Source organism: Aythya marila (genome assembly GCF_965140915.1).
Source record: "Aythya marila genome assembly, chromosome: 1".
Lineage (NCBI taxonomy): Eukaryota > Metazoa > Chordata > Aves > Anseriformes > Anatidae > Aythya > Aythya marila.
Genome location: NC_139042.1, coordinates 1,020,074 through 1,144,437, shown reverse-complemented (window position 1 = coordinate 1,144,437; position 124,364 = coordinate 1,020,074). Strand labels below are relative to the sequence as shown.

Sequence of the window (124,364 nt, the reverse complement as noted above, 5' to 3'; positions counted from 1 at the left end):
TTTTTTTTTTTCTATTTTTTTTTTTACATTCATGTTCTTATTCCAGCCTCTGCCTTTGAAGCTGTGGTGCTGTCCTGGGGTTTGCAATCGGGAGGATTTATAACCCCGTGCTATTTACTTTTCGGCACTGTTTTTTTTGCACTAAGCTACATTTTCAGATAAGGAACCGAGGAATTAATGCACAGGCAGCCCCGGTTCTATCTGCCAGGAGGAAAAGGGGATTTGTGCTGGGGGTGTCCACGTTTTGGGTTGTGGGATGGGGATGGCTGCAAGGGGGCATTGGGGATCCCCTCTCCTTGGTGTCACTGCGGGGTTTGTTCCCTCTCTGGCCACCTTGGCATCACCCTGGGCTGGGGACAGAGATGTGATGGCAAATCCTCCGAGGCTCGAAGATGCCCTTGGTCCAGGGGAGCCCTGGTTTGGCAGCCCTGCCACAGCCACCAGCTTCTTTGAGCTTCAGATGGGATGGAGAAGGCAAAGCAAGGCTGCTGAGAGATGCTGGGTCTGGGCAATTAATATTGAAGGTGTCGTACTGTTTTGCTTGATGACCCGCAGTCTCCAGAGATGACATTTTCAGGATTAAATGCCACAAAACACCACGAGCAGTGGATTGTGCACCCTAATCCTGCATGAACTTTTTCATGTTCACCTTACAGTCCCCACAAAAGTCATTTGTGGGCGCCTTCGGATTGAATTGCTGCATCAGGCACTGCACGGGTGGCGGGGCTTTACACCAGACAAGTTATCTCGGACCCCCAAAAAAACTGTGTTTCAAATGATTTCAGAGCCCTGGATGTCTCAGCCTGGCCCTTCTGCTGCTGCTTGCCCAAAATGCTGCACCAGCATTTTGCTGGGTGCCCACAGCCCCCTCAGCAAGGTCCCAGAAGTAAGAAGTGGAAAATCCTACGGGGATTTTTCCCTGCCCATGGCTGTGGTGTAGCAGCAGCCAGGAGACCCACAACCATATTTTCCTCCTGGCATTTCCTGCTGAGGTCCCACAGGCTGGAAACGGGGTGCAATGGGCACAGGGACTCGATGTTTCCAAAGCAGAGATTATCTGCCGTCCGTGCACGAGCTCGTTAAATAATAATTAAATGCCTGCCTCGTTAGCCCTATCAGCAGAGATACATTTTGCTCGGTAGGAGACAGCCAAATTGGTGTGCTCAGAAACGCTCCTCGCCCGAGTGACCCTGAGTTGTCCTCCTCCCAGGCAGGGCTGCATCAGGCAGATAATGCACTGCGGAGAAAATAAACTTTATCAGCTCTCATGGGCTCTGCGATCTCTCAGGAAGGAGTTATTAGATCTCAAAAAAAAAAAAAAAAAAAAAAAGTATTAATATTTTACAGCTGCCTAAGTCCGATCTTTCCAGAGAAGCTTTGCAGAGGGCACAGGCAGCCCCCCGGAGCTGGACACCCCTGCCAGCAGCCACGGCTGCGGCGTTGCACGAAAGAAGAGCACCATCTATTGATTCCTCTTGCTCTAGCTGGTGTGAGATGCAGCAAGTTTTGCTCTGTGCCCCAAAACATGGCCATTTGCTGGGACACCCCCAGCTGGAGACGTGCATGGTGCCCAGCACGGTGCCCTTATGGGGTGCAAGCAGCCCCCAGCAGAGCGCTGAGCTGTGGGGAGCCAAAATTTGGCTCTAAGGGAACAAACACCACTGGCTGCAAACTCTCAGGGTCAGATCCTGAGCCCCTCTGCACGTTGCATGGCCCCCTTTGTGAGAAAATGGGGAAAGGAATCCAGCAATAGGGGAGAGAAGGTGATGGCACACTTCTGTGCTCTCCTGCTTGCAGGAAGCACATCCAGTGCAATCGCAGATAAAAATGATGCAGCTTCACTGAGATGCTTCTCTGAGCCCGTGCTCCCGGCTGCAAATTACTGCTCACATCTCGGGCTGCAAATTCACATCGTGCTGTGCAGGGAGGGGATGCAGAAAAAAAAGGAAAGGGAAAGGAGAAGAAGAAGAAGAAGAAGAAGAAGAAGAAGAAGAAGAAGAAGAAGAAGAAGAAGAAGAAGAAGAAGAAGAAGAAGAAGAAGAAGAAGAAGAAGAAGAAGAAGAAGAAGAAGAAGAAGAAGAAAGAAAGAGAAAGAGAAAGAGAAAGAGAAAGAGAAAGAGAAAAAGGAAAGGAAAAGGAAAAGGAAAAGGAAAAGGAAAAGGAAAAGGAAAAGGAAAAGGAAAAGAAAAAGAAAAAGAAAAAGAAAAAGAAAAAGAAAAAGAAAAAGAAAAAGAAAAAGAAAAAGAAAAAGAAAAAGAAAAAGAAAGAGAAAGAGAAAAAGGAAAGGAAAAGGAAAAGGAAAAGGAAAAGGAAAAGGAAAAGGAAATGAAAAAGAAAAAGAAAAAGAAAAAGAAAAAGAAAAAGAAAAAGAAAAAGAAAAAGAAAAAGAAAAAGAAAAAGAAAAAGAAAAAGAAAAAGAAAAAGAAAAAGAAAAAGAAAAAGAAAAAGAAAAAGGGTTCCTCGAAGCTGGAGCATCCCTGCAGGTGCACCAGCCCTGAGGCTGCAGCACGGGGCCATCTCCTGCCCGCTGCTGCCGCTCTCCGACCAGGAGCCTTCCTGCAGCTCCCTCAGCTTCATGCCTTCTGCCTCCAGAAATTTGGGCACACATTGCTTTGCAGGTCATGGGTGCATGGAAGCAAAAAGGATAAATCCTTCCGAAAGCGGACCGCTAATAAATTCATATTAAATAAGACCTGTAAGGGCTACGTGAAATGCTGGAAGAAAAAGAAATGAAAAGTCTCGTTGCAGACAGTTCAATGGTGTTAAACTCTCTGGAGGATGTGGTGGAGGGATGATTCCTCGGAACAATTAAACCAGAGAGCAGCAAACGATCGCAGTACTTATCTTGTGCAAAGAGGTTGTAAAATGTCACGCGTCTGAGATTACAAATGCCCAAAAATGAAGAAATTGGGCTTTTCCAAAGGGCTCACAGCCTGGAATTGGCCACACGGGTAAGCCTGCAGCTGCCTGGCTCTGCTGGTTGCTCTGACTCTGCTCCAGGCCCAAAGGAGGAAGATTTCCCACTCTGGTGATAGGATTCAGCTCTTCTGGTGGGGAGGAGGCTTTTCCACCCTTGGGGTTAGGAAAAAAAACATCTGGGTTTTAGGGCTGGGATTTGACCTCTGGGCTTTGCTGACATCTCTCAGAGAACCAGCCAAAGAAATATTTTGGATGCTGCAGGAATTGTTTGCAGGGCTGGGATCCAGCCTCCCGAGGGCAGCTCCCTGTCCCCATCCTGCCCCTGCAGCACCCCCCAAGCTCAGCAAAGCAAGGACCAAAAGGAAAAACAGAGGCTGAACTCGTGGTTCCTGTCCCTTGAGCAAGGGACTTTCCTTTCTGTCCTAACGAGGAATTTTGTGGGCTGTGCAAGTGCAAGGAAAAATGTCCTCGTTGTCCCGCCCATTGCATTCATCCTGAAATTCTTCTATAGGAGCAGAGGAGGGAAATCTCAGGGCTTATATTCAACTGAAATTTGAATTCTCGTGAATGATCGGTGCTACAGAGACACACAGGAGAATAAATTGAGGTTTCAACATCTATAGAAATAGCTAGGAAGGAGCAGGAAGAAATCCTGCACTGGGAAAAGAGGAAAGCAAGGGAAAGGGAAAAGTGCAACTTTCCCCCGTTCTGTTTTTGAGAAACATCCACTGGGTGTAACCTCTGCTTTGTCACTGCTGCGGGACAGCTCTGCCTGCCATGTGTGCCATGCCTTCAGCCTCGGAAAGTCTTTCAAAACACAAGAATGTTTTTTTTCTGAATAACACAGAAGGAATAACCCAGCTGGGGATTAACGCGGCGCTCGGTGGCTGCCTGAGCCGAGAGCATTTGTGTTGCTGCATAATTGCACAAGGTTTGCTCCTCCAAGAGTTTCAAGTCTTTTACACACTTCGCTCCTCGGGGACGCAGCGCCGGAGAGGCTGTGATTTCTGGGCAGAGGCCACAGCGCCGAGCATCCTCGTAATTCAGCTGGGAAAACAGGTTGCAAGTCATGGTGCTCCGCCATCCCGTCCAGATTTCCACCCCTCGCCACGTTAATTGAGGTGTTAATTAGGAGACCTGAGGTCAAGATATAGAGGCAAGTAGTTAAAACCCTCTGTGCATACTTGCACAGAGCGCTGAGAAACAACTGCTTTTCTCTTTTATTTTATTAATTGTATCACACAAGCCTGAGCATGGTGGAAAACAAGGTCTTTCTTCGTGGAGGGTGTCATCTGGGTGAGCACCTCCACCCACCATCCTTTCAGCATAGCCCCCGGGTGCAGAAGGTGCTTGGCAATGCCCGTAGGTCCCCATCCTTGTCCACACAGGCTCTGGGTTTTCCTTGTAGGCTGCAGGGAGATGCTCACCAGCAGCAGTGGGAGCAGGGCAGTGATGTATGGGAGCAGCTCCCTGCCCATAAAAGCCAGGGGCATCTTTCTCCAAACCCCATGGGGAGAGGTCCTGCCCTCGCATGCCGTTCCCTAAACCCTTCCCAGCCCTGCGGGCTCAGAATTAGTCTTAATTGCTTCTAATGACCTGAACACCAACAGCAACTCTATGCGGAGGGGGGAGAGTTTCTCCTCAGAAGGAGGATCTTACTGAAAAGTAATTAGTCACCCAGCCAGACTGCGCAGCCGAGCCCAACGTGGGCACTGCTGGGTGCTTAATAATTGAAAGGCTTCCTGCTTCTTGGAAGCGTTTGTAATTTGCAGCTGTTATTGAAGTGAGACTTCACATGGATTTATACTGAAACCCTCAGAGCTGTTCCTTTATCAGCCCTCGGAGCTATCTGAATAATAATACATTTTGTCTTTACTAGAGCAGGCTAAATAAATTGCTGTGCACCCAAATGTTATGATAGCTCTGATAAACCACTGCATTTTTCCCGTTTGCACCACTATCCTCACACTTTTCTACCTCAATTTTTTTTTTGAAGATGTTTGCTATCACCTCATAATTGAAATGTAATCCCCCTGAGCCCAAACCTAAAGGGATGGGAAATAATTTTGGTTGGTTTCTATAAAGGAAAAGTCACTGGGAAGGACAGCAAGGAGAGGTGCGCTGCTCAGGCAAGGTGATTTAAAAATAACTTTAACATTACAACAGAAAAGTCCATTTGGGATAATTTCAGTTGAAAATGTGTGGGACCAAGCAGCTCTAGAAGTAAACGAGATATGAAAACCCTCAGGTGACGAAAAGAGCTCAGGGATTTTGCTCTCTGTGGTGCCACAGAGGTGATGCTTTCTGTACCACCACGGAGGTGAGGGTTCATTTGGAGATTCAGACCATGGGGGAATTTGGCTGCAAGCCTGGAGGAGATGGGAGAGGAAAATGAACGCTGTTGTGTGGGACCAGGTGGAGGAAATTTTTATGGGCACCAAAGCTGAAGCTTACAGAAATGGGGGATTTTCAGGGGTGAAAATCCCTGAAGGGATGGGAGAGAAGCGTTGTGAGGATGCTGTGGACCCTTCACCTCATGCCAGGAAGGAAACAAAGAGAATTGGAGCTACCAAAGGGCAGTGTGAGCATGAAGGGGAGACGCAGCCAGCAAGGATGGGCACTGGAGCAGCACATGGGAGGCCAGAGGCACAGCAGGGACATCTCAGCTGCTCCGTGGTGGCACTGCCAGCCAGGGCTGACAAAAGGTTTGTGCACATCACTGCTCAGTGAAAGGCAGACACCTGGGAATTTGACCTTTTTGCCAGGATTTCTCAAAGGCTGCAGGAGCAATTGAAGAAAGGGCACTCATGTCCAGAGGGCCAGCAGCCTGCCTTGCCCATGATGTGGCCCCACAGCAGCCCTGGGAGGACACCCATCCACATCTCAGTGCTCCCTGGGGGCAGAAATAGCTTCAGATGTTTAGAAACCCTCCAGGATTTCTCTCCCAAGTCCTTCCTTGAATGTGTGTCATCTTTTCTGCACTCACAGTACCCCACAGGAGGGAGTTTTGTGGAGGGAAGGGGTGCCACATTCAGAGCCATCTCCTCTTTTTGCTTTGCAGCATCTCCTGGCACCTTTTTGGGTGTCCCCAGAGTCATGGTATGAATTTAGGCATTGAACATGGGGTTTGCAGAGCCCTGACCTGCCCACAACTCATTGTAGGGCTGGGATTCACCCAAATAAGTGGAGTTTTCCACCTCCAGGTGCATTCCTCAGGCATAGCAGTGACGACTGCATCCCCAGCTCCTTCCCCCACCCTTTCTTGTCTCCTAGCACTGCACTAGGGAGTGTTAAGAGGGTAAAAAAATGGGGTCTCAGCCCATTGTAAGTCATAAATCCACCTGAGACAAGGGGGTTGCCAGTCCCTTGGGCCGTGCATCCCCCAAAAATAAGTACCTGGGGGCTGTTTGCCTGCTGGAAAGCTGGAGGGAGCGCAGGGAGCCGTGATGGAGCAGTCAGCTGGTGGTGACCACTGCAGCTCAGGATGGATGGATGGACAGATGGATGGATGGAAGGATGGATGGACATACAACCTGCACTGTGAGCAAAGAGGAGAGGTCCTGGAGACGCTGGGAGCCGTGTCCAGCTGCGCAGCGAGGTGGCAGTGTTAGAGCAGGGAAGGGGGAAGCGCCTTGCACTGCGAGCATCCTCCAGCCACAGCTCTCCAGAGCACCCCCGGATGAATTTAATCTCCGTGCGCACCCCTGGGCAAAGGGAGGAAATAAAAAAATAAATTAAAAATTATAATTTAAAAAAATCACCTGAAAACCTGAGCTAGGCAAAAGGAGGGACCCAACAGCTGCGCAGAGCTTGGCACAAGTGAGCACCACACATGGAGCGGGGTCCCCACCGCATCCCACCCCACGGGCACCTGGTTTCACAAGGTGCCAAGTGAATTCATAGCCCTTGAAACTTCACTACAGTGGTTTTGCTCTGGGTTTTGGTGTCCCAGTGATGCAGGCTGGCCATGGGGCCCTTCCTGGCATAGCAGAGGTGCCAGCATCTGTGGGACCCCCTCGGAGCACCTCACATCACCCCATATATGCAGACTTCATGTAGCACTTTCCATTGATTAAAACCCACCTAACCACAGCATTATCACTGGCTGGGGACTCCAGGACCTCATTTTTATTAACCTCCCCTTATTAAGCTGCTTTATTAGGAATCGATTGTGCATGCTCGGGGGGGAATTGAGTAGCTGGCCAGCATTTCATGTGCATGAAGGGAAACGAGCGTTTCCTCACCCAGAAATTCCGACGTTTGAAGCCTGTGGTGTGGTCAGGGGTCTCTTAAATAAATGGGGCAAGTTGAGTTTGTTATTCCAAACTCAAAAAGAGTGCAGGATCTCTCTATTCCCATATGCAATAAATCAATCAGGGAAGGGAGAAAGCTGGTATGGTTGGATAAGGACTTGCTTGTCAAACCTAGGCAACAGAAATAAATTCACAGATGGTGGAAACAGGGACATTTGCCCTGGGAAGAGTACAGAAATGCTGTCCTGATGTGCAGGGATGGGATCAGGAAAGCCAAGGCAGTGACAGAACTAAATTTGGCAAGGGATGAGAAGAAAAACAAGAAGGTTTTCTACAGGTACATTGTCCCCAAAAGACTCAGGAGAGTCTCTGACAAATGAAGATGGAGAACTGGTAACAGCAGATGTGGAGAAGGCAGAGGTACTTAGCAACTTCTTTGCCATGGTCTTCACTGGTGGTCAGGCTTCACACATCTCTCGTGTCTCTGAAACTCTAGGAGGGACTGGGAGAGCAGAGTCCCTCCACTGTAAGTGAAGAGAAAGTTTGGGACCTCCTCACCCAACTTAACAACTACAGGGCTATGGGCCCTGATGCCATGCATCCCAGGGTCCTGAGGGAACTGGCTGATGGAGTTGCCAAGCTGATCTCCATCATATTTGGAAAATCATGATAGTCAGGTGAAGTCTCTGGTGACTGGAGAAAGAGAAACATCACTCCCATTTTTAAAAAGGGTAGAAAAGAGGACCAGGGGAACTACAGGCTGGTGAGCCTCACCTCTGTGCCTGGGAATATCATGGAACAGGTCCTTCTGGAAGCAATGTTAAGGCACAGGCAAGACAAAGAGATGATCCAGGACAGCCAGAATGGCTTCACTGAGGGTAAATCATGCCTGACTGATCTGGTGGCCTTCTGTGACGGAGTGACTGCATCAGTTGACAAGGGAAGGCTGACCCATGTCATCTACTTGGATGTCTGTAAGGCCTTTGACATGGTCCCACATGGCATCCTGGTCTCCAAATTGGAAAGATGCAGATTTGAAGGGTGGACCACCTGGTGGATAAGGATTCGGCTTAAAGGTCGCACCCAAAGAGTGGTGCTCAATGGCTCCATGTCCAGGTGAAGGCTGGTGAAAAGCGGTGTCCCTCAGGGGTCTGTCCTGGGATCAGTGCTTTTCAATATCTCATTGATGACATAGACGATGGCATTGAGTGCACCCTCATCAAATCTGCAGATGACACCAAGCTGAGCGGTGCAGTTGATACAGCAGAAGGAAGGGATGGCATCCAAAGAGATGCTGCATCACCAGGGGAGGAAGAGGATCGTGCCCCTCTGCTCTGCCCTCCTGAGGCCCCACCTGAAGTATGGGGTCCCCAGCACCAGAAGGATGTGGGGCTGTTAAAGCGGGTCCAGAAGAAGGCCACGAAGATGATCAAGGGGCTGGAGCACCTCTCCTACGGAGAAAGGCTGAGAGAGCTGGGGGTGTTCAGCCTGGAGAGGAGAAGGCTCCAGGGAGACCTCGTTGAGGCCTTTCAGTACTTAAAGGGGGCTTCTAAAAAAGATGGAGAGCGACTCTTTACTTGAGTAGATAATGATAGGACAAGGGGAAACGGTCTTAAACTAAAAGATAGATTTAGACTAGACATTAGGAGGAAATTCTTCACTCAGAGGGTGGTGAGGCGCTGGCACAGGTTGCCCAGAGGAGCTGTGGATGCCCCATTCCTGGAGGTGTTCAAAATCAGGCTGGATGGGGCTTTGGCCAACCTGAGCTAATGGGTGGCATCGTTGCCCATGCCAGGGGGTTGGATTTAAATGATCTTTCAGGCCTCTTCCAACCCAAATCATTGTATGACTCTATGACGATTCTGTACACCTATAGGTTGTTTTGGGTGTGAAATTCATCCACTTGCCAAAATGTGCATTATGTGGGTTTGGGTGATAACGAACCTATGGAAAAGCATCTTCCTGCAGATCGTGTCTCCATGCTGCCCTTGGAATGTAGCCCAAAATGCACCCTCTCTCCATAGACCAAGTTGCCTTGAGCTTCTTAACACAGCAGAGCTGCAAAACCCCCAGATTTCAGCATTTAAGCCCCTTGTGACCCCCAGAGCATCCCCAGGCACCCTGTGGCTCACCAGTCCCCATGCAATCTGAGGCTTGGGCACCCTGAGGCTTCACAGCACCCCAGTGCGGGTCACGCAAGCCCTGATTACACCAGCCCTGGGTATTAATTATGATGGAAAACATCAATAAAGCCCCCAGGAGCTGCTACCACCGAGAGACTAATTTGTGCTGTTTTCATTGGCATTGCCACCCAAGCGTAAGAATTAGAGCTTCAAAACAAACACGTTTGGAAGTGCAACTTTCCCTGAATGCTTACGGGAGTATTTTTAATAAGGGCGCCCAGGAGCTTTGCCATCAGAGGCCCCGCATCTCTTCAGATGGGATCAGAAATTCAAGGGGGAAATTGCTCTGGAAGATGTAATTTAGGAAATGTGTGGAAATGAGCGGAGTGGCTGCCTGCCCTGTTTGCAGGAACCCACAGGAGCCCAGTGGGACTCACAGAGCCTGGAGAAAAAGGGGAAGGAGGGAGGGGAAGGAGAAAAGTCGATGAAAATGGAAGTCTTAAGGGCTGTAAGCAATAAACTGAGCTGAACCAGCATGGGGCTTGGCTCTTCCACCATCCCAGCACAGGGTCCTAGCCACGAAGGGCAGGAGCTCTCAGGTGAAGGGACATGGACTTCAAGGGATGCCGTGGTCTTTTTTGAAGCCTGGTTGGCTCCTGATGTCCCAGTATGGGGTGTGTGCCCACCCCACAGCTGGCCAGGTGTGCTCACACTCTGCTGAAGGTATTAATATTTGGGATAGAGGACAAAAACTCCTTGTCCTCGCCCTGCCATGGCCACCCATCTGGGACAGCCACTCCATGGTGGTGACAGCACCGTGGTCCTGGGGGCAGATGTCTGATACCACCAGATATTGGCGTGCTCAAGACCATACAACACCTAAATCTGCATCAGCTCTTAGCCCTGATTGTGTGGGTGTTTCCCATAATTTGGGCAGTTCAGTAAAACTGCCGGCCTGGAGAAGGGATCATTGTCCTGTAACACGCTTTTCCACTATTTGTTGAGAAAGAACAGAGCTTTGATAACCCCAGAATCACCTGTTGTGGGTATATCTGAAGCTTTTTGTAATTAAAACTCAAATTATTGTTGACAAGACCACAACTTGAATGATTTAAAATCAGCACTGAGTTCCTCTCTGTGCCCTGCAAGACATCTGGTTACCTGTTTTAGAATAAAAGTATTGGGACTAGATTTCTAGATGACTAAAGCAAGGGGAGATTTTTTCTTATCCATAATCAAAGCTCAGGGAGCCACAGTTCTGTGGGTTTGTCTGCTTGGAAATGTGGCCGGACCCTGGAGCAGGAGGTGGATGGCAGGATAACAGCCCCAGAAATGGGGTGGAGAAGGTGTGACACCCGTAGGTAGCACATCCCCGTTTCTATCCCTGACACAAGTGGAGAACGGCACGGGGCAAGATAATCCTGAAAACACACCTAGGATACAAAGACACACACGACCCACCCTTTACACAAAAAGCTTATTTCAGAGGTTCTGTTTAAGGCCAGCTGGCTCAGCCTGGCACCAGTCCCACCTCAGCTCCCCAAACCCAACCCAGCTGTGGGGCCACAGGCTCCCAGCAGGGTCAGGCACTTGCCAAGCCCCCAGGGATGCTCTGCAGCCCCAATCTGCCCCCCTTCGAGGGTTCAGCCCCAGGGTAGTAGACCCAAAGAATTGGTCCCAAACCTGCATTTTGGCTTGTTTTCTCTTCCCAGGGAGCGTCCTGGGCAAAATGGCCTGGAGGAAACCCCACCAGACCCCTCCACCAGCAGAGCTCTCCAGCTCTTTCATGTATTAAAGACATGACCACAACTGGGATGAACAAATGGGGCTGAGGTGTGCAGATGAGCACGGTTTGTGTTTTGTGGAGTGTCTCTACATGCTCCTGGGGTGCAGGTGGGTGCATTATTCAAGATAAAAATGCAATCAAACCTTTATTTTTTCTGCACGTCACCCAAGGATGCATCCTGCACTGTAGGCACCTTAGAGCCTCAGAGCCTCTTTAGACAGGATGGGAAGGATTTACCCCTTTCAGATTGCCACCCAACAGCTTTCCCTTAGGGATGGTTAGGGACACTTGTGTAGGTAGGTGGTGTCTGCAGTCTCCCTGCATGGTCAGTGCAGAGAAAGAGGCCACGAGGTGGCCAACAGACCCATCTGCAGCAAAATACCAGTGGTGCTTGGGTGTCTGCCAAGGGAAATTAGGAACCAGGGGCTGACCTGCAGCAGGGTCACCGGGGTTGTGCAGGGGGGGAGAGGGAAATGTCCCAATTCTGTGCCCTCCACAGCATGACCCAGGCATTGGGAAGGCAACGCCATCGAAAGGGCTGGTGCTGAACCAGAGCTGGGCAGGGAAGGCTGTTTCCCTCAAGGGTCATGCCCCAAACCCCAGCCCAACAGCCCACCTTCACCACGCCATGAATTTTGGGAGGCAAAACCTCTTGCCTTGCTGCTCCGGATTACACAAAATTACACAAATCCATCATTGCACAAATTACACCAATTTGGCGTGCGTAATTCCTGACCACTGCGAAGGGTGGCGAGCAGCAGGGGGATTCAGATCTGCTCAGGGGGCTATCAGGAGAATAAACATGGAGAATCAGGTCTGTTAGGAGAAGAAACGTGGAGAATTGGGGCTACCAGGAGAATAAAAGCAAGAAAACGGCCCCCAGAGCATCAGTGGGGAGAGGGCTGGAAGCGGGGCAGTGCTCCCGGTGCCAGCAGATTTATCACAGGGCTTGTCACTTGTCACTGAGGATGACATTAAGGAAGGGGCAGACCTTGTTATAGCTTCAAACTGCAAGTGAGTTATCGCTGATGTTACTCTGTTAACACGATAATATTTCTTTTTTCAGCCTAATTAAGTGTTTCGTGTTGATTTACTTTTTTTCTCGTGGAGCCCGGGATGGAAAAATATGATTGTAATATATGTCAACAGGCTCGGAAGAATGGGAATTTGATCTACAGTGTCTGAAAACAACTTCAAATCAATGCTAATTTTAAGGACATTACATGCTGACAATTTTAATTCAATGCAATATATTATGTAGCTTTTTTTTTTTTTTTATAGCACAGAATTGTTTGTACAAATTATATCCTCAGAGCTTACCAGTTTGGAAAAAAAATAATGAGAAGGAGAAATGGAGATGGGTAGATTAGATGAGAGGAGAGAGTAAGCAAAATATCAATTGTATTTAAATCTCAATGGGGTAGAAAATCTATTTATTTGTAATATTAAATGGATCTCTTCTATATGGTTATGGAGATGACTTTCTGGGTGAAAGGTAAAACTATCTGAAAATTACCAGAGATTTAATAATGTTAGGAAATTGCTTGAGACCAGCCATCACTCTCAACTACTCGAGGCTAAGCACCAAACATTTCCAAGAGAACTTTTTTTTCCTTCTCTTAAATTGGGATAAAGAAACCAAAAAAAGGCACAAAAACTCAATTAAGCTTCATTTGTCCTTTTTTTTTTTTTTCTTCTCAGTATAAACCTAATGAAAACAAGGGTGCTTTTTATGTCTGTGGGATTATTTATTTATTTATTTTCTGAACATTATTTTGAGCTTGATTTTCCCATTATTAGACAAAACAGATGGATTATAAAGGAATTTGTGCCTGTGAAAGTGAAGCAGCAGTTTTGCGGCTCGAGCAGAAGACATCAGAGGTTTCCAAAATGCTGTTTTATTTTGCCACAGCAAACAAGTGTATTCCATAGGGCAGCATAGTCTTTTCTAATCTGCATTAAATCTTTATGAGCAACCAAGGAAGTATTTCTGTTGAGAGGAAAAAAGTCCCTGTAACTCAGAAACCTTAAAAGATCTGTGAAATAAGTGGAAAACTGTGGCACACACCTCCTGGCCTTTCCTGGAAAAAGCCAGGAAGTGTCACAAGCTTATTTGAATAACGTAATTGTAGGGCTAAATGATGTGAAATAAAGCTATGTAAGGGCTGAAAGCTGTCACGTAGCATGGACTAGGCCATCTGAGATGAAGGCACTGACTGATACTCGTTCCTAGCTTTTTATTAGTGTCTTTGAACTTATCTAATCTCTAAAGTATTTCTTACTATAGTAAAAGACATGATGCTGACCTAGATCAGCCAAAAAAAAAAAAAAAAAAAAAAAAAGATTTGAAAGTGCCCTTGTTTTCATGTCCCAAGAAACAATTTGGAAATCAAAAGAAATTCTGCATTTTTATGTGAATTTCAGCAACAGCAGCAGAAACCAACTGTGCGCTGCGGTGACTGTAAGGAACCTGATGAGCTGCAAGCAGACAACCAGGGGTATGAAGAATAGTGGAGGGTGACTTTCAGTAACAAACCTTGCAGCATCCTAGCAAAAGAGAGGCAGGTGTTTTAAGGTGTTAAAAGGTGTTTTACTGCTCCATAACTAAGTCCCTGAATTCCCTTATGGGAGGAAAACGGGCATTTTTGTAACGGGGCTCATCTCCTCCTCAGCACAGAATGGGGCAAAGGAGCTGTGTCCCCAAAACATCCCCCATGAACCAAAAAGGAGCCCAAAAGGAGCAGTGCAGATGGAGACCACCCTCATCTGGGTGAGACAAGTTCTGCCCTTCATGTCCAGAGCTGGAGAGCATGCCTTCTGCTGACTTGGACGTGATCATCATCATCAACGTATAATTCAAATCACCTTAATTGCAGGCGAGAGACCAGAGGGGCTGAGCTGTGTGCTCAGCTCTCTGTGATTTCCCCGGTGTGTGCTTTCCTTGCAGAACCTCTCAAAGCTCCTCAGAGAAATGTGATGTGTTACTGATCCCTGTTTCCTTGCGTCCCCTTTGTCCTTGACCAGCCCCACCATGGAGAGCTGCAGCAGCAACGCTTCCACTAAAGACTTTTTCCTGGTGGGCTTCCCGGCTCTCCAGGATTTCCAGACCCCCCTTTTCTTTGTCTTCTTGCTGTTCTACCTGCTGATCCTGGTCGGCAATGCCATAATCATCACCGTGGTGGTGGTCGACCGCACGCTCCACAAACCCATGTACTTTTTCCTGCTCAACCTCTCCGTGCTCGACGTGCTCTTCACAACCACCACCATCCCCAAGATGCTGGCCATGTTCCTGGCCAACACTAAAACCATCTCCTTTCGGGGCTGCTTTCTGCAGATGTACAGCTTCCACGGGCTGACGGTGACGGAGGCGCTGATCCTGGTCGTTATGGCTTACGACCGCTACGAGGCCATCTGCAACCCGCTGCACTACGCGGCCAGGATGACGAGGAGAGCAAACGCCGCGCTGGCCGCGGGCGCATGGATAACCGCGCTGCTGGTGCCCGTCCCTGTCATCGCTCAGACCTCTCGGCTGGCCTTCGGGGAGGCAGCCAGGGTCCGGCACTGCTTCTGTGACCACCTAGCAGTCGTTCAGGCAGCGTGCTCTGACTTTAGAGCCGACTTCCAGAATTTCCTGGGGTTCTCCATCGCTATGACGGTGTCGGTCATCCCTCTGTTGCTCGTCACCCTCTCCTACGTCCGTATCATCCTCTCCGTGCTAAAAATTAGCTCCAAAGAAGGACGGGCAAAGGCTTTTTCAACGTGCACGTCCCACCTGCTCGTGGTGGGCACTTACTACTCCTCCATCGCCGTGGCGTACGTCTCCTACAGGGCGGACATCCCCGTTGACGTCCACGTCATGAGCAACGTTGTCTTCTGCATTTTGACCCCCTTGCTGAACCCCATCATCTACACCTTGCGGAACAAGGAAGTAAAATCTGCGGTTAGAAAGTGTATCTTTCCCAAAACGTCTTCCCTGTCTAAAAAAAATAACTTATTTGCATAAAATTTACAGCTCTGCAGAAGCCTCATGCTAGTTTCTGTTTCATTCTGCTGGTTAATTAATATATCATCACTTTTAGAGTCTGTTTGGGTCCCCTGAACTGTGGTATATCCTATGTTAATGTATTTCAGCCTACTTCTGTGAAGTTTTTAGTGTTCTTGCATGCAGTATTTATAATTTTTGTTTGGTTTATATCCTTCAGTGACTAAATCACTGATGCACTAAATAAAGCTGAACTGGAGTGGCACCACAGTTCTTTACACTTCCCCCTCCGCATTGCACCGTGGAGAATTCATTAATTAAATTCCTCCGTTTACGAGTTCCAGAGGTGGTAGCTGTTATTTTCCCAGCACATGGCAGAGGTGACCCTGGGATGTTATTCCTAAGTGAGAAAACTGGAAAATTACTTTACAGAACTGCAGAACTGGGGGAAAAGTCAAAGAGAAATTTCGAACACAGCTTAAGGAAACGGTGTCTGCATGCAGCCCAGTGCTATCGACTGCCTCTTTTATCAAGCAGCCAGATTCACAGGTTCCTGTGCTATGAAAACTAAAGTGAAGCAACAGCCAATATAGCACGATGGACCTCAAATTTAAGGTAGAGATGTTATTAAGAAACGGTGAGTGTGTGTGTTTATCTGGAATTTAATCCATGTGTTTTTCTCCAGAGCAGGCGGACAGTCTGGTACAAATGAGCTTCTGACCTTCTGAGCCATGCCTGACTTTTCCCAAGATTAACACACTGAAATACGTGTCTTTCCTACAGCAGCTGTTTGACAGACCCTTTCAAAACTCACAAATATAGTGGGGTCTCCAACAGAGATTTGGGGAAGACCTGGGCTGTCTCCTCACTCACTCTTCCATTAAGATGTTGAACTCAAGACTGTTGATTTGACCCAGACTCAACCCATTGCTTTGATTGACCGGGCAAGAGGGGTCTTTTCCAACAAAAATCTTCCCCCTGTGACACTCCTACCCTGCCCCGAGCAGAGGGTTGGAGAGGAGAAGACCCTGCTGGGTGCAGGATGTGGCCACTGTGTTTGGGGCATATGGAGCAGCTCATCCGCTGGTGCTGCCCACCACCAAAACACACACATAGCCTGGGGCTTAATCAAAAGAGAGTTAAGAAATAATTCATCTAAGCACAACAGTTGTTTTAGGCAGAAGATGTTTTTTTACTAAGGTGTTTTTTATTGTTCCCTCTGAACTGTGTCCCTAACGTGCAGCAGCAGGAGATGGAGCAGGGAGGTTCCCTGAGGGAAATGGGGGGGCTGAGCCTTGGTGTCCTGCTCATGAGATAGGAGAGCCATGAACATATTAAGAACGAGGTGGGGAATTCTTTGTCTCCACCAGGGATCTGGCAGACACACCGTGGAGCAGAAGTTCAGGTGCCTGAAGAGCTTTCCTGGCACGATGAGGTCTCAAATCCTTTTTTAAGACTTCCAGAATTAAAGAATTTAAGACTTCCCTCCTAACAAAGTGCATGGCAGAGAGGAACCCTTCACAGCACCCAGTTAAATATTCTCTTTGTTTTCATTACTCTTAATGTTAAAAACCTGAGCCTTACTTAATGTTAAAAGCCTAAGCCTTACTTTGACGTAACTCATTTCCAGTCATAAGATATATGTATTTTATTTATTTATTTATTTATTTATTTATTTATTTTTGTCTGGCACCAGCTCCCTGTTGGCCACGTAAATTCACGTACGAGATGATCAAACTCTTCCTTGTGAAACGAGTGCCTGGAGGCTCTCACTGCAATCTATATTTTCCGAACTTGTAACCGTTCTCACGACTCTTCTCCCAGCCCTCTCTGTTTTAAAATTCTTCAAGGATGATCATTAAAAAATGATGTAGTCATCCTGTATTGGCTGCTCCATCATCAGACGCAGAGCTTATCTCTGCCTGATGCTGCCAGCATTCCCCTGCTGATATACCCAGAAGCCAGTCCCACATCTCCCTGTACCTGCTTTCAGGTGCTGTTGGGGATTGGGGGCTAGAAAAGGGTCCAAAACCCATTGAAATCCAAAGGATGACCGAGCATGGTTTGAGAGGTTGTGGGTGACCTTGGCTGGTCAATGGGAAAAGAAAAATTAAGCCATGGAGAAAAGGTGCATTCGGTTTCCTCCGTTGCCATGGGTAGGATATTGCCAGCTGTCATAATAATTTCATGGGGGTCTTGGGTGATGGCTCATTATGATGAAGCATAGTGGGGAATCAGCCTGGTGCTGGAGAAAAAAACACCACAGCTGGAAGGATGAGACACTGAGACCCACCAGCAGCACTGCTCCTCCTCTGGGACCCCAACTGGGGTGAATAAAATAAAATAAAATAAAATAAAATAAAATAAAATAAAATAAAATAAAATAAAATAAAATAAAATAAAATAAAATAAAATAAAATAAAATAAAATAAAAAACACCTCTCCCTTCTCAGAAGTTTGCTTCATCATAAGAGAATAAACCTCCCATGTGTCCCCCTTGTGTCCTTCTCAGGGTCCATCTACAGGAGCTGCACTCAGCCCACACATTTAGCTGGGAAATAACCAAGACAAAGGCACTGCTTGGCCTTTGGTCCCCCCCTGCACGCTGCAAAGCTGCTGGTGCTCAGCCTCAAGTGGTTGTCACCGAGCAGCCAGCACTTTGTGGAACCCAGAAAGGTTTTTTCCTGAGCAGTGCCCGATGCTGGAGGATGCTCAAGGGGAAGCAGAGACCGGGGTCAGCCCCAAAGGCTCCTTGCAGTCACCCGAGCTCCTGCATTTAGGGGAAAGATTGCAGAGAGGCTTGCAAGCAGCATTGGGAATAACATTATGGAAAATAACTGTGAAGATAGGATGCTAAAGCCTTCTGCGCTTCCCTCATTCATCACATTTGACAATATAATCATTCTGCCTAACAGCTAGAAACCATTTCCAGCTAATATTATTTGTTATCTGCAGCAATAGCATTATAATAGTATCTAGAGGGTTATGCAGCTGCCTTTTACAAGACATTGTACTCACATAATACATTTTCTGCTCCAAACCTTCCACTGTTTTTTTGTTTGTTTGTTTGTTTGTTTGTTTTATGAAACAAAAAATAAATAAGAATTACGTCGAGCATAAGAAACCGCAGACTCTGAGCATCACTTTTCCAGACGGAGCTAAGGATTGCTGAGCCACGGGCAGAGATCTGCGAATGAAAATGAACCCAAATCCTCCCTAGACCATGCACCCAAGTTGTGTGCCAGCCAGAACAGCACAGCACAGCACTTTGCTCCTCATCCAACTTCTCTTACCCAGTGCCCGGTACTGCCATTAAATGGCTCCAGGTCTCCCCACCTCGCCCTTCTGCAGCCCTACCAGGGGCTGGATTGCTCTCCTTCCTCTGCTGCAGACTTGCAGAAAAACTTTTTTTTTTTATTTTATTTTATTTTATTTTATTTTATTTTATTTTATTTTATTTTATTTTATTTTATTTTATTTTATTTTATTTTATTTTATTTTATTTTATTTTATTTTATTTTATTTTATTTTTTTCTGTTTCTCTTTCTATGTTATTCTCTTTCTAATATCCCTTTTCTTTTCTTTCCTTTTTTCTTTTCTTTCCTTTTCTTTTCTTTCCTTTCCTTTCCTTTCCTTTCCTTTTCTTTTCTTTTCTTTTCTTTTCTTTTCTTTTCTTTTCTTTTCTTTTCTTTTCTTTTCTTTCCTTTCCTTTCCTTTCCTTTCCTTTCCTTTCCTTTCCTTTCCTTTCCTTTCCTTTCCTTTCCTTTCCTTTCCTTTCCTTTCCTTTCCTTTCCTTTCCTTTCCTTTCCTTTCCTTTCCTTTCCTTTCCTTTCCTTTTTTGTTTTCTTAACAAAAGAAAAACAGAAAACAGGCAAGAAGTGGAATCAAATCAATCAGAAGATCCCAGGTTTTGCATCCATACAAAAATATAGGCACCCCAAGGAGCTCACCAGAGCCCACTTTTATTTCCTGGTCTCCTCTCCCTCGTGAGAGCCCTCTCCCCCTTCACCTGCTGCTTCCTCCTGCCCAAGGTGTCCTCCCAGTCAAGAGCTCATCTCTCATGGGAATTCGGCTCACATTAGAGCAAAGCAAAGGCTGGGTTTGTTCAAGTAATAACTGCAAAGGACATAAGAGTTAAAGTAACCTATTTGAGAATTAGAATTCTTCTACTTAATGTTCCTATAAAAATAGATGTTCTTTTTCCATGGTTTCTCCCCATTTCCTTTATACTCACCATTGAACACAAAAACTTCCAAATACATTTGTTTTTTTGTACATTTGTTTTGGCTTATTTATTTTTACATGGCACCCAGTGAAACCTCTCCATGCCCACCACGGTGCTCCGTGGAGAAAGCACCCAAGGGTGCCCACCCACTCCTCCTTCCCCCTGGGACACCAAAAAGCCTCCAAAGAAACACGAGCGCTGCAAGCAAGAATGAACTCTTCTTGATGGTTTTAGGCCATTTTTCATAGTTTAATTTTCATAATTTTTACTTTGCCTTGGCAAATTATTCCTTCCAGGCTGGTGGCAGCAGGGTTGCCCCATGCCCAGGGCTTGCTCCTTGTTCCTTCCACAGAAGGGGTCTCATCATGAACCAGATCCTCTGACGTCTGCTATTGGAAAGGATGGTTTTTTTTTGGCATCTTTTAATGTAACATCAGGAAAAAGTAGCAGCATCCTCCTGTAGCTGCTCTGGGAGTCGCTTGGTGCAATCCTGCTGCACGGTGTCCATGCCAGGGGATTGCTGCTCTGCAAAACCACCCAGATCCCAATTTCTTGGGGTTTTTGAGCTTTATGAGCTTGTCCTGTCTTTGTGCCACTTCTCAGCCCTTAGGTTTGTTGTTCCCGATGGTCAATTCATCTCTTCTCTCCCAGAAAGCTTTTGAGATTCCCAGTGGGTGAGTTCATTTTACAGATAATTGCAGGAAGGTTTTTCTGGTCGAGCCTGAATCTGTGACCAGGGTGTCTGTGGCACTTTGTTTTTGGGTGTGTTTATGATGTGTTTGTAGTGCCAGCCCTCTGCTTGATAGATGTGCTTGTGCTGGTTTGGTCTGCAATTAAAATGCAATCTTCCCTTCAGCCACAGGCCGGAGGGATGGAAATGCAGGGACATGGTTGTTGGTGACGCAGGTTTCTTATTCATAGCCTTGGTTATGGCTCCAGGAGTCACTGTTTGACTCGGGTGAAAATTATACCAGCTAGCGTTTATCAAATTCATTGCTAAGGCAGGAGGATGAAGGTGAGTTTAAAACAAGATCTAGGAAAAGCGCTGGAGTCCTCAGCATGCAAACATCAGATTTGCTGACTGTGGTTCATTTTAAACAAACTTTTTTAACCTTTCAGATGTTAAGGAACACTCATGGATGAGCAGCCCCTTGCACAAGGCTTTATTTTGTAGGGAAGCTGAGTGTTTCTGCCCACACCTGGGAAGCTCAGCATGAGCTCAGTGCCTTGGGGCACCAGACACTTCCTTTCCTCATCACATCTTGAAAGCTGTATGATTATCATACCCCAATCACCCTTCCACTGGTGGGTGAGACCTGACTTTCACCCTATTTCTCACCTTCTACCTTTCTACCCCAGTGTGGTCTTGCTGCTGCTGCAGCTTCTCGCATCAGCCGTTTCCTTTGGTTCTTCCCCTGACATTTTGGTTTTGCTTATTTTAAGCTTACCTTCCTTTGGCTGCTTGCAAATCAGCCAGGGTTTTTATTTCACAGACCAACAGGTGTCTGCCAGCGGTCTCTGTGTATTGTTCCTCCTTCTTCATGCTCGAATAGTCATTGCTTTCTGTCTTTTAATATCCCCCAAATCCAAAATATATACATATATATGTATATATAAGAAAGCTAGCATGGGTTACAAGAAATTCTCCTACAAACCAGGGGTGGAAATCAGAGGGAAGAGAGCCAGGCATTGCCCTTGAGTCCCACATAGTCTGCAAAAACCCCAATCCTGCATCACCATGCAATGGAGCAGCCCTTGCACGTTGGTGTTGGTGGACAGCCAAACTATTGAAAATCATCCCCAAATGGCCCCATTTTGCACCAAGCACAGGGAAACTGAGACCCTTGTTGGCCCAGCACCTTGCTGGGCTCTGCAGCACTTCATAAAGGAGCCACCAGACCCAGAGAGGAACTTTGTGGATGGGCTGGGACCTGGGGGAACTCACCTTGCAGGGAAAGGACAACGGGGTTGGGTTTTTATGGGGTTTGGGGCATTTCTGGGGCTTGGGACTGGCAGCTCAGCTCCTGCTGGTGTCTGCGCGACAGGCAGCAAGCAGGGATTGCTGCTTGGGAAATGAGGCAGCAGAGCAAAGAGGACGTGCGGAGGGGATTTAAGCACCTTCTCCCACTGCTGACAAATCCTTTTCTGCTCCGTTTGCAAACACCTCCTTGCATTCCCGTGCTCTGCACACAGCTGCAATTGCTCTGTCTGCGCGCCTCCTCTTCCTTGGCACGGTTCGACAGGGTGAGTGCTGGCACAGAGGCTCTGAAGCGGGGCTGCAGTTGTGCAGAAGGGAAAAGAGTCAGCAGAAACAGCCCCAAAGGTGCAAACAGCTCAGAGGCGGCTCCGAGTCTGCTCCTGGAGCAAAACCAGGCATGGATGGCAGCTCGCTGGTGCCAGCCACGAGTTGTGCTCTGGCAGCTGCTGTCTGGGGGCTGTCTGGGGGTTTTCAGGGTGAATCTGCTCTTTTCTCACACTGGAAGTGATAAAAAGGGAAGATTTACTGAAATCCATCCTTGCCGTGGGCTGTGCAAAACCTGGACAGGGCCCCCAGCACCTGTGCCCCTGGGAGGATGGAGGGATGAGAGCAGGGGGTGGAAATGTAAAATGGGAAGTTTCTGTTCAAACAACCACAATTTGGGCATTAATGGCTAAATGGCCATTAATGGGATGGGATGGGATGGGATGGGATGGGATGGGATGGGATGGGATGGGATGGGATGGGGATGGGGATGGGATGGGATGGGATGGGATGGGATGGGATGGGATGGGATGGGATGGGATGGGATGGGATGGGGATGGGGATGGGATGGGATGGGGATGGGGATGGGGATGGGGATGGGGAGGGTGAGAGGAGGAGAAAAGAGAGGAGAAGGGAAATGGGGAGGGGGTGGTATTGGAGGGAAAGGGATGGAACAGGGATAAGTGGCGGGTGGAGGAGGGATGGTGGCAGTTGGAGGTGAGAGCAGAGTGGTGGCAGGTGGGGGAACAGGCCCAGGTGGCAGTTGGAGAAGGCATGGCCATGGCCATGGCGATGAGGGGGGTGGGATGGGATGGGACATTTTGGGATGAGACAGGTTGGGGTGGCAGGTGGAGGGGCTCCAGGTGGCTGTTGGAGGCAGGGCTGGGTGGCATTGGGGTGGGGACACAGTGGGGTGGGACACGGAGAGGCCCCACTGAGGGCTGGTGGTGGGAGAGGTTGGGAATGGGGCTTTGGGGGCAACTGGGGGGTTTGGGGCTCTGCTGGCAGCTGGGGGAGCCCAGCAAGGGGCTGGGGGAGCTTGGGAGGGGACCTGGCTGATGCTGTGTTCCCGCAGGCTGTGAGGGGCACAGGGATGGGGACGGGGCTGTGCCCACCCCTGAGGGGCACGGGGGTCGTGGGACTGATCCTGCTCCTCTGCCCAGGTGAGGGGAAGGGAGGCAGGGGGATGGGGAAGGGGGAAAGGTGGGATGGGATGGGATGGGATGGGATGGGATGGGATGGGATGGGATGGGATGGGATGGGATGGGATGGGATGGGATGGGGATGGGATGGGGATGGGATGGGGATGGGGATGGGATGGGGATGGGGATGGGATGGGATGGGATGGGATGGGGATGGGGATGGGGATGGGATGGGATGGGATGGGATGGGGATGGGGATGGGGATGGGATGGGATGGGATGGGGATGGGGATGGGATGGGATGGGGATGAGGTTCAGAATGTGGGATGGGGATGGGCAATGGGGGTGAGGGGACATAGGCATGGGCTGGGGTCGTGAGCAGGAGGATGTGCACTAGGTTCTGAATCTTGAAATTCTGGAAATCATCTAATTTCTCCCCTTTTTAAGAGTTCTCCAGAGTTTCTTGTACCTAAACTTCTTTAGAAGTTGGCATTAGTATTGAACTTCTCGACCCACTCTTTTATGCTTCTTGTTGAAGAATCTGCAGTTTTACATGTCAAATTTTTAAAATTTTCCCACTTAAAACCCTCCTTCTGCACTGCAGGGGTGGGAAATCCTCCCAGCCTGGTGTGAGCCACGTCCCTGCTCCCTAACCTCAGAACCTTTCCAGGGTTTGCTGAAGCGTCGAGCATCATCTACTCCGAAGTGATGGTGCCGAGGCAGCTGGAGCCAAGGCACGGGGCTGACACAGAGGTCAGGCGCTGGTTTGGAAATGATTTTGGAAACACTTTTTAGCCCCTGGGTGCCCCCAGCCCTGACCCTGCCTCTGCCCAGGGTGATGCTACAGGGGGGATGGGAAAATGGGAAGGGAGGCAGCTCCGGATCCCAAAATCAGCCCGCAGACAGGGCTCCCCCAGGAAAGGCAGGGACCATGGAAAATAAATTGGAAAATAAATAAATACCCCAAATTTTAACACACATTGCATTACAGGAGGACAAGGCTTACTTAATCATGGCAGAAGGAAATTACCACGTCGTCCACCTGACGCAGGCAAAGTAAGGCTCCTCGGTTCTCCTTCCCCCTGCACAGCTCCTTGGAGGTGATCAACCCCCACCCTGAGAAATTCTGCTTCACTTTCCAGAAATCTGGTAGCCAAGGACCTCCCGGTTTTCACTTACGGGGCCGAGGGGGAGCTGATAACCGAGTTTCCGTACGTTCAGGTGAGGGTTGGGGTCTGCCCAGGGTGCCCCAGGGGACAGAAGCAGTGCTGCTCGCCGAGGGGATGCTGTTTCCGAAAACATCCTTAATTTTTTCACTATTTGTTTGCAAAAGGAAGGAAATTGTACAAAAAGTTGCTAAAACCTGGAAAAAAAAAAAAAAAAAAAGAGAGAGAGAGAGATTGATTAGAATGCTTGATTTTCCTTTCCAATTTTTAATGTTTTTGTTTGTTTGTTTGTTTTTTAAACAATTTAACTCCACCAAAAAAAAAAAATTGAGGAATCTGAACAAATATCGCCCCAAAATCACCATTATCCAAATATTCCCTTTTCTATCAGCACTGGAGGCAGCACTGATCCTGCCACACTCCCTCAGCCTCCTCCACCCCGCTCATCCTCCTGCTTTTTCCCTGCTCACCTCCCGCACCTTTTATTTTCACCCATGAAGCTCCTGCCCCAAATGGAAGGACAGATATTTTTTTGAAGGCTGTTTTCTCGTTTTTCCCTTTATGGGTGCATTTTCTGAGCCCTGTCTCAGGAGCTTTTCCTGTGGCTGAGGCCCCGCTCGCCCCTTGCAGGACGACTGCTTCTACCAGGGGTTCGTGGAGGGCTCCCCAGGCTCCATCGTCTCCGTCAGCACGTGCTTTGGGATCAGGTAGGGTGCTGTGGGGCTGGGGTTTTGTGTCCCTTTTCAGAGCAGGTGATCCCCTTTCTGCCTGCCTCCTGCTCCATCCCACGGCTAGCGCCCAAATCTTCCAACACAGCTGAGAAAATACAAGAGGAAATTTTAACATAGGGGTCTAAAAGATGCATAGATAAAAGAAAATCAGGGACAGAGGTAAAGAACTGACAGAAAATCAGTTTTTAATGAAATATTTGGCCAAGCAGTGTGCTTTGCACACCTCTGGCAGGCTGTAGGCAGGTTTTACGTGCCAAAACACTGCAGAAACACTCAAAAAGCTCACAGTGAGTAGGTGCTGCTGGGGACACCTTCCTCCTCAGGTGCACCCCACATTTGGGGTATTTTCTGGGATATTTTCATATCTGGCAGTGCCAGCTCCAAACGTACAGAGAGCCACCTCTGTAGGGGAATTTGGTTGCTCTTTCAAGGCTGTCTTACGCACACGAAGCCTTGGGCATTACAATTTTTCCCACAAAAGGTGTTTTAGGTGAGCTCCTTGTGCCATCATCTCACTGCATCCCTGCCCACAGGACATATTGTGGTATGAAAGAGCTAAAAGGAACCTTTTCCATCCCCTATTTCCAAAACCACATAAAATGCTGGCTTGTCCCAAGAGCCCTGAACCCCCGAGGATGCTCCTGGGGCTCCCAGTTGATGGCACAAGCTCCCGAGGGCTGCCCCGCACCTCCATCACTTTGGTTCTTTTTTTGCAATTCTTAAATAATTTAAGAAGCCATCTCCTTCACGTCTCTTACCTCCCTCTCTGCTGGCACATCCCCAGCGGAGTGCTGCAGTTCGGAGACCTGAGGTACGAGATCCAGCCAGTGGAGAACTCCTCGAGCTTTCAGCACCTCATTTTCCGAAAGGCGCTGGCAGAAGGCTCGCCCCCGCTCTGCCAGGTGCCCAGGGAGCACCAGGACCTGGACACAAGGGGAGAAATCGCAAATGGGAGCAGGAAAATTCTGGTTATTGAGGTAAGAGCTCCCCATCCGCTGTGTTATGGTGGTGTAAAGGTGCGGGGCAGGGAAAATCCTGGGTGTGATGCGACCACAGATCTGGAAGGAGAGGATTTTGGCATCGTGTCCATGAGCTGGGTGCTTCCTTCCAAGCAGGAATTTTTGCTGAAGTTGACTTTGAAGTTTCTGATCTGTTTCTGACCCCCTTGGCACTGCATTTATTGCATCTTTGCATCTGGGCAATGCACAGCAGCAGCTCTCCATGTGCCCAGTTTTCAGCTCACAACAAGCACAGCTGGGCTGTACCGACCTGCTTGGCTCAAATTATGTGGGAAAAGCTTTAATGATGTCAAAACACACACATCTGCTGCCTCTCTTCTCTTCAGAAACCTTGTTTCCATGTTATCAGAGGAAATTAGTTTGCTCTGGCTTCATTTGTTACGGGACCTCGTTGATGTGCTCATTTTCGGAAACACCTTGGTTAAAAAAAAAAAAATGATTTGCTTTGATTTGCCAACGCTTCCAGGGCTTGTGAGGATTTTTGTCGTTGCTGTCCCTGCTGTCAAAAGAGCCGAGATAAAGTGTTATTTCTGTACCTACAAGTGTGGATTATTTATAGCCACAGCCTGGCCAATGCCAGCGTGTTACGATTGCATTCGGTGAAAGAAATAGAGTGACATTCAGAGATGCTGCCTTCTGATAACAATACGAAACACTTAGGTGAAAGAATTACTTACCAGCTCCCATGGCGGAAATATAGTTTTTTTAAATTGCTACAATTTCACTGAATTTACCGAGAACCCGCCAGAGAGAGGATAATTTATAATAATAATGAAGTGGTATCTGTTCATCGGAGAAGAGAGATGAGTCCCCACGCTTAAATGGGTCTTAAGCAAGAGAAGTTTTATAGACATGTATTGCTCTGCAGCTGCCAAGCTGGTTGTATTTCTGAGAGCAAAGATCTTCTCCTTTTCTTCTTCCTCCTCCTCTTCCTCCTTGTCCTCGTCCTCCTCTTCCTCCTCCTCTCACTCTCAGGGAATTACTAAGGCCAGGTTGTCCCCAGAGCCCCATGCAGTGAGAGAGGCTTTTGCAGTATTCTGGCATGCCAATGAATAAATTCAATTTATTAAAAGCAAAATTTTTGAACCCCAAAATGCCGTTCTGGGGTTGGGAAGTCCCCGTGCTGCAGTGAAATCTCGACTGTACGCTGATGCCATCAGAGATGGGACATTGCTGCCGCTGAGGCTGATGGCTGGACTCAATGACCCTGAAGGTCCTTCCCAACCTAGATGATTTTGTGATTCCTTGACCCTATACCAATGCAGTAACCGACTGCAACCACCAGTTACCTTGCTGAGTGTCCAAACGTAGAGGCAGAGGCAAGAAATGCCCACAACTGCATGTCCAGAACCTGCTGGAGCCCAGGCACCATACGCGGGGCTTTCACTGCCTGAGCTGCTTTATGTCGGTGTACTGGGGAAAACGAGACAAAGCCAAGCAAGAGTAATTTCTGTGGCTTTCCTGTGGCTTGAGCAACTTCATCCCAGGACCACTTTGCTCCAGCAATGAGCTGCTGATGTCCCTTTTCTTGTCATTCATGCTGAGTGCTGAAACGGTGCTGGCCCCACTCTATCCTCCCTGCAATGCAGAGCAGTGTTTGTGTGGCACCAAAATTATGGTTAAAAGTGGTCTGAGCGATAGGACGATCATGCAAAGGTTTGCAGCTATTTAATGTGAGCAATGCCAGGTTATCCCCTGCTACCAGGAAGCTACAACCATGTCCTGTCTCTGATTACCTGCAGCACTCATTAGCACTTTTCCTTCTCCAAAATATTTGCTATGTTCTTGTAGTGTGGGTACCAGGGAAATTCTGGACCGGGTTGAGTAACAGCACCTCGTTTTTTGCAATGTGGTGAAAAAAAAAGCACCTCACAGAGTGTGACCTGTGCCATTTGATCTTTTGCAGGAGGTCCCCGGGCTCCAGAGCCTGCCCGTGCCCACCCGGTACCTGGAATTGGCTCTCGTCGCCAACCAGGAGCTGGTAAGTGCCAAAACTCAGCGCCGTGGGGCTTTGATACAGCTGCTGCTTTGTGCTGGAGGCTGTTCTTTGCTCTGAGCCCCACTTCTGAAATCAGGGGGGTCCAATGTCTGTGTTTAGAGGAGAAGGGGCACTGCTTCTCAGCACCTGAGGGAACCAAAGCACATTCCCGTGCCTCTTGCCATGGGAAGGGGCTGCTGGTGCTCAGCCCGTGTGTGGGCGCTGCTGTGATTTGAGGCCGGGAGAAGAAATGGTTTTGAAATAAGTGATGAGGTCTGACTGCTGTAACACGCTCAGGGACGGACCCAAGCAGCCATTTCTGGGGTAATTGGAGCGTTTTGAAAACTACTCTGGTGTTGATTTGAATGGAATGAAATGGTGCAAAATGGTCCCATGGGGATACACGTCCTGGGAAGGTAGCAAAGCCCAGGAGCTGTGTCCCCTCTCCAACCCCCCAGGAGGTGGGGATTCAGTCTCCCCACCACCCCAAGGCACCAGCTCTACTCCGTGGGACTGGGTTTTTGTTTAAAGAAGGCAGATAATGGGTAGGCAAGTATGCCTCTCCGTGCACCATCCTATTGAATGAGCAGGACTCATTCAATTGGGCTCCTGTCGGTGCCAAGAGCCATCCTCTTGAAATAACAGAGCCCCAGTGGGGTGAGAAATCCCACACCGTGATTCTGACTGATGTGGTTAATTAGGATTTCAGCTGGGGAAGGGCTGGTGCAGACCCACGGGGGGCTGCGGGTGCTGGGCTGTGGAAAGTGCAAGGGGAGCTCCCCACGTGAGGCTGTAACGCATCCTCTCTCCCCTTTTCAGTTCAAAGCTAACAGCTACAACGAAACCCTGATGCTGCACCTCTTCATTTCCATAAGCAACCTCCTGAACACGGTGAGCACCCATGCGGTCCCGACGGTGGTGGGTGCCCTGGGAAGGGCCGGGTGCTCAGCCTCTCATGGGAAAATGATGGGCTCCCAAGCGATGTAACTCCCACCCCTAAAAAATCCCTTTGGGTGTGAGTGAAGGCAGTGTAAAAATTATTACGAAATTATCCCTTTAAAGCTGTTTGATGGAATATGCATTATCGGTGCTAAGTGCTTCCTGGTGGCTCATTATGATCTCCACTTCATCATCGCCCTGCTCTGAGCCCTAGAGAAGAGCACTGGGTGTTCCTCTGCTGATTCCTCTGTGTGCACACACGGGCAGGGTGCCGGGGCATCAGCCCGCAGCTCAGCCATCCCAAAATGAGCTGCATGGAAAACCCTATTAAATTGATATAATTCATGGAAATAAAGAAAATGCTCAGCTGTTTTGGTGAGCATCCCCAGGGATGGGGACCCCACCACCTCCCTGGGCACGTCCCAGTGCCTGGCCACCCTCTCCACGAAGAAATCCTCCCTCCTCCCCAACCCAAACCTCCCCTGCTGCCACCTGAGGCCACGTCCTCGCATCCCACTGCTCGCCACCCCCAGGTGTACAAGCGCATGAAGCTGCAGATCGTCATCAGCGCCGTGGAGATGTGGACCAAGGGGGACCAGGTGACGGCCACCCACAGCCTGGACCAAACCCTGCAGGTCTTCACCAGCTGGTGCCAGAAGGACGCCGCGGTGCGCATCGAGTACGACCACGTGGAGCTGCTGCTGTAAGAGCCCTGATAAGCTGCTGATAAGCAGGAGCAGGGGGCACCCCCACCCCTCTCCCCTTCCATTTTTTGCGCCCATATACCATGCATGTTTCTGTCCTGGTGGTACCTCACGGAGGAAAACGTTTTGGTTTAATCAGTCCATGTTTTAATCAGCGCCCGTTTGTCATGTAAATTGGTACAAGGAGGATTTTAAGTACCTTGCCCTTCCCTTTCCTTGCCCTCTTTTGTATTTTCCCACGCATGCGGAGCGTGTATCGCCTTTCCAATTCTCATGCCGCTGTCTGTAACTGAATTATTATAATCTCATTTTTAATGTTAACCATTTTGTATAGATTAGCCATTCATTTTTAGACGTCTCAATTCATTGGCGTGTGGTTTACAGCACAAGATTTGAATTAAATTGTTTTGCTAGGAGGGGGAAGCTGGATCTCACACTGCCGATGCACTCACTTAGGCACTTCATTCATTCCCTTTTTAACACCTAGTGCATTGTTTCTGTTTTGACTGCTCCTTTTACTTTCCTTTGATGGGAAACAAACCCTCTGCATGCTAAAATCTCCGGTATATGTGTATAAATATGCATTTACTCTATAACACAGTCACTGCACACAGGGAAACCTTGCTGAGCAGCCCCAGAACTCAGAGGGAAGCCAAAGGGATCCCCACTGATCCCTTCAAGGAAGGAGATCCCCATTGGTATAGATCTTCAAGAAATGAGTTTATTGCAGCCTGAAGCCATTATTTTCCAGCTGTAATTCCCGCAGGGTATCCTGTTGTTATGATGATGTTGTCGCTTCCCTTTAACACCCCAAACTCTCTCTGCTGCAGTGGCCAATATTACGCGGAGCGAGGCTTTACCTGGAAGGGGATGATGTGCCAGCCCAACTCCGTCGGCGTCGTCTCGGTAAGGGGAGACCTCACAATTTGTAACGTTGCCCCCATATCCTCCCACATAGCAGCTATAATGTCACAAAACCCCAGAATCCCAGAAGGGTTTGAGGTTGGAGGCACCTCTGGGTCCATCCTGAGCCACCCTTCTCCAGCAGGGACACCCAGAGCAGGGGCCCAGCACCACATCCCAGCAGCTTTTGGGGATCTGAGTCACGACAAGTGCCAGGCTGCTTTGGATGCTGTCCCCCAGCTCAGGATCCTGCAGCCTGAGCCCAACACTGAGTGATGTTCGCAGGCTCCAGCTGCATGGCTAAAGGAGAGCACCTTCCATTCACAAATTTCCCCTTGAAATCAGCATTAACCTGAGTTATGCCCAGATTTTGCTGTAACAGAGGACGTAGATCTCTCTGGACACCTGGGCAGATTGCAGACACCTCTCCTAGGATGCAAAGAAGATGTTCAGGCATTCAAGGTGCTCGGGGACTTCCATCCAGCAGCTGGCACGTGGATTTTCCAGGGTTGTTTTAATGCCTGTCAATGTACACAGATGCAGTGTAAGGCTCAAGATAACTTACACAGCAAAGGTGATCACTGCTCAGTGTTATTACGTAAAAAGACACAGTTCCAACAAGAAAAAAAAAAAAAAAAGAGGAAAAATAAACTTGTCATATTCACATTGAACCCTGGGATTTAATTCCATGTCACTCCTGGGTTCAGGTTTTTCAGCAGATAACATCTAAACCAGGCATCAATATGTTGATGCCTGTTGATATGTTGATGGAGGTGATGTTGGTTTTGTTTTTGGTGTTGCTTGAAGAAGAGGTGGAACAATTCCCCAGTGTTTCCCCAGAAAAAAATCTCTTTAGAGGTTTTGGTTTCCCTAACTGGTTGTTTGCTCTGCAAGCCCCCAGCTAGCACAAATTGTACAATTACTGAGCAAAATTCAAGAATTCTGGACCTGAACTTGTCCACATCAACATCCCCTGATTAAGAAAGCGTGGACCTGAGATTTTTTCTCCCCGGCTGCAGTTTTCTGGCCAGGACACCATCAGCGACGTGATGACCCTGGCGCACGAGATCGGCCACAGCCTGGGCTTCGACCACGACGACGCGAGACAATTCTACGACCAATTCTGCAACTGCAACTGCACCCACAGAGGATGCATCATGCGATCGTCCCCTGGGTGAGTACAGCTCGGTTCTCCCGACATCATTTTGGGTGAAAATCGGGTCATTGCCTCCTGCTGCCCCGCTCTGAGCGGCTGCTGGGTCGCTTTAGGGGAGTGCATCTGCCCGTTCCTCCACAACATCTTTTAATTCCTCTGTTCCAGCATCTACTTGGCATTCAAGCTGGCCCTGCTTTGTGCAGGTTGTAGGACCAGGGGCTGCCAATCAAGTCCCTTCTAATTTAAATTACTCTACCATTCTTTATCAAGTTCTTAACAAGGTTGTGAGAATAGGTTTTTAGGTGAGACAAGGGACTCCAGCTCTCCCTGAGACACAAATTCACAGCAAACTCGGCTTCCTTGATCCAACTGGTGACATAATAATTTTTTATTAATTTTCTATCTGCTTTCTCCAAGTGCTGTTTGCTGTTGGCTTCTTCATGGCAGGGTTGAAAGCCTCCTGCAGACCCAAGGGTTACTGCACCCTTCCTTTTGCACTGCCTCTGTAGGGATGCTGCCTTTGAAAATAAATCTTCCAGAAAAGTTGCCTTGCATGGGGCAGGAGCTGCTCCTCTTATCTCCTCCCTCATTATATAGCCATAACGAAGACAAAATAATTCCACTAATTAACTAATATTTGCTGAAACCTGTGAAGGATATTTGGCAGATGTCAGCCCCCGTTCTTTCAGCATCAAAGAAACCATAAGATATTGCAAGAGCATCCCTGTGGCCAGCTCCCAGTAATAAGACTGGCATAAAAATGCCTCATTCCTCTGAGCTCTGGAGGCTCTCCCAATGTGCAGCGAACATCAGCAGGCAGAGAAGGCTGCTTCATTGCAGATTTTTTTGCTTCTAAATCCAAAGATCCTTTTCTCAGGGCAAAGAAATCCGATTCACTTTCTTAAATGCATCAACGAGAAGGACGCAGGCTCCTGGCTTAATGCTGATGAACAATATCAGATCCCTTTCGTTACAAAGACCCACTGAACCTCCCTGAAGACATTAAGGATTTGAGAAACCAGCCTCCTACCAGCCGTGTCTGTGCTTTCAGTAAGATCAGCATGGGAAGAGCCACTTTGGTGGGTGACCAGCGGTCCTGCTTCTGCCCGTGGCGGTGCCTCCCCTGATCTTCACCTGGGAGCCACCCAAAGGGATCGAGGACCCAGCACACAAGGGCTGGGGTGAAAACCTCACAAGTCAGAGCACTGCATCTTGGAGCTCCTTCAGTTTCTGTTCTCAGCTCTTGGATAATCACCTCGTTATCCCGAGGGACCAATTAAACGTATTTGTCTCCAACCTCTGACTTTAGGCGACAGTTCTTCCAGGACTCCAGCAGCGATTCCCATGCCCATACTCACATTTCCACGTGCACATCACCAGCACTTCTCTCCCTGACTCATTCATCCTTCCATCCTCTGTGCTGCTGAGCTGTGCCATCGTGTCACCCCCTGCCCCTCAGCAGTCCCGTCACAGCCTTCAACATTTCCTTTGATACTGGCAGCATGCTCACAACCTTGCCATCCTACTTCAGCTTTCCTCCTAATTCATATCATTATCATTAATTCATATCATCAAATACAAACTGTATTTAGCTCCTCTATAAAACCAGATGACTTAGCTTCACTCCTGGAAATCCTCACGCCCACGCTCCTGCATTGCTCACCACTCGATGTCATTTACCTGAGCAGCCAGGCATGAAGCCACCCCGTTTCTCCCCTGGTTATTTTGCATGTTCCAGGCTGTTTTGTAGCAGTCACGGGAAAGCAAGCAGATCCCTTTCACCCCCCGTGATCTGCTTTGCACACTGCAGTTTGTAAAGAACCACACTGCATCCTCCTGCCCTCCACCTCCACCTTTCCAAGGCCAAAGCACTTTCAAAGCCACTTTGTGGTCTCTTCCTTCTCTCTTCCAGGCAGTTTATTGCTGTCTCCCATGTCCTTATGCAAGAAAAAAAGGAGGAAAACAAACAAAAAGCCTTGTTTCCCCTAAATTTTCCCATATTCCTCTTTGTTAGTTAATCTCTGTTATTCTTTGACCCCACCGATTACTTTATGTATATGGTATGGTTTTATATATATATATATATATAATCAATATTTTTCTTGCAGATCTTGCTTGGCATTCAGTAACTGCACTATGAGAGAATATTATGACGAAGTAATAAAAAAAAATAAGCCTTGTCTGTTCAACATACCATCTTTAAAACCATTTCTTTTTGAACTCTGTGGCAACGGCGTCCTGGAAAAAGGTGAAGAATGTGACTGCGGCAGTGACGAGGTCAGCAATTAAATATTTCTTTGCAATCTACAGGATAGAATGGTGTTAATAAAGTGGTTTTTTGCAACTATAAATGCTCACCAGCTCCTGGGAAGGAGCAAACACTGAAGGGTTACGCGTCCAAATGAGCCCGTTGGCTTCCACTTCCATGGACACCCTTGAAGTGGGGGTTTACCCAACCATGGCTTTATTTGTGTGCAGAATGTGCATGATTTTTGTACATACAGAAGGTATTTAGAGGTAATTTAATGGTTTTTTTTTTTTCCTAACTGTGGAGGGACCTTTCCCAGCTGACTGTGCAGAGCTAAGGGCGAGCTCGTGCTGCGGGGGGCTCTGGCTGCAAGGGGCTGGCCAGGAGCTGCTGGGAGGGAGATGACTCCAAACCTTGTCCACTTGCAAGGGTTTTTGCCTTCTGGTTGTGCTAATGTTCTTAAAAATGGGGGTCTGCAGACAAAAAAAACTACCTGAGTCAGAAGTCAAAGTCCACAGAAGGGGCATGTCCTTGCCTCCACAAAGCTCTATAGGCAAATTATTGCCACTTGCCCTCTTCTTGTCTATAAAACCAGAGTTTTCCTGTTCTTTCTTCTATTAAATTTACCCCGAAATCAGTGGAAGAGTTTTCTAAAAGTGCTTTTAAGAGCACTTGCATGTTGGTATCTCTACTGCCATAATGCTAGGACATGCAGCTGTGGCTCACCAGGACAGTCGTGCTTTCCAGCAAGAACTCTGGTTTGCAATTTGTGAAGTTGTTCTTTGTACAGAGCTTCTGCAGCCTGGTTAAGCCATACGAGTGTGCTGACCAGAAGCCCCTCTTATCACCCCCTTTAACCTCTCTCTTCTCCATTTCCCACATTTATTCCTCCCCAGTCCACCCGAGGCTCTCCCTTTCCCCCACTCTGGTCCTTCTCTCAGCCATCCCTTTTTGCACATCCTCACAATCCCCTTAAAATACCCCACAACAAGTTTTACAGCATCCTCCCTTCCCTTTCAAGTACCTCATTCCAAGTCTGGTCTCCCCAGAAGGCCCAAAGAAAATATTATTTTTTGTCAGTTACCTCCTTTTCCTTGGGGTTTGTGTGCTTGTGTGATAATTCACTGCTGCTCCTGTCTCCTCTTGTTGTTATTATGCTAGAAAGCCATCGATCAGCTCTTCTTACAAAGCAGATATCCCTACCTTCCAGGTACCCTTAAAATCTCAGTAATTAATTTCCTTTATGGGACAAATTTCAGAGCCCATCAGCACCTTGACTGCTTTGGGGCAGGGAATCTGAACTTTTAAAGAATTAAAACTCCTGAATAAATCCAAGTTCCCTGCGACACAGAGCTCCACAAACAAGGAACAGCAGCAAACAGCAGAGATTTTTCCCCGAATTTCCTGCAATTTCACGTCTCTTAAGCTAGAGAGGAGCATCTGAGTGAGAGCCTGTAACAGCGGGATGTTTTGGTGTCTCACCCCCAGGCATGCCTCGAGTCGGGATGCTGCTTCTCCTCCACCTGCTCGCTTGCACCAGGGGCTTCTTGTTACAGGGGCGAATGCTGTCACAAGTGCCAGGTGAGTTACAGCAAATAGGGTAACTAATGCCTTAGCTGCTCCTCAGAGCTGTTTGTTTGGTGCTATCGTGTTTATTTCCCGTATTTCTCAGTATATTTGGTCTGAAAATATGCATAAGCATGATTGGAATCTGCTCGTGGTCCCACAGAGAACAAATTGTTCTGAAACAGTGAAATTATGTCAGAGGAAAACCGTCAGCAGGAGCAGCAAACGAGGGCGCAGGGACAGCACCGCACCCAGCAGCCAGCCACAGGCGTTGGCAGTCCTGGAGCAGACATCCCACGGCCACAAGGGTGGCCAAAAAGAGAGTTTTTAGGGAAGATCTAGCAGCAGGGTACCTCTAGAGGCATTTCAGACCCATTCAGCTTGAAATGTGTGAATAAAACCACATTTCTCTGCTGGGACGCCAGAAATCTCCCCTTGAACTCTCTCAGTAGGACAGCAAGGACCTGAGCCCCTCACGCTCTCCTCCGCTCCTTGCTCTGTCTGACGTTTTGCAAATTTAAATCATTCTTCATCTTACACTTTTGAGGCATTCCCTAAGATTTTGCCACGTGGATTTGAATAATTTGGACCAGCCATTCTGGAAAAAAAAAAAAAAAAAAAAAAAAAAAAAAAAATCAATTCCAAACTTTTGTGTGCTTTTTTTTTAATTTATTTTTTATTTTTATTTTTTTTTTTTTTCACAGTTTCAGCCCGCAGGAAAAATCTGCAGAGAATACAGGAGCACGTGCGACCTGCCGGAGTTCTGCAACGGCTCCTCGGCCATCTGCCCCGAGGACGTGTTCAAGCAGGACGGGACGCCCTGCGGGGACAACGACCGCTGCTACGAGGGGCAGTGCCACAGCCACGAGGCTCAGTGCAAGGCTTTGTTCGGCAAAGGTAGCACATTGCCCGACCCAGAAGTAGCCCCTGCCTCCTCCCTTCTCCCTGCCCTCTGCTTTGAAAAAGTCCTTTTTATTATTTTTTTTCCACAGTCCCTGAAAATTCATTGTTTGCTCTTTGTGAGGCAGGCAGGCTTAGGTGTCTGGAGGGGTTACCTAAGAATATAAGTGATCTTAACCAGATCTACAACTCAAATCCTGATGATTGCTGCTGTTGTTGCTGATGGGGAAGCAATTTTTCTATGCAAGTACGCATAGAAAAATCACAGAATCACCAAATCATCTAGGTTGGAAGAGCCCTCCAAGATCTCTGAGTCCAACCTCTGACCTAACCCTAACCAGTCCTCCACTAACCCATATCACTGAGCTCTACGTCTAAACGTCTTTTAAAGACCTCCAGGGATGGTGACTGAACCCTGGGCAGCCCATCCCAACGCCCAACAACCCTTTCAGTAAATAAGTTCTTCCTCATATCCAACCTAAACCTCCCCAGTGGATGAAATATTACAGAATGCTTTTGAAATACCCCGTGATTTTATATCATAACTGTACAGATGAAACAATATGTAAATAAATATAGTATAATATATATTTTTTTAATAGTTAGGGTAACAAAAAAGAGGTTTTCTCAGGCAGTAGTGGTTGCAGTGCCATTTGGGACCACTTTGTGCTCTGTTTCCCATGGGAATGGCTGATATTTGCCCGTAGAGAGACCCAGAAGTAAAGGTGTGCTGGCAACAGCCAGTGGGAACACCCTTATGCTATTGAAAGCAACAGCACCCCCAGTTTGTGCATCCAAATTTCCCCCAGTTCCAACTTGAAGCGATTTTTGGATGCCTGCCCACATCCTCCCCGAGATATTTCAGTTCTGTAGGAAGTGCCCAACTTCCCCCGAGCGTGTGGCAGGGCGGGCACGTTCAGCTTCCCCATCAGCAACAGCAGCAGCAATCACCAGGATTTGAGTTGTAGATCTCGTTAAGAACGTATGCATGTCAATAAAGCCAGGTTTCTCTGTGTTTGGGCACGTTTCTGAGAAGTTTGGAGACTCTGGGAAGCCGTACCCCTTGCACATGAAGGTGGTAGCGCCATGAAGGGCACTGCAAAAAGGCGAGGATATTGATAAGGCAGATTATTTCTGTCATCATCTTGGCATGGGAACTGTCGTGTGAAGGGCTGATATGGCCATCTCAGCCTTCTCTGTGTTATACAGCAAGTTAGAATTAAAGGGAAAAAAAAAATAGGCTTGGGAAAGATTTGCAGTCTGTATTCCCATCTTCTGCTCCAGGTTGTTCTGGATAAATGACCACGGTTTGTTCTCTGATTGTTGGTTGATCTCTTGGTGGCAGATCTGTTCACGTAGCCTCTTCATTCTCACATTGACCAATCTGGTTCATAAAAGAACTGGGGAAAAAAATAAATTGAAAAATCCATAAAACGTGGCAGGTCCTTTCAGGACGATCCCACGGAGCAGCAGAAAGGGTTAGGGGTGCAGGTACGCACCTCGCCACGAACATCTCTGTTTTCTTTGTCCCTGCAGCCGCCCAACGTGCCCCGCTGAGCTGCTTCAGGGAGGTGAACATCCGAGGTGACCGCTGCGGGAACTGCGGCTGGAACGGGACCTACTACACCAAGTGCCGGGAGGAGTGAGTGCCACCAGCACCTGGCTGCTCAGCAGGAGCAGGACATCGCCCCGTGCAAGGGGTGTGCAGCCCCAGCACCCTGTTCCATTTGATAACCAGTTGTTTTTTTAGCCTTTTAGCCTTAATTCTTGTCATGTTGCTGCCACGTGTGGCATCTCCGAAGCCCCCTCTTTCTGCACCAGGACTGGCACGGAAAGTGCAGTCCTTCAGGCTGTGAAGCCTTCCTCCTCGGTCTTGTCCCAAGAGTAGGATTTGAATTTGGGTATGGATAATGGTCCAAAAGGGTGGAGGTTTGGTCACCTTGGAGATTTGCTGTGAGTGTGCACATTAAGTCACCCAAAAATACACAGGCACTAGTACCTGACCTTTCCTCATGCTTGCACTTGGCTGTTCACCCAGGACTGGGACATTGCCGTCATCAGAGCAGACACTAGAGTGCAAATTCAGAATTTGAGCTAATTTCTTATTTTCCCTCTGCACAGGCAGAACTTGAGCTTCACTGTTGCCATCTCTGAGCGCAGAGATGAGCTTCTGAGGAACTCTACCTGGCATAAATATCAGTATTTCTCATACAGTATTAAAAAAATGGCAGAATGTGAAATTTGAGGGTCAAAAAGACAAACAGATGTGTCCCTGCTGCACTGACACTACTGGGTAGCATAGGATCCGTGCCAGTGCTAGTCAAACACCTCCAAAAAGGGCTGGTTGGATGGGAATTGCCTACAGGGATCAGCCCTGGACCTGTAACCTCTGACCATGCCCGGATTGCTCCAAGGGTGTGAGCTGGAAGAGGCCAAAACCACAGCAGGGTGCTCGGACAGCCAGCAGCACGGGTCAGCACATCCTCGGATGTCTTCACACACCTTGCAGCAGCCTGTCTGTCCGTCCGTCTGTCTGTCTTAGGAACATCCTCTGCGGGAGAGTGCAGTGTGCCAACATTAAACGAGTGCCGGTCCGGCAAGACGGCGAGACCGTGGTGCAGACCACCGTGAACAACGAGCTGTGCTGGGGGCTGGAGTTCCACCTGCCCCTGGACACGCCTGACGAAGGCTCGGTGAAAGACGGCACCTCGTGCGGGAGGAACAAGGTACCCATGGATGGCCAGGGAATACAGGGATGGAATAGGATGGAGGTTAAATGGAAGGATTTGTTCCTAAAGAAAATGTTGATGATCTCCAAGATAAGCTCCAAAGTGTTAAAGGCTCCTTTTAGAGGGGGAAAAATCCCAGCATGTCACTTTGGCATTTGTTCTTGGCTTTTTTCTTCTTCTTCTCAGGCATGAAAGATTCTCCTCTTCTTTTGAAGCTACTAACCAAAGTCAAAGTTTATCTGTTGCACATAAAAAAAGAATTTTAAATGTTCTTCCAAGAACAGGGCTCACTCCTTCCCTTTGACCCACACAGAAAGCTGAAGACCTGTCAAGCTGGTGACAGACTAAAGGATCAGTTCCCTGCTGTCATATGGCAGCAAAAATACCTCTAAGAAAAGCCCAGGCACTGAGTTCCACCAAAAGAGAAGGAGCTCGTCAGTGCTGGCTTCAGCAGAGTTCCCCTTTCAGGAGAGATGGGACTCATACCACCCACCAAATGCAAATAGTTTTCCCCAAACTAACTAATTTGCAAGGCAAAAAGCCAAAAGTGTAACTCCTCCGGTCTCCTCCTGCCCAGAGGAGATACTTGGGTGCCTCCTGGAGATATGAGGATGCTCCAGGTGAGTCACTGAGCAAACAAAACCCCTTCTGTACTTCCAAGGCCTTGTTCGTGTCATAGAGACTGGACAGGACGAGACAGGAGCCTACTAAAATTGGCACAACTGTCAGATTTTTTTCAGCTCTGAATTACTCCTGAGGTAGAAGAGGTTTCGGTGCCTTTTGTAGCCCTCAGTGGGTTTGTTCCACCTCCCTTTTGTTTGTCTTTTGTTCCATCTCTTCGGTTTCTCTTGACCCTGGAAGCAAAGACCTTCATTTTATATTCCCCTGGTGCTTGTTTGGAGAGAGGGGATGAAAAGCCTCGGATGAAATGAAATGAAATGAGTGAGAAGACTTGCTGGGCCGTTTCTCAGTAATTTTATCCCAATTCGGCAGTCAGTGCCCTTTCCTGGCATCTGTCATTTCACCTTTTCACCGATGTAGACTTGTTTCTTTCTGCAATAAATCTGTCTCCTTCTGCAGATATGTATAAACAGGACGTGTGTCAGTGCAGCTTTTCTCAACAGCGATTGCACAGAGAAACAGTGCAATGGCAAAGGGGTAAGTAGCAAACCTCCAAGTATCCTTTAAACAGCAGCGTATATGAAATGTAAATTTGTCTCTCAAAAGCATCAGTGGAAGCCCATAAAGGTTTCCGGATCAGTAGCACAAAAAATATTTTGTTTTTCACCCATGGTTTCCTCCCAGATCGTGCTCTGACAGTCCACAGCTCTTGATAGCAGCGTTCATCGCTTACTTCTACCTCTTGTCTTCTTTGTTCCCTCGAATGTTGTAAAAGCTGACTTCTACATCGTAACGCTTCATCCTTCATTGCACCTGTCAGTGCTACTGAATTTAAATTAGCTGGGGCTTGAGAGATCTTCTGAAAGATGCATGCTCGGTTATACAACGCTGTTTTCCTCGCAAGTAGCACAGAAATGGCAGATTTTGTACGACACGGGCTGCACTTCATCTTCCATAAAACCTACATTTCAGGCACTAATACTGGCAGAATTATTTCACGTGTCAGTTTTTTTCTGTGATGTCACTTTCAGGGTACCCATCCCTCTTTCCTGATAGACGTTGTAGGCGAGCAGGAGATGTGTCTGGGGAAAGTCTGGGGAAGATTTGCTGTTGTGGGGCCTTTAGCTGTAGTATCAGGGGGAATCTGTAAGAAAAATCATGCTGGAAACCCAGAGCTGGAGGAATCTGTTGTCTCCTTTTCTTCTGTTACCACGAGCTGCAGTTGGTTGGTCCACCTTTAGTTATGTTCTTGGTAAAAGGTAGTTGGACTAACCGTGTCTTTTTGCTGTCTCTGGAGAGAGAAGGGTTTATGACCCCAAAAGACACATGCTTTTTCCTCGGGAAGCAGTTCTCCGAACTAAGAACCCTCGAAATGTAATAATTATTGCTCTGTATGGCTGAGGCTGCAATGAAAAGGAGTGAAGAAAGCAAACCTCCACCCTGCCACTGCAGGGAAGGGGAGCAAAACGTCACTCGAAGCCCAGCTGCTGTGTTTGTGCCTTTACCTGGGAAAGCGAGCAATTTTGGGATGGGGCAGCAGAGCTCTGGGTCTGTACAGCCAAACAGTATCACGGCCCTGGGCTAACAGCAAACCATGCAAAATCAGCCAGCCAGCATCTAAAGAGAGCTAAAAAAGCTCACCTGGCACCGGCTGGCCCCGCAGCACGAGCCGGCAGCGGGGTGAGGTCCCATCTGGTGAGCAGCGCAGCCTGCACAGCCAAGGGAGTCAGGGCTTTATCTGGTAGCAAAAGCCCTGATTTCTGAGTCACATGGAGGTGACAAATTCACTTGGGATGTGTTTGTGACATTTCATGACAGAAATAGGGACATTTGCAAGAGCAGGGTAGCTCTGCAGTTGATAAAGACTACGAAAGTGCTTTCCAAATCTGCAGCGCAAACAGCTTGAGGATTGCAAAAAGCACTCCTACCGAGCTGGCAAAAAGGCAGACGTAACCATCTTTCCCCTTCTGCGTGCTGCCACCTCCTCCCTGCTGTGCCTGCAGCCTGTCTCAGCAGGACCAACTCTGCGGGGATGGGTCGGGGACTCCCACTGCCCTCACGTCACCGCCGCAGCAGAAACCTAATGATAGGTACAAGCAAAAAAGCCCCTGACAGCCCGTGATCAAGGGATCCTGTCCATCAGCTGTACATGAGCATTTCCATGCTGGCAGCTCAAGGAGAGGAGCAAATTTACCCCAGGCTGTGGAGCTCATCCTGCCCTTCGCTGCCGGTCCTGCCGCGACGCCGCGCTGCCACACGGTGTTTCTCTGTCTTTCATGCCATAAAATATTTATTTATTTTCTTCTAGGTGTGCAACAACAAGAAAAACTGCCACTGCGATTTTGGGTGGGCCCCTCCAGACTGCAAGCAGGAAGGATTTGGAGGCAGCGTCGACAGCGGCCCACCTCCTTCGTACTACTGTAAGCGCGGTGGGGTGGGACCGCCCTGCACATCACACTGCCTCTCTTGGCATTATTTGCTCTTGGATAAGCTCAGAAGTTCCCCACCTGTATTTCCAAATCATTCCAGGCTTGGTTCAGGCATCTCTTTCTCCCTTCCTATTTAAATACATCAGATTTGGGCTTGCCGGTCTTTGTAGGTCCCTTCCAACTGAACTATTCTGTTCTGTTCTATTCTAATTTATTCTATTCTAATTTATTCTATTCTAATTTATTCTATTTTTTTTCCTCTTATCTCACTTCTTTTTACCCCTCCAGTTGTGCTTGCCTTGCCTGCCTCTCTCTGACTACTCTCAGGGCACCCAGAGGAACTGCAGATCGATTCCATTAAGCACAGGGGCCAACGAGCCAGCCCACGGTTCATTAAGACAGCTGATGAGGAGTGTCTTTTGAGCTCATCAGAACCCTCTTAGGAGAATCTTCCTTTCCTCTTAACAGAGATCTCCAGCAGAGCTTCAATCCTGGGAGAACAGGGCATAAATAAATATTTTCCTGGCACGTACCCCTGAGATTTACCCTTCTGCTTTCCTATATATTATGGGCAATAACTTGCTGATGAGCAGAACGCCACAGTCACTCAGCAGCACTCCAAAACCCGACTGCTGGCAGCTTTCAGGCTCTTCCCTGACCCTCTTTGCTCATCAGTTCTGCTGCTGATGAAGAATGATGAGATTTTTCTGCTGCTTATTTGGCCGGGCTGATGGCAAGTCGCTCGAGCGGTAATAGGCCCAATGGCACTGCAGAAATCAAGCTCTTCTGGGCAATTAACATCTTTAATGCTGAATCAGCTGTTCCTGAAACATCAACCCATCGTGATACTTCACCTGCTGGCGTGGCGGTGAAAATGCCCAAGTGGCAACGTCGTGCTCCTCTCAATTCGTGGAGAAAGGCCAACGCCAAGTTTTAGGATCCTGCTGGAGTCTTCCTGGTGGCTGGAGGCGTGCTGGGAGGAGCGAGCCCTTTTCCACCTTCCCTAAGAACAACCTCCCATTCTCCTCCAGACACTAACTACAGGCTGGAGCCTCAGCCATTAGCAGAAGTAGATGTTCAGCTCAAATTTCTTATCCGCTATATCTGGGTATTTCCTCATCTGTGTGCCCTTATCAAGGAACAACCTAGGAAGCTTTCCATTTTTTTCCCAACCTCACTGGTTATCCTCGAGCTCCTTACCACGCAGTCCCAAAAAGAATCCTTGCTTCCAGGCCTATGTAGTGTTATTTTACCCCCTGTGCTGCGTACCTCAAGGCTTTTGATTGTTTCTGAGAGTGATGCAAATGCTGGTGGCTCCCAAGCAGGCAGTGGTGGAGGTGCCTCGGAGACCTGAGCCCTTTCTTCTCCATTTCTTCCCTTTTTGTGCCAGAAACGCCTGGTGTGCGCAGAGCATAACATTCTCTTTTTCTGTCTTCCTTTCCAATCAGGGGGAACTGTGAAGAATATGGGAAAAGCTTCTGGGACGCTGTTTTTACTCTTCTTGGTTTTGGGCATTTTGGTGTACAAGAGGGCTGAAATCATGGACTACATCCGAAGGTAGGTGACGCTCCAACAATTAACAATTTCTAACCAAGGTTCTCGGCATTTCTTTGTTCCCTGCACAATACTGGCCACCTCTCTTGAGAACCAAGTTTCTCTTGCTTCAAAGACAACGCAGAGGAATGCAACCGGGAGTGCTCCGGGCTGGGAACAAAGCCTTGTCACAGCTGCCTCGTATCCAGAAATGGCAGCAAGAGCTTAACATTTTTTAATCCATTCTGGCATTTTTTTAAAAGGTTTCCATAGAAGTTTTGAAATGAAAATCGCTGTCTAACTTCAGGGTAATTTTTCATATAGTTCTGTTTGTTTTGTTTTGTTTTCTAAGTGGCTCTTCCTTTTTTTCTCTTTGGAAATTTATAGTTCAATTCATTTACTTTTTCCTTTGAGGTTTGGGAAAAAAAAAAAAAAGAAAAAAAGGGCAAACAAAAGTTGAAAAAAGAGAAAGGTTTTAAAATAGTGTGCAGAGGATAAATGCTGTCTTATCCTCTTACTGGTTTGCACATTTTTCCCAGGTCAAATGGCTTTATAAGCTTAACTGAAAGAATATGGGAATGCGACTACAGGCGGGGAGAACGTTCCAAATCCCACAGCAGAAAACGAAAGCTGGCATTCCCCTCGATGGTCTCTGCACATCCACATGCTTCAGATTTGCCGGGCTAATTTATTGTGCCAAGAAGCAGGATGAACAGAAGTTCGTTCCGCTCTTGGCAGCGGGACTGCCTAGCACCCAGCCACCCTCCAGTACAACCAGTCTGGGTATCTCCACCCCATGCTGGAGTCCCCAGAGCAGCTCTAAGAAATGCTTCCCCCCTTGCCCCGGTGATCTGTGGTGTCTCTGGGTCTTGGGGAGGAGATGGGGTTTAACTTCACACTTCTGCTTTCTTGTCGTTTTACGTATCCATGCCACAGAATGTGATTTTGGGAAAACAGCCAGCATTTCTCATAAGGTACCTGCACCTTTTTCTGCATGAAATCCCTGCCCAAAGCTCTGTTCCCTGAGAACTTTGACTTTCCCTTATAGGTGGCAGCTCAGAAGACAGGAAAAAAGACGTGAGACCACTCCTTCTTCAAAAGAGGTAAGAGGTCCTCCCATTCCCAGTTAAAAACAACATTTGTGAAGGGGTTTGGAGCGCTGCAACTTCTCCATTCTCTCCTCACATCTTTTTCCTTTCTCAGTAAGTGTTGCTCCCCCTCTTCTGTCAGTCCAAGTTGAAAGGTGCCAGGGAGGACAAAAACAGAGCTCAAATGCTCAGCAGCGTAACTGCAGAAATTTGTTTTGGTTTAGGTCAAAAGGCAGTTTAATGTAAAAATACCAAGTTCCTCCAAATAGAAGCGTGTTCAGACTGATTGCTTCAAGAGCTGACATCAGCATCACAACACAGCTGCAGAAAGCCCAAACAAAATTCCAGGGCTTGTCAGAAAACAAGAATTATGTCCACCTCGGAGCGAATACAAGATCTCTGCCGAAACGACAAAAATCAGACTTTGCAGTGTGCGGGCCTCTGCTCTGGTTGTGGCCGTGGGGTTTTCCTGCAGTGCCCACGGCTGCTCGGCGAGGCTGCAGCAACGGGGCTCGTCTGAACCAAGTCAAAGCTGCTTCATCAGATCAGCTTTTCCAAGGAAAAACTCCCTCGGTAAATACATGAATAAGTCCTGCCTCGTCTAGTTACGAATGCAGAAGAAAAAAGGGGAAGGAACTGGAAAAGAGAAAATAGGAAGAAGGAAAAAAAATGATGGCCTCAACTCAAGCCACGTGTGCAGGAGGCTGAGAAGAGCCCTGGGATCAGAAATTCCTGGTCTTCAGGAAGAAAATGGAAGATGCTGGTCCTATCATTTGAAGAGGTGACTGAGGGGGATTATATTGGGTACTAAGCCCCACGTACATCCAAGGCAACCACAATTCAGGCCTGACTTTTTAGGTTTATTGTGGGCAGAACAAGAAGTGACGTGACTAAACTGCCACGTGATATTTCGGGTAGGAAAAAGTGACAAAAAAAAACAAACGCTGAATTTCTTTTTAAATTGCACTGAAGAGTCCACTACATCTTACAGAACAAGCAAACTTTGACACAGATGGGAAAACTTACTTTTTTTCTGTCGATAGTTAATTAAAGTCTGGCAGTTGTTGTCTCGAGATGCTGATGAAATCCAGCCCTGGACATAGCGCAAAGGAGACTGGATAGAAAACACGATTAACCAAAATTTTAGCAGAGTGTGAGCATGACCTGCAAAACAAGAGGGGAGCAGAAAAGGGAGGCTAGGGAAGGTATGCTGCCTGCTGTCTTTGTTGCTAATCCATCATACGTGGACTCTAAACATGTCACAGGAGTCTAGAAGCGACAGATTTGATAAAATGCATGTATATAAATTCTGCTGAGGACACGCAGTGTAAGAATTGCACTGCAATTTTGCACACTCTATGAGAAAGAAAAGCCATTAAACACGGGAGAACACCAGGGAAACACTGAGGCACCAGGGAAGAGGTTGGAAACTGCAGCCCAGGGAACAGAAGCGAAGACAGGAGGTGCCTGGCAGGTAATATCCTGTAATATTCTGAGGAATGCAATATCCCAAGAAATGTCCTCTCATATATAGAGTTATACACACAGCACAGCAATGAACTGGCTCAGATCGAGGCCCATCGAAGCAGCACCTTCTCTCCAGCGTGCAGACAGCCTGGGGAAAGCCTCGCCACGGAGAGCTGATCCTTGTCCCAAGAAGCTCTGCTGATGGCCACTGCTTGCTTCATTCAGAGGTCTTTTTGGATCCACCCTCCACAAAACGTGTCCACTCTGAACCTGCTCCTCCTCCCGTGGATCCCAGGGCTGTGAAATTCACACACAAAAAAGGTCTTCGTTCACTCTCTGAAGCGTGTCTTTCCAACAAATACAACTGCTCCATTATATACGTCTTAAAATATGAACACTGGGCTCTGTATCATCAGCTCGTTAACAAAATAACCTCCAATAAGTAGAGTAAATTGCGCTGACATTCACGTTTTGTTTTTCAGGAGAGCCTGGCAGAAGGAGACAGAAGTCCTACAGATTAAGCCAGAGCAGGGCCTCTTTGCAGGACACAAGCCCCCGAAGGATGGAAACAGCCTACAGAGGGCTCTGAACGCAGCCCCACGTACCGCTGGCTTTGTGGGAACTGGCCGTGCTTCCCAAACCTGTCACGTTAGTTTTGGTTTTGTTCCGCTTTAAATAACATTACCTCCACTGAAATAAACAATTTTCCTTCCGATTTCTGTTGGTGGTAAATCCCTTATCTGCTAGGAGGCTGGGCTCCAGGCATCTCAGAGGTTTCCAGCTCTGGTCCAGCCGTCTCTGGTCCTGACCTGGAGAAGGTGAAAGAAAGAACAACCATTTATTTGACCCCATAGGCATAAAAGAAGAAAAAAAAATATTGCATTTCTCTTTGAAATGCTCACCCCTGGACACACAGGGCCATGCAGCTGCCTTGTGAGGGTCTGCCTTGCAGTGGGCTGCGGCCATAGGGATGTCCACGAGGTCTCCTGCGTTCAAAAGCTGAACGAGAACAAGGAACTGGAAGCAATATTGTGCCTGCACCTCACCCACATGAGTGATCCGACACAAACTGCTGGCAGCAATTCCTGTTCTGACTTTCAGTCTCCAAAAATGCAATGGGAGATTTGACCAACTACAGTCCTGCATCCCGATGAGCTTCCCATAAAGGCAGCCCCACTGCAGGCTGGGTTCCTGAGCAAAGCATACAAGCACCAACATACTCATTCTTTATATTTCCAGCCTTTTTTTCTCCCAAATCCTTCAGGTACTGTTCCTTTTTGAGGAAGGAGCCCTCACTCCTAAACCCTGGTTTCAAAACCAGCCTGCAAGTAGGCAGGTCTACCAAACTTCCCAATAATTCATCTATGCAAGGTTGCTAAAGGATTAGGAGGGGTGATGACTTTTGGTGTGCAGCCCACAGGAGCATGAAAGGATGCTGAGTACCTGCAACTTGAGGAGCAGCTCGCTTCAGCAGGTACCTCATTGTACCCCTCTGGCCATCACCTCTGCTGCATCCAAGAAATCTGTGCATTTAGGAACTTCTTCACCAAGTAATGGATGTTCTTAAGGTCCCTGGGGTACTAAACAGGAAAAAAAAATCTTTAACTGTTGGATAAATACCAAAAAAAAGGCATACAAAAAGTCAGGTTTTGCTTACTAGAAGATGTTGGAGCAAGTAAAACAACAGCAACAGTGTCATGAAAAACACAAATAGGAGGTACCTATGGGTGGCTTCAGCCATAAATAAGCAACGACAACCTCAGCCTTTGCTGGCTTCATCCTCAAGACTTCAAGGCTGAGCAGTACGTTTCGTGGATAAGCACACCCTGCACACAAGGAGTCTCTGAAAATCCGCCTAGTAAAATCTCTTTGATGAATACCGAGCCTTTCCTCCAGCCTTTCATCAGCTCTCGGTTTTCAGCTCTGCCAGGTCTGACATCTTCCCACGTGAAGATTCAGGATCAGAAAGGAGGTGATTTCTCTCGCGAGTTCAGAGAACAGAGCTGAAAGCAGCGCCTCCAGATTTCACAAAACCAAGGACTTGACTCCTCAGGAGGGGTTCGCTGAGCTTTTTTTGTGGGGCTCAGCAGCCAGGCTCAGCTCCCAGCAGCGGAGTTTGGCCCTCGAGGTCAGCTGGCATCCTGCACGTGGATCACAGATTGCCAAGCTCCTTCCCCCTGCACTCAAACTGTGATAAAAACGACTATCTACCCACAGATATCACTTGTGCATGACAGTAGCAATTCTTAGGAAAGCCTTGTTTAACTGATGGGAGGATTTTTTCCACATATGCAAGTGCATGTCGTTTTCTGCATCGCCATCTGGGGCAATGCTCATGTCAGCTAATCCCACACGGTGCCTGCAGACTCAGGGCTCTCTCGAGCTCTGGAAGAGTTTTCCCAGAAATACCCAGACCTCAAGAGCTGCTCATTTTGCTTTGTTAGTGTTTCTTCCTGGCCACGAAAGCTGAAGATTTCACCCCGTGCTGTTCCACTTCTGAGGAAGGGCTGATCTGTGGATCTGCACAGCAGACTCGAACTCCTCTGGTGGCACTGCCAGGCTCTTCTGATCCACCGAGGTCCTTGCTTCAGCTGTGCCAAAACTGGAACACAAGTGGGCAACACTTCATTAATACAAAAGGTGTTACCCTGCAGCATTGTTCCTTCAAAATCCCTTCCAATTTAAGCAATTTCTGGGGTACAGCAACAGCAGCAGTCCGTGTGGGGCTGCACACACACGTGTGCACTCCACGTGGGGACAAATCCCTGTTTTGTGGAAAAGCTACAGGGAATTAAGGCCAAATAATGTTCTGTGCCTCTTTTCAAGCTTCCGAGGGTGGCTTTTCTATAGGAATAGTAACTGGAAATAGTATTTTTATCCTTGTGAATAACTACTGTGTACCATTCAGACTGAAGACGGCTTCGACATCCAGCAGGCAAATACCATCTCATCTCATTTAGAGAGTATGTCAGGTCTCACACTCAACATTTCCATTCCTGGGTCCTTTCACAGTTTTCTTCCCCAACCTACGTGTCTCCAAGGCTGCCCAAACCCTGAAACAGTGCTGAGCCTGTGGGCAGGGAGAAGCAGCTAAGGCTGGTGTGTGCTCTGAGTCTCCTTCACTTTGCCAGGCTCTCACCCTTTCCTTTCCCATTTCTCCTCCTCTCTGCTCTCACGTCCTGCTGGAATTGCAGCGTGCGCCCACATGGGCAGTTGTCCAGCTCAGGCTAAGCTCCTGTCCTGCAGCTAATAAATACAAATATAAATAAATAAATAAAAATAAATGCAAATGAGAAGAAAGTTAACAGGACAAGGTGATGAAGGGATGAGCTCTGAACCCACTGACTGCCACACCTCTTGCATTCTCAAGTGCAGCTGATATTATTACAGCTTTAATTTAAATTTAATCTAAGCAGGTTCATATAAAAAATAAAATTAAAAAAAAAATCAGAGTCCTCTTTCAGATTCTTCACAAGATGCTACATCAAATTTTTATTCTTGAATCATAGCATGTAGAAAGAATAGGTAAGACAAGGTTCTTAGCGAATTTGAGACTGTTCAGATATTTTACAAAAATAATGTGAATGAAAAACCTTTTCCTCTGTACATGAGAATTCTTGCTACTCTTTCTTCAAACAAAATATAATAAATACCAGCGTATCTCTAAGTGACAAAGTGGAGATTTCAGGAATGTAACCACAGGTGAGAAGTGTCAACCAGATCCACTCCCTGCTTGCAGTGCCTTTTGGCCAAAGGCAGGGGTCTGGCTTTTGGTCCTTGTTTTCATGGCTTTTCTGCCTTTCTACCTGCTCTTGTTGCTTCTTTCTTGCTCAATTCTGTACTGACAGCCCCGAATTAGCCCTGAGCACAGAGTTCAGATGGCACAGCTCACTCAGACTGCAGCAGCCTGAAGGGATCGTGTCACCCGGGGTGTCCTGCCACCTCTCCGAGGACACCAAGGTCCCAGAAAATCACCCAAATCATCCTCCTTCCTCTGACAACTGGTGCAGGACTGGCATTGACAGTGTGCTGAAAAGCGAGGGGAAAATAAATGGCAACAGAACATCAGATAATATAGGAGACACTGTACAGATTAAAAGGTTCACGTTCAGATGGATTTGTGTAGAAGCAGTGTTTATCTGATTACTGCACAGCCACCTCCGAAGCCGTAGGCTGCCACCTTGCAGTGTTACAGAAAATAGGCACTGCTTGCCTCACGGCACCACGCGTGCCAGCTAAACCCTGGCCAGAAGACTGAAAAAGCACAATAATCTGTATGCTCAACAAGCTTCAAATTATCACGAGTGATCCCGAAGCATCACTGCTACAGACAGCGAGCCCACAGCTGGAAGCAAGCTCCAAACCCCTGGCATCTGATCGGAACTTGTGCTTGAATAAATGAATTTACTGGGGAGAAATCGACCATCTTCTGACACAGTCAGCTCACGGCGAGGCCCAGCTTCGCCGTCTCCATTCGGACAGCATCCTCTTGGCACGGGCACCAAAATCTGTGGTAACACACAGCACTTCTGGCAGGAAAATAGCAAAGTACTTAACGGCGACTGACGTCTTTGTCAAAAACAAAAACAGCAACACCAGTAAGGAAGTGCTGGCTGGAAACCAGTGCATAACCCTCACATTACACACAGAGGAACTGGTGTAAAGGGCAGAGGTTACGCTGGGTTTGCAGCTCATAAGGACTTGGCAGGCTTCTGAATTTATCCCCACCTGCACCTAGGGGGTCCTGCACCTAGAGGGGAATAACCCCAAGCACCAGTACGGGCTGGGGGCTGACCTGCTGGAGAGCAGCTCTGCAGGGAGGGACCTAGGAATCCTGGTGGGCAGCAGGCTGACCACAAGTTGTTTTGGGCCAAGAAGGCCGACAATATCTTGGGCTGCATTCGGAAGAGTGTTGCCAGCAGGTCAAGGGAGGTGATCCTGCCCCTCTGCTCAGCCCTGGTGGGGAGTGTATGTCCAGTTTTGGGCTCCCCAGCACAAGAGGGACATGGAGCTACTGGATCGAGTCCAGAGGATGGCTATGAAGATGATGAGAGGAGTGGAGCAGCTGATACAGAAGGACAGGCTGAGAGGACTGGGCCTGCTTAGCCTGCAAAAGCAAAGACTGAGGGGAGACCTCATTAATGTGTATAAATATCTGAGGCGAGGTGGCAAGAGCATGGAGCCGGTCTCTTTTCAGTAGGGCCCAGTGACAGGATGAGAGACAACGGGCACAAACTGAAATACAGGAGGTTACGGCTCAATATGAGGGGGGACTTCTGTACTGGGAGGGTGACAGAGCACTGGGACAGCTTGCCCAGAGAGGCTGTGCAGTCTCCTTCTCTAGAGATACTCAAAATCCGCCTGGGGCCATCCTGTGCAAGGTGCTCTAGGTGATCCTGCTCGGCAGGGGGGGCGAGCTAGATGATCTTCAGAGGTCCCTGCCAACCTCGGCCATTTGGGGATTCTGTGATACCGTGGTGTTTGTGAGAAGGACATACGGCCATGGGCACTGTAGTGTTTGTGAAGAGGACTCATATAACCGTAGGCATGGCAGTGCCTATGAACAGGACATTGTTAGAGGGGAATATTGAGGTGTTTGTGAAGGGATATATATCAGGGGCACTGCAGTGTCTGTGAAGGGACATATAGCTGTGGGCACTGTGGAGTTTGAGAAGGGAGACATAGCTGTGAGTATTGTTTATAAGAGGGGAAAAACACATAGCTGTGGATATCGAAGTGTTTGTGAAGGGACATATAGCTGTGGGCACTGCAGTGTTTGTGAAGGGACACATAGCTGTGGGTATTGTGTTTGTGAGGGGACACAGCTGTGAGTATTGTGTTTTTAAGAGGGGACAGACATAATATAGCTGTGGATATTGAGGTGTTTGTGAAGGGACACACATGTATAGCCGTGGGCACTGCAGTGTCTCTGAACAGGACATACAGCTGTGGGCACTGGGGTGTTTGTGAAGGGACGCAGAGCTCTGGGTATTGTGTTTGTGAAGGCTGTGGGTATTGTGGTGTTTGTAAGAGGGGAATATTGAGGTGTTTGTGAAGGGACATATAGCCGTGGGCACTGCGGTGTCAGTGAAGAGGACATAGCTGTGGGCACTGGGGTGTTTGTGAAAGGACGCATAGCTGTGAGTATTGTGTTTATAAGAGGGGACAGACATATAGCTGTGGATATTGAGGTGTTTGTGAAGGGACATAAAGCAGTGGGCACTGCAGGAAGTTCCTTCAGTGTCTGTGAAGGAATATATAGCTGTGGGCACTGGGGTGTTCGTGAAGGGGCACGTACCTGTGGGTATTGTGGTGTTTGTAAGAGGGGAATATTGAGGTATTTATGAAGGGATATATATCAGGGGCACTGCAGTGTCTGTGAAGGGACACAGAGCTGTGAGTATTGTGTTTATAAGAGGGGACAGACATGTAATATAGCTGTGGATATTGATGTGTTTATGAAGGGACACATAGCCGTGGGCATGGCGGTGTCTGTGAAGGGACATAGCTGTGGGCACTGCAGTGTTTGTGAAGAGACACATAACTGTGGGTATTGTGTTTGTGAAGGGACACATAGTTATGGGCATTGTGGTGTTTGTAAGAGGGGAATATTGAGGTGTTTGTGAAGGGACACATAGCTGGGGGCACTGTGGTGTTTGTAAGAGGGGAATATTAAGGTGTTTGTGAAGGGACACATAGCAGCGGGCATGGTGGGACATAGAGCTATGGGTACAGCACTATCTGTGACCAGGACACGTAGCTGGGGGCACTGCAGTGTCTATGAAGGACCCCAAAGCTCCAGATCCCGACATGTTTGTGAGCAGCGCCCATGCCTCCACCCCCGCCCCCGCCCCTCCCATCCCGGCCGGCGCCAGCCGCCCGCCACCGGCCCCGGGGGAGCCGCGCCCGTCTTCCCGCCTCCCGGGGCGTGACGTCACTACCGCGCGACGGGGCGTGACGTCACAGGGCCGCGACGGGCGGGCGTTGCTATGGAGGCGGCGGGGGCTGGTGGTGAGGAGGAGGAAGAGGAGGAGGAGGAAGGAGAAGATGAAGAAGAAGAAGAAGGAGAAGATGATGAAGAAGAAGACGAGTGGCTGCTGAGCTCCCTGCGCCTGTGAGACGGGCCCTGTGCCTTCAGCCTCCTCTCCCCAGCCTCTCCCTGCCCCCTCAGGCCTCTTCCCCCTCCCCGGCCTACCCTCACCCCCCAATCCTCAGCCTCCCCCCCCCCTCAGCAGCCCCCTGTCCCCCGCAGGTACGAGGATCTCCACACCTTCGAGCTCCAGGCTCCCACCCGTGTCATCGAATGGGCCCTGGGGAACCGTGAGTGTGGAGGAGAGGGGCTGGGGGGGCCGGGCAGGGGTCCTGAGGGGCCGGGCAGGGGTTCTGGGGGGCCAGGCTAGGGGCTGGGGGTTGAGGGAGGCCTGGCCAGCCTGTGCTGGGGTCCTGAGGGGAGAATGGGGGCTGCATCACCAGGCTGGGAGGCTGGGGAAGTGGGAGAGGGGCTGCACTGGGGTCCTAGGGGGAGAAAAGGGGAGACAAGGGGCTGGGGGCGTACTGGGGTTCATCCTGGGGCCGTGCTGCAATGCGGGGGTCTGGCCCAAGGTGGGCGTGGTGAGGGGATCGCTCACTGTGACCCTGGTTCCTCACCCCACAGGTGTTTGTGTGGCCGGGTACGGGAGCTCTGACAGGAATGAGATCCTGCAGCTGCTGCCCCCGCCAACGCTGCAGGCGAAGGAGACCCAGGTGGGTGCTGCGGCTGGGGTGGCACCCCAAACCCAGAGTGTTTTGGCCAGCTCTGGAGCAGTTTCTGACCAGAAGCTGAAGCACGTAGACCACCCGGCTGCTGTCCAGCTCGGGTAGGTCATGTTGGCAGTCTGGTTGTGAAATCCTGCTGCCCTGCGGACAGCGTGTGCCATGGAAGCTCCATCTCCGGATGTGTGAGTGAAAGATTTTCCTGGGGAAAGAGGAGAGGTGAGGAGACCCGGGAAAACAAAGAAGGGACGGGCTGAGATGCCTGAGCCTGGGGAACCGTGCTGCTGAACAGCAATATTGGCCCGTGATTAGGTGGTGTCTGAGCTAAAGGAAGAGGTGGTGTTTGGCCAGGCACGCACAGCCAGCAACAAACCCAGGCAGAGTGCTTGGCACAAGCTTTATCTGTATTTTTTCCCCTATCATCAAGGATCCTTCAGCTTTTATATCTGTATTTTTTTCCCCTATCATCAAGGATCCTTCAGCTTTGTAGCTCCTGTTGGAAGAAGCGTTTAGTGGACAGGCAAGAGCTCTGCCATGCCAGAATGTCTCTCGTGCCTCTGCCTTTTTTGTGTTAACTGACCGTAAGGGTTTTTGCTGCATTAACTTGAAGAAATGACTTTTCCTTTGATTTCCAGGGCCTGTGTCCAGAGAGAGACTTCAAGGTGGAATGCGGTGGGTTTTCCAGCCGCCCGGTGTACAGCCTGAAGCACGTGCCAGACACCAGGTATGGCCACGGGGTCCTAGCAGAGGAAAAAAAAAGTGGAGGAGAGGAGCCTGGTGACTTCTGCCAGGAGGAATATTGGCGAATGTTTGCACCTCCTGGTTTCTGGGTGCTTTTAGAGCACTCCCTGTAGCAGGGAAGCTGAAGCTGTTGGCTCTGGCTGCTGGAATGTTGGAGCTGGGTTACAAGAAGCGAGCAGCAGGGGCTGCTGAGATCGTGGTGGTCACCAGGGATCCCTCCCTACCTCACTTGTGAGCAGGGGAGGGCTGCGTGGCTGCCCTGCGCTGCCTTTTTCCATCCTTTCCTTCTGGATTTGGAGGTGCCCAGCAGGCAGAGCAGGTGGTGGCTGCCTCTGCTCTGCAGGTTCCTGCAGACACAGGTTCAGGAGGCTTTGGCTGGTGCTGGTTGTAGCAAACGAGCTTCCCTCTGGCTGATTCATATCAGTTGCTCAGCTTTCACCTCCTACACCAGCCCCCGGTGCTGCTCCGGGGCTCTCTGCCTCGTTCCTAGTCTAGAGCTTTTGGGAAATGTGCTAATTAAATGCCATCGCCTGGGGCTGGGCTGCACAGATCGCCCTGGTGTGAGGAGTTGTGAAACTGCAGCCCTGACGGCTCCTGCACAGCCAGGCTGGGCCTCGCCAGGCTGTTTGGGAGGGGGAGGAAGGCTGTTCTCTGCCCCCGACGAGCCTTGTGGGGTTCTTCTTGTTCCCGTAGCTTGCTGGTGACGAGCGGCCCACCTGACAGCTCCCTCCACGTCTGGCAGGTGTCAGGAGAGGACTCGGGTAAGGGCACACGCTTCTGATGTGAGTAGTTTCTCAGCGTAGACTGCGTGTCAGCATCTCCAGCTTCCTCTGCTTCTCGGGGGTAAAATGGGGAGAAAAATCCCAGTCCCGCTCAGTGAGTGAGTGTCCTCGTGTGGCAAGGGTTTGGGAACGGCACGACGGCTTGGAAAGGTGCTCACCCCACAGCCCAAACCTCAGAAGGGAGTCAGGAGGTTTTGGCTTGGCGCTGTGGCTTTCCACCTTTGCTTATCTGTGAGCTCTTACGTAAATACAAATCCCACTTGTGTGCTTAGCACGAGATTCCCTTAATAATTCGGGGGTAAGAAATAAATTTGCCCCACACGTCACCTTTTGGGGGGCACCGTGAGCCAGCTCAGTTCTCCACGCCTGCTTCTAGGAGAGGCTTGACGTTGTTCTGTCTCTTCTTGTGAAACACCACCAGAAAAGGAAGTACAAAGTTTTACTCGAACCTTCTTTTCTGCTGAAAATAAACACCTTGATTCACAGCTTTTTACGGGTTTTCCTTGATTTCTCAGGGTTTGGTGGCGGTCCTTGCTGGATGGGCTGGAAAACGTGGTTTTATTCTGGAGGCGAAGTTGTAATTTGATTTCTCGTTGGCGTAGCAGGTTGCAAGGTGTCTCTGTGAAGCAACTTGGTCTTGCGGATTGCTCGCTTCCTGGCGTGTTTTACAGCTGCTTATCTCTCTTTTGAAATAGATGTTATCAAACCTGTAAGTGCCATACCTGCAGAAAATAGCACTGGGCAGGCTTGGGCTAAAATCGCGACGATTTCGACCAAAGCCCCGTGGGTCCTTCACGGCTCCAGAGTCGACAACGTCCGGATCACGGAGGTGGAATCACAGAAAAACGTCTACGTGGCAGGTACCCAAACCAACCCTGAGCGTGTCTGGCTTTGCAGAGCTGGATTTTGGGTGAGGCGAGGATAACTGCTCGGGTGGCAAACGTTTCCTTAGCTGGGCTGCCTTCAGACACGTGCCAATGCTCTCACGACGTCCCAAATCCTTGTCCTTTCCGGCTTCCAGAAGCTGGAAATCCACAATCTTGTCTTTTTTTTTTTTAGCTTCCAGAAGCAGCGAGGAGCTCAGCGGCGTGGCCTTCCTGGACTGCAACACCTTGCTGCTGTGCTGCACGGGGGGGCAGCTGGGGCTGGCTGACGTGCGGCACCCCCAGAGCCCCGTGGAGGCTGCGGCCGCCCCCTCGGCGCCTCGTGGCGAGCGGTGGTGCGCGGGGGTCGGCCACGGACCCCCCGGTTCTGATTTAAGCCCCCAGCCCGTAGCTTGCCTCTCGAGCGGGGGGCACCTCGTCCTGGCAGACGTGAGGAAAATCTCCGAGCCTTTGGCCTCGGCCACGTGCAGAATTCCCTCTCCTGGCTGTGGGGCAGAGTTCCTGTGCGTCTCCTGGGCTCCTGCCCTGGAAGGCTGCCTGGCTGTTTCAGGTACGTGCTGCTGGGCTGAGACGTTCCTTTTTTTTGGAAGTTTTGAGCTTTGCATCATGCCCAGCTGTATTTTAACCCCCCCCCGGTTAGGGAGTGGCTGTTCAGAGGCATCGGAGAGGTGAGCTGATAGCCCCCGCAGCTCACCTTTAGCTGCTGCAGGACCCCAAACCCCAGATCAGCTCTGAGGGGGGCTCGCAGCTTCCCTTCTCCAAAAAAAAGACCCCAAACCCTTAGCAAATTCTGCCCTAAGCCTTAGCAAACGCTGCTAGTGGCAGCGGCAGCCTGGCCACCACGGGGTGTGCATCCATCAGGCCGTCTCCTGGCCTGAGCGTGGCAAATCCAGACTCGAGAACGTGCAGTCCTCATGGATCTGGCCGTGTTTTCCCTGCCCGCTGTTAGCTTCAGCCAAACTCCTGCTGCTCTGCTGTCACTCCGGGCTCTTCCAGCCCCTTGGGGAGGCAGCTGCGAGCCCGGGGTTGAGCTGGTGACTCCCTCATTTCTCTCTTTTCATTCCAGGCTTTGACGGCACCGTGCAGGTGTACGACACGCGGCGCTGGGACCGCTCCGGCAGGGAGGCAGAGCCGCTCTTCGTCCACAGGGGCCACAAATTCGGCGGCCCGGCTGGCAGCGAGGGCCCTCCCCGGGTCACGGTGCACACATGGCACCCGCAGAAACCCAGAACTTTGCTGTCAGCAGCCAGCGATGGCTCCCTGCACGTTTGGGACTGGGTTCAGCCCTGCGGGGGCTGTGGGTAGGTCACGCTTTGGGTGAGCTGGGTGTTTCCTGCCTGCCTGCGTGGGCCGGGAGGTTACGAGGTTATCCGTTTGCTTGAAGTCACCATTCTGAGACAGCCGTAGCTAACGGACACGGCTATAAAGAACTGTTTTTTTATATAATATAGCAAGAACTCTGCTTGTGTCACTTCTTCTGTTTACCAGCCTCCAAAGCGTGGCAGCCTGTAGTTCTCACCGCGTCCACTAGCGGAGAACATCCTGCTGTCGGCTCATCCCCCCGCCCACGTCGTGTTTTGCGCCGTGCCCTTCAAACGAGGAAGATAGATATAAAAAAAAAAAAAAAAAAAAGGGCGAGTACAATTTGAGGAAACGGGCTGCTCGGGGGCACGTTTAACCTCCCGGTTTCCGTCCCCAGGCACCGCTGGGGTGGCTGCACGCCCCGCGGGGTGTTGGTGTTTCAGCACTTGTGCGTGGCCTCTGCCACAGGAAGCTGCAGCGTGGTGACAGCGGCGCAGCCCGCACAGGAACAGCCTTTCCGCCCCGGCCTGCTGCGAGTTCTGCCCTGCCCCTGTGTCACCAGAGAGCACCCGGCCTAGGAAAAGGCCTCCGTAGCTTGTGGGCCTTTTCTTTTCATCAAAAAGTTTGAATTTGGGTGGCTTTTTTGGGCCTGAAGAGGCCGGGTGGTGATTTGTACAGTCCCTGCGTGTTACCAGGCGGTGCCTGGGGGCACGGGGAGCCTGCTGCCCCTTGTCCTGAACACCGAGGGCAGGATGTTTTGAGGTGGGCAGGGGGTTCTCACCTGGAAAACAGCCCCCAGCCCTGCGGGATGCTCACGCTGGAGTGGGCAACACAAATCTTGCACCGGCTCTGCCTCTGCTCCTCCACCCGGCGCTGGCCATCCCCTCTTGCCCCTAAACTCCCCCAAATGTGGTTATTTCTCCAGGAACCGCCGCTCCCCTTCCTCAGAGGAGGGCTGCAAAGGGCTTCCTGCCTCGCCGTGTGTCCGCAGCAGCTTGAGGACAGGCGAGGCAGGTGGGGACAGGGAGGTGAGCCGGGGCCGAGGCTGCGCTTCAGGGGGTGGAGGAGAGGTTGGGGATGCGATGTTCCGACCTGCGCCGTGTCCTGGCAACAGCTCTTTCCCTGCAGGTGCTAATGTTGAAGCCTGTTCCCGTGTCGGTGATGAAACAGAGGGGCTCTTTCCCAGCTCAGGCCATCCCAGCTTCCCGGCAGGTACCACCCAAAATGTTCCCTGCTGGAGCTCTGAGGCTGTTTCGTCACCAACAGCAGGGCTCAGGTGGAGCTGAGAGCTCCTGCAGGGATTCCCCATCCTCCTTTCCACCCCTGGAGGGTCTTCAGCAACACCAGGCACCCGTCGGAGGGGCTCACCCATGGGTGGGCACTGAGCCCACTGAGCCCTGCGGTCCTGAGCCTCTTCTTCCTCCCCATCACCTCTTCTTCCTCCCTGTTGCCTCCTCTTCCTCCCCGTCTCCTCCTCGGGGTCGTGGTGGAGGAGCTGGCGAGCAGCAGAGCCCAGCCTGCTTCACGTCCCCCTGCTGCAGAGAGGGAAGCAAATTTGCTTGGCTTTCTAGGGAAACGGTGCTTAAGCAACAGCAGGGTTTAGTCATCTAAACTTCCTCTCTCTTTTTTTTTTTTTTTGTTTTTACCCCCAAAATAACTTCAGCCTCCTCGTCCAGCTTCAACCAGCTCCGCCAGAGGCCTGGAGATGGCCAAAAATGTGAAGTGCTAACAGCTGGGGCCGTGCAGGGGAGGGTTCTTGGGGGGGGGGGGGGTTATCGGGTTTGTGTCCCCGTCCTGCTTCCTCCTGCCCCCCCCAGCAGGACGCCTGCCCAGTGCCACGCACGGAATTGTCACGTGTGGGGCTGTGCAGCTGGGGTCTTGTGCAACACCGGGGCTGCTGCTTGCAGTACTGCTGCTGGCAGCACTTTTGGAGGGCGCCTGGGCGTTTTTAGGGCGTGCTCGCTGGGTGATCTGTGGCTCTGCGCCGCTCCCTCACCCCGCCGGGCTGTGTTTGTGGGGAGAAGACGGGCAGGGGCTGTCCTGGGCTGGGTTTAACGACTGCTTCTGGGGTTTTCCTGCTTCCCCCAGCAGCTGGAGGCTGGGAAACGTCTCCTGCTCCTGGAGATGTGGCTCTGGAGTGTCCCCAGCTCGCTCTTGGTGCCCACGGACACCACCAGCTCCGTTTTCCAGCAGCCCACCGTGCTCCAAGGTCTTGCACTTCGCTTCCAAATCTCCTCCTGGTCCCCGCTGCTGGCTCCAAACCCTCCAACCCCTTGGCACAGGTCCCTCAGCAGCATCCACGTGCCTGCGGGAAGGTCAGCGGAGGCACCAAGGCACCGAGGGGCTGGAGCAGCACCCCGAGGGATGGCCGTGGGCTGTTTCTCTCCATCCTGCTCATTTTGGACGTGCCCCAGCTGATGGAGAGCCACAGACATTCGTGCCGCGGGGCGCACGGCTTCGATGCCTCGTCTGCGCTGGCACAGAGCCCGGGCAGGGCGATTTGCCGTCCTTTTCACCATTTCTCACCCAAACGACTGAAAAATTCAGCATTAACTGAGAGCAGTGAGGCTGTTGGGGTGGGAGGGGGGCCGTCAGGAGCTGTGCCAGGGCTCCCCTGCGCGTCCTTGGGCGCGGTGGCATCGATTTGTGGCTCCTGCTGCAGCCAACGCACGTGGGCAGCGGGTGGGAGCCCAGGGCAGGCACCGAGCCCGGATTTACCCGCGGCTTGGAGGCCAGGGCACAGCCCTACAGCCAAAAAATGGGTTGGGGGGGGGGAAGCAGAGGGAGAGGCTGAGTGTGGGGGGCCAGAAGAGTGTCCCAGTGCCGGCGTAGAGGCAGGGAACTGGGAACACTGGGGCTGAGCATGGGATGCGGGAGGTTTCCGTGGGTGTTGATGCACGCAGGGACCCCCCCAATTCCCTCCCCAGCACCACCAGTGGGTGCCACGCTGGAAAAGACCCCCCAGGACTGGGCTGGGTCCCCTGTCCTGAGCCAAGAGAAGTGTCCAGGCGCCGGGACTGCGTTTTTTTCAGCTTTCTTTTTTTTTTTTTTTTGGTGTTTTTTTGTTTGTTTGTTTGTTTGTTTTTTCTGAGTTTAATAAACTAGAATAATTTATTTGACAGAACACAGAAACATCACAGATACGGTGGAGAAACCAAAGAAGCAGGTATCCATGAACAAGTACAAAGAAACCACTTTACAAAAAGAAGTACCACGCTGCCCATCAGCTCTACCCAAAAACAAGGGGGGGGGCTCAGCTCTGTGCCCCCCCCCACACCCCGGGGCAGGGGGACGGAGCTCTCTGGTGCCGACGCCGACCCCACTGGCACGAAAAAAGGGTGGCGAGGGTCTCCCAGGGGCTGTAGGAGACCCAAGCCCCCAGCATTTTGGGGGGGGGACACCATGGCACGGGCCGGGTCCCCGGGCACAATCCGTCCTGGGGACCCCACGGGGTCCTATAAGGGAGGAAGGGGGGGCCCCGGGACCGGCACCCCCAACCCGGGAGGCACAAGCACGTGGTGAAAGGCGGGTTAGGGCAGCGAATGCTGTGCTCCCTTTGTCCCCCCCCCCAACCCCAAAGAGGTGCTTGAGCCCATGCAGGCACACGGAGGGGGGAGAAGCATCGATGTGGGGGCAAAGCAGCCCCAGGGGGAAGCCCCCAGGCACGGCTCGGCTCCGTGGGGCACCTAAAAGCCAAATCCCCGGGGCTGGACCCTTTAGGATTTGGGGTGGGAGCAGGGGGAGCGCTCCCACTGCCCCCCAGCCCTGCGCCGGGCAGCACCCGAGGGTCCAAGCCAGGCTCGGGCACCCCGGGGTGGGGGGGGCACGCATGCAACGGGGCCAGGCTGTGGGCAGGAGTTGGTGGGGGGGGACATGGAGGAGGCGCAGGGGTGCCCTTTCCCATGAGCAGGCTGCCTAGAAAAGCCCCCCCCCCCCAATTTCTGCTGCACCCCCCCCCCTCCCCGTAGCAAACCGGCGTTGAGAGCGGACGATAAAAAATGCGTAAAAGAAGGCAGCTCATAGGAAAGGGCTCCGGGGGGGGGACACGGGGAAGGGGCTGGACGTGGAGAGGGAGGGCTGGGGGTGCTGAGACCCCCCCCTTCCCAATTCCAGCACCCCCCCTTTCCCCCCCCCCAAGGGGCTGTGCCCACAGGCAGCTGGATGAAGAGCGACAACACGGCACGGCTGGAAGGTTATAATTGCGATCGGGTGATCCATAGGCTCCCGGTACAGGTAGAAAACAAAATCCATAATCATAAAAAAGAGAAGCAGCCTAAACGCACGGGGTCTCACTGGCGCACGCCGGCCCAGCCGGGGATGGGGGAGGTTTTTTTTTGGGGGGGGGGGGTGTGGGGGGGGTGGGTGAGTGGCTCGGGGACCGGGGAGCTGGGGAGGGGTGGCCGCTTATCTGTCGTTGAGCTGCGGGGAGTTTGTGCGCTCCTCCTCGTCCTCCTTGTCGTCCTTCATGCCTTTGAGCCGCTGCCGGGCGAAGTCTTCGAAGACGATGTCGTCGTCACTGGCGGGGACACGAGGGACGGGGGGTTACTGGGGGGGACTGGGATTTGGGGGACCGGGGCTCCGCGGCCACGCTGCGGTGCTTCCAGCAGCCTGGGAGGGCTCTTAAACACCCTCCCCGTTGTCAGCAGCCAGCCTGGGTTCTCCAAGCACCCCCTAAAGCAGCCGGTGCCTCGCTGAGAAGCGCGGGGACGAGGTGGGAAACACCCCAGGGTGCATCCCCAGGGGTGCGCGCGGCACGCAGGGGGACCCCGGGGTTTGCTCGCTCCCCGGGGACAGCAGACCCGCAGCAAAGCCCCCCCCCGAAGCCCCCAGGGCACAAAACTGGGGGTTAACCCGCGGGGTGCAGCACGGGCGCAGCATCGCCACCCTTGGGGATTTGGGGGACACGGCGGGGACACGGCGGGGACACACCGCGATGCGCGGTCCCGGCGGGCGCTTTCTTACTGTGAGTGTCCTGCTCGGAAAGACATGCAGGGAGGTGGCAAAGAGGACGAGGGGGGGGAGAAAAAAATAAAAAAAGGAAAAAAAAACAGGCAGGGCATGCGTTAGGGGGGACGTGCACGGGGTTAGTCAGCGGCAGCCGCATGGGGTGAGGGGAGTCGGGGCCAATATGCGGCCGTGCCGACCGCTGCCACGCTGCATGGCACGGACACGCGTCCCCCCCACAGCCCCCCCAAACCCCCCCCCCGGGGTGTTTTTCTCTTACTTTGTGTCAAGCTCTATCAGGTTTGTGTCTATGGGGGCTTCGTTCTCTGGAACTGAACACAGGCACGTGGGTTAAGTCAGCGCGGGTGAGGTGGGGGGCGCATCGCCGGCAGCACCCCTCGGGGACTCACCCCCCTCCCCAAAAAATTTCACCCCAGGATTGCCAACGGGGCGCTGCGGGGTCCCCAAATCCCCCCCCTCTGGGGGATTCACACCAATGGTTGGTGTGAACCCCGTGCCCCCCACCCCTCTGGGGGGGCTGCCCCGTGCGCCCCGGCCGGGCGGACACTCACCGTCCCGGTGCGCCGGCTCCTCCCTGGGTTTGGGGTGCATCAGCGTGAAGGGGAGCTCCACCGCTACGTCGCTGCGAGGGGGGGAACGAGGATGGGGTGAGTTGTAGGGCAGAGCGGGGGGGGCTGTGGTTTTAGGCTCCCTCTGGTTTGGGATCCCCCCCAGGAGCTCCCCACGCGAGGCTATCCAAGGGCGGGCGCGCGCGCAAAGGGGCAGGAGGGAGGTGAGCGCAGAAAATCTGCCCTTTAGCAGGTTTTACTGGCATTTGGGGCTAAAATCCCGTGGGTTTAGGGGAGGTTGGGGGGTGCTGAGCACCCCCATGGGTGTAGGGCCAGCTGAGATGGGGCAGGACAAAGCTCTGCCTCCTCCACCTGCAGCGAACCCAGGGGAACGGGGATGCTGCGCGGGCACGGGGCGCCGTGGGGAAGGGGCTGGTCCTGGGGGGCTGGGGTGGGCACGGAGGGGACAGAGGGGACGGGGTGACACAGGGGGGTGAGTGGGGTGGCACACGCAGGCGTTACCTGGAGGCGAGGTCTCCCAGCAGGCTGGGGAGGGTTAAATGAGATGGGAAATCAGTCACTGCTCCCCGTCCCATATCCCCATCCCCATCCCATCCCAATCCCAATCCCATCCTATCCCCATCCCAATCCCCATCCCATCCCCATCCCCATCCCCATCCCATCTCCATCCCATCCCCATCCCATCCCAATCCCATCCCAACCCCATCCCCATCCCAATCCCATCCCAGAGCTGCAGAGTGCTATCCCACCCCGGGGAGGGGGATGCCCAGAGAGGACATCAAGGGGAAAAAGGGTCCGCAGCACCCCGAGGGGGGGTCCGACCCCACACTCACCCTCCTCGCGACACCACCAGCTTCACCTTCACCTTGTAGGACACGATGATGCCCAGGATCTCCTTGTTGGCTCCATCCCTCAGCCTGCGGGAAGGGGATGGGGACGGGGAAGGGGACATCAGCACGGGGAGGGGGTCCTGCCGGGGTGGCCCCAAAAAGAGGAGGGGGACAGGGGGGGGGCTCACAGAGTGCTGGAGGCCAGGTTGGTGTCCTCGTGCTTCAGCTTCCCGTCCAGCGCCAGCCCCCGCTTCTCCCGGTTGTTGGCGAGGAATGGGGTCAGGGTGTACACCTTGCAGAAGGTCGAGCTCGGGGCCACCATGTCACTGGGGGTGACAACGGGGGGGTCAGTCCCGGACCCGTTGTGCTGCCCCCCAAAAGGGCTGGGGGCTGATGGGGTCGGGGCAGGTTGGGAAATGGGGCGAAACCCTGCAGTTTTGGCTCTGCTTCGTTTATTGAGGGCGCGGTGTGGCAGCACCACGTCCCCCCTCCATGAGCACCCTGTATGGGGTGGAGTTTGCCATCAAAAATGGCCAGATTTTGCCAAAAAAAAATAAAAAATTAAATAAAAAAATAACAATTCCCATCTCCCCACCGGTCCCACCAGGCTGCGCATGCCGGATCCATCCTCCGGCTGACCCCAAATGATTGAGTTCGGGCAGGAGACCTCCCCCAAAGGCTGGGCACCCCACGGGGTCCCCCCAAAAGCCCCCCAAAACCCCAAAACCCCAGCCCCACATCACTCACTCGGCATCCTCCACGGCCACGGGGCACTTGTACTGGGCGGTGTTGAAGAGGCAGATGTCGGCGTACTGGCGCACTGGGGCGGGAGATGGAGAGCAAAGGGTTGGGGGGGGGTCACGGTGGATATGGGGGGGGGTCCCAACCCACGAGGCGGCCCCCGGGGCGTCCCCAAACCTCACCTGAGATTTTGATCTTCTTCACCGTCTTGTTGGTGTTGTTGGTGACGTGCACGTTGACGCTGATGGGCTCCCCGTGGTAGTAGATCTGCGGGGAACGGGGGACGTGAGCGCACCGTACCCCGCCCCGGAGCCACCCCGATGGGGTCGTGACCCCCCCCGGGACCACCGACCCCAAGCCCACCTCCTTGTCCAGGGACGCCTCGAGGTGCAGGGGCTTGTCGGACATGAGGAACTGCCGGGTGGTCTCTGCCATGGGCTGGGGGCCGGGCCGCTCCGGGGCGTACTGCACCTTGCGGATGACCAAGCGCACCGAGTTCCTGCGGGGACAAGGGCAGGGCACGGGCGTCCAGCTGCTGGCAGCTCTCCCCGGGTTGTTTTGGGACCGTTTGGGGGCAAATCCTTCTTTTCACATGGCCCAGGTTGGCCCTACCAAGGGGCTCGCTCAGTAGCACCACAGCCATGCCAGCCTCACTGTATCCCAAAGGACATCTCCATCCTTTCCCCATCCCAAAAGACGTCTTCATCCTCACCCCATCCCATAGGACATCTCCGTCCCAATCCCATCCCAAAGGACATCTCCACATCTCCATCCCCACCACGTCCCAAAGGACATCTCCATCCCTGTCCCATCCCAAGACACCTCCATCCCCACCCTATCCCATAGGAAATCTCCATCCCGACCATATCCCAAAGGACATCTCCATCCCCATCCCATCCCAAACGACATCTCCATCCCTGCCCCATCCCATAGGAAATCTTCATCCCAACCCCATCCCAAAGGATATCTCCATCCCTGCCCCATCCCAGAGGATGTCTCCATCCCCACCACATCCCAAAGGACGTCTCCATCCCTTCCCAAAGGACATCTCCATCCCTAACCCATCCCAAAGGACATCTCCGTCCCTTCCCCATCCCAGAGGACATCTCCATCCCTGTCCCATCCCAAAGGACATCTCCATCCTTTCTCCATCCCAAAAGACATCTCCATCCTCACCACATCCATGAGGACATCTCCATCCCATCCCTGTCCCATCCCAAAGGACATCTCCATTCCCACCACATCCCAAAGGACATCTCCATCCCTGCCTCATCCCAAAAGACATCTCCATCCCTTCCCCATCCCAGAGGACATCTCCATCCTTTCCCCATCCCAATGGACATCTCCATCCCCACCCTATCCAAAGGACACCTCTATCCTCACCCCATCCCAAAGGACACCTTCATCCCCACCACATCCCAAAGGACATCTCCACACCCCTGCTCCATCCCAAAAGATGTTTCCATCCCAGCCCCATCCCACCCACTGTGGGGTGCCAGAGCCAGGAGCCCCCTCCCCGCTGCCACTCGCTGCCCCCTTCCCGGGCACCCTCATCCCGTGCCGGCGTCCTCCCCCCTCACCTCTTGTGGATTTTCTCCTCCAGGTTCTCCGCGCAGAAAGCTTTGACCTCATAGTCCACACCACAGGCCTGCAAAGCAGGAGGGGGGGCAGAGGAGGAGGCCAATAAACCCCTCTGCACCCCAAAACCCGTGCACGACACCCTGGCATCCCATCCCCAAACGTGTCCCCAGTCCAGGGACATCACCTTTTGGGCTCCCTGGGGCGGTTTCACCCCGATTCAAGAGCCGGGCTTTGCTGGGAAGGGGCTGGGGGGGATGCCCAGGGGGGTGCCACAATCCCATGGGACACGGCAGGGTGACCCCAGGTGCCCCTTACCTTCCCCGTGTCCTCGGGGCCCGGCTGCAGCGTGACGGAGCAAGGCAGGTTGGGGGGGATCTGAAACAGAAAAGGGGTGAGGACCCCTGCCCCAAATCCCCCTCCCCAGGGGGCTGTGGCATCCCAAGCATCGGGGAGGGGACGGGTAGGGGGACGTCGTGCTGCCCTTCCCCTTCTGGCCAGGGTTAATCCGAAAAGACCCCGGAGACCCAAACCCCGAGGAGTTCCGAGCCGTGCTAATGCGCCTTTTTTTTTTTTATTATTATTATTATTTTTTTTTCGGTTTAATCCGGGGGATTTGGAGGAATTAAGGTTGTTTTGCAAGGGCTCGCGCCTGCTGGTGATCCCGCTGATCCCCGGGGGGGTTTAGCTGAGAGCTCATGCCTGGAAAACGGCACCGGGGTCCCCCGGGGGGGCTCAGGGTGCCCGTGCCCCTCGCCATGGGGGGGTGGATTTGCCCCCCCGTTATCTGCCAAAACCCCCAATTTTGCTCCCCACCGCCAGCTCGGGAGGGCTGCGATGGAAATTTCCTCCCGCTCCTCCCCGGCTCCCAGACAAGGCTGGAATTAACGCAGCTAATTACCGCCGCAATTAAAGCGTGGCGGGGAGGAACAGCTCCGATCCCCTGTGCTCACGGACGCAGCAGGGGGGTCCCCGGGGATTTGGGGCTCCCCGGGGCTCTGCTTCGCTCGGGGGGGGAGCCCCCCGGGGCTGTGCCGCCGCCTGGCCACGGACCCCCTGCGCCACCAGCCCCTGCCTCAGTTTCCCCACTGGCTGCGTTGTGCAGGGGCCACTTTCCTCCGGGGCAAGAGCATCCAGAAGCCACCACGTCCACACCCAGCACCCCTTTGGTCAACCCCAAATCCCCTTGGGATGCTGTGCCCGCGTGCAGGACCCCAAAAAGCCCTGCGCCCCAGCACCCAGACGAGCTGGGGAGCGGCACCACCCCAATTTCTCGCCCCACAGGGGGGCGAGAGGAAGAGGAGGGGGCCCTACCTCGAAGGTGAAGGGGTAGGCGTGCTCGCCCAGCTTCTTGATCAGCCGCTCCTGCAGCCGCGTCAGGGGCTTCTTCTCCTCGGGGACCGGGGGAAACGCCTGCACGTTGGCCACGAACAGGTCCTTGCGGAACGTCAGCCCCAGCACGTCCAGGTCCTCGCGGCCGTAGCGGAAGGCGCAGGTCAGCGTCACGAAGACTGAGGGGGTGGCAAAATTGGGGGGGGACACGGTGGCATCGCGGCACGGTGGCACCGTGGCACGGTGGCACCGCAGGAGGGTGGCACTGCAGTGTGTTGGCACCATGGCGCAGTGGCACCACGGGCATGGGCACCATGGCACGGTGGCATCACAGCGTGGTGGCACCATGGCACGGTGGCACCATGGCTCAGTGGCACCGTGGCATGGTGGCATTATGGCACGGTGGCATGGCACTGCAGCACGGTGACACCATGGCACCGTGGCACTGTGGCATGGTGTCATTGTGGCACAGTGGCATGGCACCACAGCATGGTGGCACCATGGCATGGTGGAATCAAGGCACGGTGACACCACGGCACGGTGGCATCACAGCATGGTGGCACCGTAGCATGGTGTCATTATGGCCGGGTGGCACCATGGCATGGTGGATTCAAGACACGGTGCCACCATGGCACAGTGGCACAATGGCATGGTGGCACCATGGCACGGTGGCACCACGGGCATGGGCATTGTGGCACAGCGGTACCCCAGCATGGTGGCACCATGGCATGGTGGAATCAAGGCACGGTGACACCATGGCACAGTGGCACCCCAGCATGTTGGCACCACGGCATGGTGGCATCGTGGCATCATGGCATTATGGCACGGTGGCATGGCACTGCAGCACGGTGGCTTTATGGCACAGTGGCACCATGGCACGGTGGCATCAAGGCACGGTGACACCAGGGCACCGTGGTACTGTGGCATGGTGTCATTGTGGCACAGTGGCATGGCACTGCAGCACGGTGACACCACAGCATGGTGGCATCAAGACACGGTGACACCATGGCACGGTGACAAAATGGCACGGTGGCACCACAGCACGGTGGCACCATGGCTCAGTGGCACCATGGCATGGTGTCATTATGGCACGGTGACACCACGGCACGGTGACACCCCAGCCCCACCAGTTTCAACCCAGGTGGCACCGGGACGCAGCGGTGGCACCCGGGAGGTGCCGTGACAGGGAGCTGGGGACAAGTGGCACCGGCTGGGTCCCCATGGCACAGGGATGGGGGTGGGGGTGCGACCTCAGGGCAGCCACCGCAGAGCAGGGGGGGGCTGGAAAACCTCACCCAAGGGCCCTGCAAACCCCAACACCCGATGGGACCACACTGGGGGGGGATCGTTGTCCCCTGTGGGTGCCACCCCCCTGTCCCCAAGCGTCAGGGCCCCCCCGAGGTTACCTTTTCTCTCCTTCAGGTACTCGGGATCCACCAGCACCACTCCGTCTGCAAGGGAAGAGCAGCAGGGTGAGGGGGGGGACGTGCCAGCAGGGGGGGGGGGGGGGGGACACGCAGGGACCCCTGGCACGCCCCTGCCACCACCCTGGGGCCACCCGGGGGGACACCCGGCCCCACTCACCCACGGGGTCCACCACGTCGATGTGGTCCACGAAGTCCCGCTTCCCCAGGTAGACCGTGAGCTGCAGGGACACGAGAGGGACAGCGGGGTGAGGGCTGCCCCAAATCCCTGTCCCCACCTCGCTTTTTGGGGGGGGGGGGGAAACTGAGGCACGGGGCGCACGGGCATCACCCGGAGCTGGGCTGGAGGAGGAAATTTGGGCGCAATGGGGAGGTCCCCGAGCGCACACACCATTACTGACCCCACAGTGGGGACTGCCCCAGACCCTTTACAGCCCCATGGCGCAGGGACCATGCCCAGGATGCTCCCCCCCAATTTGGGAGAGGGTCTGCGGTGAGGATGGGGGCTGCAGGGTGCGGGTTTGGGGCAGTTTGGCCCCTATGGGGACGCCGCTATCCCCATCCTTTTTCGCCAGGCGCACCCAAAAGGCTGCGAGGAAGCAGCGGTGCCAGCGAGCCCGGGATGCTGCCGAGCATCCCCACCGGGGGTACCCAAAGATTTCGGGACCCCCCCGAAATCACAGAGGGGACACCGGGCACGGCGCTGAGGGAGAAGCAACACCAGGGGCTGTGGAGCTCCCGGCAGCCGCTGCCTGGCTGCGTCCCCGCAGCCCTCGCCACAAATCCGATTTGCGCCGCCCCAGCTGGAGCTCGTTAGACCCCAGCCTCATCCGATTAGGCTCCCGGGGGAGCCCCCCCAGCCCCAAAGCCCGGCTCAGCCCCCACCAGCCGAAAGCATCCCCGTGGGGCGTGCAGGACCCCTGGGGGTCGCAGCCCCAAATTAAAGCCCTGACCGTGGGTATGGGCACGTGCCCCCGGCCCTGCCGTGCCTCAGTTTCCCTTCTGGGGGCAGGGGGACCCCCGTGGTGGCTCTTACCTTCCCGTTGGGACTCGCCTTCTTGAACACCCTATAAAAAAAAAAAACAAAGGGGAAGGCGCGTTAGGGGGCACGGGGATGGGATGGGGGCCACGGTGCTGAGCTCCCAGCCCCTGCCTCAGTTTCCCCTTGGGGCTGGAAAGGGGGCCGGATCCAGCCAGGTTCCACCGCAGGGCCCTCGCTCCTGGCTCCTGGCAGCCTCGCAGTTGGCAGCCGGAGGTTTTTCCCACTTAATTCCCCCCCAGGGAAGCTTTTCCTATAAATCCGGCCGCGCCGGCGGTGTCTCCTTACAGCTGCTGGCCCGCAGCGAGCGCACGGGGCTGGGCAAGGCGCTGCTCCTGGTGCTGGCAGCACCACGGGAGGGGGCTCGGGGGGCTCCAACAGCACCCCCCCAGCCCCATCCAGCTGCACGAGGTGCAGTGCAAGGTGCTGGTGCTGTGCGAGGGGTTGTGCAAGGGGTTTTGCAAGGGGTTGTGCAAGGGGATGGTGCAAGGGGTCGTGCAAAGGCCCTGTGCCATGCACGCTGCTGTGCAAGGTGCTGGCGCTGTGCAAGGTGCTCTGCCAAGTGCTGGTGCTGTGCAAGGTGCTGTGCAAGATGCCAGAGCCGTGCAAGGTGCTGTGCGAGGTGCTGGTGCTGTGCAAGGTGCCGTGCAAGGGGTTGCGCAAACACCCTGCTATGGCGAGCGCCACGCAATGGCCCTGCCGTTCAGGGCGTCGTGCAAGGTGCTGTGCAAAGAGCCCGCTGTGCAAAATGCTGTGCAAAGGCGTTGGTGCTGTGCAAGGTGCCAGCGGTGTGCAAGGTGTTGTGCAAGTGCCACGCAAAGGCCCTGCTGTGCAAGGTGCTGTGCAAGGTGCCAGCAACGTGCAAAGTGTTGTGCAAGGTGTTGTGCAAGTGCCACGCAAAGGCTGTGCTCTGCAAGGTGCTAGTGCTGTGCAAGCTGTTGTGCAAGGTGTTGTGCAAAGGCCCTGCTGTGCAAGGGGCTGTGCAAGGTGTTTGCAAGATGCCAGCGCTGTGCAAAGTGTCAGTGCTGTGCAAGGTGCTGTGCAAAGTGCCGTGCAAAGGCCCTGCTGTGCAAGGCACTGTGCAAGGTGCTAGTGCTGTGCAAGCTGTTGTGCAAGGTGTTGTGCAAAGGCTCTGCTGTGCAAGGTGCCATGCAAAGTGCCGTGCAAAGGCCCTGCTGTGCAAGGTGCCAGTGCTGTGCAAGGTGCTGTGCAAGGCATTGTGGAAAGGCCCTGCTGTGCAAGATGCTGTGCAAGGTGCCAGTGCTGTGCAAGGTGTTGTGCAAGGTGTTGTGCAAAGGCCCTGCTGTGCAAGGTGTCTGCAAGATGCCAGCACTTTGCAAGGTGCTGTGCAAGGTGCCAGAGCCGTGCAAGGCGCCATGCAAGGCGCCGTGCACAGGCCCTGCTGTGCAAGGTGCTCTGCAAAGCGCCACCACAACGCCAGGTGCCACGCAGAGGCCCTGCAGCGCGAGGCATTGTGCAAGGTGCAGCCCAGGGAGTTGTGCAAGGAGTTGTGCAAGGTGCCACGCCACGCACGGCCGGGCGCCCTGCAAGCTAGGAACAGCGGGGCAGAGAGGGGCAGGGTCCCTGGGGGGGGTCCCCGGGCAACCTGGGCACCGAAGAGGCAGCACAAAGCCCCCCAGAGCCTTCCTCACCCTTCCCAGCTTTTTAGGATTCCCAAATATCCCAAAAAAAAAGCAAGGTTTGCAGGTGGGGAGGGGGGATGCCAGCGGGGCGCCCCTCCCCGCCTCCCCCTGGCGCACGGCCACCCGTAATGGGCTCTCCCCGGATAATCTGCGCTCGCCGTGAAATTCTATTAAAGCTGCCCTGGAAGATTAGCAGCGGCGTTTTCAGGCCGGGCCTGAAACCATCCGAAGACAAAACGCCGGCAGGAGAAAGGAGCTGAAACCCCGCGCTTTTGGGGCAGGCGAAAAAGCGCATTTTTTTGGTGTTTTTTTGTTTTTTTTTTGACTTTTTTTTTTTTTTTTTTGCCAGGAAGCGCCGTTCATTCATTTGGTTCCAGAAGGCAGAAGGGGGGAAACCCCAAAACTGTGTTTCCGCCCCCAAAAGCTCCCCGCTGAGGTCCCCGGCCCTTCCCGCAGCACGGCCCCCGGGGGTCCACGGGGACCCTCCAGCTCCTGGGGACCCTGCTGGAGGTTGGGGTGGGGGGGGGACGCCACACGGCCCCCGTGTGCCACCGGGGATTTTTTGGGGTGCAGGGGGACCCCATAGAAAGCAGGGTGCTGCGGTGCTGGGGGTGGCTGACAGTGGGGTCACGGCTCTGGGTGGGGGCTCAGGGGACCACGAGCATCCTGGTGGCCTCGTGCGCCAGCATCCCTGGTCCCCAAGGGCTCCGTGTCCCTGCCTGTGCCCCTGCGTCCCCATAATTGTCCCCTGGGGGCTCTGTCCCAGTGTCCCCATGTCCCTACAGCCGTGCCCCGCTGTCCCTGGGTCCCTGCCCCGATGTCCCTGCGCCTCTCTGCGTCCCCATGTCCCCGTGTCCCCATGTCATGGCCCAGCGGGCACAGGGACATCGGGCACGGGGCCACCAGGGCGATGGCCAAGGCCACCCCATGGCGAGCAGGGCGTGCGGGGGCTGGGGGACATCTCCTTGACCCCACAGGAGCAGCAGGGGGATGGGGACACGGAGAAACCCCCCCACGAGTGGCACCCACAGCCTGGGGCTCCCCGGGGACCTCCCGGGTGCGCTCTGGGCGCAAAGCACCCACGGGACCGGGGTGGATGTGGGACCACGGCCACGGGCTGGGTGTCACGGCCCCATAGAGCGCCACGGCCCTATAGGGCGAGCAAAAAGGGCGTGCTACGGGCGTGCAAAACCGGGGGGGTGCAGTGCCACCGGGGCGAGGCACCTTCCGGGTGCAAACGGAGCCGCCGCAGCGCCGGCACCGCCCTTCTCCGGGCACCCAAGGGTGACCCCATGGAGGCACCGGGGTCTCTCCGCGCACCGGGGTCCCTTGGGTGCCCTCTCCCCGATGGGTTGGCTCGGCCCCGCTGCCGGGAAGTCCCCACGGCCTCCTGGTGGCCCCGGTCCCACAACCCTGGCGCACGGCAGAGCAGGAAATAATTACTCACGGCACCCGCCCGCAGGCGCGGGGCCACCCCGATCCGGGGCACGGCCGGCACTGGGGGTGGGGGATGTGGGGTGGCCCCACCCTGGGGGTGCGGGGACCCTAAAGCACCACACTCTGGCTGCAGGGACCCTAAAGCACCATGGTGTGGGTGCAGCACCCCATAGATCAATGCTCTGGGTGTAGGGACCCTAAAGGCCTATGTTGTGGGTGCAGCACCCCATAGCCCGCTGCTTTGGGTGCAGGGACCCTAAAGCACCATGGTGTGGGTGCAGGGACCCCATAGCCTCATTTTGTGGGTGCAGGGTCCCTAAAGGCCTATGTTATGGGTGCAGTACCCCATAGCCCGCTGCTTTGGGTGCAGGGACCCTAAAGCACCATGCAGTGGGTGCAGGGACCCCATAGCCCCATGCAGTGGGTGCAGGGACCCTAAAGAACCACGCAGCAGGTGCAGAGACCCCAAAGCCCTACACTGTGGGTGCAACACCCCACTGCCCCATATTGTGGGTGCAGGGACCCCAAAGCCCCATCCTACGGGTGCAGCACCCCACATAACCCTACAGCCCCCCCAAGCTGGGGGGGGATCTCCCTGCCCCAAACCAGCACCGTTTAGGGAATACCACCGGGGATGGGGTGCCTGAACCCATGGGACACCCTGAACGGGGTGGGGGGTTCCCCCAGACCCCACAGTGGGATTTTGGCCCCCCCTTTGCCTGCTGCCACCCCACCCCGAGCTGGGGAGGGAGGGAAGAGGAAGCGTGAGGCCTTCCCTCCCCCCCAGCCCTTCCTGGTGCTGAGAGCTGGGGACGTGAGCAGGAAGCTGCCGTTGGCCCTATAAATCCCCTATTTCCCCCCCTGGGGGGCTGAGGGACCCTCGCTGTGGGGTTGGCAGCCCCATATCCCCCCCATACCCCACCCCGGCACCCTGCCACGGGGCTGTGGGGTTGAGCCCGGGGTGTCCGGATCCCGCTCTCGCCTCCGCATCGATCGGGTTCCTTAACGAGCTCGTTAGGCAGCCGCTCGGCACTAACGACCTCTTCGTTTGGTGGCCGCTAATTAATGGGGTCCCCGCTCCTCCGGATCCACCAGCGATGCCATAAATCCCCCACAGGGGTGGGGGGCAAGCTGCTGCCACCCACCCGCTCCCGGGGGGTCTCCGACGCCCACCGGGTCCCCCTGCGCGTCTCCAAGACCCCCGACCCCATAAAGGGGGGTTTTTGGCCCCAAAATCCTCTCCCTGCGCCTCGCTCGGGTCCCTTGGCACGGAAGCGCGCTGGCGCTGGGATCCGGGATGTCTGGATCCTGCTGTTATTTCGGAGAGTTTGTTCTCCAAACAAAGTCCAGGAAGCCAAAGTCTCCCCTCCCGGGCCGGCGGCCAGGGCTCGCTCCCGCACCCATCGAGTGGCCGAGGTCCCCAACCCGGCTCCTGACCCCATAACCGGCCCTGGGGGCACCCCAAGAGGCTCTCTGGGGGTTTAGGGCCGCAGTTTGGGGTTAGGACCCCATTGATGGTCCCCTACTCCCCATGGGTAGAGGCCATCTCCCAGCACCATCACCCCAAAAGCCCCCACGGCGGGTGGGACAGCGGGGTCCCAGGATGGCACCTTTGTAGGAACGGGTCCAGGGTGCGGTTTTGGGGACCCCCATCCCATATTTCCCCCCTCCCAGCTCCATTTTTGCCCCCACACGACCACCACGGCACCGGTGCTGGGGGACGCAGGCGTTTTTGGGATGCTGAGAAGAAGCAGGCGACGCTCGGCCGCTTATGGGGTCAGGGCAGCCCCGGTGGTGCCAGCGGCTGTAGGGCTCTGCTGCTGACCCCACAGGGACCTTCCCCAGCTCCTTGCAGGGCAGGGATTTAGGGGGGCTCATCGGGAGGCGGCTGCTGGTGCACGGGGCCGCAGCGGCCGGGGAGCACCCATGGGTGCAGGGCCGGCTCCTGCAGCAGGGGCTCGTCCCAGGCGCACCCCAAACCTGGTGACACCAATGTGGGGTGCGGGAACCGTGCCAAAAGCGGGGTGTCCCCCCCAAAACCCCACAATGCAGACATTGGGATGGGTGGAAAGGGTATCCCCCTTTTGGGGCATCCCCGGAGCCCGGTGGCGAAGCGGCCCCAGCTCCGTGCCCCCACCCTGGGGTCCCCGGGGAACACCAAACCCCAGTGAATGAATCAGAGGGAGGGCGGCCCTATAGGGCTGCTCCCCGCAGCCTCCAGCTGCTCCTAATTCCATCCCGACCCTTTTAATAACCTGCAGGGCTTCGGAAATAACAATGGGGCCACCGCCGGAGCGCACCGGGAAACCCGAGCGGCCGCGCACGACGCCGCGGAGCCACGGCGCACGAGGGGGTTGGGGTTTAGGGCTGGGGTGGGGGGCGATTTGGGGTTTGTCATCCCAATCCCCCGGCTCCTGGGCATTTGAGGGCCCCGAGCTGTGGTTTGGGGGGCGGTGGGATGCAGAAATCCCCCCCCCCGCCAGGCCCCGGAGCAGCACCCACCCCGTGCCCAAAATCGCCCCGGGGAAGGCGCGCTCGCCATGGGGTCCCACGGGTGCCCCCGTCCCCGTTGCGTGGGAAGGGGGGGGGCTTCCCCAAAACCCCCCCCCAGATGGAACCGGGGGGCGGTTTGGGGATAAAATCACCGCGCTCCCAGGGGCACGGCCACGTCCCCAGGGTGGGGGGCGCGGGGGCTGCTGTCCCCAGCCACAGCACAGGGGTCCCCGCGGCGCGTCCTCCCCCCGGCGCTTGGGGGGGGGTCCCCAAAACCCCCCCCCGTGCCACCCCGAACGGCTGCAGCGTTTCTGGAAGCTTCTGCCAGAGCAGGGCCGAGCCCCCCCACCTCGCCCCCAGCCTCCCCTGCTGCTGGGGGGCACGGGGGTGCCCCCACTTGCAGGGGACCCCCAAACCTCACCGCGGGGGCTGGGGGGCTGGGGGCAGGATGAGGCCGTCCCCGACCGCCCCTGGGGGGCGAGCGGCAGCCCCGAGCCCCCCCCCCAAGCCCCCCAGCCCTAAATAATTAAGGACAGGCAGGGAAATGGGGGCAGCCGCAGCGGGGTGGCGGGGGGGCAGCGGTGACCCCCGGGCCCCCCCCCCCAGGAGCAGGGTTGGGGGCGCACAGGAGGCGATGCTGAGCCCCCCCCCCCCCATCCCCATCCCCAGGGACCCCCCAAATTCCCGGGGGCACTCCCGGGGGCGAGCACCCACGCGTGTGCCCGCGCCCCCCCCCCCCGCCCCAATGCGGGAGCACGGGGGGGGGGCGCACAACGCCTGCACAGCCCCCCTGGGGAACCCCAAACACCCACGGGGGGGGGTCCCCAAGGGGGTCAACCCCCTCCCCACAAGGGCGCACGGAGAGGGGGGGGGGGGGGTGCAAGGAAAGGGGGGGGGGCGTGGGAACGGCGCCGGCGCGGCCCCCCCCGGCTGTCACCGCGCTGCGTGCACGCGTGTTTGCACGCGTGCGTGTGCATGCAGGCGTGTGCACGCGTGTGCCCCCCCCCCCCCACTCTGCGCCCCCCCCCCACCCCATCCGCACTCACCGGGTGCCTTTGTCTCCCATGGCCCCGCGGATGCCGCGGCCGGGCAGCGCCGGCGGAGCTCGGAAAATTCCCGGTGGGGGGGACACGGGGGGGGTCCGGGGGGGGGTCACTGGGGGGGGGGGGCGCTGAGCACGGCCCGGCCCGGCCCCGAGCGCTGCGCCCGCTGAAACGCCGCGGCCCCGCCGAGCGGCCCGGCCCGGAGCTTGTTGGGGGGGGGGGGGGGGAAAAAACGGGATGGGGGGGGGACGGGGAAAGGGGGGGCGCCCCCGCGCGGGCACGCGTGGGTGTGCACGGGGAGGGGCGTGCACGGGGAGGGGCGTGCACGGCGGGCCGGGCGCGCACACGCGCGGGGAGGGGCGTGCGCGGGGAGGGGCGTGCATGGGCACGGTGCTGTGCGCGCGCACGGGGCCGGGGAGGGGCGTGCACACGCGCGCGCGCACACGCGCACGCGGAGGGCTGGGTGCGGGCACGCGCGCGCCCGGAGGGGGCTGCGGGGACGGGCACGCTGCTGTGCGCACAAGGGTGTGGGGAGGGGGGTGCGTGCACGCTGCTGTGAGCACACACAGATTGTGCATGCACACACTGCTATGCACACAGAGCATGCATGTACACACCACTGTGCACACACACAGGGAGCTGCGTGCATGCACACACTGCTGTGCACACACACATCGTGCATGCACACACCACTGTGCACACAGAAAATACATGCACGCACCACTGTGCACACATACAGGGAGCTGCGTGCATGCACACACTGCTGTGCACACACACATACAGGGAGCTCGGTGCATGCACACACTGCTGTGCACACACACAGGGAGCTGTGTGCACACATACACACTGCTGTGCACACACGCATCATGCATGCACACACCACTGTGCACACACAGAAGAAGCTGCATGCACACATACACACTGCTGTGCACACAGAAAATACATGCACGCACCACTGTGCACACACACAGGGAGCTGCGTGCATGCACACACTGCTGTGCACACACAGATTGTGCATGCACACACTGCTATGCACACAGAGCATGCATGCACACACCACTGTGCACACACAGAGGGAGCTGCATGCACACACACTGCTGTACACACAGAGCATGCATGCACACACTGCTGTGCACACACACGTACAGGGAGCTGTGTGTTTGCACACTGCTGTGGACACACAAACAGGGAGGGGCATGCATGCACACACTGCTTTGCACACACACACAGGGAGGGGTGTGCACACACTGCTCTGCACACACACACACACAGGGAGGGGTGTGCATGCAGACACTGCTGTGCACAGTGCACTCCCCTGTGCACACACACACACAGGGAGGAACGCATGCACCCCTCTTTGCACACGTACACCCCCATTTGCACACACAGAGCTCCTCAGGGACAAGACTGCACACACCTGCGTGCACTGGCACAGGGGGAAGTGCAACACCCCCAGGCACACGCATGCATGGAGATGCCTGCACACACACACACATGCATGCACACACCAGTGTGCACACACACGTGGAGCTACATGCACACACACTGGTGTGCACACACAAAAAGAGAGGTGCATCCCCCGTGCACACACACACTCTTGTGCACACACTCTTGTGCACACACACTTGTGCACACGCACTTGTGCACACACACCCCTGTGCACACACACCAATGCAACTGCACTGCACCTTGCACACCCACCCCACACGTGTGCACACACACACACGGAGGGGTGCACACACCCCCTTGCACACGAACACCTCCACGTGCACGCCCCTTGCACACACATGGACGTGGGCCCAGTGCACCCCTGGGCTGGGCAGGGGCAGGGGACCCCCTCCCAAATTTCCTCCTCCAATGAAACCCAGCCGTTGCTGGAAGCCCCTCCCTTCCATCCTCATTGGCTGCTGCCACCACTTGCCCCGCCTCCTGCACCAAAGCAGCCAATCAGGTCCTCTATGCTAATCAGGCCGAGGTTATTCCCATGGGCACCCCAAAAGGCAAGGGCCCTGTGTGCACACACGGGTGGCTGGGGGTACACCAGGCATGGCCCCCTGCTGGGAGCCCAGCACTGGGAGCACTGGGAGCACTGGGAGCACTGGGAGCTGGGCACAGGGTGCACTGGGAGTCTGGCACTGGGCATACTGGGAGCACAGTACTGGGAGTTTGGCACTGGGTGTACTGGGTACACTCGGAACCTGGCACAGGGTGCACTGGGAACCTGATACTGGGGGCACTGGGAGTCTGACACTGGCCATACTGGGAGCTTGGCACTGGGTGCACTGGGTGCACTGGGAATCCAGCCCTGGGTACAGTGGGTGTGCTGCTGGTTCAGCACTGGGTGCACTGGGAACATGGCACTGGGGGCACTGGGAGCCTGACACTGGGAGCACTGAGTGCACTGGGGGCACTGGGACTCCAGCCCTGGGTACAGTGGTTCATACTGGCCATACTGGGAGCCTGGCACTGGGTGCACTGGGTGCACTGGGAACCCCACACCGCTCCCTGCCTCAGTTTCCCCTGGGCGTGGTGCAGGGGTCGCAGTGGACAGGGGGATGGGGACACAGCCAGGTGACACCGGGGGGGCACAGGAGAGGGGGGCTCGTGCCCCGTTCGTGGTGTCCGTCCTGGTGCCACCGCACCCTGAGGGGACCCCCCCCAACCACAGAGCATCTCCAGGCCACAGGGAGATCGACGTATGAAATTTATTAGGAAAACCAAAACCGACCAAAAAAATAATACCAAAGAAGAAAGAGAAGAAGGAGAGGAAAAGGAAGGGGAAGGAGAAGGAGAGGAGAAGGAGAGGGAGAGGGAGAAGGAGAAGGAGGAGGAGGAGGAGGAGGAGGAGGAGAAGGAAAGGAGGAGAGGGAGAAGGAGAAGGAGAAGGAGAAGGAGAAGGAGAAGGAGAAGGAGAAGGAGAAGGAGAAGGAGAAGGAGAAGGAGAAGGAGAAGGAGAAGGAGAAGGAGAAGGAGAAGGAGAAGGAGAAGGAGAAGGAGAAGGAGAAGGAGAAGGAGAAGGAGAAGGAGAAGGAGAAGGAGAAAGAGGAGGAAAAGGAGAGGAAGGAGGAGGAGAAGGAAGAGGAGGAAGGAGGAGGAGAAGGGATTAGGATTAGGAAAAGGATAATTAGGATTAGGAGAAGGAGAAGGAGAAGAAGAAAGGAGAAGGACAGAGAAGGAGGAAGAGGAGGAGGAGGAGGAGGAGGAGGAAGGAGGAGAAGAAGAAGAACCGTCTCCTGCTCAGGCCCTGTCCGCAGCGCCCGGGCAGGAGGCGCTGAGCCCAGCACAACCAGCACGGCGAGAGGAGAGGACCGAGAAGCTGGGGGAGGTTTTGCACACCCACGCACACCCCCGTGCACACCCGCTGGTGAGCCGGGCACGCGTGGTGCCCGTGCCGCAGGGTGGGCGCAGGGTGCAGGAGCGGGGCCACGCGCACACACCGGGGACCGGCTGGGGAACGCGCCCGTGGTGCCGGCCATCCCATAAACGTGGGGACACGAGGCCGTGGGACACCCCCAGCTCCGCCTGGCAGGATGCTGGCGGCACGGCACGGGTCGTGGTGCCCACCGGCGGCCACCCACGGGTGGTTTTAGGAGGCTCCGAGCACCCCTAGGGTGGTGGCACCGGCGCCTCGGTGGCACGGCGGTGCCGGCGTCGCGCAGCCCGAGCTGGCACCGGGGACGTCTGTAGAAATCAACACCCAGCGTGCACACGGGGTGGGCGTTTTGCATCAAAACCTGGTTTCTCGCCCCAAAAGAGGGGCTCCTGGCAGCGCCCGGTGGTGCGCCCACGGCTGCCAGCGAGGGACGGGCGCGGTGCCGCCGGCGGGGTTGGCACCGCGCTGGCTTTCTCCTATATCGGTTTGGGTTTGGTTGGTTGGTTTTTTGTCTGTCTTTTTTTTGTTTGTTTGTTTTTTGCCTTTTGGGGTCTGCTCCTTCCCGCTGGTTTCGTCGCTCCCTGCCCCGCGGCGGCACGGGGAGAGGGGGGCAGGAGGCTGAGGGAGGGGGGGGTCTCGTAGGCGAAGCGATCGGCCAGCATCCGCGGGGAAGGGGCGGCGGGGGTCCTGCGGGGTCGGGGGGCTGGCCAAAGCGTCTCTCTGAAGGCAACTCCGAGGAGGTAAGGCAAAATGAACGCAGTTCGTCGGGACCGGCGCCGTTTGGGGTTTGGGGTCTCCCGGGGCTCCCCCAGGCGCACCCACACCGAAGCAGTCGGCTCGATGCTTAGAGGAGTAAACGGCGAGGGGGGCGCCCGGGGTGGGCAGCAAATGGCCCCGTGGCCACCCCATAACCACCCCATAACCACCCCACGGCCATCCCACAACCACCCTATCATCATCCCATAACCACCCCATGGCCATCCCATAACCACCCCATGGCCATCCCATAACCACCCCGTGGCCACCCCATGGCGCACCAGCCCCCCCAGTGCTCTGCACCACCCCAGCCCGACCCCACAGCTCTTTGGAGCGGCTCTGGCTTGGGGACATGGAACTGGGGGCTGTGGGATCCCCCCAGGGCTCTTTGCTGGGCTGTAGGATTAGGGCAGAGCCCCCCCAGGACGGTGGGGGCCGGGTAGGGTGGGCTGCAGGCAGGAGGGGGCAGGGGGGGGACCTGCGGGGTCAGCGCACGGCCAGAGGGACCCCAGGGGGGCACCACAGTCCATACAAGTGGTCTGTAGGGTCTGAAGGACCTGGGGAGGCCACCCCAGTTTAGGGACAGCAGTTTGTAGGACCGGGGGGGGCCGCGGAAGGATGGCGGGGGGTCCATGCACTGGAGGGACCACGGGACGTCAGCAGGGTCCATGCACGGTGGGTCTGTAGGGCCAGAGGGACCACCGGGGGCCATCAGTCCATGCTCTGTAGGATTTTGAGGACCGCGGGGGCCGTGGATGGGACCGGGGGGGGCTGCGGACCAGCAGGGACCATGCAGGGTGGGTTGATGGAGCGGGGGGACCCTGCAAGGCCAGCAGGGGCCATATAGGACCAGAGGGACCAGCGGGGGCAACCAGTGCATCCCTGGTGGTCTGTAGGGCCGGGGAGACCACCAGGAGAGGGCAATCCCTGGGGGGGGCGGCGCCGGGGGTCCCTCAGCCCCCAGGTGCTGGTGTAGGGCGCTGGGAGGGGATTTGGGGGGTCCAGGGGGGGCGTGGGCAGAGCGAGGAGCACCCCGTGCGCATCCTGCTCCCGGTGCCACCCTCCTGCCGCCAGCCCCTGGCTCTCCAAAAGCTGTGATTTGTCCCCAAATCATCCCATCGCACCAGGGGGGCAGCGTTCGTGCCCTCTGCTCTCCTCTTTTGGGGTCACTCGGACACAGGGCCAGTGGCCGTGGCACCGTCCCCATCCCTTTGGGGTGCCCAGCCCCGTAGCCGAGAGCCCCCCAGCACCCCATCTCCCCCACCCCATAAATGCTCCCCTCACCCACCCCATGGCATCCCCGTGCCGCGTTTTTGGGGTCAGCCTGCCTGGAGGTGCTTGGGGGGGGGGGGGTTCCCAAACCCTCCCCACCTCTGGCTGCCGAGGGAAGCCGTCCCCACACCCTCACCACCAACCCCATGGGGACACCGGGGTGGCACCAGCAGCCCGAGGCACAGCCACCCTGACCCCACAGTGTCCCCAAATGCCCCCGTCCCCAAATACCACCCCAAACAAGGGGTCCGGTCACCCAGAACGGGGTAGGGGGGGGGGGCGCACCACGACCCCATAGCTCCACCAACACAGTGCCGGCGCTCACCGTGCCGCCGCGGATCCCCCCAAAATCCCCCCTTCACCCCCAAAAATCAAGAGGAAGGGTCCGCAGGGCTGCGGGGTTGGGGGGCTCTCCTCTCCATCACCGCCTCCCCCTGGCCCTGGCGCCCCCCCCCCCCCCCCCCCTTTTCCCCCTTTTAACCCCACAAGGCTCTCACTCGGCCCCCGATTCGGGGTGCCCCTCGGCGTCCAGGCAGCCGTTCATTTGGGCGTCGGGGGCTTGGGGGTCGTACTCCTCGTCCAGAAAATCCAGGGAGTTGTTGCTGGGCAAGCCCCGGATGGTGAATTTATGGGACACCTTGGTCCACTGCTCCCGGTTGCTGGCCACCCGCTCGTACAGCTCCGACGCCTTGGGGAACAGATCCTGCAGCAGCCTGGGTTGGGGAAAAAAACCTCAATATTGGGGTTTTTGGAGTGGGACCCCCCAGAGGTTTGCGCTGCTTGGAAAAATCCCCCCCCCCAAAAAAAAAATCCTACAGAGCGCTGCGCCCGGCGCCCCCCGTCCCACATCGGGATGGAAAGGGGGGAGAAAGGGGGAGCGTCTCCACCCCCCAAAAAAAAAAAATAAAAATGAATAAAAACGGGGGTTTTTGGGGAGGTGGGGAGGTGGGGGGGGGGCTCACTTGTAGATGGGCATGGCGATGTGCTCCATGAAGCTGATCTGCAGCTCGGGGATGTAGGCTTTCTCCCGGTCCATCATCTCCAAGGGGCGGTTGCCCATGGCTTTCTCCTGCAGCAGCAACAAGGGGGGGGTCAGCGCCACCCCCTCCGATAAAAAAAAACCCCACTGAGCCCCCCCCAGTTTAATCCGAGCCCCCCCCTTGGCGCTGGAGAGGTGCAGCCCCCTCCCCACCTACCAGGTCTCCCTGGGAGAAGAACTCCTTGTAGATCAGCTCCTGCAAGGGACAGGGGGGGGGACACCACACGGGGGGGGGGGACACATCACCAGGGTGCCCCCTCCCCACCCACCCACCCCTTTGGGATAATTTCCCTTTTGGGGAACGGCTCCTCATTTTTTTTTTTTTGGAACGAGTCCCATCCTGGGGCATCGGTTCTCCTTTTTTATTAAAAATTGCCCCGTTTTGGGAACAATTTCCCCATTCTGGGAACAATTTCCCCACTTTTGGGAACGGTTCCCCCTTTTTTTGGGAGCAATTCCCGCGTTTGGGGGAAAAAATCCCCCTTTTGGGGAACAATTTCCCCACTTTTGGGAACGGTTCCCCCTTTTTTTCAGAGCAATTCCCGCGTTTGGGGGAAAAAATCCCCCTTTTGGGGAACAATTTCCCCACTTTTGGGAACGGTTCCCCCTTTTTTTCAGAGCAATTCCCGCGTTTGGGGGAAAAAATCCCCCTTTTGGGGAACAATTTCCCCACTTTTGGGAACGGTTCCCCCTTTTTTTCGGAGCAATTCCCGCATTTGGGGGAAGAAATCCCCCTTTTGGGGAACAATTTCTGCTTTTTAGGTGACGATGCCCATCTTTTGGGGAAAATTCCCCCTTTTTTTTTTTGAGAAGAACACCCCATTGTTTGGTGACAATTCCCCATTTTTTGAGGACAACTCCCCTTTTTTTGGGAACAATTCCCCGTCGTTTGGGGAAAATCTCCCCATTTTGGAGGAACAATTCCCCTTTATGAGGAAAAATCCCCCCTTTTTGGGTACAACTCCCCACTTTTTGTTAACGAGTCCCCTTTATTTGGGATCAATTCCCCCTTTTGGGAAACAACTCCCCAATTGGGGGAAATATTCCCTTGGTTTGGGAAATTTCCCCCTTTTTTTTGGGAAAATTCCCCTGTTTGGGGGAAAAACTCCCCCTTTCTAGGTAACAACAACACACTTTTAGGAACAATTCCCCCTTTTTGGGGAAAAACACCTCCCTCTTGGGAACAATTCCCTTTTTTTTTTGATAACAATTCCCTCTTTTGGGGGAACAATTCCCCCTCTTTGGGGAACAATTCCTCCTTTTGGGGGAACAATTCCCCCTTTTTGGGGAACAATTTTCCCTTTTTGGGGAACATCTCCCCCTTTTTTTCGGGATTTGGGGGACGTGGCTCTGGGGCCCGCAGGGCGCAGGGGGCGTCCCTTGGGGGGCTGCTGGTCCTCTGCTGGTGCGGGCACCCAGTATGGGGCAGACCCTGGGGGGCAATTGGGGTTTTTTTTTGGGGGGGGTCCCCGCTCACCGCGATCTTCCTGGTGGTCTTCCAGCCCTTGGTCTGGTCGGAGAGGTCGCAGGAGGTCATCAGCAGGCAGAGCAGCAGGCTGTGGTGCTGCTTGTTTTTGGGGTCGTAGCCGACTGCGGATGGGACAGATTTGGGTCTGGGGGGGTCACCACGGACCCCCAGTGCCCCCACGAGAAGGTTCTGGGGACATCCAGGACCCCCCACCAGCCTCGATGGGGCGAGCCCCCTCGGCACCCCTTGGGGACGCAGCGGGGTGCCCCGCGACCGACCCACCCTGTGCCCACCCTACAACCTTGGGGGACAACGGGACCCCCCCGGGAGGGTCCGGGCAGCCCCCTCCCCACCTTCTGCCATCTTCTGGAGGTCCTTGAAGATGCGCAGGTGGTGGGCCAGGTCGGTGGCCAGGATGATGTCCCGCATCAGGTCCAGCATGCGCTGGTAATCCTATAGGGTCACGGGGCTCAGCACCCCCAGCTGGAGCTCGTGGCATCGTGGAGGGGGGGTTAAAGGGGGTTTTGGGGGGGAAAAGGGGGTTTTTGGGGGAATCACCTTGCGGGAGAAGTGGTCGAAGATGTTGCAGCCCTGGCTGTTGAGGATGGCGATGGCCTGGGCGAAGTGGTGGCGCTGCGGGGGGAGCGGGGACGTGGTTTGGGGATGGGGGCGCACGGGTTTTGGGGGGGCGTCAGAAGGACCCCGTGAGTCAGGGGAGGGGGAAACCATTGCCAAAACCCCCAAAGAGTAGGGCTGGGGGGGGTCCTTACCTCCATGACTGAGCCCTCGGAGCTGTACAGAGCCGCCAGGACGGATTTCTGGAAGGAGAGGGAGCCGGGGTCAGCCTGACCCGGAACCTGACCTTGACCCTAAACCTAACCCTAACCCTGACCCTAAACCTAAACCAAAATCTGATGCTGCTCCTGACCCTGATCTGAATCCTAAACCTGACCCTGACCCTAACACTATCCCCTAAAACTAACCCTAACCCCAAACCCAACCCTAACCCTAACCCCAAAACCAACCCTAACCCTCAAACCAAGCCTAACTCTAACCCTAAACCCAACCCTAAACCTAAGCCACAATCTAACACTAACCCTAAACCGATCTTAAACCCAAACCTGACCCTGATCCTAACCCTATTCCCTAAAACTAACCCTAAACCTAAGCCTAAACCTAACCCTAAACATAACCCTAACCCTAACAGTAACCCCTAACCTCTAAACATGAACCTAATCCTGGCCCTAACCCTAGTACTAGCCCTATATGCAACCCCTAAACCTAACCCTAACCCTAACTCTAAAACTAACCCTTAACCCTAACCCAAACCCTAACCCTAACCCATAAATCTAACCCTAACCCATAAATCTAACCCTAACCCTAACCCTAAATGCAACACCTAACCCTAACCTAACGCTAACCCCTAAATCTATCCCTAACCCTAACAATAACCCTAACAATAACCCTGGCACTGACCCTAACCCAAATCCTAACTGTAACCCATAAATCTAACCCCAACCAACCCTAATCCTAAACCTAACCCTAACCTGAACCCTAACCCTAAACCCTAAACATAACCATAACCCCTAACCCTAACCCCTAAACATAACTCTGGCTCTAACCCTGACCCTAAACCCTAACCCTAACCCTACCGCTGCCCCTGCCCCTAACCCTAACCCTGCCCCAACCCAAACCCTAAACCTGCCCCTAGCCCCTGACCCTGCCCCTAACCCTAAACTAACCCCTAACCCTAAAACTAACCCCTAAACCTAACAGTAGCCCTGGCACTGACCCTAACCCAAACCCTAAATATAACCCATAAATCTAACCCTAACCCTAACCCAAACAATAACCCTGGCACTGATCCTAACCCTAACTCTAACTGTAAAATCTAACCCTAACCGCTAACCCTAACCCTAACCCCTAACCCTAACCCCTAAACATAACCCTGACCCTAAACCTTAACCCTAACCCTACTGCTGCCCCTGCCCCTGCCCCTAACCCTAACCTGCCTCTAACCCCAACCCTAACCTTAACCCTAACCTCTAACCCTAACCCTAACCCCTAACCCAAACCCTAACCCTGCCCCTAACCCAAACCCTAACCCTAACCCTAACCCTAACCCTAACCCTAACCCTAACCCTAACCCTAACCCTAACCCTAACCCTAACCCTAACCCTGCCCCTAACCCTAACCCTGCCCCTAACCCTAACCCTAACCCTAACCCTCTAACCCTAACCCTATCCCTAACCCTAACCCTAACCCTAACCCTAACCCAGCCCCTGCCCCTAACCCTAACCCTAACCCTAACCCTAACCCTAACCCTAACCCTAACCCTAACCCTAACCCAGCCCCTGCCCCTAACCCTAACCCTAACCCTAACCCTAACCCTAACCCTAACCCTAACCCTAACCCTAACCCTATCCCTAACCCTATCCCTAACCCTAACCCTAACCCTAACCCCTAACTCCTAACCCTGCCCCTAACCCTAACCCTAACCCTGCCCTAACCCCACCCCGGGCCATCCCAGCTCAGAGCACACCCCCACAATCACCGCTGGGTGACCCCCCCATGTCCCCACGGTGTCCCCGTGCCCCGTTCCCCCCGCCCCAACACCCGCTCTCACCGAGGCCACCTGGAAGGAGTTATTGGTGCCCCTGTGGTCCAGGTCGTGGCACATGCAGGAGATGAAGAGGGCGAAGATCTCGATGTCTCTGGGGAAGGGGAGGAGGAGGAGGGAAACTGAGGCAGGCGGGAGGGCGGGGAGACCCCGGGGGGGGTTTTTTATTTTTTAGGGGAAGGGGTCCCGGCCGTACTCCAGGTAGTTGACGAGCTCCAGGTTCTTGTAGAGCAGGTAGCAGAAGTGGGAGACGGAGAAGGCGTGCATCCAGTTGTGGTAGGGGGGGTCACGGTAACCCTTTTTCACCATCAGGCAGAACCTGGAGGGGGTTGGAGGATGATGGGGGGGTGAGGAGGGGGCTTCTCAGCCCCCGCAAAGACCCCAAAATTCGTCCCCGCGACCCCCACCTGGTGAGGGTCTGGCGGTCCATCTTGTAGGTGTTGATGAAGTTCATGTCCTGCAGCATGCTCAGGATGGCCTGGGGAGGGGATGGGGGTGGGCAAAAAGGGGGCGTCCCCACGTCCCCCACCCCCCCCGGCTCACCCCATGGGGGTGTTTTTTTGGGGACCGGCCCCCCTCTCCCCCCCCCCCGAGCCCTCACCATGGAGGTGTCGTCCTCGGGCAGGGAGCGGGGCGTGTAGGTGAAGCTGGCGAAATTGGGGTCGATGGTGGCCACGGGCTGGATGCCCTCGCTCAGCAGCTTGGTGTACTCGTCGTCCGACACCTGGGGGGCACGGGCACGGCGCCCACGGGGTCCCCGAATTATCCTGGGGCACCTCAGGCAGCACCACGGCACGGGTACGGCACCCAGGGGGTCCCCAAATGTCCCCTGGGTCACTCCAACAAGCATCACGGGATGGTTACAGCACCCAAGGGGTCCCCAAAATTCCCCTGGGGCACCTCAGGCAGCACCACGGCACGGGTATGGCACCCAGGGGGTCCCCAGATGTCCCCTGGATCACTCCAACAAGCACCATGGCATGGGTACAGCACCCAAGGGGTCCCCAAATTATCCTGGGACACCTCAGCCAGCACCACAGCACCCAAGGGGTCCTCAAATTATCCTGGGTCACTCCAACAAGCACCATGGCATGGGCACAGCGCCCAGGGGGTCCCCAAATGTCCCCTGGGTCACTCCAACAAGCATCATGGGATGGGCACAGTACCCAGGGGGTCCCCATATTATCCTGGGACACCTCAGGCAGCACCATGGCATGGGTACGGCACCCAGGGGGTCCCCAAATGTCCCCTGAGTCCCTCCAGCCAGCACCATGGCATGGGTTCAGCACCCAAGGGGTCCCCAAAATTCCCCTGGGACACCTCAGGCAGCACCACAGCACCCAAGGTATTCCCAAATTATCTTGGGTCACTCCAACAAGCACCACGGCATGGGCACAGCACCCAGGGGGTCCCCAAATGTCCCCTGGGTCACTCCAACAAGCATCACGGGATGGACACAGCACCCAGGGGGTCCCCAAATTATCCTGGGACACCTCAGCCAGCACCACGGCACGGGTACAGTACTCAGGGGGTCCCCAAAATTCCCCTAGGACACTTCAGCCAGCACCATGGCACAGGCACAGCACTCAGGGGATCCCCAGATGTCCCCTGGGACACCTCAGGCAGCACCATGGCATGAGCACAGCACCCAGAGGGTCCCCAAATGTCCCCTGGGACACTCCAACAAGCACCACGGCATGGGCACAGCACCCAGGGGGTCCCCAAATGTCCTCTGTGTCCCTCCAGCCAGCACCATGGCATGGGTACAGCACCCAAGGGGTCCCCAAAATTCCCCTGGGACACGTCAGGCAGCACCACGGCATGGGTACAGCACCCAGGGGGTCCCCAAATTATCCTGGGACACCTCAGGCAGCACCACGGCACGGGCACAGCACCCAGGGGGTCCCCAAAATTCCCCTGGGAAACCTCAGGCGGCACCACGGCATGGGTACAGCACCCAGGGGGTCCCCAAAAGTCCCCTGGGTCACTCCACCCAGCACCACGGCACGGGCACAGCACCCAGGGCGTCCCCAAAATTCCCCTGGGACTGATGCCAAGAACCCCAACAGCTCGGTGCCACCTCCCCAAGGGCAACACGCTGACACCGGGGGGGGGTCCCATCCAGCAGGGGACCCCCTCCCCGTGGGCGCATCGCCCCCCGGGGGGGGGACACCCCTCACCTTCATGTGGTACATCATCATCTCGTTGGCCAGGTGGCTGCGGTACTGCGCCTCGTTCACCTTCTTGTACAGCAGGGACTTGGGGGGGCAAAATGGGGGGGGCGTGGGCGCACTGAGGGCGAGCACCCCCTCTCCGGACACGTCACCGATCCCCACGTGTCCCCTCCCCAAGCCGGGGACCCCCCGGGGACCCCCCCCAGGCACTCACGTGGGCGATGCTGATGCCGCAGTAGATGGAGAAGGCGGTGGCCAGGTCCTCATCGAATTTGCTGAACCAGGGCCCGTTGATCTTGTTGACCAGCTCGGCCACCCCGATGACCTCTGGGGACACATTGGGGTCAGGGTGGGGGCGGGTTGGGACCCCCACCCCACGGCACGGGGCTGTCAGAGTGTGCTGGGGGATGGTGCTGTGCCCAGGGGGTGGGTTTGGGGACGGTGCGATGCGCTGGGGGTGGGATTGTGCCCAGGTTTTGGGGACAAGACTGTGTCCTTGTTTTGGGGACGGGATTGTGCCCCTTTGTTGGGGACAGGATCGTGTCCATGTGCTGGGGACAAGATTTTGCCCATCTTCTGGGGACAATGTCATGCTCTCGTGCTGTGGACAGGATCGTGCCCATGCTCTAGGGACAGGATCGTGCCCATGTTTTGGGGACAAGATCGTGTCCTTGTTCTGGGGACAGGATCGTGCCCCTTTGCTGGGGACAATGAAATGCCCTTGTGCTGGGGACAGGATCGTGTCCATGCTCTGGGGACAAGATTGTGCCCATGTTTTGGGGACAAGACTGTGTCCTTGTTCTGGGGACAGGATCGTGTCCATGCGCTGGGGACAGGATTGTGCCCAGGTTTTGGGGACAGGATTGTGCTCGTGTGCTGAGCAAAATGCAATGTCCTCGTGCTGGGGAACAGCATTGTGCCCATATTTTGGGGACAGCATCGTGCCCATGTCCTGGGGACAATGCAATTCCCTAATGCTTGGGACAGGCTTGCACCCCTGTGCAGGGGACAATGCCCTCACCCTGGCTCTCGTTCTTGATGGGGAAGCAGAGGATGTTCCTGGTGCGGAAGCCGGTGCTGTCGTCCACGCCGCGGTAGAAGAGGGGGTGCGAGTAGGCGTCCTTGATGTTCAGGATCTTGCCCGTGGTGGCCACGTGCCCCGCGATGCCCTGGTCGGCGGGGATGCGGATCTCGTAGCTCTGTGGGCACGGAGAGGCTCGGGGGCAGCTGGCGCGGCCCTCCCCGAGCCTAAAATCCCCCTAAATCCCCCTAAAATCGTGCCGCTTGCCCCCGCAGCCCACCTCACCTCGTCATCCACCACACCGCCGTCGAACACCTTGGCCACCAGCTCGTGGCTGAGGCGGTCCAGCAGGAACACGGAGCATCTGCAAGAGGCCACCGTGGCACTCGCACCCACGGGACACCCCCCCCAGGGTCCCCACATGTCCCCCCCGTGTCCCCCTCCCCGCCTGGGGTCCCCGCTCACATCTCGGCGTTGCTGAGGTTTCGGGCTTCCGTGATGATCTCCTGGAGCAACACGGAGACGTCGTCTGCAGCGGGGAGAAGGGTTAGGGGGGGGCATGGGGAGGGTGCCCCCCGTGCAGGTTTGCAGGCAGGGAGCCCCCCAGACCAGCGGGAAGCCCCCCACCCATGTGTGTAATGAGGGGGGGTCTCCGCTCAGTCTGCAACAAGCGCTGTGCATGCAGCGGGGTGCGTGCATGCAGCAGGGTGTGCATGCAGCGGGGTGTGCATGCAGCGGGGTGCACCACTGTGTGCATGCTTGTGCAGCAGCGTGCATGCATGTGGCACGTGCACTTGCAGCAGTGTGCATGTGCTTATTCAGCAGCGTGCACACATGTGCCACGTGTGCATGCACTGGTGTGCATGTGCTTGTGCAGCAGTGTGTGCATGCATACACGTGGTACATGTGCATGCAGCAGCGTGTGCTTGTGCAGCTGTGTGTGTGCATGCATGTGGTGTGTGGGCATGCAACTGTGCACGAGCTTTGAGCAGCAGTGTGTGCGTGCATGCATGCAGCTTGCATGCATGCATGCATGCATGTGTGTGCACGCAGAGGTGTGCACACACATGCAGAAGTGCATACAGCCATGCAGGTGTGTGCAACAGGGGGTGTGTGCATGCTGCTGTGCATGCATGCAGCACTGCATGGGCATGCAGCAGGCCACTCATGTGCAGTTTTGAGTGCGTGCATGCAGACATTGCTGTGCTCACAGCGGGTGCACACTGCAGTGCGTGCAGGCACCCAGCAGTACGGGTGCATGCAGCAGTGTGTGTGTGCATGCAGCTGTTTGTGTGCATGAAATGGTGCACGTGCAGCAGCGTGCGTGCCTGTAACGGTTTGTGTGCATGCAGCAGTGCAATGTGCACGCACACTGCTACGTGCACGCAGTCTGTGCATGCGTGCATGAGCAGCCAGCGCTGTGCATGCTCAGGGGTGCCCTCCTGCGACCAGCAGGGTTAGGGCTGGTGGCGCACAGCACCACGTCCCCCCCCCCCACAGGAGACCCCGGTGCCACCGTCACCCGGCTCGGCACCACCCAGGGGTGCTCCCCGGGCACCTACCCAAGTGCGTGAAGAGGTTCTTCGCCACCTGCAGCAGGGCCTGGTGGGGACAGAGGGGACATCAGCAGCAGGGGGGGCACCCATGGGTGCTGTACAACCAGCTGGGGGTCGCGGGGGGGGCTCACCTGGCACTCGCACTTGAGCTTTTGCTCCTTCTGGAAGGCCAGCGTGCTGGTGAGCACCGTGGAGGTGTAGCAGAAGCAGTGCTGGATCTTGTGCTCGTCCCTCTCCGTGTAACTGGGGGGACGGAGACCCCCGGGGATGGAGGGGACACCGGCTCAGCGCCCACCAGAGGGAAATTGGGGGGAGGGGAGGGGGCGAGGACTGGATCCCGGCCACCCCCAGCCCACCCTCACCTCTCTCCGCTCAGCTTGTTGAAGGCGCAGGCCAGGGCCACCACCTGGGAGGTGGCACGGCTGATGACGGGGACGCAGAGCATGGAGGTGACCTCGGTGCCCAGCATGCTGTTGAGCTGCTTGTGCTCCTCCTGCAAGGGGGAAAAAAAAAAAAAAAAGAGGGGGGGGGAGGCAAAAAGGGGTGGGCAGGGGTCACCCCCAGCACCCAAGGGTGCCCTGTGGGGTTGAGGTTCATCACCCACCTCGCTGATGTCCTTCAAGGTGATGGATTTCTTGTCCTCCACCACCTGCCCCAGGCGCCCGAAAGTGAGCTGTGGGCAGAGGGGGGGCTGAAATAGGGCAGGGGGGGACACGCCAGCATCACCCCCCCCTTGGGGCACTGTATCCCCAAAGCTGGCACCCGTGGGTGCCCTCACCGAGAAGCTGATCTCCTCCTCGAGGACGCGGTCGCCCACCACCTAAAAGAGATGGGGCCATGGGGCTGAGCTTCTGGGGGGGGGTCCGGGATATTTTGGGGGTCCAGGATGTGGGGGGAGCCCGTCTGGGGGGGCACCCACCTGGCAGAAGAGCTGGTGGTTGTCCTCCGAGACCAGCAGCAGGCAGCAGCACAGCGACTGGGTCTCCTGCTTCAGCTGGGGGGGGGGGGGGGACACGAGAGCAGCCGTGGGTGCTCCAACCTGCCCCGAGCCCCCCCACCCCCAGAGGGCAGGATCCGGCCCCTAACCCCTCCCCAGAGCACCCCGGGACCCCCCAAAGAGCGGGGTGCCCCGCTGGGACCTCTCCGCTGGGGCTGGGCGCGTTAACCCTGGTGCCTACTGATGGCACCCTGCTGTTAATTAAGGCTGGGGGGGGGGTGGAAACGGTGAGCAGGACCCCCCCCCCGTGCCACCTCCTCCCCATCCTCGTGCCTGGGGTGGCACCGTGAGCTTTGGAGACTCCTGACAGCTCCGGGGCCGTTCACTCTGGTCCCTACTGATGACCGTGTTTTGGAGAGGGGGTTTGATTTCAATTTGGGGGCTGTTTGGTGATTTTTGGGGACTGGGGGGGGGGCAGCTACTCACATAATTGATGACCTTGAGCTGCAGCGAGGCCGCGTCCAGGTCGTACAGCTCGCCTGCAAGAGGGGCGGCTCAGCACCCTGCCCTCTCCGCACCCCCCCCCCCCCAATGTGCCCCCCACCCTGCGCGCCCCCCGCCCTCACCGCAGAGCTGCAGGATCTTGCAGTCCAGCTCGCTGTAGCTGCCCTCGGGAGCTTTCTCCGCCTTGGCCAGCGAGGTCTGCGAGGAGCTGGTGGAGAGGCTGACCTGCGGCCAGGGCTGCAGCTTCTGCAGAGCCTGCACGCGCCGGTACGCCACCAGGGTCTGCGGGGAATTGGGGTGGGGGGCGTCAGGGAGCTGGGGAGGGGGGTTTGGATGTGATGCAGGGGATGGGAGGCACCGTGGAGGGGTTGGGGTCACTCACGTGGCGCTCCAGGGCGCGCAGGTTCTGCTCGTCCGAGTCGCTCAGGGGGCTGCAGTGAACCTGGGGGGGCAGCGGGGGGACGCTGGGGGCTTGGGAAAGGCGCGTGGGCACCCCCAGACCCCCCAATTTGGGGAGGAGAAGTGAGGGTTTGGTGGTGGTTTCCATGCGTTTTTGGGGCGCGGCTCCGGTGCCTGCTGTCCCACCCAAGGGGTGTCCCCAGGGGATTGGGGAGGGGGTGTCCCCAGGGGTTTGGAGGGGGTGTCCCCAGCTCTGTCCCCCCCCCCCCCTGCTCACCAGGAGGACGCACACCACGGCCCCGCTGTCCTTGTCCACCAGCGGGATGATGAGCACTGCAAGGAGACAGCGGGCTCAGCCCCCGGGGGGGTGCTGGAGGGGTGGCACCGACCCCTCAGATTGGGTGTCCCCCCCCTCCCCTTCATACCCCCTGTGTGTGCAGCCCCCCGGTGCCCACCCACCCACTCCGTGCAGTCCCCTCCCGTCCATTTCTCCACCCACCCATCCATCCCTTCTCCCATCCATCCATCCATCCGTCCCCGACCCATCTGCCCACCCACCCACCCTCTTGTCCACCCACACCCACCCATAAATCCAGCCACCCACCCACCCAGTCACCCGTGCACCCTCATCCCTCCCTCCCTCCTTCCCTTCTTCCCTCCACCCATCCGCCCACCCAGCCAGCCAGCCAGCCGTACAGAATCACAGAATCACAGCATTTTTAGGTTGGAAGAGACCTCTAGGTCAGCGAGTCCAACCTCTGACCTAACGCTAACCAGTCCTCAAAGTAACCAAGTCCATCCATCCCTCCATCCATCCACCCACCCAGCCATCCATCCATCCCTCCACCCATCCCTATATCCATCCATCCCTCCATCCTTCCATCCTTCCTTCCTTCCTTCCTTCCATCCTTCCATCCATCCTTTTTTCCTTCCTTCCATCCATCCACCCACCCACCCATCCATCCATCCCTGTATCCCTCCATCCCTCCATCCATCTATTCTTCCCTCCTTCCTTCCTTCCTTCTGTCTGTCCGTCCATCCATCCCTCCCTCCCTCCCTCCATCCATCCATCCATCCATCCATCCATCCATCCATCCATCCATCCATCCATCCATCCTTTTTTCCTTCCATCCATCCTTTTTTCCATCCTTTTTTCCATCCATCCTTTTTTTCTTCCATCCATCCTTTTTTCCATCCATCCTTTTTTCCATCCATCCATCCATCCATCCTTCCATCCATCCATCCACCCACCCATCCATCCCTCCACCCACCCTCCCTCCCTCCCTCCATCCCACCCCCTGCCCCCCCACCCTCCCCTTCCCCCCCCCACCCATTTCCCACCCCCCCATTGCCCCTTTCCCTCCCCTCCCCACCCCGTGCAGCCCCCACCTTGCGTGCCGGGGGCGAGGGGCGCAGCCAGGGGGCCCAGCTTCTGGCCCTGCAGCTCGGCGGGGGGCAGCCCCCCGCACTCCACCCGCTTCTGCCTCCGCACCGCATCCCTGGGGGGGACATGGGGCACCCTGAGCCACCCCCCCTGTGAGGCCGGGTGGGGGGCTCCCACCCCAGGACCCCCGCCCGGAGGCTGCTTTGCTCCCAGCCTCTCTTGGACCCCCCCCCCCCAGGATGTGTCCCCCTGCTTTGGCCCCAATAAGAGACCCCCAGGATGGACCCAGTGAGCGGGGGGCTGCGGGAGCTGGGGGGGGGCAGCAGCAGGGGACCCCCAGCCATGGGGGCAGGACAGCTGTGGGGTGGGGGCAGCCTAAAAATTTGGGGTGGGGGGTAAGAGGGGGGAGGAAAAAGGGTGTGCAAGTGGTTGGGGAGGGATTGGGGTATGGGGGGTGTGCACAGGGAGTGTGCATGCGTGTGCATGGGGTGTGTGGGTACGTGTGTGCAGTGAGTGTGCACACAGGGAGTGTGCATGCGTGTGCATGGGGTGTGCATGGTGTGTGTGTGTGCATGGGGGGTGCATGCATGAGCACAGGGTGTGCATGCACAAGGAGTGTGAGTGTGCATCTGCATCTGCATTGTGCTTGTGCATGTGCACAGTGAGTGTGTATCCATGTACATGGCGTGTGCGTGCATGTGCACGGTGAGTGTGCATGCATGTGCATGGTGTGTGCATGTGCACAGTGTGCGTGCATCTACATCTGCATGTGCATTGTGCTTGTGCATGTGCACAGTGAGTGTGTATCCATGTACATGGCGTGTGCGTGCATGTGCACGGGGAATGTGCATGCATGTGCATGGTGTGTGCACTTGCACAGTGAGTGTGTGTGTGTGCACAGTGTGCGTGCATCTACATCTGCATGTGCATTGTGTGTGTGCACACTGAGTGTGCATGCATGTGCATGGTGTGTGTGCACGTGCATTGCGTATGTGCATGCTCATGTGCACAATGCATGTGTGCTTGCACATGCACGGTGCATGTGCACAGTGTGCACACACACGGCCTGCAGGGGGTGTGCACATGCACCGAGTGCGTGCGTGTGCATGCACAGTGCATGTATCCGTGTGTCTGTGCATGCCTGGCCGGGCAGTGCACATATGTGGCTGTGTGTGCAAGGCGTGTGCGAGGTGTGCACACGTGCACGGGGTGTGTGCACGCGTGTGGCTCATCCCAGACCCGCAGCCCAGCAGGGCTCGCAGCAGAACAGAGGGGTCTGGGGGCGCACAGCACAGCTCGGGGGGGCCCAAAGGCTCCAAGTGGGGGGCACGGTGGGGGTCCTGCCCCAAGGAGGGGTCCACGGGGGGCTCACCTGAGCTTCCCCTCGGCGGGCAGCTCATGGGGGGGGTCGTCGCAGGTCAGCCGGGTGTCCCCATCCAGCAGGTAGATGTAGACGTGCTCCTGGAAGGGGGGGGGGCAGCAGCACCACCGTGAGCCCCCCCCTGCAGCCTCAGCGCGCTCCCGTGCACGGGGCACGGGGCAGGACCCAGCACCCTGCGTGGGGCTGGGGGCTGCTCCCCCTGCAGCCCTCCCTGTGCCCCCCTCCTGGCTCTGCAACCCTCTCAGCCCCCCCCCAGAAGCCCCCCCAGGATTGGCACGGCGTGCCTCAGTTTCCCCAGGAGCATTTTTCCAGGAGCTCCACCACCCTGCAGCAGGCAGGGTCGAAGCCGAGAGCCCCCCAGCTTTGGCACGGGACCCCCAAAACCTCGCAACGCCCGGGAAGAAGGAGGCAGCAGAGCCTCACCAAGCGGCCCCGGCACGCTCCAGCGCCCCGGGGAAGGGTGAAGGGAGGGAGGGAAAGGTAATTCATGGCAGCGCCGGGCGATGAAATCCCATTATCAGCTGCCAGCGGGGGAGATAATGCGCGCAGCGGCGGCGCGGCGGGGTGATTTAGTGCTGCGGTGCCGCGGACACGTCAGGGGCCGTGGCTCCGGGTCTGTTCCGTGCCAGCTGCTCCCTGGTTGATGGCCCCGAGCTGTTGGAGCCCTCGGCGGCGGGCAAAGGCCGGATCTCAGCAGACTTTCCGGGCCGAGGGTTTCAGCAATTGCGTGTTCGGCGCCCAGAAATAACACCGGAGGCGTGCGGGGATGCGCAGGGAGGAGAGCGGCAGGATCCCATGGGGATGGGGCAAAGGGGGGAAACTGAGGCAGGGCTGGGGGCCAGGGGGGAGTTTTGCTCGGCTGGGGCATGGTGTTGGCACGGTGTGCGTGGTGCCAGGCTGCCAGCAGCACCCCGGGGACACCAGCACCCCGGGGACACCCCCACCCCGTCACCGGGCACGCCAGCACCCTCCTGCTGCGGCACGGTCTGATCCCAAAAACAACGCAGGGGCTCAGCCCCTGGCAAATGCCACCTGCTGCTGGCAGGGGGGGTGACAGCAAGGGGACGAGGAGCTCTGGGGTCCTGGTGGGTCAGGGGGTCCCCACCTACCACTTTGGGCAGCAGGGAGAGGACGGCATCGCGCAGGGCGTCCCGCAGGCTGGAGACATCGATCACGGCCCCCAGGCTCAGCAGGGCGTCCTGGGGAGAGAGCAGACACGGGGGGGGGGGACACACGACGGGGAGGGGGCTGAGGTGGTCACCGCTGCGACGTCACCGACGTCACCACAGTGTTTTTTTTTCCCCCCTTTACCCCAAAATCCCCAGCGGGTGATGCCGCCCGCCTGGGGGGGCGCACGGTGCCACGGGCACCCCATGGGGACGGGGAGGGGACCCCGGTGCCACCTCACTGCAGAGGGCTGCTGGGGGCTGCGGCTTGCAGGAAGGTGGGGGGGCGGCCACCTCTTTTTTTTTGGGGTGCCCCTGTGACCGTGCAAACGGCCATCCTGCTGGATTGGGGCGTACTGGGAGCACTGGGCAGGCGAGCAGCCCAGGATGTGGTGTGACACGGGGCTGGCACTGACACAGGGAGCCGCACGTGGCCGTGTGTGAGCCCCTCTGGTGTCTGCTCCGACCAAACCAGCACCACCAGCACCACACCAGTGCCTGCACCAGTGCCACCAGCACCACCCCAGCACCGGCTGGGAGCAGCAGCAGGGCGGCCGCGTGCCGATAAATCCAGAGCCGGGTCCCCCGCGCTGACCCCGGCCGGCTTTATTTACGCCTTTGATTTCTTTGCATGAATAAAAACGAGCCGAGCCTGCTCCTGCCTTCCACGGCCCCGACAGCCGACGCAGCTGTGGAATTTTAATTTTTTAGCAGCTTTTGTGGGCACCGAAATCTGGCAAAATCCCCGAGAGCCACGCGCTGCGCCCCGGCCACCTTCCCGAAGTGCACGGTGAGGGCACGGCCACCCGCTGGCCACCCCGGGTCCCCGATGTCCCAGCACTTGGCACAAACCCCAGGCGGGGTCGTGCCATGCCCTGGGCACCACCGGTGAAAATTTGGGGGTCCCAAATTCCTCCCACCCCAAGCAGCTGCTGGGATGGGGCGCGTGGAGCGGGGATGGAGCTGCGGTGGTGGCGTTTGGGGAGGAGGGGGCTGAAATTGTCCCCTCGGTAGGGACACCCAGCCCTGTGTCCCTCCTTCTGGAGCAGTGTCACCGAAGGGGAACCCACTGACCCCACACCACGTCCCCAGGGCACGAAATGGGGCTGAAAATGGCAGGGGGTGCACGAGGGCGAGCAGCGCGAGGACGGAGAACTCCGGCTGCTCCTCGCTCACATGCCAATAAATCATCCCGGGGAAGATGAACCGGGAGGGAGGAAGGGGAGAGAGCGGGGAGGAGGGGAACCAAAGAGCTCGTACGTGCCGAGAGCTGGCGGATGCCTCCCAGGAACAGCCCCGTGCAGGAGCAGGGGGCACGGGGAGCAGCCCCGAGACGCGCGCGTGCGCCTGGCACAATTGCGCACGGCTCCCCGCTGCGCCGGGCGTCTCCAGGCCTTGGGGGGGGGCTCCGGGTGCTGGGATCCGGCGCCGGTGGGAGCTGAAGATTTGGGCTCTGGCTGTGATTCCAACAGGGCTGCATCTCCAGCCGCTCAGTAACACTGGAGACACATGCACTGTAGAATACAGCCAGGCCTCGGCCGGGTGCCGGCTGCGTGTGCCCGGCATCCCCGCTGCACCCCCCCCCCGGGGGGACGAGGCAGAGCCCGAGCGGGACCAGAACGGGTGCTGGGGGGCTGGGGGGCTTGGGGACGAGGGTCCAAAGCCATTTGTCCCCTCCCAGGAAAGCCACAGCGGTGGCACGACAGCAGGGTGACGGCGAGGTGGCAGCTGGACGCGAGCGGTGGCTGTAAAAGGGACGGGAATCCGCCCCCCGCACACCCCCCCCTGCACCATCCCGGGGTGGAAAAAAGCTGTGGGAGCTATAAAAAAACCCCAAAAGCCAGCAGAGAGCCAGGTGGGCATCCCGCTCACCCTGCTCCCAGCAGGAGGGGGGGGTCTGGGGGGGGCTTTTTTTCCCCCTTCCCAAGCCCGGGGCATCGCCGCGCTCCCCGGTGCCGCACCGCACCCCTCTGCGCCCCTGCCCCGTGCGGGGCCAGCGTTGAATTTCTTGCCATAAATAGTGCTTGTGGTGTTGGCCCCCCCTCCTGCTGTCCCCCCCCCCGGCCCCGCTGGGGCCCTGCTGTCAGCTCTGTTTATTGCCTTTGCTTAATTGCCGCGCTCGGGAGCCGGCGCAGCACGGCGCGCGCCCTCCTGGGCGCCGAGGGCTTGGCCCCCCCACACCCCGCCCTGCACAAACCTGGAGGGGGCCGTGGGGGAGTGGGGATTAACCCCTATCCCCCCCCCAAATAAATCCTTCTCCTCCTGGGGGGGTGCAGTGATGCGTGTTGGCCGGGCAGCGGATGAGAATTTTGGGGTCACCGTGCCAAATGGAGGGGACACGGATAGGGAGGGGGCTCGTCCCCCCCCCAGCTGCATCCTGCACCTTGTGCCGTGATTGGATCCCCCCCTGCACGGTTATGGGGACGGGATTTTTGTCAATAAATCCCCTTTTGTGCCCTAAGAGTGGGACAAATCACCCCAAACACCGGGGATGATACGGAGAGGCTGAGCCCCGCGGGGGGCGCCTGGCCCCATCCTGCGCCGCCTGCAGCACCCCCGTGGCAATCCCTGCTGCGTCGATGCTGCTCCCAGCCCGGGCTCCAGGCACGCAGCCCTGCCAGGGAGCTAATTAGGAGGTTAATTAAGCTGCGGGGCCTGGCAGGAGGAGGCTGTGTTGGCACAGCCCGGCGCCCTCCTGCAGCGCAATGCCCGACAGCCCGGCGGTGGCACCTCTGGGACCCACCGGGGGGGCTCAGCCCCAACCCCAGCCCCGTGCACACCGGGGCTGGGGACCAAAAACCCTTCTCTCTCGAGTACCAACGCTTCCTGGGGGGGTTAATTAACTCCGGGGAGCCGGGGGGGGGGCACCATAGAAAGCCTGGGCGTGGAGAGGTCGTGATTCCCAGCTGTCGGAGCGGGGCCTGGTGCCCTCATCTCCGAAAATGCCTCCTGCAGGGGGGGGCGAGGGGAAGGACTGATTTTTGGAGAGACAGCCCCCCCCCCCCCCCCAAGCAGCTGTGCGTGGAGGAGAAGCCGCCTGCCTGGCACGGCCGCACCTCCCCAAAGAGCCCACGAAATCATTGGGGTCCCGGCCCTGGCGTGTGTCTGTGTCCCCCCCACCCCAAAAAAACCCTTTGTAATAGTGCCAGGGTGGCAGGAACGGGGCCGTGGGGGCAGGCTGGGTGTCGGGGGGGGGGACATGGAGCTGCGGGCAGCACCTCGGGGTGCCCGTGGTAATGGGGTGATCCCACCCATGGCCCTGCAACCCCCCCTCGGCTCACCCAGCCTGGCCACAAAGGGCCCCCCCCAAATGGTACCAGCACCCCAGGAGAGCGAGGGGCAATTAAATCTCCATCAGCTCCCCTTTGGGGGCGCCAGGAGCTTTGGGGTCCGCGCCCCCTGCCCACCCCATGCCCCAGCTCCCTTTCGGCTACCACACACCCCCCCAGCAGGGCGGTGAAGCACCAGAGCTGCATCCTACCCCCCCCCCAATGTTTCTCGGCGGAGCCGGGGGGTGATTAATGAAGCCATTCATCTCGTTAGGGTAAGCAATCTGTCCGCGCCGACACAAGCCAGGGTGCAGCTACCGGGCAGGAGCTCGGCGTCGGCACCCAGTGCCAGCACCCCACATTCCTCCTGGGGGGGGGGGGAGCACCAGGCAGGTATTTAACCCCCTTTTTCTGCCCTTTCCCTGCTTTTTTTTGTAGGGCAGGGGATTTGTTGGTGACTGGGCAACGCCAAGCCAGCAGTTTTGGAGAGGCACCGCCGCGCTCTGCCCCCGTTTACCCGATGTTGTGTCCCCCCCCCCACAAGGGGTGGCAGCACCCAGCACCCTTCCCTGCATGGAAGGGGCTGGTTGGGATTCCTGGGACCACCCCTGCACCCTGCTTGCCCCATCCTGCCCAAATTTCCAGCCTCCTCCTGCCCCACGGGGATGTTTACGGCGCGCCGCGATCCCATCCCGGACACCTTCCTCTCCAGAAGGGGACGAGGGGACGAAGAAAACCACCTGGATGCAGCAGGATGAGGGTGCTTTGGGGCCTCCCAGCACCCCAAATCATTTCTGGGGGGGCTCTCGGGGCCTGCACCCTCTTTTAGGGCTCCCACTTTTAGGGACAGGGAGAGCGTCCCCGTTGTCCCCAGCCCCTCAGGTGGCCGTTCGCCCCTGGCGCAAGGATGCCACCCGGCACCACCAGCAGCCAGGGCCACGCAGGAGGCGTTTGGTCCTGGTCCCTGGTGCTGTGCTGGTGGCACACACCCTCACCAGGCTGCCCGAGCACCCATGGGTGCTGGCTCCCATGGGTGCTGGCTCCCAGGAGCTCCCCGAGCAGGGAGCCGAGGATGGGATCCCCTCCCCGTGCCGCAGCCTCCGCCGACATCCTCCCAGCGGGGCCGAGAAACCCGGAGCAAATTCAGGATTTTCCTAGCTGAATTTTTCAGCCCAGTTTTTTTTTTTTTTGGTAAAGGCCACGGGTAAATCACTCCCCGAGGGTGCCAGGAGCCGGTTGGGGTCATGGTCCCGGCAGCGGGTGGCGGAGCTCCGAGCCCCCTCAGCCCGGGAACGGGAACGCGTCCACCTGGGGACGCGAGGGAAGCGGTCTCAATTAATTTCTAAGTGGATTAGTCAGGGCTCATTAGCCCCCGCCTGAACGATCGCCCCGGGGATGCGAGCGGGCAGCCGCCGACCTCCGCTCCCCGAGACGGGGGGGGGCAAAATGGAATTAGGGCCCCGCCGAGCCCTGGCCACCTCCCCAAATTGTGCTGGGTGCCGTGGGCAGGTTTGTGCCCCCATCAGCAGCCCTACGACAGCTCCTGGAGCCAGCCTGGGAGCTGGGGGGGCTGCTGGGGGGGTGGGAGCAGGGGGGGGGGCGTGCGTTTTTGGAGAGCTGCACGAGGAAGGGGGGGGTGCGCACGGTGCTGGCTGGATTTGGGTTGTGTTTTGTGGGGCTGGAGCCTGGGGAGGGGGGAAACAGGGGCTGGGGGTGGGCATGGAGGAGGGAAAACCATGGGGAATCGGGCTGGGGGGGTCACAAGGAGCTGGGGGGGGGCACAAGGTGGCACAAAGCTGCGCCCCAGGGGTACCCGGGGGGCGTCTCCTCCCCTCCGGGACCCTCCGGCACCACACCGAGCGTCCCCTCCCTGCCAGGAACAGCACAGCCCTTTGCACCCAGCTGGCTGTCACCGCACAGGGACACGTCTGTCCCCCCCCCAGCAGCTCCGAGACCCCCCCCGGACCCCCCTTGGCCAAGCCTTGCTGCCGGCTGCCAGCCAGCGCGCGCGCCGCCCTCCCCAAGCATCCGCGGAGCAATCTGGCGGCGTTAAAAATATCCCCGAGCCGTCCTGATGCAGGCAGCTCGCCCGGCCCCCCCCAGCCTCGAGGCTGTCGAGCCCCCCCGGCCATGCTGCCCCCCCTGGGTGAGGTTAAATTTAGCCCCGGGTGCTGGTGCGGGGCACCACGAGGCCTCCCCGGCTGTGTTTTAGGATCCCTTGGGGTTGGAGCCTTGCCCTGCCCCATAGACTGCATCCACGGGGCATGGGGGGGGGGGAAATGGGGCAGGGTCCTGCTCAGGAAAGTGAGAGGAGGGAGGGAGGGACACAGATGGATGGAGAGAGGGGTGGGGGGACAGATGGAGGGGAAGGAGGGACGGGGATGGAAGGACAGATGGAGGGATGGGACAGAAGGGTGGAGGGAGAATGGGAAGGATGGATGGAGAGAGGGGGGAGGATGAAGAGAAGGACGGATGCAGAAAGGGACGGAGAGATGGAGAGAGGGCTGGAGGGAGGGATGAAGGCTAGGAGGGGCAGGAGGAGGGGATGGAGAGATGGAGGGATGGGGAAATGGATGCGTGGAGGGCTGGAGGGACAGGATGGAGGGGTAGAGAGGGACAGAGGGATGGACAAAGGGACAGAAGGACAGAGGGAGGGAAGGAAGGATGGATGGAGGGTTGGGAGGACAGAGGAATGGACGCATGGAGAGGCAGACGAAGGGAGAGGAGCTCTGCCCACCCGTCTGTCTGTCCATCCATCCCTCCCTCCCTCTGTCCGTCCATCCAGCCGTGCCTGCAGTCGCGGCCGGGCGCAGTGCTTTCGCTGGCAAATTACATTGCTTTAATCCAATCAGGCAGCAACAACCTGCAAGCCGAGGTAGCCCCTAATTACCTCATCCTTTATCTCGGGCTAATGAGTGTAAACGGGAAGGAAACACTTCTGGGATCTCTCTTACGTCCCAGATGTTATTTCGCCCGGGGTCCTGGCGCGGCAGATAGATGAGGAGCTCGGCACCGTTGGCAGGCGCTCGAAGGGCACGGAGCTGGCACTTCCCTGGGGCTTGGACCCACACCCTGTGGGATCAGGCAGCCCCTACACGGCCCACAGCCCCGCTCCACCAGCATCATACTGGGATTTGGCACAGATGGAGGAGCAATAGGGCCGTGGAGAGCCCCTGTTCCCCCGTTTGAGCCCGCTGCGCCCAACCAGCGCCTGACCCACCACCGAGCAGGCACAAAGAGCTGGCTAACAGCACCAGCCCGAGCCCTTTGCTTCTCCTTAAATAGCACTTGGAGAGGCATTTCAGGTGTTTTTGCCCGTCCCAGCTGACGAGGCTGCGATTTAATCACCGCTCAGCCCGGCCGGGAGCTGGCACGGCGGCGTGGCGCAGGGCGCAGGGCACAGGGTGGGCAACCAGGCTCACAGCCACGATTTTGTGCACGGGGGAAGGGGCACTGGGGGGGCTGAACGGGGCAGGGGGAGGCTTGCACCAGCAGCGTGCACGGGGCTGTGCACACAGCGGGTTTTGCACGGGAGGCACGCACGGGGTGGATTGTGCAAGGGGCGCGCGTGGAGCAGTGCGCACGGGGCGGTTTGCGCAGGGTGCTTTGCACAAACGGTGTGCACGGGGCCCTTTGCACCCCGGTTTCCTTTTTTTTTGTGACAGATCCAGCTGGAATCGGTCTCCCTGGGGAGCACACGGGGGTGGTGGGGCACGGCAGGGTGCTCCCCAACCATCCCCGTGCACCCCGCGTCGCGGCCAGCCCGGCCGCGGCCGCATCCCTCCACCCGCGAGGGGCCAGCCACGGCCCCGCTGATAAAAAGGGGCTGGAGTCAAGGCCGCTTCCTGTTGATGTACCATTGTCAGGCAGGACAAACGGCCCGGGGACCGCGGCCGTTGTCGTCGTCCTCCTCCTCAAGGATTTCCCGTCACCCAGAACATCGCGGCCTTCTTGGAACAACAGCCCCGCAGGGCTGGCAAAAATCCTTGCGGCTAATTAGCTGCTGATAAGAGCGGGGCTGGAAAGGGGCTCGGGATTTCTCCCGCAGCAGCAGCAGCAGCAGCAGCAGCAGCAGCAGCAGCCCGGCCAGGGAAGGGAAGGGAAGGGAAGGAAGTTGTTACTCGGGTGGTAAACAAATTGCGAGGAGCAGATAAATGGCTTGTCACAGCCCCGCGCCGCGAGAGCCGCGGTGCCGCGCGCCGGCAAAGCCCCGAATCGCCCCAAACCCGATGTTTTTCCTAAGGAAAGTGCTCGGCCACGTCTCCCCTGCGTAAATCAGGAGCCTGAGGTCACCCATGAACCCCGCACAGCCCCGCGTTTCCTGCCCCGTACCCGCTCCTGGGGGCAGCCAGGGGTTGCTCCTGGTGTAAATGGGGTGAGCGCAAGCACCGTGGGTGGAAGGGAGAGGGTGGCCCCATGGAAGGAGGTGCCGTGACACCCCGGTGTCCCCAGGAAGGGATTTGACCCCTGCCCTTGTGTTCCCAGCACGGCGAGGAGCTGCTGGCCCCACAAGGCTGCTGCAGCCATAAATAACGTGCCGGAGGATGGGGGAAAGGGGAGCGGGGCCGGCTGTGGGGCGAGGCGGTGGTGCCCTGTGCCTGATGGGCTGGGGACACGTCCAGCCCTGGTGCTGCTGGCCCTACAACTGCCCCCTCCGGCTCTCAGCACCCGGGGGATGCTGTGGCTCCCACCTCGCAGCCGCCGGGGCAGAGGGAGAGCACAACCAGCCCCTAAAACCCTCCTGCACCTCGCACCACCGGTGTCCCCAGCCCCACACGCCCTCCCCGCGGCACCCCGCAGCGAGCACAAGCTCCATCCCTCAGCACGGAGCCCTCTCCACCTCCCCACCCCGTTATTAGCAGCAGCCCTGGCCCCCAAACTCCTTGTCACCCGTGCGCCCCCGCGTTGGTGCCAGCCCTTTGTAGGGTGGCAGAGCCGGGCACGGTGCCGGCACCGCATCCTCGGGACGCGGCGTTCCTGGAAGGCTCCCCCTGGCACCCGGTCCCTTTCCTGTCCCCCACCAGCAGCCTGCGCCTCCCGGGCTGCCACCAAGAGCCTCTCCAAGACTCCCTGCTGGTGGCTGGGCTCGCCCAGAGGTCACCGTGGCGAGGAGCTGGTGGCCCCCCCGTGTTCCCAACCGGGAGCGGGGCTTTTGGCTATGAGGGTGCCCAGCGGGGAGGGCGTTGGGACAGACCCCAAAAGGAAACCTTGGGGGTGTGCACGGAGCCCCTGGGGGGATGCGGGCACACGGGCATGGAGAGGGACCCAAAAGTGGGGTCTGGGCAGCGGCGCAGGAATGAGGGGGGGGGAAATGTTCGCACGTCCCCACCCCAGCCGGCACTAATGGGATCTGCGCGGTGATTAGGGAGCTCATTTACCAGCCTCTGATTGAACTGGGGAAATTTAATTGCTGGCCATCTGCAGCCAGGGAGGAATTCGATTTGGGGCAGCTCTCCAAGCAGTACCTGGATGGTCTGGGGGGGGGCCCAGGGCCGTGCCAGCGCTGCCCAGCTCGGTGGGCACCAGGCACGGAGCTGCTTGCAATAACACCACCCTCGGGACATTGCTCTGTGTGCATGGAAAAGCTGCTCCTCCCTCCCAAAAAATCTTTTATTTTCCATATATTGAGGGGTTTGGGTTAGGGGGTCCAGCCCTGGAGGTGTCTGGCCCCATGAATTGCAGGAGTTGAATTATTCGGAGGGGGGGGAGCTGAGGCGCAGCCCAAAGTCACCCCTTAAATCCAGGCCAGGGCCGGGAGCGGAGCACGCAGCCAAAAACCCGCGGATCTGCCCCAGAAAAGCAGCCGAGCCCTGCCTGGCTCCATCCCTGCGCCCAGCGGGCTGGAGGAGGAGGAGGAGGATGGAGTGGCATCGCCTGGGTGGCATCGCAGCCCCCACCCCAAATCAGCCACCCCTGAGAGGAGGCTGCTGCCCTCCCCAGCTCCAGAGCACATTTTGGGGATGCTCACATGAAACCTGGATCCAGCCCTGTGAGCCCCCCAGGGGTCCTGAGCCCCCCCTAGGGTCGTCCCCGCTGCGGGCAGGGCCCCGTGCCATCGCCTCCGTGCTAAATATCTCAGCTCAGCTCGAAAGGGGCAAGGTCTGGGGGCAGGGAGCAGTCGCTGTGCCCGTGAGGATGATGCTGGTGCTGGCTCCAGCATGAGAAATTCCTCCCCTCCAGCAAACACCAAAAATCAAAGCCGCTGCCCCAAATCCTCCTCTCGCCCCGGTGCGCCCGGGACAGCTCCAGCCAGGCTCTGGGCTCCCCCCGCAGCCCCTGAACCCAAAACCCACCCGGAGGTGCCCAAAAACCCTGACTGTGGGCACAGCAGGACGGGGAGCCCACGGGATGTCCCCAGGAGAAGCGAGACCCACGGGGTTGGCGCAGGAGCTGACGAGAGGGTGGGTGGCAGTGACATCCCCGGGGACTTCACGCACCTCACCCCGCGGACACGGGAGATTTTGGGGAGCCACGACCCCAAACGAGCAGCACCGGGGCAGGCACCGAGGCGGCACGGGCTGATCCTGCACAGGCAGGACGAGCTTTTAAATGTGGGACCCCCTGGATGAGGACAAGCAGGGGGTGCCCAGCTCCGCTTTGGGGGTCCCGCTGTGCCCCCAAAACGGCAGGGTGGGGGCCGTGAGCGGGGCAGGGGAGGGGAGGAAGCCGTCCCCCGTCGCACGTCATGGAAAGAAGCGCCCCTGCATTGTGCGGCGCGGCCGCCGCGGCCCTTTCCTCCCCTTTATTACCCTGCTGATGTGTTTGTGTCAGCGGGAGGAAACGGCGGCCGCGCCGAGACAAACGGCTGCGCGCACACACGCATGGCCCCACGCCGCCCCCCGCCCCACAAACCCGGCCCGAACCCCCCCCCAGAACCCATCCCAATGGGGAAACTGAGGCAGGAGAGGGGTGCGCCTTAAAAATCGATGTCCCCAAGGTGGGTTGGGGTGGCCGGGGGGCGCGGGGAAGTGGCTGCCCCCTGCCCTGGAGCTGCGCCGTGCCCCCCCCCAGCCCCAGCGCGGGTGCAGCAGCAGTGGGTCAGTGCATTTTCCCCCCCCCCCGGTTGGCTTCCTGCTCGGCCAGGCTGCGAACACGTATCAATTAGGATCTGATTCATGGGCCAGTCAGCGGGTAATTGCATTGGGGCCGCTGCCTGGGAGAGGAGGCAGGGAGAGGAGGCAGCGGTGGAGACGCCGAGAGCTTGGCCGGAGCGGCCTCACCCCACCGTGGGGTGCTCGGGGTGGGGTGGGGGGGACGCACAAAGCTAAAAAAAAACCCAAAGGTGACGCAGCCCCACAGCTCCGGGCTTGGGGATGCTGGTCCCAAAGCAGCCAGCGCCACCGGTGCTGGTGACCGCGGTGATCCCAGGAGGGACGCGGTGTCCCCATGCAGGGCAGCAGAGCGGTGTCCCCCCCCTCGCCACGCACCTCCCCGTGGCCCCACTCCGGTCCCTTCACCTCGTGCTGCTGCAGCATCGCCCACCGGAGAGGCAGCTCTGCCCGTCCCGTGTGTCCCCCGGCCCCAAAACACCGAGACGGATGCGCCACAGGCAGCACCGGTTGGGTCCTGGGGGTCTGGGACCACTGGAGACCCCACACCACATCCTTTCACCCCAAAAACTATCCCGGGGGAGGAATCACCCATCCTGCCCCTGCTGGGTGACAGCTCGGATGTCCCCAAGCTCAAAACCCCGCAGCAAACCGTGCCGACCCCGGTCCCTCTCCGCCGGCCACGGGGCTGGCCGGTGCTGCTGGCCTTTCCCTCCTGGTTCCTTTCTCTCCGTCAGCAGCTTTTGGTGGCTTTGGAGCATTTTGTTTCCTGCCCCTCTTTTCGCAGGGCAAAGCCCTCTGTTCCCCTCCTCGTTCTGGCAGCAGCCAGGGAGACACCGAGCCCACGGCCCCATTGCCCGCACCCAAACCAAGGTGCCGGGTTTTGGGGTCAGGAAACCCGGCCCTGGACACTCGAGAATGGGGCAGAGGGCTCAGGGTTGGAGCAAAACCCCCCCGAGCTGCCCCAAATCTGGGTGCGTGTTCCCATCCTCCTCACCCAGGGCGCATCCTGGCCCCAAAACCTGCGTGCGAGGGAGGATTTGGGGCACGGCGCTGCCGGGGGGGCCCGACGGTGCCCCCCTGCTCCATCCTGGCACAGCCACCCCGGTGTCAGCCCCACGGTGGGCACGCTGCCTGCCCCCAGCCGGGCACCGAGCAGCCTGGGGGAGCGCAGAGCCGGGGACCCCAACCCCCCCCAAAGCTTCTCCAAGACGCACCAGACCCCAAAGCGGCACCGCAAACGCACGGGATGCCCCCCACCCCCCACCCCTTGCCCCCCAAACCCATCCCGGAGCCCAGCGACCCCCGGGACTCCCCCAAATCCTTCCCCACCCTTCTCCCCCAAGCCCGGAGCCCCCATTTCGGGGTGGGGGGTGGCCGGGCAGAGCCCCCAGACCCCGGCCTTACAGCGTCCCGGAGGGTGCCCATGGCGCGGCCCCGGTGGCGGCGGCTCCCGGCGCGGCTGCGGGAGGGCGCTGCGGGCCCGCCGGGACCGGGACCGGGACCGGGGTAGGGGCAGGGGCTGGGGCCGGGGCCGCCCCCCCCCCCCCCCCGGAGCCAGCCCATTTCCTCCGGCCCGGCAGGATCCGCACCTCCCCGCAGGAAAGGCAGAGCGGGGGGGTGCGCGCAGCCCGGCGCGTCCCCGAGCCCCTTTCGGGGTGGGGGGGGGTGGGCACCGCTGCCCCTGTGCCTGCCCGGGGGCGCGCTCCCCCCTCATGCACCCGGGAGGGGGTCGGGGATGGGGGGGTCCTTGCTGCTCCCCGGCTGGCCCCGAGCTCCGTGCCTCAGTTTCCCCACCGGGCACGACCCCCCGTGTCCCCCCCCCGGAGCGGTTCAGGACCCCAGAAGCTGCCGGGGGCGCTGGGGGTTTGGGGAGGGGGGGGGTTGAAGCCCCCTGCCCGGCCGGGTGGTGCCGTGCGGGATGCTCAGCCCCGGCACGGGGGGGTCCCTGCCCCGCATGGTCCCGACCCGGCTTTTCCAGCAGGACCCGCGGCTCCACCGCCCCCCCCCCATTAATCCTCACCCCCCCCGCTCCCCAAATCCCTGCCCGCTTTTAACACCTTCACCCCCATTATCGGGTCGGGGGGGGGGGCACGGGAAGGGGGGTCCCGGGTGGGAGAGGGGACACGGAGGGGGGGGGGGCGCACGGGGCGGGGGGTCCCGAATGGGAAGGGTGGGGAGACTGGGACGGGGGGCGCGGCTGGGAGGGGAGTTTTGGGGACCCAAGGGGACACCGAGGGGGGGGTTAAAAAGGGGGGGGGGGGGCTGTCCCCGTCCCTACCTGTAGCGCCTCGGAGCCGGGCACGGCGTCCTCCACCTTCAGGAAGACCTGCTGGCCCCGTCTGAAAAATTGAAGGAGGGCGGTGAGGAGATGCTGCAGCACCAGCACCATGCCTCCTCCTCCTCCTCCTCTTCTTCCTCCTCTTCCTCCTCCTGGCCCGGTTCGGAGCTGCACGGCACGGGCACGGCCCCGCTGCTGCGCTCCCCGCCCCCCTCCCGGGCAAGGGAGGGGGGGGTGCGCGCCCTGCGCTCCCCGCCCCGCTCCGCCCTGCGCTCCGCTCCGCTCCGCTCCGCACCTGCTGCGGGAAACGCGGGGACCGCGGGGGGGGCAAGGGGGGGGAAGGGGCATTGCCCCCACCCAAGGTGGGGGACCCCAAAAAGAGGGGGTGGGCTGCGAGCGGCGATCCCAAGGTGGGGGTGCGCCCCGGTGGGTTTGGGCACTTGGAGAGGGGTTGGGGGCACCCCCCTGTTTGTCGCCGCCCCCTTGGGATGGGGGAGGCCCCAGTCCCTGGGGGATTTTGGGGGTTGCCACCTTTAAAAGCCCTATATTGGATGAGCCACCCCCCCCTCAAAGACAGGGGACACAGACCTCCTGGAAAGGGCCCCCCCCATAGGGGTGTGGGGGCTGCTCGCCCCCAACCTCCCCCCAAAAAAAGAGGTGTGTGCCCCCCCTGTGCACTTGGTGGGAAGTTCCCCCACCCCTGGGGGGGCACTGAAATCCCAGCCAGAAGCCCCCTCCCGTTCTGGGCAGGGATGTGCCCCCCCCCCCCCCCAAAGTCCCCCAGGGCTGGGTGGCCGCGCTGCTCGGTGCCAGACCCCAAAAAGCAGAGGGAAAGGGCAATGAAAGAGGAGAAGCCCCCCCAAAAAAAACTCCCCCAGCCCCTGCCTGCACCCCTCGAGGGGCACTGGGGGCTTCGCCCCCCCTCCTCATCCTCCTCTGGCGAAGGGGCTGTGGGGTGGCCCGGCCCTCCCCAGCTCCCCAACACGGACCCCGAGCCAAATAGCAGCGACACCAAGAGCCCCCCCGCTGTGGGGTTTCCCAAATCCCAAATTCCCAGATTCCAATCACAATTCCCAGAGTCCCCTACGGAGGAATTCCCGTCCCCCTCTCTGTTCCCTGCACCAAAAGCTGAGCCCAGGCAGGCGAGGACGCAGGGACACGGGTGGGCACGGGGTGTCCACGCAGCCCCGGGGCCGAGGGCTGAGCTGTGGCTGCAGCTCTGACTTCCAGCCCGGGATGTTTGGGCACCCTGCACCCCACAAACCGCATCCTGCACCCCACACGATGCCTCCTGCACTCCACAAAATAAACCCTGCACCCCACGAGCTGCGTCCTGCGCCGCACACCCCGCACCCTGCGCCCTGCATGCTGCACCCTCCAGCCAGCTCCCTGCACGATGCATCCTACACCCCATTCCCTGCGCCCTGCTCCCTGCATGTTGTACCCTCCAATCTGCCCCCAGTTTCCAGCTCCCCATTCCCAGCTCCCAATTCCCAGCTCCCCGTTCCCAGCTCCCCGTTCCCTGTCCCCAATTCCCAGCTCCCCACTCCCTGTCCCCATTCCCAGCTGCCCATTCCCAGCTCCCATTCCCAGCTCCCCATTCCCAGTTCCCCACTCCCTGTCCCAAGTTTCCAGTTCCCCATTCCCACCTCCCCATTCCCAGCTCCCATTCCCAGTTCCCCATTCCTCTCCCCAGTTTCCAGCTCCCCATTCCCAGCTCCCCGTTCCCTGTCCCCAATTCCCAGCTCCCCATTCCCTGCTCCCCATTCCCAGTTCCCCATTCCCAGTTCCCCATTCCTGTCCCCAGTTTCCAGCTCCCCATTCCCATCTCGCCATTCCCAACTCCCCAATTCCCAGCTCCCCATTCCCATCTCCCCACTCCCTGTCCCAATTCCTTGCCCCCATTCCCATCTCCTCGCACCCCGCAGCCCCCGGGCGGTGCCGGGGGGGGGGCCCGGCGGAGCCGCAGGGCCATCTAGTGGCCAGAGCCACCCGGGCGAGCCCGGAGGACACCCACAGTGGCCCCAGGGCGCACAGGGGGCGAAGGGGCTGGGCAGGGGTTGGGGGGGACACACAACAGCTCCTGGCTCTGCCCGCAGGTTCCCAGAGCTCGGTGCTCATCCGGCAGCACCCTGGGAGCGAGGGGTGCTGCAGGGTGCTGGGTGCAGGGAGGTGGGTGCCTCACCTGGGGGTGGCACGCGGGGATGAAACCCTACACGGTGATGGCACAGGGTGCTGGCACCTCGCCTGGGGGTGGCACTTGGGGACAAAACCCTACACGGTGATGGCACAGGGTGCTGGCACCTCACCTGGGGGTGGCACACAGGGCTGAAACCCTACACGGTGATGGCACCCTACACAGTGATGGCACACGGTGATGGCACACGGTGGTGGCACCTCACCCCGAGCGATGTTATCCATCTGGGCTCAGCTCCTCGCCCCCTCAGGGACCCCAGAAGCTTTTTTTTCCTCTCTCCAGGGCCTTGGCCTCGCATCAAAGCCCCGTGGGCAGCGGGCGGCCTCGCCCCCGCGCCCCCCTGCCCGCCCCACAGCCTCCTTGGCACCCTCAGATCTGCTCAAATCCCCGCTGCGGATTTTCGGCCTCGGGTTTTTGTTCTCCTCCCGCTGCTCGGCGGATGAAAAGGAGAGAGGGCGAGAGGTCAGACGCTGGCGAGCTCCTCAGCCCTCCCAGCCTGCGGAGGAACCCTTCGGGGAGGTTTTTTTCCTCCCCTCCTGCCTCAGTTTCCCCACGCCAGCAGCCGGGAGCCTCCCAGCTCCGGTGCCGGAGGCTGTGGGCTCGATCCCCGCGGCTCGCAGCCCGCAGCGAGGGTGTGTTTCTATGGCAATGGGGATAAGTGCCGCCGAGATGCCAGCTCCTGCTTGGAGACAGACGCTGCAAACAGCTCTGGAGCCGCAGACCTGGCTGCTGACAGCCCCGGAGCCTGAGGGCGAGCACCCCTGCGCCGGGCAGGATGGGACCCCCCAGCTCCACCTCGTCCCTAAGGGTTGGTGCTGCTGGAGGAAATGTCCCAACCCAAAGGGTTTTTGGAGAGGGTGCAGCACGCACCTGGATGGGACGTTTGGCACCTGGGGCTGTGCACCAGCCCTGTCCTGTCCCCGTTGTCACAGCCCTCCCTGCACAAATGGGGCCAACCCAGCGGCAGCGCACGGCTGCGGGGGTTTGGGGTGGGAAGCGGCGAGTCCCAGCGCCAGGCTGTGCACATCCCCGTGCAAAAGGGGTGGAAAAACACCCAAAAAAAACAACCCCAGGGCTGAAAACCCCGCTCACCCTGCCGGGCAAAAGGGTGGTGGGATGCTGAGCCGCTGGGTTAGCTCCGGGACCCCTGGGGTTGGGGGAAAAGGACAGAACCGGGGCCGGGGGCTGCTCCTGGTGAGTCACCCCGGGGCTGTGCTATAATTAGAGATCCCAGCAAGGCAAGGAGTGAGGAGATTCGTCAGCTGCTGGCCTTAATGAAGCAGGCAGCAGCAGGGCACCGGCACAGCCACGGCGTGGCACCCCGGCGGGGCTGGGGGAGGCAGCTGGGGGGGGGGGGGGGTGAGGGCTATTTCCAGCTCCAAGCACCAGGGACGCTGGGGCTGGATGCTCACCCCACTCGGTTCTGCCCCACAGCCAGCCCACGGGGCAGCAGCTCACTGTGGGGCAGCCGATGTGCCCCACACCCTGCCCAGGCCCCCACGGGACCCCCAGCGTCACCACGGGACCCTCGGCACCCCCAGGTCCCCACGGCGCAGCCCCGCGGTCCCCAACTCCGGGGACACCACGCTGAGGGGACCGAGCATCCTCTCAGCCCACGGGCTCTGCTCAGCCTGGACACATCCTGCCCGCTCAGATTCAGGTCCTGTGCCCCGTGCACGCAGCAAATATCCCATGGGGACAGCAGCCGGGGGCCCGATTGTCCCCGGGATGAGCCGGGTGCACGGCAGGGGCCGTGCCAAGCAAGGCACGAGGTCACTCATGCAGGACACGGGCCTGGCACAGCTGCCCTGGGGACAGAGGGACCATTGCTGGGGCCACACAAGGGCGCAGTGTGGGCTGGCCCCAGCCCCCTTGGCCACCCTACAACGTGGGGAGCGGGGCTGCGGGACCGCAGGTGCGCCCGGGCTGCTTGCAGGGAAGCAGCGCCTTAATGCCACGGGGGCTCGTTAAGGACCCGGTGCAATTAGCAGCAGAGGGAGATGGCAGAAGGGGATGTGGCAGCGCCGTGCCCCTGTCCCAGGGAGCTTTGGGGAGTAAATCCAGGCAGAGTGCTTCCCGGCGCATTTTGGTGTGTTTTTCCCTGCTCCCAGCCGATCGATCAGCCGGGCCCCCGCCGTCTTCAGGGACTCAGCGGGGCTGGAAACCCGCCAGGCATCGACAGGCAGCTCCAGCCAGAGGGTATTTAATTGCATGGGAGGGAGCAAAGTTCGCTGGGCTGGGAAATATTAACCCTTACGCGGCACCAAGGCGCTGCTCCTGCCCGGGGGGGACCCCTCGGGGCTCGGGACCCGCGTCCGGGCACTTCCATCACACAGGCACCGAAGCTGAGTGAGTTTTGAGGGCTAAGAAGCAACACCGAGCCCAAGGAGCAGCCCTACAACGCGTTTCACCCCACAGCCAGCCCCTCTTGCAGGTCGCGTTTAGGGAAAACCTCCCCCAAGGCTGCGCCCCCGGCTGCCACTGGGCACACTGGGGGCACTGGGGGCACTGGGTGCCACGCACGGGGCTGGGGCAGGGGGAGCGTGGCCGGCACGTGCTGTGCTGGTGGGGCTGCAAAGCGTGGTGGAGCAGCACAGCCCCGTTGACCCTACAGAGGTGCTGAGCCTCAGCACGGCCTCATTAACCCGGGGGGGCCCCGCTGGGGGCACGCACGCGGCAGGCACCGAGGCACGGCGGGCACGGGGACAGCGCGCACGTGGCCGGGGTGAGCCAAGGGGTGAGAAGTGCCCTCGGGGAGGCAGGAGGGATGCAGCAAGGATCAGGACGCCCTCCTTGCATCACTAGGGTGTGTGGCAGGGGGTGGGGGAGACCCCAGCCCTGCTGCCCCTCCCCGGCGGCGCATCCCCTGCTCGGGGTTTTGGCACGGCCACAAATCAGAGCCGCGTTCGCTGCTCGTGGAGGAAGGAGGTGACGCTCCTCTTCCTCAGCCTGTATTGATAAATGTGCCTGGCAGCCTGGCAGCAGATGCTCCAGGGTGCTCTGCTCTGCTTTTTGGGGTCAGAAAGGACAAATTTGGCCCCGCTACATGGCTGCGGGGTGCAGGAGGGCTGCCCGCGGGGAGCGCGCGAGCAGGCGCGAGGAAGACCCACGGCAGGGCAGGGAGGAAGAGCGGGGCAGGAACCCAGTGCCAGGGCCGTGCCGTGCGTGCACACGTGTGCGTGCAGAGCCGTGAGCTTGTGTGCTACCCGTGGGCTTGCACATCCGTGTGGGTGCACGTCGGGGGGCGTGCTCGCTCGGGGGGCACGTGCGCACTGATGCGTGGGGGTGTGCATGCACGGGGGGGGAGGAATGTGTGCGCGTGGGAGGGTGAGGGGGCGAATATTTGTGTGCACTGGGTCTGGGTCTGTGTGTGCACCCCGCACAGCCTCCTATTTGCCCCCCCCCGTGCACCCCTGCACCCCTCTGCCTGCCCCCGTGCCGCCCCGTGGGGGCTCAGCACCACGCTGACCCCCTCCGGCTGCATCCTGCACCGGGCTCCGTCATCACCAGTAGGGGCTGGGGGCAGTTGCAATGGGGCAGGACCCTGGGTTCACCCCTTTTCTGCCCCACTGGGCACAAACCCAGAGCCAGGAGGGGACATCCCGGTGCCCTGCCCCGTGCCAGGAGCCGCCATGCCCCCAAAACACCGGTGGCACCTCCGGGGGGGGCGCAGGCACGGGTTTGTTGTCCCCGTTGCTGCTGTTACTGCTGTCTCCGTGCTCTTAGCTGGAAAAGGAAGGGCCCGGCGATGAATAAGTGATGAAGCTCTGCCAGGATCTCTATGGAGACCGCTGGGAGCCGGCGGCGCGGGCAGCGGGGGGGACGCTGCAGCCCCCCTGCCCCAAAACACCGTGTCCTGCACGCAGGGACCCGGGCACGCGCCTGCTGCGGGCTGAAAGGGATGAGGGACAGGTGACAACCACGGGGACAGCGAGGGACAGCGCGTGCCCGGAGGGACAGCACGCATCTGGAGGAACGTGTGCCTGGGGGGGGACACGCTGGGGGACAGCAGGCACCCCGAGGGACAGGAGGAGCCCGCGGGGACAGCACATCTGGGGACAGCGGGTGCCGTAAGGCGCAGCGCGTCTCGAGGGGCAGCTGGTGACCGAAGGGACAGCGCGTGTCTCAAAGTGGGGGGGGGAGCTGGACGTGTCCAGAGGGACAGCTTGTGTTTTGGGGACAGCGTGTGCCTGAGAGAGCAGGGATCCGGAGAGACAGAGTGTGCCTCGAGGGACAGCACGTGGCTGGGGGACAGCAGGCACTCGGGGGACGGCACGTGCCTGGGGACAGCGTGTGGCCATCCCCACCGCGTCCCTCCAGAGCTCCCACGGTGACAGCAGGGCAGGTGACATCCCCACATGGATCCTAGCTCTGTGATGCCACCCCGTCCTCACCGCTCGGCGCGCCCCAGCCCACTCCCACGCGGGGACACGGGGTGTCCCCACGCTGTCACCCCGAGGACGCGCAGCCCCCGGGGTCCCCGGAGGTCTCCAAACCAACCTCGGCCACGGCTTGGCCTCACCTCCACGGCCACATCCCCGCTTTTGGGACATCCCCACCCCTTGGGGACCGCAGGGACGGGGAACACCGCCGGGCAGCCCCTTCGGCTTTGTTCGGTTTTGCCTTATCGGGAGACTTTTCCCCCATTTTTTTATTGCTGTAGATTTCCCTTCTGCCCCATTACAGCCGAAAAACAAACGAGGACAGTGCCCGTCCAGAGGTACTTACACAACTCGTTAGCGCCTTAATGACTGCGCCAGCAGCCGCTGCAGGTGGCCGGGCAGCAATAAGGAAAGACCCCGGGAGCGCTCCGGGCGTGCCGAGGACGTTCGTTTGGTGCCGGATTAATTAAAAGAGTAACAGGCAACATCAGCAGGCAGCGGGACGAGTTGTGCCTCGCTCTGCTCCGTGCTGGCCGGGCTGCGGCTGCAAGAGGGGATTTGTGCCACCCGGTGCCACCCAGACCCAAGGGGACAATGGAGGTGAGGGGTCACTGCTGGCACCAGGAGAGCTCCCACGCACGGCTGTGGGATTTGGGGGGCTCAAGGCAGACCTGATCTGTAAATCCCCGGAGTATGGGGTGCTCCGAGGATGTCCCCGGGGTGCTCTGAGCCTGATCTGGGGGTGCCCCGCGCCCCTTGCAGCCCCCCCAGCCCGGTGCATTGCTGGAGCAGCTCCGTGCCCGTGTCCTGCAGCGGCTCACACACCAGTTTTGGCTGTCGTGCCCTTTTCCAAAAAGCCCCTAATTCCACCTTTAAACCCAAGGAGGAGCACCTCAAAAACGGGGCACAAGAGGACCCCAGCCCCTTTGGGTGCCTTCCTCCAGGGCGAAATCTCCTCCTCCTCCTCGGTGCAGCAGGGCACGAGGATGCTGCACGCAGGCCAAGGGGCAGCAAAGGGGCGGTGGGGGCTCTCAGGGACCCCCCTTATCCATGGGTGACCCCCAGCTTTGTCTCCTGCCCTGGTGTCCCCAGGGATCTCCCCTAAGGGACACGCTCGGCTGGCGTCCCCTGTCCCCAGCTGGGCGCCCGCTGCCACCCTGGCACCTGCCCGCTCCAATTCCCCTCGTTATCTCTCCTTCGTTAACGACGCCTTCGCTCGCCAATTTAACCTGGATTAAAACTGGATCGTTTCTCCCTCTCTCTCTCTCTTTTTTTTTAATCCTCCAATTAATTCGTTCGTCGCTTCCATTTCCAAATTAATCCATCAGGCTCTCCGGGCAGGGAGCGGCGCGCCGGGGCTCGGCGAGGGGCTCGTGGACAACCAGCCCCAAGGGAACAGTTTAGGGGGGGGCACAAATTGGGGTCCCCCCGGCCCCATCACGGCCACCACGGGGCAAAACCCCCATGGGGGGGGCAGCGACAGCCCTGGCCCAGGCGAGGGGAGGGGGCAGCCAGTGCCCCCCGGCACCCCCGCGGGGTTACCGCAGGGTACAGGGCGTTGGGGCTAAAAATATGCAGTGACTTTCTCTGCATTTGCTCTAATGACTCATTCTTTTTTTTAAGTAATTTATTGCTCGTTACATAATCACTTTCATTTTCAGCTGGAGAAAAATGGATTTTTTCTTTTTCTTCCCTTTTTTTTTTTATTTTTTTTTAATTTATTTTTTTTTTTTTTTATTTCGACGCAAAGGGCACTTAGCGAAGCCTGCAGCCGCCCGGTAATTAGCTGCTTCCCCAGCCCTTCGGTAATTAGCTGCTTTCCCAGCCCTTCGCCAGATGATGCCGGGGCTCGTTTCCCTTCGGCTCGGTCCCGAAGGGGCTGGGTTCCCCCTGCCACCTCCTCGTGCATCTTTTTTGGGGTCCCCAGGGTGATGAAGGAGCAAAGCCAGTGCTACGACCCAGTAAACCCAGTGCTATGGCCCAGTAAACCCAGTGCTATGTCCCAGTAGAACCAGTACAGTGCCCCAGGAAACCCAGTGTCACGTCCCAGTATGCCCAGTGCGGTGTCTCATCCAGCCCAGTGCCGTGTCCCAACAAACCCGGTGCCATGCCCCATCCAGCCCAGTGCTATGTCCCAGTAAAACCAGTGCCGTGTCCCAGTAAGACTGGGACAGCATCCCAGCAAAGCCAGTGCTGTGTCCCAGTACATCCAATGCCATGCCCTAGTGCCACATCCCAGCAAACCCAGTGCCATGTCCCAGCAAACCCAGTACAGTGCCCCAACAAACCCAGTACAGTGCCCCAACAAACCCAGTGCCATGTCCCAGCAAACCCAGTGCCATGTCCCAGCAAACCCAGTACAGTGCCCCAACAAACCCAGTACAGCGCCCCAGCAAAACCAGTGCCATGTCCCAGCAAACCCAGTAGTGTCCCAGCAAACCCAGTACAGTGTCCCAGCAAACCCAGCGCCATGTCCCAGTAAACCCAGTACAGTGCCCCAGCAAAACCAGTGCCATGTCCCAGCAAAACCAGTGCCATGTCCCAGTAAACCCAGTGCCATGTCCCAGCAAACCCAGTAGTGTCCCAGCAAACCCAGTACAGCGCCCCAGCAAAACCAGTGCCATGTCCCAGCAAACCCAGTACAGTGCCCCAGCAAACCCAGTGCCATGTCCCAGTAAACCCAGTGCCCTATCTCAGCAAACCCAGTGCCAAATCCCAGCAAATCCAGGGGGGTCCGGGCACCAGCCTCCCCCCCCCATCCTGGTGGGGCCGGGGGTGGCCCCGCTCCCCTCTGCTCTGCTCTCCGAGCTGCCGGCGAGGAATCACTCCGCCAAATGTTTTATTTGTGCAGAAACGCAATTATGCTAATTAAGGCACATCTGTAATTACAGCACTTAGCGGCCCGCAAGTACACAAGCTTCCAGCGATCTGGAAGCCCGGAGGGCTGCACGTGTCCCCTGCAAGGCGAAGCCTCGTCCCCCTGCCACCGAGCTCAGCGGTGGCTTTGGTGACAGTGGTGACCCTGGCACTGGGTGGAGGGGCGCAGGAGCGAGCTGGGGTCACTGGAGAGGGTGCTGGGGGTGGTCCTGAGGGGTGCGTCCCTGCACAGCACGTCCCATATCCATGTCCTCTGTCCCATTTCCATGTCCCACGTGCCCTGTCCCGTGTCCCAAGCCCCCAGCAGCTGCATTCCCTCCTGCCGTGGATGCGAGAGGTCCCTGGCGCTCCGTGGCTCATCCTGCCCGGCCCCAAAGCAGCGGCAGAAAATCGCCAGTTTCCTGCAGGCAGCGAGCCCCAAAACGAAGGATTTCACGTGGAAATGCAGGGCACGGAGTGCGCGTTGGGGGCTGTGGGGACGCCGGGTGCCCTGCGCCCTGAGTGCAAGCATGGCACCGGGACGGAGCGCGGAGCCACCGCGCAGCTCGGGGGGGGGTTTAATTTGGAGCCGAGCTTGGCTGTGGGTAATTGCAGCATGAATATTAATGGGCAGGTGCTGCAGGATGCTGCCGGGCCCCGGCGGCAGCTGGCAGGAGCGTGGGAGGGGAGGGGAAAGGTGGCACCCCCGGGCTTCCCGGTGCGCTCTGTTTGCTCAGCAAACGCCTCGAGTGCCGCCGCTCCGGCTGGGCGCGCTGAGCGGTGTTTGCACGGCGGGCACGCTTCCTCGGTGCCGTCCCAGCAGCGTCGCACGCCCACGGAGCAGCTGCGGAGCGGGCACGCATCCGGCACTCCAAGGAGCACCAGGAATGTGGCCCGGCCCCATCCCCAAACCGCCAAGTTCCCAGCGCGGCACACCTCGGAGATGCGCAGGGTTGGGTTGATGGGGGGAGCCCCCAAATCCCATGGGATGTCCCCAAAGGGGGGATGCTGGAAATGCAGAGCTCTCCCCGCCGGGAGCAGAGCAGGGGCAGCAGCACCCCGAGGATCCGAGCAGAGCGCCAGGGCGCTGACACCGAGATCCTCGGCAGCAGGCAGGAGGCGCGGCGGGGCGGGGAGGAAACGCTTCGGTTACCCCCGGCTCTCCTGGGAGTTGTCCTTGAATAAAGGCAGCCTTGCAGACTTTGCCAACTCATCATTCAATTAGGAGGTTTAGTTGATAACCGGGGAAAAAAAAAAAGAAAAAAAGAAAAAAAAAAAAAAAAAGAAAAAGAAAAGAGGAGCTGGAGGTGGCTTTTCCTTCTGCCTCCTCTCCCTTCTCAGCGCCGCTCTGGCCCTGCACTTTTGCTTCCCCTGCAGCGGGTCTGAGCCCCCAGTTTTCCCATTCCAATCCCAATTCGATTCCCATTCCCCCAGTCTTTCCATCCCAATGCCAGCAGGATCCCGGTGCTTTTTGGGGAGGAGCAGGAGCCCCATGTCCTGTCTGCCCCCTGCCCGCCCCGTGTCCACCTCCCCTGGTGCCCGAATCCTCCCGGCAGCCCCACGCAGCGACTTCACCTGAAGCCTCCACGTGCTCCTACGATGCACATGGGGCTGATTAGCCCCGAAATTAGCCCCGAAATTAGCCCCATCCCAACGACAATGAAATAAAAGCACCAGACCCCGGAGGAGGAAACGCTCGGTGCAAGCACAAAATATTCCTGTTAGCCGGGGGCAGCCGGGTATGGGGACCATGGGGAAGGGGAAGGACACGGCTAAAAGTCTCCCGTGCCTCTGAGGCTTGTGAAAACGAGAGCTGCTTCAGCTGACACCCGCGTGCTGAAAAGCAGCATCTCGCTGAGCTGAGCCCAGGCTTTTTAATTTGCAAAGTCGCCGCTTTTCCTGGGAGGGGGCCGCGGGGGCCGGGGCTGGAGCCACCTCCCAGCAGCAGCCACGGCTCGACCAGGAGCAGGGACACGAGAAATGGGGCTGGGGTGGGCAGCGGTGGCAAAAAAACATCAGGGAAGGGGCTGGCGAGTGCACACGGGTGTGTTTGTGTGCGTGTCCCCTTGTGCACATGTGTGTGCCACCTCCATCTCCCCAGAGCCCTGCTGCAAGCGCCGCACGCGACCCTCTTCGTGCCACCAGCGCCGAGCTCCTCCGGGCTTGCTGCCACCCCCACCGGGCGTGCAGGGGGCACGAAGCCCCCCCGCCAAGCCCTACAGACCCGGAGCAGGGGGTGCTGGGTGCCTGCAGTGAGCAGCGCAGCCGCGATGCCCGGAGGCTGAGATCTTGGCCTTAATTCGTGGCGCGGCGGCTGCCGTCTGCGCGAGCCTGCGGTGCGGCGAGGAGACATCTCCCTGCGTCGCTGTCTGCTGGGGGCAGGCTCCGGGGGGGTGCTGGGGGGTGCTGGGGGCAGCGGTGGGGTGCTGGGGGCAGCTGGCCCCAGCCCCGTGGCTGGTCCTGCTTTGGGGACACCGGCCCTGCAGGGGATGTGAAGGTCAGGGGGCAGCTTGGCCGTGGAGAGGAGATGCTGTGAGCCCTCAGGGACGTGCCCAAAGCCCCCCCAGAGCCCCCGGCACCATCCCTTCGTCCACAAACCCCACTCAGCAGGCTCCAACCCAAGGCAGGACCACTTCTCCTGCCCCTGCCGTGCACCAGCAGACCTCAGAGCGCAGGAGGGCTGGGAGGGAGCTGCCCCCTGCCCACGCTGCGTGGCCAGCCCCCGCCGCCGCCGCTCCCCGCGGGCTGAGCTCCAGCTCCAGCACCCCGCTCCCCAGCTCCCAGGCACGGCGACGCATGAGCAAGGCTGACTTTGCACTTCTTTGGGAGCTGCAGGCTCCCCAGCCCACGGACCTGCTGTCACAGCACCGTGCCAGCTCGCCGGGGAAGGGTCCCCAGCAGCGCCGTGCGCCCCGCGGGGCTGCCAGGACCCCACCTCCACGCGGCCCCTCCGCGCTCACCCCAGCTTCCCACGCCACCCACGGGGGCAGAGACCCCTTTCTCCTCCCCACGGCCCCATTTTGGAGGGGCTGGCTCAGCCCCCGAGCTGTGGGGCAGGCGGGGAGCCCCCCGTTTGGGCGCGGAGAGCAGGGCTCGGCCCCTGCGCCCTCAGCAGCTGCGGGTGGCTGTGGCCATCTCTGCAGCACAGCCACGATTCGGGCAGAGAAAACCAGCACCCAAAGGGGCCTCGTGTTTATTTTGGGGGATGCTCGACCTGCAGCAGGCAGCTGGTAAAAAAATAAAAATAAAAAAAATATAAAATAAATAGGATTCAAATGTTGCAGTGCTCGGCTCCAGGAGCCCGAGCCTCTGACAAAGCAGAGCGCTGGAGGTAAGCAGGGGAAATAAAAGAGCAAGAATCGAATTAGGAAAGGTCACGCTGCTCCTCCACGGCGAGCCCTCCCCACGAAAACGGGCACCTCCAGCCCTGGAGCCAGGCTCTGCCCTCGCTGCCTTCCCTTCCCCTCTCCAGACACCGTGGGCTCGCCCTCCTCACCGGGCTCAAACAGCCCCCAAAGTTTTGGGTGCTTCCCCCACCAGCTTTTCCTGGCTCTGCGTCAACCCCGAGCAGCTCAGTGCCCCGATGTCCCTCCCGATCAGAAGCCCGAGGTGTCCCCAAACGATGCTTCAATCCCTGGGGTGCCCGAGCTCCGTGGGAGCCTCCATCACCCGGCCAGACCCAGCCCAGCAGAGCGCACCCAGCTCATGGGCAGAGATTTTGTGCCCGGGGCAGCTGATAACAAAACCCTCAGGGCACTCGGCTCGAGCCAGATTAAAGATCCCAGTGCTCTCCAGGGCTCCGTGCGCTCGGATCCAGCCTCGGGCTCACCCAGTTGGGCGGCATCCAGGCCGGGAAGGGCTCAGGTCCCGGGGAGCAGCTCCCCGAGAGGCTGTGGGTCACAGCACCGTGTCCCCCTCTGTGCAACGGGGTGGGCTGTGGGGAGCCCTGCCTGTGAGGAGGGGTCTGCACGGAGTTTTTCCATGGGGAGAAACGGGCATGGGTTGTGTCCCGCTGGTTCTGGCTCTGCGGGAGGCGGAGGAGCGGCAGCACCGGGGTGCAGCAACCCCAAACTGCAGCTCCCTGCCCCATCCCTGAATTGTGCTGGCCCTAAAGCCGGGACAGCGAGGTGCTTGGGGAGCTGCTCATGCAGACGGGGAGGTTTTTGGGGCCAGGTTGTCACCACCTCGCAGCAGCTTCCCTCCTGCTGCACGGCCACGGGCGCGCTGGGGCGAGAGGGCGCGCGGGCGACTTTGCCCTGCACCAGCTCAAGGGAAGAAAGGGGGGGGGGAAAAAAGCCCTGAAACAGGCTTAGCCTTTGAAATGCTCATTATAAATAGCTCCTCACTGTCTTCTGAGTCACCCAGCTGAAACGTGCAAGCTAATAACTAGCTGGGAAGGGGCTGGCTGGCTCAGGGAAGCGATCAGAAGCCAGGGGAGGCTTTCTGGCTCGGGCTTCGCTTCCAGGCTGCTGCCGGAGCTGCTGTTTGCTTTTTTGCCTTCTCAGGTGCCTTTGCCCTCCCCTGTTTCTGGCAAAAGAAGGGGTTTGGTGGCCCTGAGGTGCTCTGCAAAGCCACCCTTAGCACCCTAAGATACCGGTGCCAGGCTGATGGGTCCTGGTCCCGAACCAAAGAGCCAAACCGCAGGTGGTAACAGTCCCTGCAGGAGATGAATCTGTCCAAAACCACCTCCTTTTTCTACTCCATTTGTTCAGGAAAACACAAATTGCCACGCACTCAGAGGGCCTGAGCCCACCCAAAGCCCTGCCTGCACAGGGAAGCTTTGCAGCCTTCCCACCCCACGATTTTCCCAAACTGGCCTTGGAGGCAGAGCCCGTGGGGGCTTCAGGAGCTGGGTTTCAGTGAGAAACCCCCCCCAG

General features: G+C 57.1%; 5 protein-coding genes across 6 annotated transcripts; 3 read left to right on the top strand and 2 right to left on the bottom strand.

Annotated features, from left to right (window-relative positions):
* Window positions 1–14,112: 14,112 nt before the first annotated feature.
* OR2AT4 (olfactory receptor family 2 subfamily AT member 4) lies at window positions 14,113–15,084 on the top strand (the record flags this gene model as incomplete). The annotated part of the gene is made up of 1 exon (XM_082784642.1): window positions 14,113–15,084. One exon carries the CDS (start codon window positions 14,113–14,115, stop codon window positions 15,082–15,084), a length of 972 nt encoding a protein of 323 aa, XP_082640768.1.
* Window positions 15,085–15,660: 576 nt separating this feature from the next.
* On the top strand, window positions 15,661–46,525 carry LOC309891793 (disintegrin and metalloproteinase domain-containing protein 9-like; the record flags this gene model as incomplete). The annotated part of the gene is made up of 21 exons (XM_082784638.1): window positions 15,661–15,700; window positions 23,342–23,424; window positions 23,663–23,727; window positions 23,814–23,892; window positions 24,468–24,544; window positions 25,353–25,545; window positions 27,494–27,568; window positions 28,385–28,456; window positions 29,038–29,207; window positions 30,039–30,114; window positions 31,131–31,285; window positions 33,376–33,544; window positions 35,004–35,096; window positions 35,786–35,978; window positions 37,518–37,623; window positions 38,524–38,707; window positions 39,791–39,868; window positions 41,640–41,751; window positions 43,209–43,317; window positions 44,342–44,396; window positions 46,331–46,525. 21 exons carry the CDS (start codon window positions 15,661–15,663, stop codon window positions 46,367–46,369), a joined length of 2,223 nt encoding a protein of 740 aa, XP_082640764.1. The 3' UTR covers window positions 46,370–46,525.
* Window positions 46,526–52,824: 6,299 nt separating this feature from the next.
* On the top strand, window positions 52,825–57,489 carry WDR73 (WD repeat domain 73). Its single transcript, XM_082751681.1, has 8 exons — window positions 52,825–52,962; window positions 53,101–53,168; window positions 53,503–53,591; window positions 54,236–54,324; window positions 55,035–55,102; window positions 55,819–55,983; window positions 56,183–56,557; window positions 57,074–57,489. The coding sequence occupies exons 1-8, from the start codon at window positions 52,838–52,840 to the stop codon at window positions 57,310–57,312; spliced, it is 1,218 nt and encodes a 405-aa protein (XP_082607807.1). The 5' UTR covers window positions 52,825–52,837; the 3' UTR covers window positions 57,313–57,489.
* A 4,000-nt stretch (window positions 57,490–61,489) lies between these two features.
* ARRB1 (arrestin beta 1) lies at window positions 61,490–76,506 on the bottom strand. The gene is made up of 16 exons (XM_082784473.1): window positions 76,407–76,506; window positions 69,785–69,815; window positions 68,909–68,969; window positions 68,731–68,775; window positions 67,307–67,503; window positions 66,311–66,370; window positions 65,995–66,062; window positions 64,778–64,913; window positions 64,597–64,681; window positions 64,421–64,493; window positions 63,862–63,999; window positions 63,677–63,760; window positions 63,345–63,368; window positions 62,826–62,896; window positions 62,534–62,585; window positions 61,490–61,825 (listed from the first exon to the last, which is right to left on the bottom strand). The coding sequence occupies exons 1-16, from the start codon at window positions 76,424–76,426 to the stop codon at window positions 61,714–61,716; spliced, it is 1,257 nt and encodes a 418-aa protein (XP_082640599.1). The 5' UTR covers window positions 76,427–76,506; the 3' UTR covers window positions 61,490–61,713.
* A 2,588-nt stretch (window positions 76,507–79,094) lies between these two features.
* On the bottom strand, window positions 79,095–110,208 carry PDE2A (phosphodiesterase 2A). Of its 2 annotated transcripts, none has more exons than XM_082776777.1 (30): window positions 110,053–110,208; window positions 97,397–97,486; window positions 96,279–96,367; window positions 94,912–95,021; window positions 93,800–93,855; window positions 93,506–93,565; window positions 93,246–93,405; window positions 93,106–93,158; window positions 92,602–92,676; window positions 92,461–92,502; window positions 92,287–92,355; window positions 92,045–92,175; window positions 91,814–91,925; window positions 91,689–91,728; window positions 90,592–90,655; window positions 90,412–90,490; window positions 90,127–90,304; window positions 89,320–89,432; window positions 89,112–89,189; window positions 87,533–87,655; window positions 87,339–87,409; window positions 87,128–87,250; window positions 86,938–87,025; window positions 85,082–85,129; window positions 84,870–84,944; window positions 84,665–84,764; window positions 84,321–84,433; window positions 83,001–83,039; window positions 82,767–82,873; window positions 79,095–82,517 (listed from the first exon to the last, which is right to left on the bottom strand). In XM_082776777.1, the coding sequence occupies exons 1-30, from the start codon at window positions 110,161–110,163 to the stop codon at window positions 82,298–82,300; spliced, it is 2,817 nt and encodes a 938-aa protein (XP_082632903.1). In that variant the 5' UTR covers window positions 110,164–110,208; the 3' UTR covers window positions 79,095–82,297. The 2 variants fall into 2 exon arrangements, with proteins under 2 accessions (XP_082632903.1, XP_082632904.1); XM_082776778.1 differs by lacking the exon at window positions 110,053–110,208 and adding an exon at window positions 109,179–109,297.
* Window positions 110,209–124,364: the final 14,156 nt, after the last annotated feature.

What these genes read in the sequence shown, in the direction of transcription:
- WDR73 (XM_082751681.1), top strand. Translation starts at nt 52,838, where the DNA reads ATGGAGGCGGCGGGGGCTGGTGGTGAGGAGGAGGAAGAGGAGGAGGAG. An exon ending in CGAATGGGCCCTGGGGAACC is followed by an intron (nt 53,169 to 53,502) that starts GTGAGTGTGGAG and finishes CTCACCCCACAG; the next exon opens with GTGTTTGTGTGGCCGGGTAC. An exon ending in GGTGTCAGGAGAGGACTCGG is followed by an intron (nt 55,103 to 55,818) that starts GTAAGGGCACAC and finishes CTTTTGAAATAG; the next exon opens with ATGTTATCAAACCTGTAAGT.
- ARRB1 (XM_082784473.1), bottom strand. Translation starts at nt 76,426, where the DNA reads ATGGGAGACAAAGGCACCCG. An exon ending in CGACGTGGTGGACCCCGTGG is followed by an intron (nt 68,776 to 68,908) that starts GTGAGTGGGGCC and finishes CTTCCCTTGCAG; the next exon opens with ACGGAGTGGTGCTGGTGGAT. An exon ending in CTGATAGAGCTTGACACAAA is followed by an intron (nt 61,826 to 62,533) that starts GTAAGAGAAAAA and finishes TGTCCCCGCCAG; the next exon opens with TGACGACGACATCGTCTTCG.
- PDE2A (XM_082776777.1), bottom strand. Translation starts at nt 110,163, where the DNA reads ATGGTGCTGGTGCTGCAGCATCTCCTCACCGCCCTCCTTCAATTTTTC. An exon ending in AACAAGCTGAGCGGAGAGAG is followed by an intron (nt 91,926 to 92,044) that starts GTGAGGGTGGGC and finishes CCGTCCCCCCAG; the next exon opens with TTACACGGAGAGGGACGAGC. An exon ending in GCGGCATCAGCATCGCCCAC is followed by an intron (nt 89,190 to 89,319) that starts GTGAGTGCCTGG and finishes TGCCCCCCCAAG; the next exon opens with TCCCTGCTGTACAAGAAGGT.